The sequence below is a fragment of the Xiphophorus couchianus genome, chromosome 13 (assembly GCF_001444195.1).
Source record: "Xiphophorus couchianus chromosome 13, X_couchianus-1.0, whole genome shotgun sequence".
Lineage (NCBI taxonomy): Eukaryota > Metazoa > Chordata > Actinopteri > Cyprinodontiformes > Poeciliidae > Xiphophorus > Xiphophorus couchianus.
In genome coordinates, this window is record NC_040240.1 from 25,155,800 (window position 1) to 25,296,009 (window position 140,210).

General features: G+C 42.4%; 9 protein-coding genes and 2 long non-coding RNA genes across 19 annotated transcripts in view; 5 read left to right on the forward strand and 6 right to left on the reverse strand.

Annotated features, from left to right (window-relative positions):
* Nucleotides 1-414: 414 nt before the first annotated feature.
* LOC114156013 (uncharacterized) lies at nt 415-8,016 on the forward strand. Its single transcript, XR_003597881.1, has 5 exons — nt 415-1,164; nt 2,065-2,760; nt 3,621-3,940; nt 5,243-5,331; nt 6,289-8,016. It is a non-coding gene; the product is annotated as an uncharacterized LOC114156013 (long non-coding RNA).
* A 4,667-nt stretch (nt 8,017-12,683) lies between these two features.
* nedd9 (neural precursor cell expressed, developmentally down-regulated 9) lies at nt 12,684-43,872 on the forward strand. Of its 2 annotated transcripts, none has more exons than XM_028036173.1 (8): nt 12,684-12,791; nt 12,890-12,915; nt 28,139-28,507; nt 37,474-37,572; nt 38,880-39,017; nt 40,162-41,313; nt 42,208-42,297; nt 43,010-43,872. In XM_028036173.1, the coding sequence occupies exons 2-8, from the start codon at nt 12,904-12,906 to the stop codon at nt 43,517-43,519; spliced, it is 2,370 nt and encodes a 789-aa protein (XP_027891974.1). In that variant the 5' UTR covers nt 12,684-12,791; nt 12,890-12,903; the 3' UTR covers nt 43,520-43,872. The 2 variants fall into 2 exon arrangements, with proteins under 2 accessions (XP_027891974.1, XP_027891975.1); XM_028036174.1 differs by adding an exon at nt 20,908-21,019 and having other exon boundaries at nt 12,688-12,915.
* On the reverse strand, nt 38,927-49,299 carry LOC114156012 (uncharacterized). Its single transcript, XR_003597880.1, has 4 exons — nt 49,144-49,299; nt 47,860-47,942; nt 42,192-42,327; nt 38,927-39,075 (listed from the first exon to the last, which is right to left on the reverse strand). It is a non-coding gene; the product is annotated as an uncharacterized LOC114156012 (long non-coding RNA).
* An 859-nt stretch (nt 49,300-50,158) lies between these two features.
* LOC114155339 (uncharacterized) lies at nt 50,159-59,861 on the forward strand. Its single transcript, XM_028035180.1, has 3 exons — nt 50,159-50,629; nt 51,725-51,859; nt 52,875-59,861. The coding sequence occupies exons 1-3, from the start codon at nt 50,606-50,608 to the stop codon at nt 59,445-59,447; spliced, it is 6,732 nt and encodes a 2,243-aa protein (XP_027890981.1). The 5' UTR covers nt 50,159-50,605; the 3' UTR covers nt 59,448-59,861.
* Nucleotides 59,862-60,638: 777 nt separating this feature from the next.
* apoea (apolipoprotein Ea) lies at nt 60,639-64,749 on the reverse strand. Its single transcript, XM_028035242.1, has 5 exons — nt 64,652-64,749; nt 64,461-64,515; nt 63,185-63,335; nt 61,704-61,991; nt 60,639-61,051 (listed from the first exon to the last, which is right to left on the reverse strand). Exons 2-5 carry the CDS (start codon nt 64,501-64,503, stop codon nt 60,778-60,780), a joined length of 756 nt encoding a protein of 251 aa, XP_027891043.1. The 5' UTR covers nt 64,504-64,515; nt 64,652-64,749; the 3' UTR covers nt 60,639-60,777.
* Nucleotides 64,750-88,870: 24,121 nt separating this feature from the next.
* LOC114155468 (uncharacterized) lies at nt 88,871-93,736 on the reverse strand. The gene is made up of 4 exons (XM_028035373.1): nt 93,281-93,736; nt 90,941-91,183; nt 90,716-90,863; nt 88,871-90,259 (listed from the first exon to the last, which is right to left on the reverse strand). Exons 2-4 carry the CDS (start codon nt 90,978-90,980, stop codon nt 89,284-89,286), a joined length of 1,164 nt encoding a protein of 387 aa, XP_027891174.1. The 5' UTR covers nt 90,981-91,183; nt 93,281-93,736; the 3' UTR covers nt 88,871-89,283.
* Nucleotides 93,737-94,672: 936 nt separating this feature from the next.
* On the forward strand, nt 94,673-96,512 carry apoa4a (apolipoprotein A-IV a). Its single transcript, XM_028035591.1, has 3 exons — nt 94,673-94,821; nt 94,902-95,052; nt 95,806-96,512. Exons 1-3 carry the CDS (start codon nt 94,788-94,790, stop codon nt 96,383-96,385), a joined length of 765 nt encoding a protein of 254 aa, XP_027891392.1. The 5' UTR covers nt 94,673-94,787; the 3' UTR covers nt 96,386-96,512.
* A 474-nt stretch (nt 96,513-96,986) lies between these two features.
* tomm40l (translocase of outer mitochondrial membrane 40 homolog, like) lies at nt 96,987-103,243 on the reverse strand. Of its 5 annotated transcripts, none has more exons than XM_028035588.1 (9): nt 102,646-103,243; nt 101,231-101,544; nt 100,613-100,705; nt 100,432-100,533; nt 100,252-100,357; nt 99,313-99,435; nt 98,450-98,526; nt 98,281-98,383; nt 96,987-98,154 (listed from the first exon to the last, which is right to left on the reverse strand). In XM_028035588.1, exons 2-9 carry the CDS (start codon nt 101,531-101,533, stop codon nt 98,015-98,017), a joined length of 1,047 nt encoding a protein of 348 aa, XP_027891389.1. In that variant the 5' UTR covers nt 101,534-101,544; nt 102,646-103,243; the 3' UTR covers nt 96,987-98,014. The 5 variants fall into 5 exon arrangements, with proteins under 5 accessions (XP_027891389.1, XP_027891391.1, XP_027891390.1 ...); XM_028035590.1 differs by lacking the exon at nt 102,646-103,243 and having other exon boundaries at nt 101,231-101,298; nt 101,368-101,572; XM_028035589.1 differs by lacking the exon at nt 102,646-103,243 and having other exon boundaries at nt 100,309-100,357; nt 101,231-101,572.
* Nucleotides 103,244-103,353: 110 nt separating this feature from the next.
* ddx61 (DEAD (Asp-Glu-Ala-Asp) box helicase 61) lies at nt 103,354-113,628 on the reverse strand. Its single transcript, XM_028035584.1, has 13 exons — nt 113,471-113,628; nt 111,643-112,592; nt 111,458-111,562; nt 110,339-110,468; nt 110,118-110,264; nt 108,987-109,081; nt 108,781-108,903; nt 107,976-108,104; nt 107,770-107,886; nt 107,628-107,691; nt 107,038-107,139; nt 106,029-106,251; nt 103,354-105,936 (listed from the first exon to the last, which is right to left on the reverse strand). The coding sequence occupies exons 2-12, from the start codon at nt 111,862-111,864 to the stop codon at nt 106,034-106,036; spliced, it is 1,452 nt and encodes a 483-aa protein (XP_027891385.1). The 5' UTR covers nt 111,865-112,592; nt 113,471-113,628; the 3' UTR covers nt 103,354-105,936; nt 106,029-106,033.
* A 1,021-nt stretch (nt 113,629-114,649) lies between these two features.
* lipea (lipase, hormone-sensitive a) lies at nt 114,650-128,222 on the reverse strand. 3 transcript variants are annotated; one of them, XM_028036882.1, is made up of 11 exons: nt 128,127-128,222; nt 124,722-124,969; nt 123,818-124,102; nt 123,284-123,374; nt 122,733-122,878; nt 122,453-122,638; nt 120,970-121,122; nt 120,028-120,172; nt 118,036-118,263; nt 116,407-116,765; nt 114,650-115,258 (listed from the first exon to the last, which is right to left on the reverse strand). In XM_028036882.1, exons 1-11 carry the CDS (start codon nt 128,134-128,136, stop codon nt 115,037-115,039), a joined length of 2,073 nt encoding a protein of 690 aa, XP_027892683.1. In that variant the 5' UTR covers nt 128,137-128,222; the 3' UTR covers nt 114,650-115,036. The 3 variants fall into 3 exon arrangements, with proteins under 3 accessions (XP_027892683.1, XP_027892684.1, XP_027892685.1); XM_028036883.1 differs by lacking the exon at nt 128,127-128,222 and adding an exon at nt 127,658-128,104; XM_028036884.1 differs by lacking the exon at nt 128,127-128,222 and adding an exon at nt 127,358-127,379.
* A 6,902-nt stretch (nt 128,223-135,124) lies between these two features.
* The window catches only part of LOC114155349 (sodium/hydrogen exchanger 3-like), a 13,725-nt gene continuing 8,639 nt past the window's right edge, over nt 135,125-140,210 (forward strand). Inside the window, exon 1 of one of the 2 annotated variants that reach the window (XM_028035190.1) lies at nt 135,125-135,646. In XM_028035190.1, the coding sequence (XP_027890991.1) occupies nt 135,427-135,646 (220 nt within the window). In that variant the 5' untranslated portion in view covers nt 135,125-135,426. Of the gene's footprint in view, nt 135,647-140,119 lie in introns of those variants that run through there. The other variant, XM_028035191.1, reaches the window with a different exon arrangement.

Consider the following 140,210-nt stretch of genomic DNA (forward strand, 5'->3'; position numbering starts at 1 on the left):
ATTTTAACGGGAATGAAAGCGGCTCAGATGGAACCGATTGGTCCGAACAGATCAGAACATTCACCAGAACCAGTTCTGCTGTATCAAAGGGAACAGAAACAGTTTCAGACACAGATGTTCACAAGTCATTTGTCCCAAGAAAGACTAAAGCCTCAAGTCCAAGTCATGTTTCAACACTTCAAAAAAAACAAACACAATCTTTCCTGTTGTTTAGTTTCTGGAAATATCTGGAAACAAGTAACTAATAATGACTAACATATAAATAACTATCCAACAAAATGTAGACGTTTGCATTAAGTCAAAAATTCCTAAATATTAATAAAAAGTTTCATTTCCACTGGAAGATGTCCCCATATTGTAATGATGGACGGATCAATGTCTGATGTCGGATGGATGGTTGGATGAAGGAACAAAACCTCCATCAGGACTTCTGAATCTCCTTCAGTTTCTCCTCTTTGCTGTCAGAAATGTTTCCCTTCAGAATAAAAGCCCGTGAAGTGGGGTTTGTGTCTGAAACGTTTAGCCGAGCTCCAGTCCTCCAGAGGCTTCGTTAGCGTGACCTGAACATGTAAACAAACATCTCAACCAGAAGTAAACGAGGTTTAGATGAAGAGGATTCTGGCCCGTTTTGGCTCCAGGGAGGTTCTGTGCAGACGGGTCAGATCGGGTCAGATCGGAGCTGCACGCCCTGCAGCGCTGGCGGCCCGGCAGAATTGCTGCCCTGTTTTCATTCCAGCGCTCCGGAGGAACTGCTTTCGCTCCGAGGAGAAATCCATATTTCCTGAATCCCAATCAGGAAGCTGGGAGTTCCTGCTGCTGTTTTCACTCCAGAAGAAAACAAGTTGAGGTACAAACTGTTTCTGGACCAGAACATGTGCAGCTCCAGTTCTTCTGTGCAGGAACATGGAGTGATTTACACTCCGATTTCAGCCACATTAAAAGCTCCTCAAACGCAAACATCAGGAGCTTCAGCAGCAAAAACAAACAGCCGGCCGGATGGGAACCGAGCCCGCTCCGCATTCTTCCACCGATGGATTTTTCATTTGTTCTGAGGGTTCTGCTTCTGCATTTAATAAATATAAATTAGCCTGAGGAGGGAACAAATCCTGAGATACTGAGAGTCATGAGGAGAGAGGCGATGGATGAGGAGCAGGACAGATTCAGGTTGGAAATCTTCTTTTGTTGTGGTGATGAATTAAATGTTCCTGCACACAGAAGATTCAGAACTCTGCCAGAACCAGACGTTCTGCTAAATCCGTTTAACAGAAGCGTCATATTTTTGTTTCTAGTTATTTTTCATTAAATAATGGTAAATTATTTAAAAACACGTAAATAATCAAAACAAACGCAAATAAAAAACAAAACAACCAAAGAGCGACGAGGAGAAAATACTGGATCTCCTCATCGCTGATACTGCTCTCTCCCTGGTTCTCCTCTCTCCCTGGTTCTCCTCTCTCCCTGGTTCTCCTTTTTCTCCCTGGTTCTCCTCTCTCTTTGGTTCTCCTCTCTCTCCCTGGTTCTCCTCTCTCCATGGTTCTCCTCTCTCTCCTTGGTTCTCCTCTCTCTTTGGTTCTCCTCTCTCTCCCTGGTTCTCATCTCTCTCCCTGGTTCTCCTCTCTCCATGGTTCTCCTCTCTCTCCCTGGTTCTCCTCTCTCCCTGGTTCTCCTTTTTCTCCCTGGTTCTCCTCTCTCCATGGTTCTCCTCTCTCCTTGGTTCTCCTCTCTCCTTGGTTCTCCTCTCTCTTTGGTTCTCCTCTCTCTCCCTGGTTCTCATCTCTCTCCCTGGTTCTCCTCTCTCCATGGTTCTCCTCTCTCTCCATGGTTCTCCTCTCTCTTTGGTTCTCCTCTCTCTCCCTGGTTCTCCTCTCTCTCCTTGGTTCTCCTCTCTCTTTGGTTCTCCTCTCTCTCCCTGGTTCTCCTCTCTCCTTGGTTGATCAGTTTTCTTTCGTCTCAGTGAAGAACCTTTTGAGCGGGTTCTGCCCTCCAGTCTTGCTCCATATTTGGTTCTGCAGCAGAAAGTCGGATGTTTTTCTCACCTTCTGTGAAATCTGTTCATATTAACAGTGAGTTCTGGCCGCATGCGGTTGACTGACTGCATCAGGAGGAGGAGGAAGACGAGGAGGAAGGAGGCATGGCATTAAGACCAAACCGCTCCGGATGGCTGAGAGCAGAAACTGGATCGGTCTCCTGACCACACGTCTGGTTGTGCATTAATGTGTTTGAGAAAGCAGGAGTCAGGAGCAGTTTAAACCGACAACGTTGGGTTATGTAGACACAGTGGAGGTCTGCAGCCCCGAGCCGTCCAGCAGGCAGGACGTCATTTATCCTGAGGTTTACTTTGTAAACCATCAGATCCATCTCTGCAAAACTTTCCAACACACAGTGAGGTCCCGGCACCGAAGCCTGAACCAGGCCGGGCCGTTTCCTACCTGAGACTTCCAAACACGCTCTGTCATCAGTTTGGATGCAGATACACAGCAGGTTTGAGTCCCAGAGGCGTCACCAGGTCTCCTCCACCCAAACCTGGACCAGAGCCAGCGCTCATTTGGCCGCCCGGCCGCAGACCCCGGGCGCAGTTCCCCGACCCAATCAGAACCGTCACAGCCTGTCGTCCAGACCCACAATTAGATTTGAGCTCCAGACCCGAGTAACACGCCAGCGCAGACTGAATCTGTTAACAAGATGCCTACACTGCAGCTTCCAGCCTTACCAGGGGCACAGAGAGCCCAACACGACCCCTGACTGGGGATCCATTACTGTGTGAGCAAAACTCTGTTAATGTTCTGCTAATGTTGAAAACACAACATTTCACTTGCAGTGTTTCCATTAAATTACATTTTCAGTATTATTCTTTGTTTTTTCACTGCTGATCCAGTGACTTGTGTGATGCAGAAAAAGTGTTTATATATTGACATATTAATCTTCATACGGTTTCATTTATCGAAAGACGTGAGTTTTATTGAACTTGGTGTTTCCATGTTTCCAATTATATGTTCAGTGAAAGTGCAGCTACTGACTGCGGTTCATAAGATCTCCTTTCCAAAAGACATTTACTGTGTTTCCATTACAAATGTGAGCAAAACTTTGTCAATATTCTGCTAATGTTGAAAAAACTAAATGTTGTAAATTGCAGTATTTCAATTAAATAAGAAATTAAGTTAAAAATCAAATGTGAATAAGTCTGTTTACGCTATAAGTCATTTAAAATCAACTTCCTGTCGTATTTGTCTTTTTCGGCAGTTGATCACATGACTTGTGTGATGCGAAAAAAGTTTTTCAAAAACTTTTTTTGTTTTTAGTTTTGCAAAATATACTTATTGTGATGTGGCTGAAAAATCACCTCATCGGGTTTTTGTCACAGCTGCCGTGTTTTGATTTGGCTAATTTATTTTTGTAATTTCAGTTTATGCAATTTTATGGTCAGTGGAATCGCAGCTAGTGACTGTGGTTCTGCTCATGGTTTGGTTTGATGAAACCGTGAAGGTTTGTAGGCGTCTGTAAGGTCTGGTCAGAAGGAGCTGAAGTAAATGTAAAAGAAACGACAGCAGGAGGAGTCAGAGGTCAAGTCTCCCTCTTTAAAACTCTCCTTGTTGTGTTTGTTTTGCTGCATATCTGAGCAGAACTCTGCAGCAGCGTTTCCCCAAAGCCAGAGGCTCTCCACAGTCGGGTCGCTGCCTCGCTGTGATCCCTCAATTCCCAGAATTCCCACCCGCATCGCCCCCGCCTGCAGAGCAAGAATGGATGGATGGATCCTCTCCATAAATAACCAGCAGAGCGGAGCCAAACCCCCACCGTGTTTTTCCCCTCCACGCTTTGTTTCAGAGCCCGGACAGAGAGCGGCCGCGTCCAAACCTGCTGGATCCACCGAGCGGGACCGCAAATCCTTGGCACACACTGGGATAAAGAAAAAACAGGAGCGTGGAGTTTGGGTAAATAGAGGGTAAGAGGAGACGCGAGATTCCACAAATGTTTCTGCACACGAGAATAAAAACAGGGGAGCAAGACTCAACTTGATGCTTTAAAACTCAAAACATGAACGAATCTGTGAAAACCTTTAAAGCAACCTGAAGCTAATCACTTCACTAAGTCAACAGGCTGCCATCCATCCATCCAACCATTCATCCATCCATCCATCCATCCCGTTAACATACTTCAATCTGTCATCTGGTTTGTTGAAAAACAGATTGTTAGAGCTGCTTTCGATGCAGCTAGCTACGAAACCATCTAGCTTTATAGAAAAGACACTCAGATGTTGTTTTACAGAACTTATATTTTATATTTCAGCCACTTTTAATGACACTCTTAACAACTTACTATGTTAACACACATCTGAGTGGAGTAGAATTACACGTGGGGTTCCACAGGGTTCTATTCTGGAGCTTCTTCTCTTCCCCATCCACATGTTACCATTTGCTCCTGAACTGGGAGGGGTTAGGGCCACCCATCCACCCACCCATCCATCCATCCACCCACCCATCCATCCATCCATTCATCCATCCACCCATCCATCCATCCACCCATCCACCCACCACCCACCCATCCATCCACCATCCATCCATCCACCCACCCATCCATCCATCCATCCATCCATCCATCCATCCATCCATCATAATTCCATTGAATGCCATAATTCTAATCTTTTCACCCCTAGAAATGTCTGATCTGTTCTGCTTCCATATGTGGAACTAAATCATGTTCGATAGTTTCAAAGCGCCTGCAGTCAGATCGGTCATGTTGCATTTTATACGTACGTCATTGATGTCTGGTGCATAACTCTGCACCAGAAGAAGCCAGACCGAGTAAATCTGGACGTAAACAATTTTGTCTTCCTCTGTCTTTGTGACGTTACTATTGGCTCCTGCTGCTGAACAAACTTTAAAGTTGATCCACAGACAGCGGCGGCCATTATTACTGCCGTAAACCATTCAAAGAGAAATCTGGTTGAGGTCACATTTAATTAGTAACATGAACAACAAATAAAAAAAACTTACATGTCAGCATGAAGTGTGAATAGGCCATGTTATCAAAGCTATGATACTGGAGAAATCATTCATTCATTTTTCTAGTATTATAAGAAGAATTGTTTTGTTTACAACTCTACTTCAGGCTTCAAGTGATTTTAAAACTTGGGTAGAAATTTGCTCTCATGTCTTTGTCCTCAGTGAAAATCTTCAATCTTCAAAGCTCATGCAAACATTGAGTTGTAAAGTTAAAACGTGATGATGTGTTTTGTGTCTGATAGCTAACAACACGCAGAGCGACGGGGAGCGACAGGGAGCAACGGGGAGCGACAGAGCCGCCATCTGGGGCAACCCGAAAGATTTATAAACAGTGAGAAACACCTCCATCACCGCTGACGCGTCGTTAGGAGAGAGCTGCTTGTTTAACCTTGAAGATGATCATATCTCATGTTGGCATTTTGTTTAAATTAATTTATGTTGAGCCACATTCAAATCTGCAGCGCATGTTTAGCTGCTGCGGCTCATTAATCAGAGCTAAAGAGACAAACAACAGCTTCATCACCGTCTCCATCGCCGCTCACTCTGATTTATTTCAGCCTCTGGAGCTGCTGGGGTTTACTGAGCTCTTCCTCACACCTCTTCCTCGCAGCGCAGCGCTGCGCTGCCGGGGAGAGTCTGTCAGGAACGGGCTGCAGCGATCAACAAGCTGCTGTCTGCCACCTCCACAGCCTGCAGGGCGTCAGGTGTGACAGTGGGCAGTTTATCGTCACCTTCGCCTGACTGCAAATATCCCACATCCACTCAAAACTTAAATATGTCTTCACATAAAAATCCACCTGCAGCGCAACATCATAGTATTATTAGTATTATCATTCAGTATCAACACCCTGTGAACTTTTAAATCTACAGTATCGAAGTTTTTCACTGGGATTTTAGGGGAAAGTCCAACATAAAGCAGTTCATGATCGTACAGAGGAAGGAAAATTAACATTTCTATTCAACTCCACGAGAGTGGCAGCATCATGCTGCGACTTTAAACTCATAATTCTAACTTGTATTTAAAGAAATTAGGATTATAAAACTTTCAAATATGTCTTTAAACTTGTAATGACTTATTTCTGTAATTTACTTTAAAACTATTAAGTATAACTTTAAAACTTGTAATAATGACTTTAAAACTTGTGATTATATCATTAAACTGACAATTATGACTAAGTCAAGATTATCACCATAAACGTCGTAAGCCTGACTTTTATTCTTGTAAATATGACTAAACTAGTAATTGTGATTTAACTTCTGTTGGGTTTTATTTCTTCTTTCATGGCAGAAACTAAAGCTAAACTTCATAATGCAGAAAAAACTCTGCTGGACGATCTGGAAATAAAACCGAACCAAGACTCGATGTGAAGCCGCCACGCAGCTCGATGTTACTCAGCTGGAATATTCACCTTTCCCAACCACTGGATAGGAAAATCTGGACGATCTGGATCCAGAGGGGCTCCAGACGGATTGACCCCTCCACCATCAGGGCTCATTAAGTTCTGACGGTGGCAGTCATATTTCAGCCACCTGAAAGCCTCCTTGTGCAGCTCAAGGCTCGGCTTTATTCGGCCCCAGTGATACCAGTGACCCGGAGGCTGTGGAGAACAAGGCCGTAAAAGTCTAGATTGTGCTGCACAGGCTCACAGTGAATGAACTGGGTGCCAAGGCCGTTTTTAAAAGCTCCCAGTTCAATGTGGGCTGTGTCTCAGGGCCCGGCCGCTCGTTGCCGGGACCACCTTCCCCCTGTGAGCCACCGGCCTCCAGACGGCTCCGGCGTCGGGCCGCGGAGCCAACCGTTCATCATTCTGTCACCGGCTGCTGCAGGATAATGCCTCAGTGTCGGCAGCGCTTTTAAAATTCCAGCCACACGCCGATCCCTGCGAACAGATCCGCTCTGAGACACTGAAAGATTCCTGGCAGAAACCGATCCACCACTTATCGTAGAGGATTTCTGCTGCTTTCAGGAGCGTTAGCAACAAAAAACTGGAGCGATTTCATCGAGCGTTAGCAACGAAAAACTGGAGCGTTTTCATCGAGCGTTAGCAACTAAAAACTGGAGCGTTTTTATTGAGCGTTAGCAACTAAAAACTGGAGCGTTTTTATTGAGCGTTAGCAATGAAAAACTGGAGCGATTTCATTGAGCGTTAGCAACTAAAAACTGGAGCGTTTTTATTGAGCGTTAGCAACAAAAAACTGGAGCGTTTTCATCGAGCGTTAGCAACAAAAAACTGGAGCGTTTTTATTGAGCGTTAGCAACAAAAAACTGGAGCGATTTCATCGAGCGTTAGCAACTAAAAACTGGAGCGTTTTCATCGAGCGTTAGCAACAAAAAACTGGAGCGTTTTCATCGAGCGTTAGCAACAAAAAACTGGAGCGTTTTTATTGAGCGTTAGCAACAAAAAACTGGAGCGATTTCATCGAGCGTTAGCAACTAAAAACTGGAGCGTTTTTATTGAGCGTTAGCAACAAAAAACTGGAGCGATTTCATCGAGCGTTAGCAACTAAAAACTGGAGCGTTTTTATTGAGCGTTAGCAACAAAAAACTGGAGCGATTTCATCGAGCGTTAGCAACTAAAAACTGGAGCGTTCAGACCCGAATGCTTTACACAAACCGTTAAAAACACTCATGAAAAACGGCTTTTAAACATTTTAGTGTTGAAATCTAGACAGATTTTATTATGTTAAAATAGACAACTAGCAACATAAAACATATTATTCTTTAGCTTCTGTTGTTTTGCTCAATACCAGTGAATAATTTATTCATAAGGCGCTCGGATGAATAATTCATCAAATCTAATCTCAGGTGAAAAAAAACACTCAACAGATTAAACTCTGATTCATTATAACAAAAGGTTCTGGAATAATGGAAACGCTGAGTGGAAAACTAAGTACACCCTTTCTGCTCTGGAGCCACAGGTGTACTAACTTAACGCCTAGAGAGGAACAGCATTTCCAAGATGATAATAACACTAATAATAAATTAAAATAAATGAAAGTAACATTTTTAAAATAAAATAAACAAATAAAAGAAATGAATTGTACAAATTAAAAAATGAATTGAAAAGAAAACAATATATAATATAATACAAAAATAAAATACCAATAATGCAAATAATAAAAAATTTAATTTAAAAACTAAACACAAAAAAAGGATTATTCTCATTCTCAGAGAAACTCAAAACCCAACAGCTCCATCTCAGACTGTACGGGCTCAGTTAGAAGGTTAAAGGTCATGACACTCATCCAGTCTGATTGCTAGAGAAAGAAACAAGATGGCCGCCGGGCTGAACCTGGAGTGCTGGGACAAAATCCTCTGACCAAAGTAGAGACACTGGACCATGACGGACAGAACCAGATCAGCACAAACATCATGAATACCAACTATCGAGCACGGTGGGGGGATTACTGGGGTTACTGGGTTTCTGCTGCATTGTGTTGGTAGATTCTCTGTGCTGCTGGGATGACATTCAGTCCCACCTTAGATTTATTCTGGTAAATTTACAGCATTACAAAAAAGAATCAACATGAAACTCTATTCTACAAACCAATAATTTGGTTCAAAAGTGAAATGAAGCTTCAGTCCCTGAATCTAGAGACTCTGCAGAAACAAAGAAACTGTCCCTATTCATACACTGCATACACATAAACACATGTTTACATTAATATGTAAACACATAACACTATAAACCTTTATAATTTTAAGGCTCGTTTAAAGCACATTAAAGAACCACATAATATAAAATCATCATTTATTCCATAGTTTCACACCGACTACTGAACCGAGATGGATTTTATTTTACTTTTCTTTTTAGCGTGTTCAAAAATGAACAAACCCAGTACATTATATATACTGTTAACTTAAGTAGTTTCTGAATTCTAACAGGAAACATTTTGTTCATTTCCAGTATTTTTTAGTATACAATATCTTTAAATTTTAAATTACTACTCTGAATGAAAAGTTTATTAGTTTAATCACAATATCTGACTTCAATAAGCTTAACAGCTTTTTTTGTAACTTAATATGAAGGTAGTTGTTTTAATTGCATTTCCCCAAATTTTTCAACAATATGACAATCAGGGAACAACCAATATATAAGATAATATATAAGACTTTTAAATTTATTAAATCTTTCCTTTTAATATTCCACATAACTTTTATGTTCAAAACTACATTGGCATCAGAGAAGATTGTCATGGGAGGGGGTCAGACCGGGCCAGTAGAGGCTTTAGGGTGGCTGAGAAAATGTTTTTCTTCTATTTATTTTGACTTGGAGTTCAGGTCAACTCACAGAAACAAGAGGAACAATTCAGGTTTTTGTGATATATATGCATATATATAAAACAAATGTTTGTGTATTTCTTCCTCTGTGTTTTACATTCATACTTTGATTGAGAACATGACTTTGTGTGCCGTTGAATGAACTGAAAATGTTTCTTCTGGGGCCATGGCCCTCTCTGGCCCCCCTTTTGGGGCACCACTGCAAAATTATACTTTAAAACTGGGTCTCATAAACTCTTTCAATTTCAACTAAATTTATGTGTAACTTTACATTACAGTAGCTTATTATAATCAAAGCGTTCGCCAGGAGAGGTCTGAAACATTTGGCTCCATAAATCAGCCTGAGCTGAGCTGCAGCGTCCAGGGGCCACCCCGGCTCTGTGATCTCTACTTATGGAAGGGCAACGGCCCCCGGTTCGTCTTTCACACGACACCGGACGACGCTTCTGCTCATCCAACACGCCAGGCGTGAGGCTGTTGTCATGGCGACACGCGGCGGCGCAGATGCCAGCAGAAATCCCTTCCTGGCTGCCGACCGTACGCCGCCTCCCGTGAGATCCAGAAGCAGGATCCAGAAGGACGATGAGGAGCGGATTAGCGACGGCCAGACGCTCGCCGGTGTAAACAGACGGGAAAATGAGTCTGGTCGGTCCAAGGAAACAGGTGTTCACATGAGTATAATCACACACAGAGAGGAATAGCCCACTTGTGGTCCAGAGAATGGGCCCCAGCTGGGCACAGTGTACATTACACAAACGACTGTTTAGAGCACCCAGGCAGCGGGCCTTCATCAGAGGATGTGACTGCTCAGCGGGACAAACAGGCCGATTGGATCTCTGTGATTGTGATAAATGAGCAGACTGAAATTAGAGCGTTGGGAAACAGGATAATTACAGATCCGGGCCTGCAGCGCAGCAGAACCGGCCCAAACAGAAACGGCAGACCTTCAGAGCTGCTTGGTGGCGTGAGCAGAAAGACGGAGAGTTTTGCAGAAATCAGACGGGTGTTTTTTTTTCACTTCTGTTTGACACACACAGAGTTTAGAGAAGCAGCGTTTCTGGTGTCAAAGACAAAACAAGATGTGAATGATGCCAGCACATGCTGATACGTTCTGGTACAATCTGTGACCCAGTCCAATAACTAGGTCAGGACTTTCTGATAGCAGACTGACCCAGACTTCCTTCAGTCCTCAGCTCAGCCTGGTACTCTACTGTTTCTCTTTTTTCATAAGGTTAAATATTAATAATCAACCAAAACTGGATTTGATTGATTAACTGACTGTTGCCTGCAACAATCCTATGGTACCTGTTAGTGTCTAGAATTTACAGGGTTTTTCGTTACGCGCTGTGACCCTCAGTCACTCGCCGTTTTTCTTCCTGCACGGGGCTCCGTACACCTCTTTCACGGAATGAGGTGTAGCAGCGTAGCTGCTAACGCTAACGTCAGCATCCTCAGTCTACATTTCTAAAGAAGCTCCACAAATGATCAGGAGTTCCTGGAACTCTGGAAAGCTTTGCTCCAATCTGGTGGTTGAAGAGCCTGAAGGGCAAATTAAAACCATAAATGTCTTTGCTGTTCAGCTCCTCTGACTGTTCATTCAGTAATTTAGCAGCAGACGGGGGGTTGGGGGGGTTGAGCTGAAAATGTTGCTTATTTTGTTTATATGTAGGTTTTGATTAAAATTGTGCTTCAATAATTAAAAATGCTGCAATTAACTCGATTTTAAAGTAATAATAAAGTTCAACCACTAATAAAAATAAACATCATTGTCAATGAGTTCATCTTCAGGAAGCAGAAGGGTGCTGTGATAAAATCCATCTTCACAAGAGGAAGTAAAAGTTAAAAAAAACAAAACTGCTTTACAGCTTCTGGTAAATTTCTGTTCAAAACCTAAACTGAACTTCCTGCAAGGGGCGGCTGGACAAACTGGATACCTAATGGCAAGAGCTGCATAAAACCTGAAATGTCTTCAAGGCAGGTAGACCTGAAGTAGAAGAAGAGCTGCAGTAGCTGCAGCAGCAGAAGAGCTGCAGAAGCAGCAGAAGAGCTGCTGGCTGACCTGCAGCAGATATCAGAAGTGTGAGGAGCAGCTATCTGGTGTTGCAGGTTTCTGTGAAATCATTCTGCATTTCCGTGCAGATGAAATGTGCTGCATAAACTCACTTCCTTCACAGTTGGAAATAAACCTACTGAACTTCCTGATCTGTCGTCGGAGAGTTCATGCAGTAACTGTCGGCTGGCTGTTCGCAGATAATTAGAGGATGTTACATTATAAATAACATTTTAGTTTTGGAGTAAAAGTTTTTCAACAGAAGCTGAAAGCTTGGAAACTTCAGTGACTGAAGATCTAGACTTTATATAAAGTTTGTCTTTACTTTGACTGCATAACAAGAACAACTAAAACACTGAGTCACCATATTGTGGTTATTGGCCAATTATGCACAAGCTTGACATGATATCATGACAATAATAACAGATGTTCATTGCTGTTATATTTAACATGATTTGTAACATCAGAGCTTTCTGAAACTTTCAGCTCTTTATTACAAGACAAGAAGAAAAAAATTTATAAATATTTATTTTAACTGCAAACTATCTTGAGAAACAAATGTCAACCCTGTGTTAATGTGTGCAATATCTGCTTTGCTATTACATTTCAAAAGTTACGCATTTAAGCTCTTCTGGCCAATAATACATGTTTTAAATATTATAATTTATAAATATATTTTATTATAAATAAACAGCTACATTCAACAAATTAAAATGTGCTTTGTGCTGGGGTCCATTTGGGAGATTAAAAGTACATTTTGAAAACCATTAAGCAGATATTAAACATCTCATTACGCCTGCAGTTCTGTGATCAAATGTTTTTATTGATCTGATGTTACATTATAATATTTTGTGGTTTATAGTTGTAAGCAGAATATAACAATAGAAATGAACATTTTAAAACATTTGTCATTATGGAGTTAATCTATATGTGTTTTACTTAACGCGCTAAACAAACTTTCCAATAATATTCTAATTTATTAAGTGTTACTCTGTTCTGGATATGTGTAAAATACAAAGATTATTAATATCAATGAATAAAAAGTAGCAAAAAAATTTAAATTAACATTTTTATACATTTTTAAAAATTAATTTACAATATAAACCATAATTCATCTTTATTTTTCTTTAGTATAATCTTTTATGTTTCCAATATTTTTTATTCACAAAATATGCCTATTTTTTTTCCAAATAAAGCGATTTATACGGTGGATTTTACTGTGAGCTTTTATTTTGTTAATTTTACCTACTTACTTTAGGGTGACGTCATATTTGTAGCGTATCGGAGTAGTGGGCGGGATCAGAATGTCACGCTGACCAATCAGCGGCCGTGTGAGCAGCGGAGCGCCGCAGCCAGTCGGTGTGGAGTAACAGTCGGTCGGAGCGGAGCAGAAAGCGGTGCTGCGCCTCTCGGACCAATTTCTGCGTGTTTCTCCGTGGATGTGGCTCCGGATGGATCGGTAATTGAAAGACGACCTTCCTCCGGTCTGCTGTCTTTTACACGAGTCGCTGTTGATCGTCTTAAACCGGATATTTGTGATTTTTTTTTGATTTGCAGCGATAAGAAGCAGGATGAAATATAAAGTAAGTACGCGATTGGTTACTTTCTTCCGCCGCTTCTGTCAGAAACATTTCTGCTGAGTTTTTGCTTGAGTTTTGATTTTTAAAGTCCCAAACCTTTAAAATACGAACAGATTTTTTTTAAAACAAATGAGTAACTTCACAAAGGAAATGATGACAGTTTTTCAAACTGTAGCTGATGTGGCAGAGCGCAGGTTTAAATTTGCTGCTACCAGAGGCGCAAGTATGAAAAAACTCCCCCCAGGTGGAGCGTGAAGCCACCAGGGCCCCCACGTTAAGAACTAGAAACAGGAGCAGAGTCCGGGCCTGGACTCAGGTTTTACTTTGGCGTGGCCAGCTGCAGGAACGAACCTATAATCATGTGGGCTGGATGATGAGAGTTAAAGCCTGGAAATATATGTGACGCCATCCAGAACCTCAGTAAACTGCAGCAGAGGCAGAAAAATGTTTTTTTTAAAATTAGTGAACTCAAACTGATGCTTACTTCTAGATCTTTGGTGGAAGAAAAAGACAAAGATCACTGCAGACAATATAAAACTGAAAAACTACAGTAATGGCAGCTGTTTTCTACACTCTCAACAGTTTAATAATTATTAATGACTTTCATCAATAGCAGTAATAGCTTTATTATTATTTTTTGTTTCTAAAATCCAGACTAAATTTAAATTTTAAAAAATTTATTTAATTTACCTGAATTTCATGTAAATTTACATTACATTAATATAACACCTGTTATATATGAATATATATATATATATTAATGTAACAGTTCTTCATCTTAACGGATAATTATGTTTTAAACTTTTGCCTGTCATAAAAACTTGTTCTGGACACATTTTGTAAAAATACTGTCCGACTTATTAAAGTTTTTATTAACTGTAGAAACGTCTTGGCCTTCCTTTGTTCTTTAAGGGAAAAGTATTGATCTGTTTTGATATTTGTGATCACATTACACAAAAAACTTGAATTATGATGACATTTCCGTGTAAATAGATGAAAGATTGAAAATGAAAAGCAAATTTGTTTGAAGATATAAATAGGTTTGGTCTAGCTAAATATTACCAACAGTGAGGATCGCCTGCAGGTGTAGCTGATTAAAATCTATGAAATCACCATTTAAAATAGCGTAGCTTGTGGTTAGCTTGTCATGCTACTCTCACAGTTGTTAGAAATGATCCACATCCTGTTTGTAATTACTGATTTCTCTCACCCTACAAACAGTTTAAAACAGAATAGTGTAAAGGCCAGGCAGCTGATCACAGATCTGTAAAACACCTGAGGCTTCGGTCCTGATTTCAACCGGAACCCAGAAAAATCGCAACATATTAGGGGAGAAAAAATAAGAATCACAATTCTTATTTACTATGACTCAGAGTCTATTTAAAAACATAAAAAGTCTGCTGGCTGCCGGCCTCCATTTTGTTGCAAGGTGGGATGTTCAGACGTTGCCATGGAGACGGTACTGGAACGTACGGCTACGCAGAAAGCACCAAAACAAGGAGGAAACTACAAAAACGAAAGAGATAGATTTAACTGGATCAATCTTTGTTGAAGGAAAACATTTGGACTCATTTTAGGTTTTTTTACCAAATTCCCGGCTTGACATTAGAACTTCGGGAATGTCGTAAAAGGGGCGGAGCCAAGGTACGCCGTTCCCCCCAGTACAGAGCTCTGGGAGGTGTGCTGTGATTGGTCAGAGGTTTGTGACCATGTTTTATGGAGAAATGTTGATATTTCTCTTCAGCGAATCTGATTCCAGTATCTGGGTTTTGTATCAGGGTGAAAGGTGTTAATCCAGTGCAGTGAGAAATTCTGCAGTTTTTACAATTCTTTACTAAATAACTACAAAGTGCAGACGTGGCCTGGTGGGCGGGTCACAGCGACTGATTTTAAGACCTTTGTGGAGGCAGATAAGATCATTTTCACATGCAAGTATCGGCTGATCGCCAGTCTCCCAAATTAAGGAAATCTGGGCCGATTTATCGGTGCATATAATGGTAGGAAAGTGGATGAAAGGTTCTTTACGGTACATTACAGAAGAGCTCAGCTCAACCTCCTGCACCGGATCCTTATTATCTGATCAGAGTTAAACTTTGTTCTGGTTTAAACAAACCACTGCAACTGAAGCAGGCGGGCCCAGAAGATGGCCGCAGTCGATGCACGTCGGCCATTTTTCTATTATGAAACGCGGATGATGAAGATGTTGTCCTGATCATCTTCATCGTCCACTTGTCTTAGTTTATACATCTTTGGTGTTTGCATAACAGGAAGTTCTCTGTTGCTGCAGTTCATAGCCTTTAGCAAGCTGCTGGAGCTGTCAGAGCTGCCAAAATGGACTTAAAATTAGAAATTCAAATAATAATTATACTGTTAATTTCTGGTTTCCACTAGAGAAAAACAAATAATCAAAGTATATTTTTGTAAAAAAGGGATGTGAGCAGCACTTTAAATTAAGACGATTATTAAAAGAAGGCACGAAATGTATTTTCCATTACATAGATATTACTGAAACATAGATAAAACTGAATTGAGACAAACAAGAACAGGAAGTGGGTCAGTCTTTCTGTGAAAAAGCTTCCTATGATCATCGTAGCTTAATAAACGGGTCTCAGGCCTGGTTTCAGTCAGAACCGCTGGATGTTTGTGGTTGTATTTACTGCAAAACTAAAATGAAAGCCAAAACATGAAGGAGATAAAAGATGAAATCTTAATTTTCTACTCAACATTTTCCACTTCAACAATTGGTCAGTAAAAACTGATCCATCTCCATCAACTTTCTGCGCTGGAGGACCAAACTTGCACCATTTTTGGGTCTCATAAGGCCCACAGGCCACACTTTGAACAGCCCTGATATTGGTACTGCAGGTTTCCACGTTTTTATCCAGACATTTTTAACCAATCAGAGGCCGGCTGAGCTTCATATCAAACACCAGGAGCTTCAAGGTTTCCTCTCTGGGTTATTGGATCCAGAACCTTCGTCCCGGTCCTGCTGAGTCACGGCCCTGTTGCCTGCACCTTAATCACAGGCCAGCAGGAGGAGGAGGATGGTTTGGGTGTGAGCGTCTCCATGGTGACAGTGGTCATGGTAAACAGGGAGACTTATCAGTGAAAGCCGAAGAACACCCTGTGCTGACAATAAACACGTTCCCATCACACCGCATCACCAGAGGAGTCCAGTAGGGCGGCGACGTTTGGACTCAGCCACTCAGGCGATTATTCGGTTCCAGCTGGTACCAGATCAGTTAAAGAGGGTCAGAATTTCCTACGTCCATCCGGACTGATCCGCAGCGACACAAACTGAAGATCATTCACAGAAACTTCAGGAGTTGATTAGAAATAAAACCATAAACCAGCTGAAACCTTAAAGATGAACATGGGTAAAAAACCATCCAGAATAAGAAATTAAGAAATCAAATGAGATAAGATGGGAGTTCACAACTTTATCCTTTATGTTCTTTATGTTTAACTCCATCCATCCATGCATGCATGAATTGCTAAAATCTGTGAATAGTTGAAACTCCTAAAAACACTTCTGCCTATTTTAACAATTAAAACACCAAATACACCTTAATATTTATTAATACGTGCAGTGGAAGCCATCTTAGCACTACCACAGAAGCTAACATCTACAGTCTTCCTTATCTTCGGGTTCAGCAAATCAGTGTGAAGCATAACGAAAGGCACTCCAGGATTGGATGTTTCCAAACATCAGCCAATAGTGTTTCAGTTAGCATTCTGTCTTGGTATTTTAGCTTCCCAAGCTGTATTTTCTTGGGATGAAACTACAAATCATGATTAATCAATTTTTGAAATAATTGTCAATGATTATTTCATTGCCAATAATTAATGAAAACAATGCAGCAACAATGCTGATGGCCATATATGGCTGCAATAAACAGGAAGTAAAGGTTGCAAACTAGATGGGCCAGAGAGCCCTCCCCTACAAACTGGAGGTTTGGATTTTGAAGTTTTGCAAAAACGTTTTTGCAAAATTGAGAAAACTATTTTGTATTTTGCCATTTCCATCAACCTTGAAGCAATACTTCAAAATATGCTTAAAATGATGAAAACATGGCAGCTGAAAGGTCACAATACACTTATCACTGAAAACACCCAAACACCACATGAAACCCAGATTTTGAGAGTGTTTCTGCTGCTGTGATGCTCAGGTCGAGGTGATTCAGTTTGAACATGGTGATGTTGGGATCTGGTTTCCCTGGAACCTTCTCATTCTCTGCAGATGATGTAAGTGTTGCAGAAATAGCTGCACAGTCACAGCCAGGAGGAGCGATTAGGCGAACCCAAACTCAGTGTTTCCCTCTGAGTTTCTTGGGTTCAGACTTCAGGCAGTGGGCCAACATAGCTGGAGGAGCGTTGACATTGTTCTGAGAGCGAGGAGGAGGAGGAGGTGCTGAAAGGGGCTGCAGAAATGAAAGAGGGGGTTGGGGTGGGAGGTCGAGGAGCTCCCTGGGAGAATAAGAGCATTCCAGGCGATGGTTCATGGGAGGCTGGTTCAGAAGATGCACCGATTGTTTCAAGGTGCCCCCCTTTACATTGTTAACGAGCCGTTTCTTTTCTGCTCCTGTCTGCTTCAGTGTTTACGTGTCGGAGCAGTGGTTCCTGAATGAGACGCTTGTTTTCAGCTCAGAGGAAACCAGAGGTCGACCCTCCAAACCAACAGTTTCACACTAAATAATCCAACCTGCAATGTGGCCAAGATGCATCTCAGCTCCTGTATCAGTGACGAAAGCAGCAGAAAAGGGTTTAGCAGTTGTGATTGGTTTAAAGGAGCCTGGAAGGGAGGTTTGGTGTCTTTATTGACACCTGAGCAGGATTGGACTAAAATGTCATTTTTCTGACTACATATGAACAGAATAATGCAGAAAAGCGGTTTGCCTGCCGGTTAATCAGTCATGTTTCCTGCTGCTGTTTGACCCATTTTCCTTCAAGCTGCATCATTCAGCTACAGAAAAGCAAGGATGATAACACAGGTGTGTTAGGTCAACAGTCAGGTTCTGTTGAGTTGTAGGCACTGATACCAGACCAAAACGGGTCTAAAGCTTTCATAAGAAGTTTTTTTTGTTGTTTTTTTATACCAGAAATGCACCAAAAGATTGACCAGGCATCGGAATCGGATGGTTTTTGCTCAACCAGCTTTGAAGCTTCATTTTCAGTTGGAATCAAACCTACTGAAACCAATTTCACAAGGTTTTCCCTGTCCGGCAATCTTAAGAATGCTCTGATTATCCAGATGGCTCTAAAGATTTCGTAGTGGACATTCCTGCTATGTGCTCAGAGCTATCCGGTACTTTTGGAATAACGTTGGGACCGCTCCCTCCTAAAATCTGGAATATTCAACGTGTTGAATTGTAGAATGTGATGGAAACATGGAGTGGATCCCAAATACAGAAGACAGAGCAGCTGCCAGGGTGAAGCAGAAAGTCTGGAGGATGTTGGAGAAGTCTTTGTATCGTTTTGTTCTCTGTTAAAGATTGTCTACAAACTATCACCATTGCTTCTTCTGGGTGGTCATATTTATTTCTCTGAACTCACATTTGGTCTCAAAGTTCTGCGAGATTTCCCGCCTGACATCTAATGTCAGCGAGTAAAATCGGTTTGTGCTGTGCTGCAACTGTAGAACCAATATTTTATCACCGTGTGTCGGTTCTCATAGGTTTTGAAAATCGACTGATGATTTTAAAATCTTAAAAAGTTGACCGGTGTGCAGGTTTCCTCTCCAGTTATTCACGAGTAGTTTCATTTTTCTGTTTATCCAGGATTTGATCAAAGAGATAATCTTTTATCGCCTGTCAGGTTTTGAAAATCGGCCGATAATTTTAAAATCTTGTGTGAAGTGAACCAGGCTTAACTCTGTAAAGGAACCAACAACGCATTTACTTGTAGTTTTATTTTTATGCGTCTCCTAAAGGTTGTAGATATAGTTTTAAATGTTTTCTGTCCAGCTTCAGATATTGACCCAGATCCCTCTAGTTTTCCATGCGTCTCATGTCAAACACCCTGAACTCCCTCTGAGTGATTACAGAGCCGGTTGTTTGTTGTCCTGATAAAAGTGGGAATGTTGAGGGATTCATCCCAGACGGACTTGGCGGTCTCGGCGACTCGTCTTTGTGTCTCTGACATCTCTGCGTAGCGTGAAATCAGAGGGACGCTGCAGTGAATCTCCGGCTCATTGGGGATTCCTGTATGCTAAACCATCCAATGTGGCCCCGCAGAGATACCACTCAACATATTTCACATGTCAGCTAATGCCCCCCCACGGGGATTACTGTTGGTCTCCAAGGGTTACCACGATGCTGAGGCGCAACCTCGCCTGGCATCGCCGCGAAGCTGGGAAATAATCCTGCAGGGAGGCTCTCAGATCATCATCCAAGCTGTAAATCACTTCAGGACAGACGTCTGTCGCAGATTTAATGTCTTCCCGCTGGAGTCCCAGGATGAATCGTTGTTTCCTCGGGACCTAATGACAGCTTAGAGAGACGGAGAGGAGTCCGGTCTGTTTGCAGGAAAAGCTGCAGGGCGAGGAGGGAAAACTACATTGGAGTTTATGTGGCTGTAAAATCAGCAGAAAAACACAAAATGAGAGGAAGAAGAAGAAGAACCTGCTGAGCCTGGATTGTTTCCTGTGATTGAAGGAGTTGCAGCAAAGCAAACATCCTGTTTCATCAGGAGCTTAACGGCTCCAGACTGACAGCAGGAACCCATCAGAGGGACTTTTTATAAAACCATACATCTGAAAGTTGTTCCCATTTGAAAACCTGAATTCAGCAACAACAGAGAATTTCAAAACATTTTACAAAAAGAACAAACAGAAATTCTTCCTCTAGTATGACCATTTAATGATAAATTTAGTGAGATTAGGCACGTGTTCTGAATGTAGGTTATTATTTTTAATATTTTTGTCCTTTTATTGGGCAACATACCGCTCTGGGGCCCTGGTATCCACGGAGGTTAGCGATGACAGCTGGCCACTAAAATCCAAGATATTGTAATGTTTTTTTTTGCTTTAGAAATATCACATATTACCGGAATTTTGTGATAAATTTAAAAAAAGAGAAAAAAATCAGTGGCCCTGAAATGTCCACCCGCTTATGCATAATAAAAATGTCTCAATGACAAATTCCTTAAGGTGAATAGACAACATCCGACTGCATATAAAAGCTGATATATGTTTGGTGTGAAAAAGTCCAAACCAACAGAAGAATGACCAGAAAACGAAGCAAAGTGCATTTTCTTCGTCTGTCCTCTGAGCTCTTTGGTTTGTAGTTTATTTTTGACTCAGATTTTCTCCTGATTTGTTGACTTTCTGGTTTTTGGAGACGATTGTATGGAATTGCGTAAACTGCTGCTCTATCGGGCCTTTTAAAGTCTGAAGCTGTAATTTAGAACAGATTTTCATGTTTAATTGCTGTTATATTTAGTAAGATATTAGAAAACCCAGCACAGCCTAATTAGCTCATGTGTTGATACTCATGATAATCTACAGTGGGAGCAGAATCTGGATAAATGCTGAACATGGAGATATTTTCAGACTAAATTTCATATTTCAGGTTTTCCTGCTGCAGATGAAAACATCTGGAGAGACTGAAGCAGTTTTCTGGTAAAGTTTTTAAGCTGAACTGAGCTAAAAGCTGCTGCTGCCTGTTTAAAGGCAGGAGGCTGGATGTAAATAAGTGATTCAAAGTAAAGTGGGTGAAGATGTGGGACAGAGTTTACCCACGTCATGACTTGGCTCCTGAACATACAGGTTACAGCTGCGTATGTTGCCTTGTTGCCAGGGAAACTCCCTCCTCTCGTCATGATTACGCTGCAGCGATCAGTTTGTGGCTCGGCTTCACATCCTGCTGCGGACCTGCCGCTCTGACACTGCAGGGCGTGGAGGTTTCCTCTGCAGCCAGCGGGGCCCAGACATGTTTACTCTGGGGACAAAGGCGGCTTTTTATGCTCACACTGACAGGAGTTTTCTCTCTTCTCCAGTTTAAACGCCCGAAAGGCCAAAAGTGACGTAAAGATCAACATTGAAGTGATTTCCTCTGAGCAGCAAGCGCTTCCTTCTGCAGGAGCTGATATTTAATCTTTACCCCAGAAGGTTTGAAGTTATCATCTATTTATTACTTGTTGTAAATATCAAACAGAATATTTCTATTTCTGGGGTTTTACTCATGCAGATTGCTATCCGTCATCATCTATACCCACTAGTCCTTAAGGGTAATTTAGACCGACCAGTTAAACGATCAGTCGTGTTTTTGAAGTGTGGGAGGAAGCTGGAGTACCCAGAGAGAACCCCTGCATGCACAGAGAGAACATGAAACAGGGAGCAGCGCTACTGTTTGCACCATTTGGCAGAAAGGCATTGATCACACCTGATTCAGATTGATATCCATTCTTATCGTTTTTTTAACGTGCATATGAAAGTATCGCATTAGAAAAAGTCACAAAATTCAAATTAACTTTTTCAATTTAGCAAAAGACGTTTTTATGCTCGCTTGAGATGGTTTTTAGCTTTTATGAAAAAGAGTTAATGTGATAACAGGGGGTGGAAACACATTTGCTGAATAAGTTCTAACGTAGCAAACGCTCCCATTCACTGTTGGCTCAGTGCCTTACCAGAGGCACCAAACTCTGAGAATTTTCAAAGTCCAAACTTCCAGTTGGAGGGCAGGACTCTTTCTCCATGTTAGTTGGCAAACTCTACTTCCTGTTTGTTACCGCCACACATCAACATCTGATGAAAATACACTTTACATTTACAGTACCAGTAGATGGAAACAAAACTATTTTGCCTTTTTTTGTGACATTTTAAACCTTCATATTTACATATTTCTGGTATGCCCATAAATCTGGCGCACAAGCAACATCCGCATGCGAGAGACGATTAATTAATTTAATCTCTAATGTTTTAGAACTCCTGAAGAAAATCTTGTTAGATTTTTTAGAGCATCGTGAATGCTGCATAACATTTATGCTGGATTTATTGCACAAAAAGCTTTTGGATATATCTGGGGCACTCTTGATGAAAGTCAGTCTAATTTATAAAAACAAGCCAGATAATAATTGAGTCACTGCTGATGATGATCTGTTCACTCACAGTTCTTTTGCAGTCAGAGGCTTAAAACTGCTGAATGAACTAAAACTTCCACTGATGTTCAGATTTCTGTGGTTTTAACCCATTGCTGCAGAGCTCTGGGCGTGCCGGCGTTATGAACAACACGGTGAAGAGGCTGTTCGGGTGCCAACGAGCTTTCAGATGATATTCTGTAGAATAATGTCTCATTATTTGAATGTAAATAACTGAACCTGATGACAGAGGCTTGATAAAACCTCATTCTGGTGGAGCTTCCAGAGCCTGTGTGATCTGAGACCAGGTAGCCAGAAACTTTGCTCTGCCCTCAGAGATAAAGCATTGCTTGTTTACAGTCGGTTGCGACTCTTTGTGCTGTATTGATTTATGGTTGGTTGCGTAAGGCGATATTGGCTGTATTGTGTCACGTCCCCTCTAAAGCCTCTGTGGTGTAAAGATGTTAACACATGGCAGTCGGTTACGAAAATGGTCCGAGCTCGGAACAGCTTCCCAAGAGCCTGCCCGACCAGAACCTTCACACGGCCCATTTATCTGAACCGGCTCTCACCCGCAGCAGGCCTCACTCCGAGGAGCGGCTCGGAAAAGTCATCAGTTCCTCATTACCGTCATTATTATAATTATGTTCTATATTAAGGCGCAGAAACGAGGCCAGATGAGAGTGTGTGAACCACCGGCGGGACACGTGCTGCAGCAGTGCGGCCCGTTCCGTCCCGCCGACGCACCCCTCGCCCTCTTGACAGAACGGACCGCCGCTTTTAGGAGCAGGTTGTTTGTTTGGGCTCAAAACAGAAGAGTGCTGGTTGCCATGGGAACCTGGGTTGTGTGTTTGGAGAAATCTTCAGCCAAAGCCGCCTTCATCCTGATGAGAGGAAACCACCCAGAACGCTTACTGAAAGAAAAAGGTGGGGTTCATTACGTAACGGCTCTCCTTTATTTCTGGAAAAGTTCAAGCAGAGCTGGCAGCCAATCAGAACACAGCAGCACCGTGTTGACGCAGACATCGGATCAGAGCCAGGTCCATTTCTTCCTGTACTAAAGGAGGGAGGTGTCATTTCTCTTTCAGTTGGATTAATTTCCTCAAACACGTCTGAACTCTACATCCTGCCACTCTTCTGATTTTACTACAAACTCGACCAATCAGAAAGGACCATACCTCCCAGTTCCAGTTCAGCAAAGTCTGTCTGTTTGTTTTTGTGATGGTAGGAGACCAAAGAGGAGTCTAATGGTTGCTATGGAGACATGATGAATAAAGTTGAAAGTGGTTCATGAGTGCTGTGTTGCAACTGTAGGACCAAATCTGTAATTCCTACAATATTTTACTGTCGTGTGTTGGGTCTCTCAGGTTCTGAAAATTGTCCGACAAACTTAAAATCTTAAAAAGCAGACAGGTGTGCTGGTTTCCTCTCCAGTCATTTCTACATGGGTAGATTCATTTTCTGTTTATCCAGCGGCTGCTCAGCCTGGGTCTTTCTGCATGGAGTTTATATGGGTGGGTTTTCTCCACGTGGACTGACAACCTGTCCAGGTTGTACCCTATCCTCTTATTTCCTCTTCTTCTTGCCATTTGTTTCTCCATAACAGAACCACTGAGCCATTGTTTGTTAGATTTGTCAAATATTTGAAAAACCATAAGATTAATCCTGATCTGGATGCCTCTAGCCCTGTAGTTGACCCATTAGGTGCTCTAGTTTGGTTTGTCTCCAACAGTTTGGGTTTCCTTAGATGAAGATCTAAACACTGTTAGGACCATGCAAACATTGGCTTGTTTACTCGGTTCTGATTTGCACATCTGGACTCAAACCCAAACAGGTTTGTTAGCGTAGCAGCTCAAATCGATAGATCTTCAGACAGATCTGTTGTTTTTACAGCCAACAACCAGTTCAGACCAGTTAAAGGTCATGTTTACTGCTTCACACCAAGCCTCAGATATCATCTTTGAAATCCACCATTCACCATCTGCAGAGATGCTATAAAAATGACGATGATTCATCAAGTGACGTCGTCTGTTCTGTTTACCTCCCTAATAAAAAAAAGAGCCGCAGTGAGAAGCTGTGAAAATGTGTCAGACTATTTCCTTTGGGATCTCTGCGGTCTCCAGACTCATCACAACTGATGAGGTCCTACGTTTTGGTGGGCGAGTTTTTCTATAAACTCAAAACGAAACTGGCTGGTCTGAACGACGTCACAGAGGTTCAGAAATTCATCAGAAACTTCTGACACTGTGGGGCAAAGATAATGAAGGTGTTCACCAGAGACTGAGATGACTTTAGTTCTGCCAGTTTGCCAATGAATACTCTACTGTATCCATACTTACTGCATTTTCCTTTCTGTGGTCTGGATGTGTAGTTCTTGAGCTTTATGAGGGCCTTTTATGTGGACTTTGGGGAGGCAGTTACTAATTTTCAGTCCAAAACTAGAACATTTACTGGGATTACTTACCAAGCAGAATTACAAAGACCTAAAATGGTTCAATGTAATGGATATTTCAGGTGCTTACTTGAGGTTTTCCCCTAAATCTTGCAAATATGACTTTCAGATTCTGTTGATATGCTTATGGTGGACATTAAGACTGGACTCTTATCAATGCCTGGGTGTTCACCTGAACAATAAACTGGTCAGGACTCAGCTGACTACCTACTGAGGGCTTTGGGAGTGCAGGGGGCGCTGTTGAAAATCTTTCTGCATCCAAAGTCATATAAAGGAGCATTACCGCAGGTCCTTCCCTTCCTCTCCACAGCTGTTTGACTCTGTAATCATCACTGCTCCCAACAAACTCAGAAACTCAGTGTTTACATCCCTGCTGGTATCTGCACAGTTGTAAAGTTCTTGTGAAACACTATTTTTGGTTTACTGAATTAGAATCTGTTATTTGTGGCTTCAGGAATAACTTAATTGGAGTTTGAAAGGTTTTTTGGAAGATTTGCTTGTAAAGTCTCCAGAGTAAAGACTCCTCTTCAACATGTAAAAAGGCATAAAAAACTTTTGCTTATACTCTTCATTCCTGATGTCAGATTTCCTAAGGGGTGAAATTACTGATCATATCTAAAATAGCTAATGGGATTTGTCCAAAGAACTGTTTCCAGTGCAAGTTTAGAGCCGGTTCTTACTTAAAATCGGTGGAAAACTGGGGCTACCTTTGCAGTAATATTCCACTGAGTAAAGAATGTGAGAATCATGTGTGGGCTAGTTCACCTTCTGCCTGTTTAGAAAATATTAAAAGTCCTTTATCGTGTGGCATTCGTGGATATAGACTCCTGGTTTACTTTTTTTTTTAAATATCATTTTATCTTTTGTTTGTTTGTATTTTGGGGTTTTATGTTTTCAATGCACAAAGAAAAGTTTCAGAACTGACAAGAAATTGAACTTTGGCCAAGAAATTTGGTGAATTTAACCCCAGAAAGAATTAAAACGGTGTCATCTGCATAAAAACAAACAAAGTTACAAAAACTCAAAGTGGTGTAAACTGAGTGGTTAGAGATGGTCTTGGCTTTAACACCCTTTGGGTTTAACATCTACTGCATGTTTAACTAAAGAAGATGAGCAGATTGTTGCGGCTGACAAGGCGGGTGATGGGTCGAAGTTTCTTTTACACCTTCCCTCCTACTAGCTTTCATCTCAGGAGTACATCAATCACAATGGTGTTTTTTTTAGCTCTGTTTCCGCTTCGGTTTCAGTCTGTGTGCATGGTGTTAGTGAAACTGGCAGCGGGTTACAGAGCTGCAGAGGCATAATGAAGGCTCTTCTTCTGTCTGTGGATTACTTGATTTAATTTCTGCTGTGAGTGTCCTGCACAGAGAACTTGTAGGTTTGACAGACTGCATCCTGTTGACTTACAGGAGTCGACCTGCAGCTTTGCATTCAATGGGTGCAGCTTAAACAGAAAAATATTAGTGCCATCACCCGGTTACTTGACAGGAAACTCGATGATCTGCTGTGTGACGTTGCACCTCTCAGGTCTGGCGTTGGGTGTTTAATCTGTCACGTTAAAAATTTTTATGTGACAGATTTGAGAAAAACTATTAGTAAAGACTGCTTTATCTCTGGTTCATGTCGGTTTTTGTCCAGACTTCCTCCTTCAGACAACTTTAAGAACTTCCCTACCACAGGGATTTTTTGCAGCATAATCTGGGGATATTTTTCTGCCGTGCGTTCAGAATGATCCGGTGTGCTCAGAAGGTCTTTGGAACCTCTCTGATCTAAAATCAGGGACATTCAACATGTGTGATTGTCTTTGCCTGATATCGCAGCATTTGTGGTGTTCCCCAAGGACACCACACATGGACATTTCTGTATTCTAGGAATCCAGAGTACAAAAGACAAAACAACTGCTATGGCGCACCAGAAAGTCCAGCTAACGTAGATATTTACCACAAACTATTGCCATGTTTGTTTACTCTGAACTCGTGTTTGATCTTGTGAGATTTCCCAACTAACACCTGAATGTTGGTGAGTGAAATCGGTTTGTGTATGGAGTGTCGTCTGGGCACTACAAACTGTACATAACATGTTATACCTAAGATTTTTTTATCATCATGTATCAAGTCTCTTAGGTTTTGAAAATAGGCCAATAACTGTAAAACTCTGCCTTGTGTAGTCCAAGCAGGTTAAGTTTTAAAATCCAAAGAATTGGAGAAAATCTGGTCTAAAATGTTCTGCTGTTCAAGAGTCGCCAGCCTGAGCAACACAACAATGCCTGGCACTCTTAGGATGCAGTTAAATTAAATAATCTTGATGTTAAAGCAGTTTTTCTCTAAATTGCATCAGCAATCAGAGGAACCAGTACTTGCTTCCTTGTGGATGCACCCTACGCCTCTGTCCCCATTGGCCAGCAGCCTCCACCCCAGGGTCCAGCTCAGAGTGGTTGTAGGGTGGATCCTACTGGCTGGGATCAGACAATAGGCAGGGAGACCCTGGCCCGATACGGAGAGGGAGATAACGGCCGAGAGTTTCACATGGGAACTACGTGGATTAGACTGGCAGAAAAGAGGAAGGTCAATGAAGATTCAAGAAAGCCTCGAACCAGCAGCAGCCACAAAGAAAGCTTCCTGATTACCACAGTCCTGTCATTCTGACTCAGGAGCTGACTTTAATAAATAAAAATTTACATTTCTGGTCAATCAGGGAGTAAGAAGGGTGCATCAAACTGTCACGCTTTGTATTTTAAATTGGACTTTCAGGAAACAACAAAGGGTCTGCTTATAGTTGAGTTAAATATAAAAGTGTTTGCTGTATATGTACTCTCTTCGTATCTACAGCCGACTTTTCCTTGAGCAAGTCACGTATTTCCTAATTGCTCTTAATGGAGCATGCAGGGTAAAGTGCAAGACTGTTGGACAGCTGCAAAAAGCTGAAGGTTCAAAAGAAGTATTCATGCACAGTTTCCTCCTTCACTGGTTAAAAAAAGGCTCAAGAACTGATGCATTTACTGCGGTAATTAGGCTTAAATGCCTTAATCAGACCCAGCAGCACCGGCGGCGCCGTGCTCAGGGGCTTTTCCTATCTGCAGGATCTCTGGGTTTCAGTTATTATCCCTGAACCTTCGTCGGACCTTTGGAGAACCTGTTTCCTGAAGCGGTGCGTGGGATAAGAGTAGCCCTCCAAGTTCAGGTTTGGTTTAAAAGGCAAGAAGTCAGTTCAGTGTTTAAAATCTGGAGGTGAACTTTCTCTGAATAATAATGTCTTTATACCAATTTCTGGATAATTCTGAACTCTGGAGCTGGTCAACTAGAAACTGGAATAATAAATCAGCCCAACTGTTTTAAAAAATGCCATGAAGCAGATGGTACGACAGTAAAACAAAAGTTAATTGAGGTTTCATCCAGATTCACTCAGGTTAGCCCAGGAACCATTGTAGAGCTGATGATCCAAGTGATCGTCACCTTGCATATCCAACCAGAGTCCCTCCCTCCTTTGGGAAAAGCTGTGGAAAACCTTCAGTTACTGTTCTCAGACTTGGACTAGGACTCTTGAAAACATCAAGCTGGGCTCTGATTGATCTAACAGCTCCTAAAATGGACAATGAATTAAGGCAGCCATTTCCCAAACTACTGACCCTTTGTTGCAGAAACCCAAAGCTGTTCCTTCTTGGTGGTGATAACCCTAAAGAACTGCGATCTCTGTCTGCAGAACCTGATGGCCAAAGCGTTGTACGATAACGTGCCGGAGTCTCCCGAGGAGCTGGCCTTCAGGAAGGGGGACATCCTGACCGTCATCGAGCAGAACACAGGCGGACTGGAAGGATGGTGGCTCTGCTCTCTGCACGGCCGCCAGGGGATCGCCCCCGGCAACCGTCTGAAGCTGCTGATCGGCCCGATGTTTGAGGCCCAGCCATCGGCCACCGCCCAGGCACCACCTCAGAGCCTCCAACAGACGACGACTTCGGGGGCCCAGGGCCTCTACAAGCAGCCGCAGGGAATCTACCAGGTTCCTGCAGGACAGGACATCTATCAAGTCCCACCGAGAATCACCCTGGCTGCCGAGAGCCCACACAGCAAGGCGAGTCATTTTCATTTCCCTCAGCTAACCATAACCACTGCTCTCTTTATCAGGTAATCTGTCAGTCTGACTGTTGATTAATTAGATTCAGGATGAGAGACAATAATTTCCAGGTTTTCATTTTAACGAGAGGCTGGACCCGCTGATTTCTCTGATTAGTGCTTGATAAATGTCTCATTAACAAAAGCAGCTGCTGGAGTTAAAATGGTCTTCATCAACAGTTTTCCAGGTTTATTTTTGGCTGCTTTTTCATGCATTTGTTCAAGCAGAATTATAGGCTTTCCACTTTACCATAATATTTTCTGAATGTTGTCAACAAATCATCAATGACTCGTATATTTCCACGTTTCCATGTGATTCAAACATTTGTTCCGCGAGAAAAATAAACTACATGGAATAAATGTTGTCCAGCCACGACAAAACTTAAGATCTGTGATTAAGATATTTGAGGCAGATTTACATTTTGTAATGAATTTAAGACATTCTAAGGCCTCAATTTTTTTATAAAGGAATTTGATACTTTCTAAGAATGAGCAGAGTCTCTGGAATAAGGCTGACTCTTTCTGCATGTGCTCCAAAAGGTTGAAGAACTGCATCTAATTTTCCTAAGTGTGCATTTTGAGAAGTTTCTAGGTGTTTCAGGGAGAAGTTAAGAGGCTATAAACTTTAGAGATATTTAAATCCAAAGATGCAGCGTTTGTATCCATCATGACCGTAATTCAGTGGCAGGTCTGTGCTGAGACACGATGAGAAAATGTCCTCATTTATCGAAGCGTTTAACTGGTTCCAGCACCTCAGACGCGATCGGCCCTCCAGGAGACGGATGGTAATTAGATGCTCTGTCAGTTTTTGGCGTCTTGAGGGTCTGTTTTTGATTCTTTTAAGACGATCTACTGCGGCCGTCATAGAAACGAGCTGGGTGTGTTTCCGAATAAACAGGCTGCCGGCGCCAGCAGCTTAGCGCTCGATTCGCTGCACAGCGACGGCTTAAAGGACACGTCTGTCAATCACTCCCGCAGGTTTAGCCCAGAGCTGGTATTAAGGTGGAAAATGAACGGCGTCTCTAATGAGTGGCTGCTTTGTGCTGTAATCCTGTTACTGTGCGGATGAGATGAGGTTCTGGACGTGTATCAGGCCCACGGATCAGTTTAGGGTGATTGTTCCTGTGATTTAAAGAGATAGTCCTGAGAAAGACCGACTCTGCTGACCGAAAATCCACCGACTGGTCCAGTTAAAGCCCGTTGCCTACTGGACGTTGTTTTACTGGATTTAGATTAGACTGTTCAGTAGTGAGGTGAATCATCTGAGCTTTAAATTAGGATTTATTCATAGGAAAATTAACCAATTTAACGTTAAGATCATGAATGAATTGCTGTCGATTAAACGTTGTGGATTTTAATCAGATTATAATTGAAATAAACTGGAAAAAAACACAAAGCACAGAATTGAACTGGAATATAATTGATCTGATCAGAACTGTTGGTGGTATTTGTATCGTACTGGATTTAACTGGATCGTCCTGAGTTTGATTTTAGTCTTTATTGGATTAAAACTAGGTTATAATTGCATTAAATGGATCAGAAAAAGGTGTTATGATATTATTGGACTGAATTAACAAGCATTGATTTAAAATGAGCTGAACAGCATTGATTTGGGTTGGTTTGAATTAAGCTGTATTATATTTGGACAAACTGGAATGAATGGAGTAGGAGTGGTTTGAATTGATTTTAATTTAAATATTTCCTGCTGATTAAATCGAATTTTAATTTACTGAACATGAAAAATCAACTGAAATATGAACTGTACTAAAATTCATTTTGACAGAAACAAAACTTATTATTGCGAAGTGGATTGGTTTAAATGTATCTTTTGTATTTGATGAAAACTGGATTTAATTGGTTGAACTGGACAGGAATATGAGTCCAGTTGGGTTTAATAGTTTGAATTGTTTCTACCTGAATTCAAACAAACTGAATAAACTGAACAGGATCAGAAAATAAAAAGATTTCAGTCCTGAACTGAATTTTATTGGATGAAAATGAGTAGAAGTGAGGCTGATTCCCAGCTGCTGAACCAGTCTTCCCAGTAATGACTGTACATTAAGCCCAGTAGCCACAGAGGAAAGGTTCTGCTGGTCTTTGTGTCCCGGTTCCTTCCAGCTCATCCAGTTGTTCAGAGGTTCTGATGTGGAAACGGACCCAGAGGTTTGACGTACCTCCATACTGGGACTATACTGGGATCCAGAGCGCCGGGGTTCTGGGAGGCCTGCAGCTGATATCCTCTGTTTCCTCAGACTCGCCGCCTACAGACGGGCCGGGTTCAGAGTTCAGTTCAGCTCTTATCGGCTCTTCCAGACGCTTTTTTCTTTCTTCTCTTCCTGCTCCACTCCTTCCTCCTCCTCGGCGTCCCGACGCTGACCCAATCTGCTACTGCAGCAACAAAAGCTTTAACGATCAGCAGCACAAATTCAGGAAGTTTATGGGCTCCAGGGGCGTGTCATCGGGTTTGATAAAACTTCAGGTGACCGGATTGTTGAACACGATGATCTGAGTTTCAGATCCTCCAGACGTCTGAGATTCCTCTGAAGCTCATAAATCAGCAGAACAATCCGCTCTGCTCTGCGTTTCCCCCAAATGGAAACTTTGAAGCAATAAATGTAATCAAGTATTAGAGGACAGCCGGAGGAATGCAGGGCATGCTGGGCTGAAGGCATTCACAGCCTCTTTAACCATAAACTCAAACCAAAACAGATTCCTTCTCATGCCGAAGGAAACAAAGAAAACTGGATCGGTTCTGGAGACCAAAATATCTGTCTGAGAAATCAGACTGAACTAAACCAGCAACAGTGCAACGGTTCCCAAACTTTCCACATGGTTTTAAAACACGTAAAAAATCTACTTTTAGACTTTTCTCACTTTTTATTCACTATTCAATAATTATTTCATTTGTTTAGCTTAAATGTTGCCTTATAACTTCTGATTTTAGTTGAACAGGAGTTCTTAGACATAAATAATATTCAATGTGGCCTTTATTAATAAATTCAATTATTTTTTCTAAATCGATACCTCTTTTACAGGAGAATGTCACATTTTATCTCAGAAACAAACTTCCTGGTTGAATAAAAATGATTTAAAATTCAAATTAGCCAGGGGTATTTAGCATTACCCTCCTAAATATATTAAACATGGAGGAAAAATAACCCTGACCCCGCCGTCTCCTTGGCAGCATCATGCTGTGGGGGAGGAGAGGGAAACAGGCATGTTTCTGTGTCAGAATGGCTCAATTAAAATCCAGTTTAGTTCCTCCTGTCGGTCTCATTCAGAATGATAATCCCTTATGCTCTCAGTATGGTCGTCATGGCGATAAGCCCATCAGGGCCGCATCAACAGTACAGTATCCGTCCAGAGAACATCTAGGAAGATGTTTTTGCTAGCAGCTGTCATAAATTCTCAGTGTGCATGTGACTCGGATGATAAAGGCAAGAGGTCAAAGGTCTCTTAGAGAGTTGGAAGCACAGATAAGAGAGATTTGTGGGTAATACGGTATGATTGTTTCAACGTCCTGCAGCCGTAAAGCCGGCGTGCGCTCCAGGAGTCTCTGTCAGACTGAACTGATTTTAGCCTCTGGTACTCCTGAGGCTAACAGCCTGGAAACATCCATCATTTCTTAGAAACTAAACGCTGGACTTAAGACACATCCAATAGCATTACAGATTACTGCAGCGACGGATTAAACTGCTGCTTTGATCACAGCAGATGATCTTCATTAGAGCCAAAATCGGCTCTAAGCTGTTTGGCTTTTGGAGACGGCCTGGTGGGATTCCTGCTGAATTAGTTTGGAGCTTTAACAGGCTGGAGTCACGATGGAGCTGTGACTCAGCAGAAAAGGTTCCTGCAGCCTGGATGTAGCAGAGCAGACTGCTGCACGCCGCTAGCCTTCAGATCGATGCAAACAGGCGGCTGAAGGCCACAGAGGAGGACGGCTGCATGATTCGTGTATGCAGGCCATTAGCAGGAGGGAAGAGGTGGTTGAGAACAAAACCAATCAAAAGGTGTGAAACACGAATGGAGGTGATAAAATTAACCGCAGGCAGAAAAAAGGTGCCTCCCTTTGGTGAGACCGACTCGTCCTTTTCTTTCTGCTTGTGTTCACAGTTCTGCTGTTTTGGCAGAAACGAACCTCACAGTGCAGGAGGAGACTTTATCTACACCAACACATTTAAAACAAACGGCAAAAACATAATCTAAACACTTAATATTACACTACAGTTAGTGCTGCTAAAATACTTTTTAACAACTTAAGAAATAATGTTTTTAAGTTTTATCGTTGTGAATTTTAATAGACTTGAGAAAAATACTGAATAAATTGAAACTAAGGAGTTTCCTTTAACTGTGTTTTGTTTTGTAGGATATAACAAACTGATATTTGATGGTTTTTTAGTCAGGCTATCTGCTCCAGTAGCCAGAGTTCTCTACTGTAGTTTAACAACAGCCTTACTTTAATAATGTCGCTCCTTTGGTTCACATACCCCGACTCTTTTTAGAGTTTTTTGCAAGTGGAAACATTTTTGAATGTTTAAAATTAAGTATCTTTGCTAATGAGAGAAAACTGTAGCAGCCAGCTGACCAGCATTGCTTCTCATTCCAAGGATTTCAGAAACCAAAAGTATTAATAGGTTGTAAAAATTGAGATTGAAAACATGGAAAACCTCAGAGTTGTTTAAGTTATTTAGCTGCATTAAGAACAAAAAGCCTAAGAGCTTCAGTCAGGTAGAAACTAATGGGAGATAATCAGATTAAAATTAAATCTATGAGCATAAACGATTCAACCAGAAACACTCAGTTTACATAAAGGCTGAATATATCTTTTTTTTCCCCTTTATTCCATCTGAAACCAGAAGACTCAATAATTATAACAGCATAATTTAAGTTTTTGCTGGTATATAAAAGTTCTTTATGATTTTAATTTTCTGATTACAGAAGAAAAGATTTCTTCCCTTCTTGTCGACATTATGAGTAATGGAGGATGAACTCAACATCCTGTTTGCACTTCAGCCTTGAACAAAGTCTTTTATATCAGACGGAGCATTTGAATGCGGCTCAGTGGCTTAAAGCGAAAACATGATATCATCGCTGATGTCATGTAACGTTTAAATGTGTTTGAATTACGACTGAAAAGCTCAGCCTGCCTGAACGCGACCCTGACGACCCAAAACAAACAAGGCGCTGCTGAAAGAGCCTCGAGTCGCTCACCGTCACACGCAGGCGAGTTTACAAGGCGTCTGTAAATGCTGCCGGGATCCAGGTGTGTAGCCCCGCCCCTTCCTGGCCCCTCTCACCTATGTAGGAAAGGGTTTTCTCCGTTTCTGTTGCTCCTGGTGACATCATCACTCTACGATCCTCAATGTGCCGCCGATGAACCCTGCAGTGGAAACAGAGGGAGGAGACGGGGAGGTTACGGAGCAGACAGGAAACAACATGGCGTACATGTCGCTGCAGAGCAGAGGCTGAGCCGCCATCTTTTTATTGCTGGTAGTTAGACGTTATATTAAGCTCTTATTTTGAAGTCTGTTTACACAGCAGTTCTGTTTCCTATTCTCATGTTCTCTTTCTGTTTTTCAAAAAACTTTGAGTAAATGGCAAGCATACCACAAATGAGTGAAAGAGGCAAACAAAATAACAAAATAGGCAAACAAAACTGGTTGTTTTATATAAACAAACAACCAGATGTGTTAAATAAACTAATACATGCAAAAATTCACATTTATGAATTTCTTTACGAGTCGCCTCATGTTCTCTTTATGAAACATGTTGGGTGTCAACATGATTGAATTTAGCACTTTAGCATTAGCACCCTCTAAATACCTTGATGGTGTAGCACATTAGCATTAGCGTAGTACTTTAGCAATAGGTACCATACTATGGAAACTATGGAAATCTCATTTCTGTGCTCAGATTTCTGCACATGCAAGTTTGAATGGTTTGCGTAGCGCTTCAGCGTTAGAACTAATGTTTATGATTAGTGCTTTAGGGTGAAGAGTGGTGGCCACTGCTGTTTAAATGCTTTTTAATGGATACATTCAGTGGTTCTGACGGTTAGGTGAAGCAGCTTCTCACTCAGTTTTAGTCCAGTTGAGCTGAATAATTATCTCTGGTTCTGCTCGTCATCAGAACTCTGATCATGTCGGTTTATTTCAGAGATCCATCCATGGTTTAGGATTCAGTTCTGACCCCACATGCTCGCTGCATGACGCACCAACAGGAATCCCAGCTATGAACTCCTGAAATCACCAGGTTGAGATGGGAATTACGGGAAACACACAAACTACCGTTAGGCAGATGAATGAAATTCCTTTCCATAGAAGGAGTTTGGTTTTCCGCTTTACATTTTTTCCTCTTGTTCCTTTCAGAAATTTTGCCCAACTTTCCCCAGAAGTGTTAATCCTGCTCTGAGGTCATGTTCCATGTTCCCCCCTGACAGCAGAGACTTATCAGGGGATTAACCCGAGCCTCTGCCAGGAAGTCAGACGTATGGTTCCTATTTTCCAGCCCTGCTAATGAACCTGCTCCATCCAGAGTGGTGGTAGCTGATCTTGGGGGCAGAGGAGGAGGACTGCGCTCGGGAAAGACATTCCCAGCATTCCTGGCTTCCCTCTGAAGGTCTGTTGCGCTGCAGCTAACGGCTCTGAGACGACGAGGCCGGGGAGGGGGTCAGGGTGTTGGGGAGCTGATTAGCACCGACAGGAAACGGTGATAAAACATTAACAGGGTCAAAGATTTCCCCATGAAAGTGAAAGCAGTCAGTGTTGGGTTTCTCCGGATGAAAGTCTTGAAGTTTTATGAAACGCTCTGGTTGGAGGTTGAGCTTTAATCAGTGATATAATGATTATCTCAGCAGGAGTAAAGCTGATGCCAGATTCTGCTTCAGCTTTTTTTCTGCTCATAAAGTCGTTCTCCAGCCCAGAAATGTGCAGCTTTAAATAAAATAAAGCTCAAGTTAAAATTGTGCTCATTTTATTCCTCACAGCTGCTCAAAGTTTGATTCAGCTTGAATCATTTTCCAGTGCAGCCCGTGGCTGAAGTCCAAACAGCTTCTTGAATTACATTTCTCTAGCTAAAGACCCGACTTCAGCGTTCTAGCTAAAATGACAGAGCTGCAAAAATATTGAATCCCAGTAATCATCAGTCTTCAGTACGATAACGTGACAGCAGAGGACTCCTTAGATGCAATGTTTCATAACCTGGAGGATTTCATGTACCATGCCTTCAAATGGTGGTAAAACTGGCCGATCAGATGGACTTTAACATCTTTTCATGCCTACATCTGATCTACTTTTGATTATTAAGAGAAAAGAAAGAGGGAACTGTGAGGTAAGCACCACTGATCTTAATATTACAGTGCTGAAATTTCTGCACATGCAGGATTCTGTTGCAAATCTCTGATTATTGCAGGGCTGCAACTTTCGATTGGTGGGAAGATCATAAAACTGTTTCAGTTTATTATCAATCAATCAACTTTATTTGCATCGCACATTTCAGCAACAAGGCATTTCAAAGTGCTTTACATTATAAAAACACACAAATATAAAGTCATGGAACACAGTGCATTACATTCTGTCAGGTGTCGTCGTTACACATCACAATGTTGATTAATGTTTCATTTATATCAAAAGCAGCTCTAAGCATTTTGGGTTTTAGCGTTAAAGGCATTCAGTGTTTTGGCTGTTTTGCAGTTTTCTGGAAGTTTATTCCAGATTTGTGGTGAATAAAAGCTGAATGCTGCTTCTCCATGATGAATACAGTCTTTATAAACTGGTGCAAATAAGACAAAACTTGGGACCCAACTTTGAAAGAATCGTCCAACAGAAAATATTAAATGTTGTCATAACTTAAATAATACAAATATCTTAAAGGAGTTGCTGTGAATGGTGATGCTGCGGCCAGGAAGGATCTCCAGTAGCAGTCAGTCATGCGACTCTAGAGAGGCCTCTGACTGAAGACTGTTGCTGTATGAGTCTCATGACATCATAACACACTAACAGCTCAATATCCGGGCAGCAGAGACGATATTCAACAGTGACAAGATCTGGATGACAATATCAGTTGTTAGGTAGCACTGCTAATCCACCTCCTTTGCTTTTGCCACTCTTCTTTAAATCTCTGTCTGGCTGTATGGTCAGAAAGCCAGGCAGAGAGATGTTAGAGTAGGGGATAAGACCCTGCAGCCTCTTCCTTTAAATGAAGTTATACATGTAAAACTCTGGTTGGGTCAATTTTTGGGCTTATTTAATATTCTCTGGCAGACAAAATTTAAGACCAGTCATTAACATATTTAAGGCCAACTGTCTTTTTAAAACATGAATGCAAGGTATTTTAAGGCCTTAATTTTAGATCCATGTATTTAAGACTTTTTAAGGATGAGCAGACACCCTGGATCACGGTCCAGTTGGAAAAACACCTGAAACAAGCCGCTCCGCTTTAAAAGAAAGTAAACTGTGAGAAAACCTGAACCAATGTCAACTCTGCTAACACTACACCAATCAGGCAGGGAGGTGGCAGCATCATGCTGGGGGATGTTTTGGTGATGGTGGTAGTGGCGAAGTGATTGGACCTCCAACGTTCTGCTGAACGGTTGAAACATGATCTCACACACGTCCACAGCGGTTGTGGGATGCAGCGGGTTAATGTTTCCCCTTCAGTGTTAATGAACACATTATTAGTCTCAGGTTGTCTGTAATTATCAGCTGCTGGGGGTTTTACTGAGCTCAGATGTTTTCTGTGCAGCTGTAGGCGTCTGTTTATGAGTCAGCTTCCTGGGTCCTGGTACCGAGATGTTATCAGGAAATATCCGCCTCAAATAGAATTACACAGGGTTACTCAAGGACGAGGAATGACAGGCAGCCAAAACAACCACAGAGCAACATGGAGTTGTTGTTTCTGACGTTGTGTGTCTCTGCGATCCAACAGGTCGTGACCCCAGTCAGAGTGGGACAGTCCTACTCCTACAGCCCCGGACAGCACAACCAGCAGGACCTGTACGACGTCCCGCCCAGCAGATCACAGGGGGTAGGTGTCCTGTTTCCACGGAAACCCCGTCACCGCCCGCTCTGTTAGCTGTTGTTACCCATCAGAACATCTAACAAACCAGACCTGGTTCTTTCATCTGAACCGCGTTATGCTGGTCTGGCAGTCCTCAGTAGAGGAGAGGATGAGACCAGAGATGAGACTTCAGGTCGTTAATGAACTCACAGACAGATGGAGGTTCGGGTTGGTATCGGGTCCAATCAGACCAGAGCTGCAACCCCACAGGGAGTTTCCATGAGCAGAAAAGTATGCTAACCGAGCATGTGGGGCGTACTCTCTACCATGCTGGTTAAATGGAAACCCACAATGTGACCCCGTCAGTGCAGGTGATGTCTGATGCATTGCCAGGGTTATTCAATAATTGCCAACTAATTTAGTAATTGACTCAAAAAAAAAGAGTTTTCTGAAAGAACAACACAGTCAGAGCAGAAATTAAGCAAAACCTGCATAAAAAATGTTGTTTTTAAGATAAAGCATGTACATCAGTTGTACTCAGAACTCCTCTAGTGGCAGTTTTAAATCTTCTTTAAGTAATTTTTTTTATCCAGTTATTAATCTGTTAATCTAATACGTAATCTCCAGGTCAGCTCTACCCTGTACTGATGTTCAGTCCAGCAGAAAGAACTGAGATTTTCACATGTTGATGTTAAAAGGGATTTTTTAGCTGCAGATGCATCTTTTGCTACAAATTATCAAATGTTGTGTTGCATTTTAGGCAGCAAAATGTTTAATTTCTTATTTAATTATTTTTTGTTTATTTGTATTATTTATGTTTATTTGTATAATATTGTGTAAAATTATCTTAAGTGGTTGAGTGAAAAATCAGCAGAATGAAATGATTTTTTTATAACTGAAATAATTGTTAGTTGTTGGCCTAAACAGTCATCAGATACATCCCAGCCTGGTTTTCAGATCCAGCAGCTCCAGAATTTATTTTACGATTATTTATATTGTCCAAAAGTACTTTGTTCTGATATTTTAGGGGAAATATCCGGAACAGATTCCAAATTTCCAAACCTTTTATGAAAAATAAATGAAAATCTGATACATCTAGTCTTCCCAGCAGATCCATGTCATTATTTTGTGCAACGTTAAATAAAACAGTGAAAATAAATCAAATATAAAATATGCATAGGTACAGCCAGACTGGGTTTCATTTAAAATTTGCCATCAGCTTTAGGCTTTTTCGTTCCCTAGAGTAGCAAACAAGCAGCCAAAGCTCAGAGCTCCAACAACAGGTTGTGGTTGAACTTTGACCTCTGTTTTAACATTGGCTTTCTATGTTCCAGGTGTACGATATTCCTCCTGGTCAGATGTTCCCGGGTCAGCAGGCTGCAGCCAGGAACCAAGGGATCTACGACGTTCCTCCAACCCAGATGGAGCCCCGGACACAAGGCGTTTATGACATTCCTCCGTCCTCCCAGGGGGTGAGTGCGGGGAAAACCTCGACTCCGTGGCACATCAGCCCGACACCCCAACTTATTCCTGTCAAATAAAACCAAACGCAGGAGGCTGGAAACTGTTTATTGACGCAGCTCCTCGGATTTCTCCTAATTTTCTCCATTAAATGAATAATACGTCAAACGACATATTTATGGCGATCCTGCGGCTCTGGTAAATGAAGGCTTAGCTTGCCAGAAGCCACTGAGTGAGTGGCTTGGTGTTTGAACTGCAGCAGGAGAAATGGCTCTATTTCCAGAGATTCCTGCAGCGCCGCCCGGACAGCCAGCGCTCTGTTTGGACCAACCTGAAGCTCTCTGAGCTGTTATTTGCGTCGCTCCTAATTACAGTTTGCTCAGTTTGTCTAGCTGTGAGGAGCGGCGCTTTATTTACTCCCATGATGCCTTGAGGCCTATAGACACATATGCAGCTCTGCTACAGCAGCGAATCGAGGGAGGAAACGATCAGGTGTTCACATATAAGCTAATCTTTCACTTCCTTTAAATATCCTAACGGCTGCGGTGTACTCCTACAGACAATAATTATAAAAAGAAAGTGCACTGCTGATCAGGACATACTAAAACTGATCCGGTCTTTACCAGGCATTAAACCTCAAGTGAACAAAACAAACACAATCTGCCGTTATTTTAATAATAAACAAAGAAACACACCCTAAATCACTGCAAGCTTGCCAGTCTGGACCATACAAAATAAAGTAAAAATTAAAAGAGTTAAAAATAATAAAAATTAAATAACTTAATTGAAACCGGAAAAAAAACTATTCATAAGAGGAAAACTTTGTAATTATGACTTTTACTCATATTTATGACTTTAAAATTCACAATTGTAACTATTATGCTCATAATAATGACTTTAGAACTGTAACTATGACTTTTATCCACGTAATTATAACTTTATAACTTAGTTATGGCAGACTTAGAAAATGGGTCTTCGAAAACAACAAAAAAAACTTTTTCCTACCTTTTCAGGGATCCATAAATCAGTTTCTCAGAGAACAATGTCTACATAGAATGGAATAAACCCGAACACACGACCCTGTGGTGCTCCACCAGTAATGTGTGTGTATTTTTGTCAATGTCTGAGTAACTAAACCCTTCGTTTTGTCCTTAGGTCTACTCAGTGCCGCCCTGCAGGACCAACGCTGACCTCCAGGAGGGAAACTACGACTTCCCGCAGCCTCTCAAGCACAAACAGGAAGGCATCTACGACGTCCCGCCTGCTATCCTCACCAAACCTTCTCACAGCTCCCAATCTCATTACGATTTCCCACCTAACGTCAAGCCCCATCATCATCACCCAAACACCAACGGCAATGAGGGCATCTACGACGTTCCTCCGTCCGCCCTCCACTCCGGAGCGGACTCTCAGCAGGACGTTTACGACTTTCCCCGGGGCGCACAGCCGCTCCAAAATAAAGGCTCTGCCGACCGGGACGCAAGCAAAGGAATCTATGACATTCCTGCTCAGGACGCTCGCACTGTGGCGGACGTGACGGATGGCGTGAACCGCCTATCGTTCTCCAGCACTGGCAGCTCGCGCAGCAGCATGTCCACCTCCTCGTCTTCCACGGGCTGCGGCTCGGAGGGACGCCTCTTTCTGGACGTGGACGCCGGGGTGCAGAGGCTGTACCGCCTGCAGCAAGGCGTGGAGCTCTCTCTTGGGGCCTTGCACTCAATGGCGTCTTCCTCCCACTGGAGGACTTTTCCCTACATGGAGCGGCACACCAACGACGTACGCATGGTGCTGGACAAAGTCCGAGCATCTCTGGTGGACTTCATTGCGTTCTGTAGAGGAGCCGCGGCGAACGCCACGTCTCTGTCGGACTCCAGTCTGCACAGCAAGCTGAGGCGTCAGCTGGCACGGCTGGAGGACTCACAGCAGATCCTGGTGCAGACCTACCAAGCTCTGGAAAGCTGCAGCTGGGCTCTGAACGCCCTGGCTTCCTCCAGGCAGCACCACAACAAGAGCGACGACCTGGACCGCTTCGTCATGGTGTCCAGGACCGTTTCCGACGACACCAAGCAGCTGGTCTCTACGATAGGTAGCAATGCTGAGCTGCTCTTCAGGCGGACGCACGCCGACGGTCCGTTCTCTGCCGGCAGCACACCGGAGGAGAACCGGCTCACCTCGCTGCCGTCCGACTCGGACAACGGACAGACCAAGGCCTTCCCTGTGCAACCCAACCAGGACAAGGACAACAAGAACCACAGCGAGAAGTGTGTGAAGAGCTGGATGGAGGACTACGACTACGTCCATCTGCAGGTAAAACAGCAACAGGTTGGGTCCGGAGTTGGGGCAATTTTTCTTTACTCCAGGATTTTGCAATTGTTACGATTTTTGCTGCAATCATAATAATTGATTTTGCTGTGAATAAATATTTGCAAAAAATCCTGTAAATGTTCCTTTTTTTTTACTCACGATGTTGATGGTGGATTATAAACAGACATCATGTACGGTGGAGACAGGAATGTAATAAAAGTAAGAAATATTGCTACCTGGGAGTTAGCATAGCATAAACCTCAATGTTTAGACCATTTCAATAAACTCACCATTATGCACTAGCACAAACAAATGGAGGGATTTGTGGTTTTCCTGAAATTGGCAAACAAACAGATGGACTGTCCACGTTTCCAATAAACTGAGACAATTCATCTTCATTATATATCATTTATCAAGAGGCCCGATATGAAAGGAAGTAATTAGGAAACAAATTTAAAAGAAGTTTAACAATATGATGACATCCCAGTAATTAAACATTATTAAATATTTTTTGTTATAACACCACTAATCGTGACTAAATGCAACTGATATCCTCATCATCATCTCAATAATCAGGAATAGAAGCTGCAGGTTTTCCAGATAATCTGATAAAGAATATTACCCCATTACTGGTTAGTATATATAAATACAGTGCAGATAATATTAAGGTCAGTTTCTTTTTGTAAAGTTAATATCACAACACTAAACAAGGTTTAAAGTTGTCCCTCCTTTGTTCTCCTTAATGTTTGATATAAATCTCAGGCTGATGTCATCATTGTTACTGCCAATTTACTGTCAGATATTTTTTTTTCACCGTATTATTATATTTATGTAAGGATGGAGCTGATGTTTCTTTGTTCACTCTTTAATTTTTTCCTCACCGGTTTCCATTTGAAGGGTAAAGAGGACTTTGAGCGTCAGCAGAAGGAGCTGCTGGAGAAGGAAAACATCATCAAGCAGACTGCAGTCCAGCTGGGCCAGGAGCAGGTGAGGCCGAGGAGAAAACATCACACAAACCTGGAAAATAAATGGGGATTTGTTATGCAAAAATCACATTTTGCAAGTTTTTATATTTCCATTTGGATTTCTGCTGCTTCTAACAAAAAAAAAAAACACCCACTTGGATTTTGGCAATAAGTTAACGTTTTGTGGTGTTTGGAGAATGAGTCGTTTCAAAAACCGCTGCACAAATCAGCAGGCGTTGCCCCGTTACCTAGTAGAGCTCCACCCGTTACTTAGCAACCCAAGCTGAGCTCCAGCATGTTTGGTCAGCTGGTTTTCCTGCTGTATACCCGGTACAATGGCTACTGGAAAAGACAAGTGTTTTGTTGTTGACTTGCCATCCAGAAACTATTTGCTGCTTTTTTGTTAGTTGTGCAGGGAGCTCTACTTCTGCTTTTCAAAGATGTACGGTTGTATAATTGTGCATTTGTTTGCAACTCTTGTCACGTGCAAGTGAAAACATTGATTATGTGGCGTGGCCAGCAATAGCTTAATTGGATTTAAAGTGACACAGACCCTAAAACAACTTATCCTGAAAGGCAGGACTGAGCAGACTGAAATCTCATTATCTAAGAATGATTCTGTACCAAAAATGTAATAAACATGTTTTATATAGGACATAGACCTATCCTAAGCAGAATAGGTCACCTTTAAAGTTTTTGTCGTAAGTAACTTTGGACCATTTCATCCTCCTCAGATCAACCAGTTTAAGAAGCTGGAGCAGGAAGTGATCAAACCCGTGGAGAATGACATCACCCAGTGGGCGTCCCCCACTCCCTCCGACTCCTCCTCCGCCCAGGTGTGCGCCCGCGACCGCCAGCTGCTCGGCTTCTACTCCGCCCAGTGTGAGCAGCACTTCTCCACCCTGCTCAGCGCCGTCGACGCCTTCTTCGCTTGCGTCGGCGCCGGCCAGCCTCCCCGCATCTTCGTCGCGCACAGCAAGTTTGTGATCCTTAGCGCGCACAAGTTGGTGTTCATTGGGGACACGCTGTCCAGGCAGGCGTCCGCCCCAGAGGTGGCCAACCGCGTGATGAACTCCAGCAACGTGCTGTGCGACCTGCTGAAGACGGTGGTGGCGGCCACCAAGACGGCCGCCCTAAACTACCCCAACACGGCGGCCATCCAGGACATGGTGGACCGGGTGGCCGACCTGTCGCACCACGCCCAGCAGTTCAAGGAGCAGCTGCTACAGATGGCCACTCTGTGACTTCCCTCCAGCATTCTTCCACCAACCTGCACAACCTACAAATATACATACATATATATTTATATGTATATGTTGCTCCCCATCATGCTCTGTAAATAGTCCGTTGTGTAAATATCGGCTGTTTTCTGTGTAGATAGTTTTATATTATGGTCTCGATATAAACGTAGCTGAGGTCATGGTGTGTCTTTAGGATCTGGTGGACATTTTTCAGAACATTCCTGTTGCATATGAAGCACCTTATGTTTGTTTCCATTTTCTTCTGAGGATCTGGTTGTTGTGTTGCTGCATTTCTCTGTTAATCGTGTTTGTCTGTGGAACTCGCCACACAGTAAACGGCTCTTCTAACGCAGAAACCCGTGTCGTCTTTCCTGATGTTCTGTTGGAATCTGATTAAACAGATATTCCTTTCTCAGCTCTCTGAAGGTCCCAGCATAGTATTTTCATCAGCTTAAGGCAGGGGTCCCCAAAGTGGGTCATGGAGGGCCGGCATTCTCCATGTTTTAGTTCTCTCCCTGGTTTAACGTACCTGGATCAATTGATGGCTCGTTAGAGGCCTAAGAAGAACATTGACCTGCTGAAAAGGTTGTTGGTTCCAGCAGGGAGAGAACTAAACCGGATGCCGGCCCTCGAGGACCCACTTTGGGCTCCCCTGGCTTAAGGGCTCGATCGGTTCAAAGTGTGGTGCGTGGGCCATTTGTGGATCCAAACTGCGATTTGAGATGGAAATCTGACCCATCAGCAAAGAGGGTTGATGCAAGAGAAGACTTTGTTTATTGACGAGCCTCTGTTTTTCCTAGATATTAAGTTTGAATATTAAATAAATACATATTTAGCTTGGAACAAAATTAAGTATTTCATTTTTAACTTAAATGTTTTGAATATTTATTTTATAAGCTAAATATTTAACTCAGATCTAAACATTGTTTGGAACTAAATATTTAGTTAAGGAGCTAACAAAATATTTAATCACAAGTTAACTAGTATACAAATTAAATATTTAGCTTGCAAATTAAATATTTAATTATGAAGCTAAGTATATAGCTTTCTAGCTAAATATTTAGTTTCCAAAAAAATATTTAATTTGATTAATAAATGTTTAGTTTGGAAAAGAAATATTTAGCTCCAAATATTTTTTTAGTTCCCAACTAAATGTTTAGATCTGATCTATAAATTTAGTTTGCAAACTAAATATGTAATCTCAAACTAAGTATTTATCTTGCAAGTAAAATGTTTAGTTAGTTAGCTAAATATTTAATTTGGAGATGAACTGTTTAGTTGGAAAATGTATATTTAGATCCAAACTAATTTTTTAGTTCCCAACTAAATATTTAACTTGTGAATTGCATATTTAGTTTACAAACTAAATATTTAGTAGAAACTTTGACATTTATGAATATATGAACAACATGTTGAAAATATGACTTTGAAAAATTAACCCCCATTTTTTCCTCTTGACAGATTAAATTATCCAAAATATTTCTGTTCATTTTTTACTCTGCAACTTTACCAATGGCATCCCATAAACATTCCTGTTCCTGCCTGGGCTTCCTCTGGTTGCCATGGTAACTCACTCCAAACACACAAATGCTGGTTTAATGGGCGCTCTGCTTCTCCCAGAGCCGTTAACTCTGCAGCTTCTGGTTGCAGTTAGAGCCTCGCTGAAATCTCAGGAAGCTTCTGGCAGAAGTAGCAGCAGGTCTTCACCACAGCTGCAGAAGTTCTCTGCGATAAAACCTGCCTGCTGGAGCTGATCAGCAGCAAACAGGTGGAAACCTGCAGAGAGCTCATCAGAGAGGTGACAGGCGGCTCTTCCAGGACGGCTCCATGCAGAGAGCTCTGCTGTCTCTGCCGTTTCCTCGCCTCGCCACAAACATTTCCTGTCAAGTATTTGCAGGCTCTGAAATTACAGCCTGGCCTCTCCAGAAGCTGCAGATGGAAATGAAATGAGCCAAGTCTGAGGGAAATGCGGCTTCGCTGGTACCAGCAGCGCTCCACGTCGGTCCGCTTTCAGAAAGGTTTCTAATGCAGTTTTCCAGCAGTTGGACAGAGAGATGTGGGAAACTCTGAACTGTGAAATCTCTGATTTCCACTCTGCTAAATTCCACTTTACGCTGAATTACTTTTAAGAAGCTTTCAGGCGTTAAAACAAAAAATCTTCTTGTGGATCTGATGTTATAATGAGGCTGGCAGGATGAATGTCTCATAATCTGATTATTAAATTATGAGATAACTGGGAGATAACTTGGTCAGGTTAAATGCAGGAATCAGGAGCGCTCTGTCTGACCTGCTGGAGATCAACCATCATGCTGAAAAGTCAGTCTGGATTGTTGGAAGACATTTCTGTTGGAGGATATCTGATCCCAGAATGGGAGGAGGAAGTCGAGTCCTTTGGACGTGTCACTGCTGGGAACACACAGGGCTGCTGGTCGCTCTCAGCTGTTAGCCAGAAAATGAAAAGATAACTTTTGTAACTTTTTAAATCTAAAAACAAGCCGATCTGGCAGCATAAAAACTGAAGATCCAGAGTTTGAAAACATAACATTTGTGTCATTTGAAAGGTTTTTGCACATGTCAGAGTTTCCGAGGCTTTTAAAACCTATTTAACATCATTATGAGTGAAATTTAAGACCTTATTGTTATTAGCAGCTAGTTAGCGATAGCCTTAACCACCTCAAGTCACAGAACGAAAATGTCTGAATGCAACTCAATACTTTTCTGTGTTCCTTGAAAAGGAACACAGAAAAGTTCCTTGAGAAAAATAAACTACATAACATGTTTAATAGTGCTGCCATGACAAAATGTGAGACCTGTGACAAACTTAAAAAAATAATTTTTTTTAAATGTATGTTAGAGGCCAACATACATTTTTAAAAACGAGTTTAGGACGTTTTAAATTGGAGTTTGTAACTTTTATAAAGAATGTTTTTTTCATGTTTGTTAAAACTATTTCCATGTTGTGACAGTTTGTTATGAGACAGATAATCTGAGAAAAGATCGACATCCCTGAGCTGCTACTGCCGTCTGAAGAAACGCACCAAAATCAATCAGGGGGAGGGGCTTAGCGCTGTCAATCAACGTCGTACTCACTGCTAACTGTGCTAATGGCAGAGAAACAACTTAGCGTTACAGAAAAACTGTTTATCCACCGTTATCAGTGGCTATGGTAACTAGCCTACCATTCACAAGACGCTATGCTAGCTGCATCGTAGAGGACAGTGGTAAGTCCCGCCTCCTGGCTCTGATTGGTTGTTTCTAGTTAGCACTGTGAGAGATGAGATTGATTTTTTCACAGATCATCTGTCCAAACTGTCAGTCTTATAGTTTCAACAAATATATCAAAACTATTTTTATAACAGTTACACGCTGCAGCTTTAAGGGTTTAATTTTAGATGAATTTAAGATGCTCTGTCATGATCTGTAAATGTCTGTGTTAAATCTGGTTTGGCCTCAGTGATGGACTTCAGATCAGGGTTTAACTGCGGACTCCAGGAGAAACTCTGAGCCTGAGAGGAATCCCGTCCTGTTGGAAGCGGTTCTTCACAGCTGGACTGGCTCAGTGTGGACTCCTTCACCCTTTTCAGAGACAATCATTTATGGCAGCAATTTAAAATCCTCCAGCAGAGTCTGAACAGTTCAGACAGTTCACTGGGATGTCGCAGAGTCCCTGATCTGCAGGACGGAGCCAGCCTCTAAAATTAATTATAGCAAATATAAGGATTTTCACTGATTTCTCTCTATGGTTCAAAAAGTCAGACTGACTTTTTTCTACTTAATTTAACAAGATGTTAACTAAAATATGACTGAACAAAAGGACTCAACTTCTTTCATCAGCATTAAATTATTTAATGGACAGACTGAGACAACACCTCTGTGTGACAATCCACCCCTGGTTGGACCATTGTATTTTTTTAAAGATACTGAATAATTAAAAGAATTTTACTACAATTTAAACTATTATATTCACAATAGGAAATTAACAATTAAATATCAGTAGTAATATTTTTACTTTACTTAAATCAAATTCCAGATTTTTAAGGTTGTGAAGGACCCAAGAAGATACAAAACACACAGATATATTTAGTTATTACTGTTTTTGATTCAGTTGATTGACTGTGAAGATCATTAATAGAATGAAAGCCATAAGTAAATTATGAATGAAAGTCCACATTTTGGACATAATCTGTGTGTCTAATTCACAATAATCTCAGTCAGTCACTATGTTCCTCATGTTCACAGGGAAATAAACAGACGTACTCGTAGACAGTGTGGTTATTTCTCTGTAAAATGTTTGAATAATAGAAATCTGAGTAAATACAAATATATTCAAGTGCATCTCCTACCTGGTTATTTTCCACCACTTGAGCAGTTTTCTCCCATCACAGTGCTGCCACCTTGTGTTCAAACTGAAGCATTAATGCTGAACCTGCAACAAAAAGAAATAAAATTTAGGCGCTAAATGTAGGATTCAGTTAGCTAATAGGAACACTGTTTGGTTAAAAGCAGCCCTGCATGGAGCTGAACCTGCTTCCCTCACTCCAGCTATATCAAATATCATATAACAATGTCAAACATTATTAATCCGAATAACTCAATTTAAAAAGATCAACTTGTTTGATACAGATTCAGTCCACACACATCATTAACTTCTGATAAATGTAATTATTATGCCGTACAGCTGATAAAACCCATAATTCAGTTTTCACAAATAGAAAATTAATTCTGAAATATACATTTTCCAATATACCACAAAAGGGTAATTGTGAAAAGGACCTGGTTGTTTACTGAGTGCTCTATCCAAGCATATTCATTAAAAGTTGAGTGGAAGGAAAACGTTGGATAGAAAAACATGCACAACCATCAGGGAAAACCTCAGCCTTTGAGGGCAGTTAATAATACATTTCTGCTGTGTTTTCATTGGCTATAAATAGAAAATCAACATAATTAAAATAAAAAAGGTTTGAAAACATTATTCTATGTAAAGTGTTTCATTATGAAATAAACTACATTTTCAATAATACTCTAATTTATTGAATGTCGTACAGTGATAGACATAATTTTCATTTGGCTAACATCTCTGTTATAAAATAATTTTTCTAATGGTCTATGGTAATATTCAAAATTTATAAATTTCCTCAGCTGTAAGTAAAGAACACATTAAAACTAGCATTAACTTTGTAAAAATAATCCAGAAGCATTTCACTTCAATTAAGTTACTGACACAAATTAACTTAAAATAATCATAATAAAAATAAATGAATTGAATAAATTTAACATATTTTGTAGTTTATCGAGATGAAGCAGAAACGTTCTAATTTCTAAAAATTCCTCATTTTCGAGTTGACCTGGAACGTAGCAGTTGGACTCGTACGTGATTGTCGCGGTAACCGCAATGGCGGCGGACAGAAACAGGAATAAAATCATAAAACCTCTGAATTCTTTCATCAATGTTTATCTATACAGGTCAATTAAAATTTTATCAACAATATGAAACGGGTTTCTTAGCTAGAAAATGTCTTTGTTCCTTACAAACATTTTTAAGCCGGTTTTTAATCTTGCTTTTCTAAAACGACTTTCAATCGAGTTGTTGCTACTTTTCAAACGTTTATGACACCGAAAATACTCACGGTTGTCTTCATTTCTCTCACAAAACAAACAAAACCCGTATTTAGTTTGTCTTAGGTGAAACTTTACTATCTAAAGGGAATTTTTACAGGCCAATTTTCAGCCAGTTAACGTTTCCTTCTGAAAATGACGCATGAGCAGTTCGTTTTTTCGAACAGCACATGCGTGGAATCTTTAAAATCACAAGCGCGCCCCCTACTGACTGATAAGTATGTTTACATCCGTCCTGCCATCTGCGTCTTTATTCACCCAGTTATCTGCTTCTTAATATTTATCAATATAAAAGGATTTGAACCATCATTTACAACAAGAAAAACATAATGAAACTCTGTTTTTTAAAAATATTTTTACTGTGCATTTTTTTACCTTTTGTTGCTTTTCGGTGCTCTTGATATATGTTTGAATAATTTTAATTTATAAAGTCCTCTCCCTACTAGACATTGTAAACACTATGTCAATATGTAAACAATTTAAATCTGAAAAAAAAAATCCAAATTAGTAAAGAAAAATCCCCTTTTCATGATTACTTCCTCCGCAGACTAATAAACTGCAGGGGTTTCCATGGTAACGTGGAGGAAATCCAGCCCAGATTACACACAGCCAAGTGTGAAACATTCAAACTCTTGACCAAAGCTCATAGTTAAATTATTTATGTCATTCATCCCTTCATTCATGGATCGAGTCATGTTTGTTTGTTTGTTAGTTTTTGTAGTCAGCTGTTTATTTTACAGCGTAATCTGACTCGGGGGGAGGGGCCTGTCTGGTCTGCTCTGGTTGCCAGGTCTGCAGATTTTACACTTTTACAAACACAGTGAGTTTAATAGATTTGATTGTAAAATTAAAATAAAGTTTGAAGTAAAAAAAATCATATTTTACAGAATCAAAACAGTTCACCTTCATGTAAAAAAAACATTTAAGATTATTTAGATAAGGAACATTTTATTGAAATGAACATTCAAAGAACTAGCAGTAATCTGTTGCAGTCATCTATTATCTTAGTTTCTGACAAAAAGAAAACTGACAGATTGATCAACTGATCAACTTTCTCCAATTTAGCACATGCTATTTCTGTAATTAGCATGTGCTAATTACAGCATAATCTGCTGTAATTTAACCGTTTTGTAATTTAAATACTAAACTAAATTTGACTGAATTGTTCATTTCTAGAGTTAACTGGAATGGAAGTATATAAATAAAATGTATTGAATTAAGAGCAAATAATATAAAAGAAACATGAATTGTACAACAAAAATTTAATAACTTGAAAATGATTGTTTTTATTCTATTTTTTTTACCAGGATATAAAACTTTACACAGGACGCAGCAACAATCTTCCCGTTTTGCGGGTTTTCTTCTCAGGACCTGGCAACCCGTCCGGAGTTCCTCCCCGCAGGAAACCTCTCTGTGCAGACCCACGGACACGCATGGATGCCGTCGTTGCTTTATCCTTGTCTGGGGCCGTAAATGAGGAGAATCAGCCGGTCTGAGGTGAGAGAAAGCCTGCAGGCCGGTTCGGTCCGATTCAGCCCGGTTCGGTTCGCCCCAGAGCCCGCCATGTTGCAGCTCCCTGGTCAGTCCAGTGGCGATTCAATGGAGAGAGCTCTGCAGACTGAGGGGTTACTCCCCCACTATGACCACTGAGGCTAAAGGTGGTCAACTGATATTTTTAGTATTAATATCTTATATATATATATATATATATATATATATATATATATATATATATTTTCATTTATTTTTTCCCAGATTTTTTCCTAAAATTCTTTGTCTTGGAATCTTAACTTTCTCATTCATTTAATTACTTGTAGTAATTATGTACAGAAAAACCCAAATTATTCAGTTGTAGGCTGGAAAATATTTTTATTCAGTCCCAAAGTTTGTTTCTAAGATATTTATTTCTCAAAATATGTTAAATAATGATAATGAGAATCTGTTTAGAAAAGAAACCTGGTTTAATTTACATGTATTTAAAAACGGAAATTATTCCTACCCTTCTTAAGAATTAAAGTCAAAATCATTATTTAAAGTAGGGGAGCAGCTTTTTGTATGTTTCCTGTTATTTTGATGATTTATTTTTGAGCTCCAGATCTTTAACATTGGAAGGCCTCTTTACCATCACCCTAATCTTTAACTCCCTCCACAGATTCTCAACCAGATTGAAGTCTGCACTCTTTGTATTAATTTCAGTTTTTAAAATGAAAATATCACTTTAAACATAAATCTGCCAGGGTGTGAATACTTTTAGACTAAACTTTTTGTGTAAATTCAGATTTTGTTTTATTTTTTTGCAAAAATTACTTGATGTTAAATTTTTTGTGCAAAGTTGCAAACAGAAACTTGCAACAATCTGCTCAACTGAGAAATATTTTACACTAACACCATTAATAACTTCAGTTTTCAGCTTGAATCATGACCTTCAACCCCTTTATTCAGGGGCTTCAGGCGTCTTCATCATGTTTTTATGAAGATATTCATCAAAAACAATTAATTAGAAATATTTTAATTCCCCTTTAAAGGCGCATTTAATGTCAAAATGAAGGAATCAGACTTATACGCTGTTTTAACTTTCCTGGGTTTTTTTAGAAATATAATTTGGGGATCATGGAGGAAAGACGTGACAGTTCTGCGGTACTGGAGTCCAATATTGGGAGGAAACTGAAAGCGACGGGTGACCAGAACCTGCCGCCTGACTCCGGTTCTGCTCAGAAAATCCTGGAGGTGAGGAATCGACTGGGTCCATCTGCGTCCGACGGAGTTCAGATCATTAATCTGATTAAAAATAAACATAGTGTGCAAAGCGGCGGTGGGTAGAATAGCCATAGAGTATCACTGTTTCAACACATTTTTACTCAAGTTAAAGTAAAAAATATCCAAGAAATTACTTGAGTAAAAAGTATTTGGTGAAAAGGCGACTAAAGCACTGAAAAACTGATCAAAATAAAATCATGTCATCAGATGAACTGAAATGTAAAGTTATGTGTAAATATTGGTGTTTAAAAAAACAAGATTACAACAGTTCATACAAACGACAAAGAAATATTTTTTCTAAATGAGTTTCTTTCAATATAAAAGTTGTGAAACTAACAAGATCTGCAGCTGTGTCCCGTGAATGTTTGGTTAAAACATGTTTGTTTTTCATTCAGTGAAGTTACTCACAACACTAGAGAATCCAGAAATTTCACTCAAGTCAGAGTAGAAATACTTCATAAAAAAGTCAATTCAGTAAAAGTAAAAATAAAGTTTATAATAAAGTAAATTCAGTAAGAGTAAAAAGTACAGCATAGTAAAAAAATACTCCTATAAGTAATTTTGGTCCAAAAATGACTCAAGTAAAAAGTATTCATTCGGGAAATTACTCAAGTTAAGAGTAAAAACATATTAAAAGTTTGCTCAAGTACTGAGTAAATGATCAAAATAATCATTTAACATTTAGAAATTTCATCATCAGAAGGACCAAAATATAAAGTAAAGTGGAAATTTGGGTTTCTTTCGATATAAAACTGATGAAAGTTTAATAAAAGCTGCAGCTGTGTGTCTGTCTCTGGTGGATTTCTGGGTAAAATATGTTTGTTTTTCATTCAGTAGAAATACTTAATAATGAAATTACTCAAGTAAAGGTAAAAACTACAGCGTAGTAAAAATACTCCTAAAAGTAATTTCTTTCTAAAATGTTATTCAGGTAAATGTAACTAGTTACAACTGAAAAGTTTAATCATTTTGCTTCTGAATTCAGAGCGGAGGATCCGTGGATCAGAGGACGGATGCGTCGGATCTGCAGAAAGTCGAGAACAGCGTCATGAACCCAGATCGAGTTTTTCCTCTGGATGAACTTCCTGCTTCACAGGAAGCAAAAGGAGACACTTCCTGTCCCGAAACTCCAAACTCCGCCCGTGGAGATCCGGTTTTCCTGGATCATCCCGGAGGAAAAGCTCCTCCCTGCGAACCCGAGACGGATTCCCATCCTCCAGGTACGGAAAGCCGACAGGAAAACATCTATGACTCGGTTCTGCACCAGATGCTGCAGCAGCAGAAACACAAACACGGCAGGAGGTACAAGAAGAAGACGCTGATGAAGATGGCCAGGCTGCTGGTCATAGCCAAAGGCTGGGATCACCGGGAAAACCAGAGTCTGAGTCTGCAGGAAGAGTTGGACCTGAAGGAGGAGATTTCCGTGTCTATACAGGGGAAAAAAGTTCCTGGGAGTCCAGACACGTCCAGGAATCTTTCTGGAGAAATCGGGTCAGAGTCCAACAGAGAAGAAACAAAAATCCCCCTGGAGAGAAGCGGGAAAAAAGCTACTGAAGCTCCCAAAGCTGCTGGGGAGAAAACAGATGAAACTCCTGGAGGATCGGGATCACATTTTACTCTGAAGAACAAAGAGGAAAAACCAAAAACCGAAAAAGATCCTGAGCTCAAGTTCAGGAAGAAAGCCGGTCGGAAAAGGATCAGAGAACCAGAGAGTCTGTCCGTCTCACCTGGAGGACAGCAGAAGAGGAAAATGGATCCTGTGGTTCTGATCCAGATCACTCCGACTGCTTCTGAGGCGGACCGAGGTTTGTCAGGGTTTGCCGGGAATACCACTGCACAGGAAACTGAACCGCAGGAGAGCAAGAGGAAACTCAGGAAGAGCAGAAATCCGTCCGCTGAGCGGCTCCCAACAGGAGGCGATCCTCCGCCGGAGGAAAACCGAACCAAACCGGAGGAAGAAGCGTCATCTCTGGATGTGTCTCCAAAATTACAACTGGGAAAACGAGGAGCTAAAACAAACAAAATGTCCATCTGGGATCAACTTCCCTCTGCTGAAATGTCAAACATCCAGAATGAAACCGGAAAAAAACGCACCAAAACCGTTCCTGCTGAAGAGGAACTGATGGACTGGGATGAGAGGCGAGGAACGTTCAGTCAGAAGCCGGACGCAGATCCGATCCGGAGCTGGAAAAAGTCAAAAGGTCAAGGTCAGAGGAAAAAAATACGGCAGAAAACCTCAAACTTCCAGAGTAAGACCCAACCAGTTTGGGAAGCTCCAACAAGCCGGCCAGATTTTCCTCTCACTAACGCAATGCCAGCAAATCCTTCCATGGAAAATCGAGAGTTTACCAACTGGGATGAACTGGATGAAGACTGGAAAATCAAGAGATCCTGCACTTTGGGAACCAAAACAAGCTCAGCCGCTGACGAATGGTTGATCCGATATCTGAAAGGTTCCCGAAGGAAAGCTTCCTGTAAGGCCAGCAATATCCCCGAGTTAATGGGAAAAGATGAGCTGACGTCAGAAAACGGGACAAAATTCAAACAAACCAAGAGAGGTCGGAAAAAATCCACTGTTCCGTCCGCCAACGGCGAAACTGTTCCTGGCAATGTGAAACGAAAAGGGAAAAAAGCAAAACAAGAGTCGGCAGTGGAGTTAAACAAAGACAGGTTGGGTTTTCCAACTCTTCCAGCTTCCAATTCAGCTTCAGACCAACAGCAAGAAGAGAGGAAAAGGACCGTAAGAAGGAAGACGGGATCAAAAAGGAGACGAGTGCTAAAGAAAGACATGAAAACTGGATCAAAAATCCTGGAATCTGAAGGAAAACATCCAAATGAAGGAGATCCAGGAAACCCTGAGGATGGAAAACCATCAAGTGAGAGGCGTGCAAGAAAGAAAAATGTTTTTACAACCAAGAAGGAAGAGCAAGAGATGGAAAAATTCCAGCTGATGTCTTCATTTCAGGATAAAAGCAACACGACAGAAACTGGAGTGACTCCAGAAACAAAAGGAAAGATGAAAATGCTCCAGATCGAAGGAACGTCTCGTCTGAAAGACGATTCTCTGGAGGTTAAGTCCAAGATGGCGCCTAGAAAAATTAAAAGAGGCCCAAAAAAGAGGCGGATATTAAAGAAACGCTCAATAATAAAACCAAAAATCCTGAAATCTGATGAAAAACATCCAGATGAAGTAGATCTAGGAACTCCTGAGGATGAAAAAACATCAATTCAAGATGGAAGCAGTGAAACTGGAGCGACTCCGGAAACAAATGTAATGATTTTGCTCCAGACTGAAGGAACAGCTGGTTTGACAGATGATTCTCTGGAGGTGAGGACTGTAAGAAGGAAAACAGGACCAAAAAAGAGGCAAATATTAAAGAAAAACTCCATTTCAGAACCACAAATTCTGGAATCTGATGAAAAACATCCAGATGAAGGAGATCCAGGAAGTCCTGAAGATGGAAAACCATCCTCAGGTGTGAGGCGCGGAAAAACGAAAAACCTTCTTCCAATCAAAATAGAAGATGAAATTTCCAACATCAGTGAAATTCTGGAAGTTAATAAAGAGACTGAGAAGAAGAAATCTCAGTTGATGACTTCTGAACTCACAGAACCAAATCAGATCAATTTGCTGCACATTGAAGGAATGTCTGATCCAAAAGATGATTTCCTGGAGACAAAGTCCAAGACGGCGCCCAGAAAAATGAAACGGGGACCAAAAAAGAGGCAGATGTTAAGAAAACGTTCTACAACTGGACCGAAAGTCCTGGAATCAGATGAAAAACAGCCACAAGAAGGAGATCCAGAAACTCCTGAAGATGGAAAATTCTCAATTCAGGATGAAAGAGGTTTAATGGATTCTAGAAGTAAAACTGGAGTGACTCCAAATTGGATTAATCTGCTCCAGATCAAAGAAAAGTCTGATCTGAAAGATGATTTCCTGGAGACTAAGTCCAAGACGGCGCCCAGAAAAATGAAAACGAGACCAAAAAAGAGGCGGACCTTAAGAAAACGTTCTGTAACTGGAACCAAAATGTTGGAATCTGATGGAAAACATTCAGATAAAGGAAATGCTAAGGATGGAAAACCATCAAGTGTGAAGCGCAGAAGAAAGAAAAGTGCTCTTCTAATCAAAATGGAAGATGAAGCTTCCAGTCTCATGGGGATGGAAGAGTCTGGGAAGGAGAAATCCCAGATGATGTCTACATTTCAGGACAAAAGCAACACGACAGAATCAGGAAGTGAAACCAGAGTGATTCCAGAAATTCAAGGAAAGATGAATCTGCTCCAGACTGAAGGAACGTCTGATCTGAACGATGATTTCCAGGAGATGGTGCCAACAAAAATGAAAAGGGGACCAAACAAGAGGCGGATGTTAAGAAAACGTTCTGTAACTAAACCAAACATTCTGGGATCTGATGAAAAACATCCAAAGGAAGGAGCAGCAGGAACTCCTGAGGATGGAAAACCATCAAATCAGGATGGAAACAGCTTGATGGGGTCAGGAGGTCAAACCAGAGCGACCCCAGAACCAGATCGGATAATTCTGCTCCAGACTGAAGGAACGTCTGATCTGAATGATGATTCCCTGAATGTTAAATCCAAGATGGCGCCCAGGACAATGAAAAAGGGACCAAAAAAGAGGCGAATATTAAGAAAGCGTTCTACAACTAAAACCCTGGATTCTGATGAAAAACCAGAAGAAGATGATCCTGGAGCCACTGAGGATGGAAAACCATCAATTCATGATGAAAACAGTCCAGAGGATTCAGGAGGTCACACTGGAGCGACCCCAAAACCAGATCGGATCGAAGGAACATCCGATCTGAAAGAGGATTTCCTGGGAGTGAAGACCGTAAGAAGGAAATCAGGACCAAAAAGGAAACGAGTGTTAAAGAAAACCCTGAAAGCAGGACGTAAAATCCTGGAATCTGAAGAAAAACATCCAGATCCAGAAAGTCCTGAGGATGGAAAACCATCAAGGGTGAGGCGCGGAAGAAAGACAAATGACTTTACAATCAAGATGGAAGAGGAACCAATTTTCATTGAGATGGAAGCTAATAAAGAGTCAGAGATGGAGAAATCCCAGCGGATTTCATTTCAGGATAAAAGCAACACAACAGAATCAGGGAGTGAAACCAGAGTGACTCCAGAAATACAAGGAAAAGTGAACCTGCACCAGATTGAAGGCGTGCCAACCAATCCCAAAGATGATTCTGGTGAAGTTTTCTCCAAGGTACAAGGACAAATACAATCATTTCAGAAAGATTCAGCAAGACCTAAAATCCAGGAATCTGATGATCATCCATATGAAAGGTATGCAGGAGCTTCTGAAGACGGAGGAATGTCCAAAACGTCCAACATGGGACACAGAAGTAAGACAAATGTCTTTACAATCAAGTTGGAAGATGGAGCTTCCTGTTTCATGGAGATGGACATTAACAAAGAGCCAGAGACGGAGAAACTGTTTCAGGAATCTGCTTCATCAACAGCTCCAAGAAAAACCAGGCATAAGAGACGACGGAGGAGTAGAACACACTGGTCAGGACATAGAAAAGCAAAGAAACCTCAGGTCTGCTCATTCTGGGATGTTCCTGCTGTCTCCAGTTCCTGTGACCAAACCTTCAACATCCAAAAGGAAAATCAGGAGAATCAGATGACAGCAAACGCTCCGTCCGGATCTGAGATTTCTCATCATCTCCAGAAGAAGAACAAAAACCTCCAGTGCTCTTTCTGTTTGCGCTCTTTTCGCCACATCTCGGCATTGACGCTCCATAAACGGCTTCACACGGGCCGGAAACCGTACGGATGCTCCGTCTGTGCCAAGAGCTTCTCCACACTCCCTGAACTGAAGCTCCATTCAAAGCTCCACAGGGGGCCGCCAGCCACTCACTGCCCGATCTGTGAAGAAACATTCAGGGACAAAACCAAACTCATCCGTCACCTCAAGGTCCATCTGGCCGAGGTGGAGGGACTCCAGACAGGACCGGGAAGAAGCAGACGATCCCACTCGACTCCCGGCCAGGAGGAAACCTGCAGGTGTCTGGTTTGCTCCAGGGAGTTCACCAAGAAATCTGCATTTGAAAACCACCGACGGATTCATGACAGTAAAGCCTTCAGAAATCCAAGAAGGATCCATGGATTCCACGTCTCTGAAGCCGGCGATACAACAGTCGTCACTCCGGTGTTTTTTAAATGTCCGATCTGCCAGCAGATCCATCACCGCTGGTGCCACTACGTTCTGCATTTACATTCCCACGTCATGGGAAAACCTCACCGCTGTTACGTCTGTAAGCAGGAGTACAGCCGGGCGGCCGGAAGCAGACAGCACTGCTCGGTTTGCTGCAGAGTCAGCGGAGAAGAGGCGGCTTGTCGAGGTTCCCTAGAGGACATCTGGAAGGAGACGGGAGACTCAGTGAGTCCAAGAAAAATATCGGCAATTCCTGAAGAAGAACGTAACGGGAAGACCTTTATTCCTCCACCCTCGTCTGGTGGCTCAAGCCCATCTGTGATTGAAGACTTTGATGTTGATGTTGATGTTTCTTCTCTGAACTTTGGTTTCTCCATGCGAACATTCAGTCCTGAGCCTCCCAGACTCAGCCTGCAGGCCTGGTGTGGTCGCTTCGGAAGCAAACGGCGGCCGCATCGGCAAGCTTTCCGCTGCAGCCGCTGCGAGCTGGAGTTCCACTTCCTGGGGTCATACATGGATCACCTGCAGGAACACGTACCCAAAACGCAGAATGTTTGTCTCTCCTGCAATAAACCACAGTTGGAGCCTCCAGTCAGGCAGCCGAATGGTTTGAAATGCGTCACATGCGGGAAGCTCTTCTCCACTCCGAGGAATCTGCGGAAGCACAAGCTGCTCCATAAAGCGGCCCACTCCCACATCTGCCTGCCGTGCGGCCGCTCCTTTCCCGGCCACGCCGCCCTGGAGGCTCACCTAGAGGCTCATCGGCGGCGACTGCGTGTGCCGCAGCCAGCGCGCGTTGAGGAGCCCTTCCTGTTTCCCTACCCCTGCAGGAAATGCTCCTCCAGGTTCTCCAGCATGGATCTGCTGGAGGCCCATCAGGTGTGCCACTCCTTCGCAGGGAGGAAGCCGGAAAGTCCTCCGGAGAGCATCCTGTCCTTCATTCCCAACCCGCAAACGGTCGCCGTCTCTTCGCCTGGGCAGAAACGGTGGCTGCTGGTGAGCAACAGGAAGGACCTGTTCAGGTATCCTCATCCGGACCGCCTCTACGTCGTTCCCACCGCCTCCTCTGAGACGCCCGCTATCGTTTCGGATACACCCACCATCATTTCGGATACGCCCGCCATTGTTTCAGAGACGCCTGTCATTGGTTTGGACCTGGAGTCGGGAGCCAACCCAACCTCAGCGGAGCTTCAGCTCCAGCTTCTGGTGAAATCTTTAATTCCTGAGAAACGTTTGGCAGCGAGCGACAGCAGCGACTCCGAGGACGAACCGACGGTGCGTCGGCAAAACTGTGCAATCTGTTTGCAAACCTTTGCTGACGTCACGACTCTACATGAGCATTACCGCAACCACGCCAGAGGAATGTGATGGACCGGAACCAGAACCAGGAGAAAGGGAATCCTGAACTTTTTAAGCTCAGAAAGGAAAACCGTTTTGGCTGTGCAGCAACAACGTTCATTTGTTCATTTAAAATGAAAAAGATAAAAAACAAACATGTTTTTGTCTCTGTGAAAAAGTTTTTCACCACTACATTTCCTTTAGCTTCTTATTTTTAAACATTTGTTAATCTGCAATATTTGATCTTTAAATATTTTTATTTTATAGTCTTATAACTATTTTTTAAATTTTATTTCATATTATGCTTTAGATACTTGGTTTTGTGTCTCTTTATTTTGTAATTTGTAGTTAATATTTTTTTCTAAATGACCTTTTTCAGTTAATTTTTTTTAATTGAATAAGAAATTGAGGATTATTCTACTTTTATTTCACATTTATTTAGATTTTTAACGGTTTTGTTTTATATTTGCCAGTTATTTTATTTTTTACATTGTATTTTTTATGTAATTCTCACATTTAAAATTTTTGTCACACTTTTTCAATAAAAAACTGGTTCTGTTTGTCATATTTTATAAAAGACAGTTGTGTTTATCCATGCTTAGGTTATTTTTATATAGATATAAAAAAAAAAAAAAATTCCCTTCTCACCCACCGCCGGTGGTTCTTATCCTCTGAGCCCGGGTCCTCTACCAGAGGCCTGGGAGCTTGAGGGTTCTGCGCAGTATCTTGGCTGTGCCAAGGACTGCACATTTCTGGACTGAGATGTCTGATGTTGTTCCTGGGATCTGTTGTAGCCATTGGTCCGGTTTGGGGGTGACTGCCCCGAGGGCCCCGATGACCACAGGCACCACTGTGGTCTTTACCTTCCAGGCCCTCTCCAGTTCCTCCCTGAGGCCCTGGTATTTCTCTAGTTTCTCCTGCTCCTTTTTCCTGATGTTGCAGTCGCTTGGTATTGCTACATCTACCACAACGGCTTTCCTCTGTTGTTTATCCACTACGACAATGTCTGGTTGGTTCGCCATTACCATTTTGTCTGTCTGGATCTGGAAGTCTGGAAGTATATATGTATATATATATATATTTAAATTACTGCTGTTTGTGGAGACGTTTTGGTGATGGAGGAATATATTTTTTGCATAAATGAATCTTTTTGACGTGTGAGTTGCTGATTGAGTTCTGGAAAAATGTAAATCTTTCTCAGTAAAAACAGACTCATGATGGTTTGGAGTGTTTTTCTTCTGAGCTTTTATTTGTGAAGATCTCAGCATTTTAACAGTAATTGTGTTGAGGAGCCAAACATCTGGTGTGTAACTGGTTTTATTGGTGAATTCTGTCACATGAACTGGTTTCTGATCCCAGTTTACATGCTTTCTCTGATCATGGTGACAAAAGGCTCGAACCAGTTGCGCAGCTCCTCCATCTTGGCGCCCAGGGCGGCGCGCAGGTCCTCGCCGGCGGTCTGGACCTGGTCCCTCACGTTGTCCACCTGCGTCTTCAGCAGCTCGTTCAGGGTGGTGATCTTGGCCTCAGCGTTGTCCCGTACCTGAGTGAAGTACGGGTCCAGTCTGGTCTTCATGCTCTCCATGTTGTCTGAGGCGCGGCTCTGCAGCTCCTCGATGTAGTCGGAAACGTGTCTGCGGCGGAAAACATCAGAGGTTTTATTTAGCTCAACAAACATCGTTGAAAATGTTCCACTGACAGCAGGCGAGTCTGAAGGACCTTCATTTACTCTAAATCTCAAAAATCTGTCTTAATTCCTCTGTGCTTTTCAAAACAGCTACACCTGGTCAAAATCTTTTTCTTTTTTGGTCTTCAAATGCAAATGTGGCAAAAATCTGTGTTAGTTTAAACCTGCAACTGAAAATAATGTTTTATTTTTACAAAAAGCTCCAGCTTGATTAAAGATTGTTTTTAACAACATTGAGTTATAAACTATGGAGCTAAATTGGGGCCATAAAGTTTGTTCAAATGAAGAAAATATCAAAACTGAATACAAGATTTGAAACTGAAAAGTAGTTGGAATATTTTTTTCAGTTTCAAAATGTTTTTCTTTTTTAACAAACTTTATGACCCCAATTTAGCTCCATAATTAACATCCCATTTGATTCTCTATTTCTAGAGAATCCACCCAAAGTAAGGAGAATAAGCAAGTTCAGTGAATACATGAAATATTTAAGGATTTTCTGGGTGAAACCAAAAGAATTTTTCTTCTGCCTGTTAAAGTTCATTTATGACCTGATATTCGTGAGTTTTTCGCTGCTGCCGCCTGTTCAGCCCGTCACTCACCTCTGGATGTCCTGGGTGTCTTTCTGGAGGCGTTTCTTCAGCTTCCGGGTGTAGGTGGACACTCGGGCCTTGACGTCGTCGGCGTTCTGCTCCATCATGGTCTGGAACTCCTGCAGGTAGTTCTCCATCTGGCCACGGGCGTCGGTCATGTGTCCGCGCAGTCGGTCCACCAGCAGCTGCAGGTCTTTCCCGAAGCGCTCTGCAGCCTCGTGGGTGTAGGGGGCCAGCTTGGTCTGCATGTCGTCCCGGTACAAGGCCAGCTCCGACATGCTGTCCTGGATCAGGGTGCTGTTCAGGAGTCAGATCATTTACTTCTCAGCTCCAGAAAACAGTAAAAACACTTTTGGAATCAGGCAGTTTGTGTGTTTTGCACAGTTTGAGCAGAAAGTGGCAGATCTGACTCCTAACTCAGCTGATTGAACAGGCCGAACAGAAGACTGTGCTCAAAGGAGCGTTTACTTCTCAGAGTCACTGAATCTAACAGAGACACTGGTAAATTATTGCATCAAAATATGGAGGACTGCAGCTGGCAAAATTAAAACAATAATACCAAAAGGTACAACCAGTTCAGAAAAGGTCTAAATATTGCAATATTATGAAATAAATATAATTGTACAACAATAAGAGTCTGGTTTTCGGAGCTTGGATTCTTACCTACTGTTTATTTATCTGTTTATTTTTTAGGCTTCAATCGACCTCATAATCCAATATGGCTGCCAGAAGCATAAAATGTTCTGATATTATTTATTTACACTTTTTTATTCTAATTCTTTTCACTAAATTTACTCCATTTTTTGTTGTTTCACTACATAAGATACTATTAGCGGATTTTGTTGCTAACTGCTGTTAGCTTTGCCTCTGAGCGAAACAATAAGTAAATTTCAGAGGTTTTCTAACTTGCAACAGGTTTGGTTGGAATTTGTTGTTCTAAAAATCTAAATTATAAACATGTAAACAATTAGCAACCAGAAGTAGCAAAACTGTGGTGTTGCTGAAATGCAAAAAAAAAAAAAGGTTTATTCAACAAACTAACATTTTGGGTTTTGGGTTTAAAACAAATTGTTACATTACAGTTTTGAGAGTTTTAAAATATCTTTTCTGATTTTGCGTTTAGGTGCTAGTATGCTAGCAGCTAGCACCTGGTCAGAAGCAAAGCTGACCAAAGAAACAAAACGGAGAGTCGGAAAAGTAAATATAGATTAAAATGAACATAGCGTTCCCTAAGTGAGGCCGGGACCCTGAGTGGGGTGAGTGGACACCAAGTGTGTGGTTGCAAAATGATTTTCAGAATCACAGTGATGTGATCCTGAGGAGTAAATAACGATTAAATAAATCACAAAACAAATAAATGTACCACTAAGTTTCTCATTAAATACTCTAATCCACATTTTAAGAATCAAACGTGACCTGGAACCGTCTGCAGCCTTTAACCTTCCTGGACCTGAACAAAGATCTTCAGTAGGAACAGGCTGATCACTCACTCCAGCTCTCGGCTGATCTGGGAGCTCTTGATGTCCTTCACCACTCCATCAGCCCTCGAATTCAGCTCTGTGATGTAATCATTGAACCTTTCCACCGTCACCTCCCACGTGCCCTGCCAGTCGTCCTGGAGAACGCTTCGAGCACGGGATCCTGGAGTGGACAAAGAAGAAACTTAATCTGCCACGTTTTAACCCTTTATTGCCTGGATTTATATCCAGTTGAACAAAAAAAATTCATTCAGATGGTAAATTACTTAGATATTATAAATGTAAACATTTCACCTACCATTACTGTAAATTTAGATCTGATGCTAATTAGCGACAACAGGCTCTTAAGGAACAAAACACTGTTCAGTCTTATTTTATTGATGTGTCTGTTGCTCCAGGGACTTTCAAATGGAGTCAGAATTTATATTTTTGAACAACTATTGATTTTGAATTATTACAGTGTTTCAAGTAGTAAAGTTGGGCGGATCGATCCAAAATATCAATAATATTGACACCAAGTCGTTATCGGTATTGGATCAATATTAATATGGTAAAATCAATACTTTAGTTTCAGATTCCCTCTTTAAAGATTGTCTTATTTTTGTTTTGTAGTTTGTCAAATCAACCCAAAGACTTTGTTACGATTTGCTGTAAAACTAGAATTTTTTGCTGTTTGTTTTGGAGGAAAAAGGCACATAATTTCTTTTTTATTGTTCTGCTCTTTCTGCTTATTGTTAACATGATTTTAACGTTATGTTTTGGCTCCTGTTGTCTAAATTCTGTCCTAGATTTTAACAACGTCATTCATTCATTTCCAGTTATTTTAACAATTCTTGGATCTTAATTGGGTTTTTCAATAATCTTAGGTGAAAATTCAGAACTTTTAGTTTGTTTTTAAACCAACTATAAGAAATTCTTACATTTGAAAGGAGCTGGATGCAGAAACTTGATATTCATGTGATTCATTAACAGGTATACAAGCTTTAGTGTAAACAAAACACTTATCTTGAATCTATGTGACTCTATTAATGCCGACATGTTTCTCTTAAAACCCGAAAATCATAAAAACTTAAAAGAAACAGTTTTCAGAAAATGCATCAAATCTGCCAAAAAATACATGAAAACTGTGATTTTTCTGTTTGCTTGAGTTTTTTTTTTAATAGCCTTCAAACGACCATTCTACTTTTCAGGAAATACTGACGCTCTTGACCTGAACCAGATGAAAGTGTTGGTTCCCACTTTTTAACCCCAAACATTTTTAATTTCCTTGGAGAAAAACCAAACTCACCTGAGATGACTGCAAGAGCGAGGATCACTGCAAACACCCTCATGATGACAGGAAGCTGGAAAATTGAGCGACACAAAAAGAGATTTTGTGAAAAATGTATGACAGATTAAACTTCTGTGAGGCAACACCAGAATCCCTTCTATGTCCAAAACTTGAATCTTCCTGCAGGAATGAAAAGGCTTGCGTCTCACCTCAGATGCCTGATTTGATCTGTGACGTCTGTGAGGCCGAATGAATCCTTCTCTCAGTATTTATACAGATTAGGTGGCACCGATGAGATCCAATAAATGTCTGGAAGATTTCTGACCTGCGTCCGAAGTTCCCAGCACAGACTGTGCTGTTGTCACCTTTTATTGCTGTGTTTGTTGTTTTGGCTCCACGTTGCACTGAACATGCAACCAGGTCAGAACCGTGAAGGAACCTCTTCGGACCTCGCTCGGCGCCAGCTGGTTCCTAAACAAAATGAAACTCCTCCTTCTTCACTTATACCGTCTTTAATTTGTGACTGAAGCTTCACATTCTGACAGAAAACTCTATTTTACAGCTGATTGACAGCACAGCAGGGAAAAGGTCAAAGGTCATTTCTATATCACATCGAGGTCCAACTGCACTGATTTGACATAACAGCTGCAGACTTCATTTATAAAACTTTTATTAGGTGGCTAATGATTATCGCACTGATAATTTTTGCATAACCCTGTTGATGATTAAAAATAAACAGACATGATGAAATTGAATCAGAAAGGCGTAAATTGCAATTTTGTTTAAAGCAGATCAATACACACAAAGACAAAATAATTGAATTGACCTTTCTCTGAGCATTTATACATTTTCTGTTAATGAACCAAAAGCCCTATAGTCACTGAAATAAATTAAAACGGTTTAAAAAAAACAAAAAAACTGAAGATTTACAGATAATTAACCAATAAAAATCAGACAATGGCACTTTGACCTTGAAATAATAAATGATATTTGTAACTATCGTCACTTTAGCCTCAAGCTGCTTGGAGTTGGTCTGATAGTTTTTACCTGTAAGTCGGTCAAATGGCTCAACTTACCCCAAAGTTTCCATTTTAACTTTATTTGTGCCTACAGGTAATAAAATATTACACCTTTATGTTCAGTTTATGACCTCGTGTAGTAAGTCATACAGCACAACTGATATATAAAACAAACTAAAAATTATCTGCTATTGTCTAAACACAATTCATATGAAAGTTATGATAGACCAGATTCACTGTTAAAAGTGAAAATGTTATAAAACTACTACTTTTATAAAATTTGAAATAAAAGTCTAACAACGTTACCAAAGCGGTTCCTGCCTTCACAGACTCGTGGAAATGATGCTTCATTCTGATTATTTGGACACATGATCAATGCTCTTTTTTTTAACCGTTTCCTAGCAACAATGGTTGTCAAGACAACATGACTAAGAGCAAAATAAAATGGCACAAGTCAATCTGATTTTATTTATTAAGATCCATCCATCCATCCATCCATCCATCCATCCATCCATCCATCTTCTTCCGCTTATCCGAGGTCGGGTCGCGGGGGTAGCAGCTTCAGAAGGGAGGCCCAGACTTCCCTCTCTCCGGCCACTTCTTCTAGCTCTTCCGGGGGAATCCCGAGGCGTTCCCAGGCCAGCCGAGAGACATAGTCTCTCCAGCGTGTCCTGGGTCTTCCCCGGGGCCTCCTCCCGGTGGGACGTGCCCGGAACACCTCACCAGGGAGGCGTCCAGGAGGCATCCTGACCAGATGCCCAAGCCACCTCAACTGGCTCCTCTCGATGTGAAGGAGCAGCGGCTCTACTCTGAGTCCCTCCTGGATGACTGAGCTTCTCACCCTATCTCTAAGGGAGAGCCCAGCCACCCTACGGAGAAAACCCATTTCGGCCGCTTGTATCCGCGATCTCGTTCTTTCGGTCATGACCCAAAGCTCATGACCATAGATGAGGGTGGGAACGTAGATCGACCGGTAAATCGAGAGCTTCGCTTTTTGGCTCAGCTCTCTCTTCACCACGACGGACCGGTACAGCGCCCGCTTTACGGCAGACGCTGCGCCAATCCGCCTGTCGATCTCCCGCTCCCTTCTTCCCCCATTCGTGAACAAGATCCCGAGATACTTAAACTCCTCCACTTGGGGCAGGACACCCCCCCTGACCCGGAGAAGGCACTCTACCCTTTTCCGGCTCAAGACCATGGCCTCGGATTTGGAGGCACTGATCCCCATCCCGGCCGCTTCACACTCGGCTGCGAACCGATCCAGCGAGAGCTGCAGATCACAATCTGATGAAGCCAAAAGGACCACATCGTCTGCGAAAAGCAGAGATAAGATCCTAAGGCCACCAAATCGGATCCCCTCAACACCTTGGCTGCGCCTAGAAATTCTGTCCATAAAAGTGATGAACAGAATCGGTGACAAAGGGCAGCCCTGGCGGAGTCCAACTCTCACCGGAAACGAGCCCGACTTACTGCCGGCAATGCGGACCCGACTCTGACTCCGGTCATACAGGGACCTGACAGCCCGTATCAAAGGGCCCGGTACCCCATACTCCCGGAGAACCCCCCACAGGGCTCCCTGAGGGACACGGTCGAACGCCTTCTCCAAGTCCACAAAACACATGTAGACTGGTTGGGCGAACTCCCATGCACCCTCCAGGACCCTGCTGAGGGTGTAGAGCTGGTCCAGTGTTCCACGACCAGAACGAAAACCACACTGCTCTTCCTGAATCCGAGGTTCGACTATCCGACGGACCCTCCTCTCCAGGACCCCTGAATAGACCTTGCCAGGGAGGCTTAAGAGTGTGACCCCTCTATAATTGGAGCACATTATTTATTAACAGTTTATCAAATAAAATATTTCAGCTCTTCTCACTGGATGGAATCTGAACTTGTTCAGCGACTACAGATGGAAGATCCAGCTAAATCTGGAGCAAAGAATATTTTATTAATGCTTTTTTTGGAACATCCTAAATAAACTAACAAACAAAACAGCAATAAACAACAGTCACCGTCGCTTCAGTTGATCGTTTTTCCTGTGGAAATTTCCAGAACTGCAGACGTCAGAGTTAGCATTGCTCGCTCATTTTAAACACCTTTTTAAAAGCTAATCATTTCTGAGTACATTTTAAAGTATATATTTTATAATTAGCAACCTGAAGAAGATGTTCATGACTAAAAACCTTAAATCAGGGTTTATTTTCACATCTGAGGAAACTTTCTGAAAAATCTTTTTGTTGCTAATTTAACCGAGTTCTTCTACTAGCTTATTTATTCACCTTAAACTGTCTTTTAATTACTCATTTTAGTTCTTTTTGGGTACATTGAAAACTTTTTGAGAGCAAACCTTCAACAAGGTAAATATCCAACCATGACCAAGTAAGTTATGGCTAATCTGAATCTGACACTTGATATGGCTAATTTTTCCAGTTCATCAAACCGTTTTAGTGGCTAAAGCAACAAAAATCATTTTCATAGATATCCTTAAGCTGGGTCTTTTGTGATATGTATCCTAATAAATGTAATTTGATTATAAACATTATGAACATAAACACAATTTGTTTTCAGGTTACCCACCAAAGTTAGATTAGCTAAATGGTTAATCTAGCCAAAAACGTCTTATAGCCAACTTTAAGTCAATGTTAAGCTTGACTTCATTTGAACAAAATTGTTAAATACTTTAAATATTTGTCTAAACTTTATCTCAAGCTTTCATCCTCATCATTCATAAAATACATCTAAAAGTCCAGTTTTGGGCAAACACTTTTTTCGGTCTATCCTTGGTTCTTTGAATTCCTAACATCACAAACTTCAGGTTAGGCCTGAACAATATAGTCTGTTCACATTAACAATTGTGGTTTATTACAGAAAGCATAGTGAACATGCATTCGTATTGAATAAGCATTGTATTAGAGACCACTGTATTAAGAGCATTCGCCATTAAAAAGTGTTTAGAAAATTTAGAAAATGGTATAAATACCAGGCAATGAAAGTATTGGCACTGAGATTCTGTATTTTATTGAAAGAATGTTGTAGACATCATAATTCATTAAACATTTAACATTAATATACCAAGCAGATGTTGCCTCCATCTCAGGTGTGAAGGTGAACTCTTTTTCGATTCAGTCTACCTTTTTCTGACTCTGTGCCCAGTCCTCCCACAGAAACTCCAGGTCGTCCTGCAGGCTGTCTGAAGCCTTATTCAGCTTCACCCGGCTTCGACTACGTGGAACAATTTTCTTATTCAGGTCATAGGTAGTTTGAGTAAACTACCTATGGGTAAGGTAGTCACAGAGGCTGAAAACTTCCGTGACGTCAGGAGTCACAGAGGCTGAAAACTTCTGTGACTCCTGACGTCAAAGAGGCTGAAAACTTCTGTGACGTCAGGAGTCACAGAGGCTGAAAACTTCCGACATCAAGAGTCATAAAGGCTGAAAACTTCCATGACGTCAGGAGTCACAGAGGCTGAAAACTTCCGACATCAAGAGTCATAAAGGCTGAAAACTTCCATGACGTCAGGAGTCACAGAGGCTGAAAACTTCCGACATCAAGAGTCATAAAGGCTGAAAACTTCCGTGACGTCAGGAGTCACAAAGGCTGAAAAGTTCCGACGTCAGGAGTCACAAAGGCTGAAAACTTCTGTGACGTCAGGAGTCACAGAGGCTGAAAACTTCCGACATCAGGAGTCACAGAGGCTGAAAACGTCCGACATCAGGAGTCACAGAGGATGAAAACTTCTGTGACTCCTGATGTCACAGAGGCTGAAAACTTCTGTGACTCCTGACGTCACAGAGGCTGAAAACTTCTGTGACTCCTGATGTCACAGAGGCTGAAAACTTCCGACATCAGGAGTCACAAAGGCTGAAAACTTCCGCGACGTCAGGAGTCAAAGAGGCTGAAAACTTCTGTGACTCCTGACGTCACAGAGGCTGAAAACGTCCGTGACGTCAGGAGTCACAGAGGCTGAAAACTTCCGACATCAGGAGTCACAGAGGCTGAAAACTTCCGACATCAGGAGTCACAGAGGCTGAAAACTTCTGTGACTCCTGATGTCACAGAGGCTGAAAACTTCTGTGACTCCTGACGTCATAGAGGCTGAAAACTTCTGTGACTCCTGGTGTCACAGAGGCTGAAAACTTCTGTGACTCCTGACATCAAAGAGGCTGAAAACTTCTGTGACTCCTGACGTCACAGAGGCTGAAAACTTCCGACATCAGGAGTCACAAAGGCTGAAAAGCTCGAACGTCAGGAGTCACAAAGGCTGAAAACTTCTGTGACTCCTGACGTCACAGAGGCTGAAAACTTCTGTGACGTCAGGAGTCACAAAGGCTGAAAAGTTCTGTGATGTCAGGAGTCACAAAGGCTGAAAAGTTCCAACGTCAGGAGTCACAAAGGCTGAAAACTTCTGTGACTCCTGACGTCACAGAGGCTGAAAACTTCTGTGACGTCAGGAGTCACAAAGGCTGAAAAGTTCGAACGTCAGGACTCACAAAGGCTGAAAACTTCTGTGATGTCAGGAGTCACAGAGGCTGAAATCTTCCGACATCAGGAGTCAAGAAGGCTGAAAAGTTCTGTGACTCCTGACGTCACAGAGGCTGAAAACTTCTGTGACTCCTGACGTCAAAGAGGCTGAAAACTTCTGTGACTCCTGACGTCACAGAGGCTGAAAACTTCTGTGACTCCTGACGTCAATGAGGCTGAAAACTTCTGTGACTCCTGACGTCACAGAGGCTGAAAACTTCCGACATCAGGAGTCACAAAGGCTGAAAACTTCTGTGACGTCAGTAGTCACAGAGGCTGAAAACTTCTGTGACTCCTGACGTCACAGAGGCTGAAAACTTCTGTGACTCCTGACGTCACAGAGGCTGAAAACGTCTTTGACTCCTGATGTCACAGAGGCTGAAAACTTCTGTGACTCCTGACATCACAGAGGCTGAAAACTTCCGACATCAGGAGTCACAAAGGCTGAAAACTTCCGTGACGTCACGAGTCACAGAGGCTGAAAACTTCTGTGACTCCTGACGTCAAAGAGGCTGAAAACTTCTGTGACTCCTGAAGTCACAGAGGTTGAAAACTTCTGTGACTCCTGACGTCAATGAGGCTGAAAACGTCTGTGACTCCTGACGTCACAGAGGCTGAAAACTTCCGACATCAGGAGTCACAGAGGCTGAAAACTTCTGTGACGTCAGTAGTCACAGAGGCTGAAAAGTTCCAACGTCAGGAGTCACAGAGGCTGAAAAGTTCCAACGTCAGGAGTCACAGAGGCTGAAAACTTCTGTGACTCCTGACGTCACAGAGGCTGAAAACTTCTGTGACGTCAGGAGTCACAAAGGCTGAAAACTTCTGTGATGTCAGGAGTCACAGAGGCTGAAAACGTCCGACATCAGGAGTCAAGAAGGCTTAAAAGTTCTGTGACTCCTGACGTCATAGAGGCTGAAAACGTCTGTGACTCCTGACGTCACAGAGGCTGAAAACTTCTGTGACTCCTGATGTCACAGAGGCTGAAAACCTCTGTGACTCCTGACGTCACAGAAGCTGAAAACTTCCGACATCAGGAGTCAAGAAGGCTGAAAAGTTCTGTGACTCCTGACGTCACAGACGCTGATAACGTCTGTGACTCCTGATGTCACAGAGGCTGAAAACTTCCGACATCAGGAGTCACAAAGGCTGAAAACTTCCGTGATGTCAGGAGTCACAGAGGCTGAAAACTTCTGTGACTCCTGAAGTCACAGAGGCTGAAAACTTCTGTGACGTCAGGAGTCACAAAGGCTGAAAAGTTCGAACGTCAGGAGTCACAAAGGCTGAAAACGTCTGTGATGTCAGGAGTCACAGAGGCTGAAAACGTCTGTGACTCCTGACGTCACAGAGGCTGAAAACCTCTGTGACTCCTGATGTCACAGAGGCTGAAAACCTCTGTGACTCCTGACGTCACAGAGGCTGAAAACCTCCGACATCAGGAGTCAAGAAGGCTGAAATGTTCTGTGACTCCTGACGTCACAGACGCTGAAAACGTCTGTGACTCCTGGTGTCACAGAGGCTGAAAACTTCCGACATCAGGAGTCACAAAGGCTGAAAACTTCCGTGATGTCAGGAGTCACAGAGGCTGAAAACTTCTGTGACTCCAGACGTCAATGAGGCTGAAAAGTTCTGTGACTCCTGACGTCACAGAGGCTGAAAACTTCCGACATCAGGAGTCACAAAGGCTGAAAAGTTCCAACGTCAGGAGTCACAAAGGCTGAAAACTTCTGTGACTCCTGACGTCACAGAGGCTGAAAACTTCTGTGACGTCAGGAGTCACAAAGGCTGAAAAGTTCTGTGATGTCAGGAGTCACAAAGGCTGAAAAGTTCCAACGTCAGGAGTCACAAAGGCTGAAAACTTCCGTGACGTCAGTAGTCACAGAGGCTGAAAAGTTCCAACGTCAGGAGTCACAGAGGCTGAAAACTTCTGTGACTACTGACGTCACAGAGGCTGAAAACTTCTGTGACTCCTGATGTCACAGAGGCTGAAAACTTCTGTGACGTCAGGAGTCACAAAGGCTGAAAACTTCTGTGATGTCAGGAGTCACAGAGGCTGAAAACTTCCGACATCAGGAGTCAAGAAGGCTTAAAAGTTCTGTGACTCCTGACGTCACAGAGGCTGAAAACTTCTGTGACTCCTGATGTCACAGAGGCTGAAAACTTCCGACATCAGGAGTCAAGAAGGCTGAAAAGTTCTGTGACTCCTGACGTCACAGACGCTGAAAACGTCTGTGACTCCTGGTGTCACAGAGGCTGAAAACTTCCGACATCAGGAGTCACAAAGGCTGAAAACTTCCGTGATGTCAGGAGTCACAGAGGCTGAAAACTTCTGTGACTCCTGAAGTCACAGAGGCTGAAAACTTCTGTGACGTCAGGAGTCACAAAGGCTGAAAAGTTCGAACGTCAGGAGTCACAGAGGCTGAAAACTTCCGACATCAGGAGTCAAGAAGGCTTAAAAGTTCTGTGACTCCTGACGTCATAGAGGCTGAAAACGTCTGTGACTCCTGACGTCACAGAGGCTGAAAACGTCTGTGACTCCTGACGTCACAGAGGCTGAAAACGTCTGTGACTCCTGACGTCACAGAGGCTGAAAACCTCTGTGACTCCTGACGTCACAGAGGCTGAAAACCTCCGACATCAGGAGTCAAGAAGGCTGAAAAGTTCTGTGACTCCTGACGTCACAGACGCTGAAAACGTCTGTGACTCCTGGTGTCACAGAGGCTGAAAACTTCCGACATCAGGAGTCACAAAGGCTGAAAACTTCCGTGATGTCAGGAGTCACAGAGGCTGAAAACTTCTGTGACTCCTGACGTCACAGAAGCTGAACACTTCTGTGACGTCAGTAGTCACAGAGGCTGAAAACGTCCGACATCAGGAGTCATAAAGGCTGAAAACTTCCGTGACGTCAGGAGTCACAAAGGTTGAAAAGTTCCAACGTCAGGAGTCACAAAGGCTGAAAACTTCCGTGATGTCAGGAGTCACAGAGGCTGAAAAGTTCCAACGTCAGGAGTCACAAAGGCTGAAAACTTCTGTGACTCCTGACGTCACAGAGGCTGAAAACGTCTGTGACTCCTGGTGTCACAGAGGCTGAAAACTTCTGTGACTCCTGACGTCAAAGAGGCTGAAAAGTTCTGTGACTCCTGACGTCATAGAGGCTGAAAACTTCTGTGACTCCTGACGTCAATGAGGCTGAAAACTTCTGACTCCTGACGTCACAGAGGCTGAACACTTCTGTGACGTCAGTAGTCACAGAGGCTGACAACGTCCGACATCAGGAGTCATAAAGGCTGAAAACTTCCGTGATGTCAGGAGTCACAAAGGCTGAAAAGTTCCAACGTCAGGAGTCACAAAGGCTGAAAACTTCTGTGACTCCTGACGTCACAGAGGCTGAAAACGTCTGTGACGTCAGGAGTCACAAAGGCTGAAAAGTTCTGTGACTCCTGACGTCAAAGAGGCTGAAAAGTTCTGTGACTCCTGACGTCACAGAGGCTGAAAACTTCCGACATCAGGAGTCACAAAGGCTGAAAACTTCTGTGACTCCTGACGTCAAAGAGGCTGAAAACTTCTGTGACTCCTGAAGTCACAGAGGTTGAAAACTTCTGTGACTCCTGAAGTCACAGAGGCTGAAAACTTCCGACATCAGGAGTCACAGAGGCTGAAAACTTCTGTGACGTCAGTAGTCACAGAGGCTTAAAAGTTCCAACGTCAGGAGTCACAAAGGCTGAAAACTTCCGTGACGTCAGTAGTCACAGAGGCTGAAAAGTTCCAACGTCAGGAGTCACAGAGGCTGAAAACTTCTGTGACTACTGACGTCACAGAGGCTGAAAACTTCTGTGACTCCTGATGTCACAGAGGCTGAAAACTTCTGTGACGTCAGGAGTCACAAAGGCTGAAAACTTCTGTGATGTCAGGAGTCACAGAGGCTGAAAACTTCCGACAACAGGAGTCAAGAAGGCTTAAAAGTTCTGTGACTCCTGACGTCACAGAGGCTGAAAACTTCTGTGACTCCTGATGTCACAGAGGCTGAAAACTTCCGACATCAGGAGTCAAGAAGGCTGAAAAGTTCTGTGACTCCTGAGGTCACAGACGCTGAAAACGTCTGTGACTCCTGGTGTCACAGAGGCTGAAAACTTCCGACATCAGGAGTCACAAAGGCTGAAAACTTCCGTGATGTCAGGAGTCACAGAGGCTGAAAACTTCTGTGACTCCTGAAGTCACAGAGGCTGAAAACTTCTGTGACGTCAGGAGTCACAAAGGCTGAAAAGTTCGAACGTCAGGAGTCACAGAGGCTGAAAACTTCCGACATCAGGAGTCAAGAAGGCTTAAAAGTTCTGTGACTCCTGACGTCATAGAGGCTGAAAACGTCTGTGACTCCTGACGTCACAGAGGCTGAAAACCTCTGTGACTCCTGACGTCACAGAGGCTGAAAACCTCCGACATCAGGAGTCAAGAAGGCTGAAAAGTTCCAACGTCAGGAGTCACAAAGGCTGAAACTTCTGTGATATCAGGATCACAAAGGCTGAAAAGTTCCAACGTCAGGAGTCATAAAGGCTGAAAACTTCTGTGACTCCTGACGTCACAGAGGCTGAAAACGTCTGTGACTCCTGGTGTCACAGAGGCTGAAAACTTCTGTGACTCCTGACATCACAGAGGCTGAAAACTTCCGACATCAGGAGTCACAGAGGCTGAAAACTTCTGTGACTCCTGACGTCAAAGAGGCTGAAAAGTTCTGTGACTCCTGACGTCATAGAGGCTGAAAACTTCCGACATCAGGAGTCACAGACGCTGAAAACGTCTGTGACTCCTGGTGTCACAAAGGCTGAAAACTTCCGACATCAGGAGTCATAAAGGCTGAAAACTTCCGTGATGTCAGGAGTCACAAAGGCTGAAAACTTCTGTGACTCCTGACGTCACAGAGGCTGAAAACTTCCGACATCAGGAGTCACAGACGCTGAAAACGTCTGTGACTCCTGGTGTCACAAAGGCTGAAAACTTCCGACATCAGGAGTCATAAAGGCTGAAAACTTCCGTGATGTCAGGAGTCACAAAGGCTGAAAACTTCTGTGACTCCTGACGTCACAGAGGCTGAAAACGTCTGTGACTCCTGGTGTCACAGAGGCTGAAAACTTCTGTGACTCCTGACATCACAAAGGCTGAAAACTTCCGTGACTCCTGATGTCACAGAGGCTGAAAACCTCTGTGACTCCTGACGTCACATAGGCTGAAAACCTCCGACATCAGGAGTCAAGAAGGCTGAAAAGTTCTGTGACTCCTGACGTCACAGACGCTGAAAACGTCTGTGACTCCTGGTGTCACAGAGGCTGAAAACTTCCGACATCAGGAGTCACAAAGGCTGAAAACTTCCGTGATGTCAGGAGTCACAGACGCTGAAAACGTCTGTGACTCCTGGTGTCACAGAGGCTGAAGACTTCCGACATCAGGAGTCACATAGGCTGAAAACTTCTGTGACTCCAGACGTCACAGAGGCTGAAAACTTCTGTGACTCCTGACGTCAATGAGGCTGAAAACTTCTGACTCCTGACGTCACAGAGGCTGAAAACGTCCGACATCAGGAGTCATAAAGGCTGAAAACTTCCGTGATGTCAGGAGTCACAAAGGCTGAAAAGTTCCAACGTCAGGAGTCACAAAGGCTGAAAACTTCTGTGACGTCAGGAGTCACAGAGGCTGAAAACTTCCGACATCAGGAGTCAAGAAGGCTGAAAAGTTCTGTGACTCCTGACGTCAAAGAGGCTGAAAACTTCTGTGACTCCTGAAGTCACAGAGGTTGAAAACTTCTGTGACTCCTGAAGTCACAGAGGCTGAAAACTTCCGACATCAGGAGTCACAGAGGCTTAAAAGTTCCAACGTCAGGAGTCACAAAGGCTGAAAACTTCCGTGACGTCAGTAGTCACAGAGGCTGAAAAGTTCCAACGTCAGGAGTCACAGAGGCTGAAAACTTCTGTGACTACTGACGTCACAGAGGCTGAAAACTTCTGTGACTCCTGATGTCACAGAGGCTGAAAACTTCTGTGACGTCAGGAGTCACAAAGGCTGAAAACTTCTGTGATGTCAGGAGTCACAGAGGCTGAAAACTTCCGACATCAGGAGTCAAGAAGGCTTAAAAGTTCTGTGACTCCTGACGTCACAGACGCTGAAAACGTCTGTGACTCCTGGTGTCACAGAGGCTGAAAACTTCCGACATCAGGAGTCAAGAAGGCTGAAAAGTTCTGTGACTCCTGACGTCACAGAGGCTGAAAACTTCTGTGACTCCTGATGTCACAGAGGCTGAAAACTTCCGACATCAGGAGTCAAGAAGGCTGAAAAGTTCTGTGACTCCTGACGTCACAGACGCTGAAAACGTCTGTGACTCCTGGTGTCACAGAGGCTGAAAACTTCCGACATCAGGAGTCACAAAGGCTGAAAACTTCCGTGATGTCAGGAGTCACAGAGGCTGAAAACTTCTGTGACTCCTGAAGTCACAGAGGCTGAAAACTTCTGTGACGTCAGGAGTCACAAAGGCTGAAAAGTTCGAACGTCAGGAGTCACAGAGGCTGAAAACTTCCGACATCAGGAGTCAAGAAGGCTTAAAAGTTCTGTGACTCCTGACGTCAAAGAGGCTGAAAACTTCTGTGACTCCTGACGTCACAGAGGCTGAAAACGTCTGTGACTCCTGACGTCACAGAGGCTGAAAACGTCTGTGACTCCTGACGTCACAGAGGCTGAAAACCTCTGTGACTCCTGACGTCACAGAGTCTGAAAACCTCCGACATCAGGAGTCAAGAAGGCTGAAAAGTTCTGTGACTCCTGACGTCACAGACGCTGAAAACGTCTGTGACTCCTGGTGTCACAGAGGCTGAAAACTTCCGACATCAGGAGTCACAAAGGCTGAAAACTTCCGTGATGTCAGGAGTCACAGAGGCTGAAAACTTCTGTGACTCCTGACGTCACAGAGGCTGAAAACTTCTGTGACGTCAGGAGTCACAGAGGCTGAAAACGTCCGACATCAGGTGTCATAAAGGCTGAACACTTCTGTGACGTCAGTAGTCACAGAGGCTGAAAACGTCCGACATCAGGAGTCATAAAGGCTGAAAACTTCCGTGACGTCAGGAGTCACAAAGGTTGAAAAGTTCCAACGTCAGGAGTCACAAAGGCTGAAAACTTCTGTGATATCAGGAGTCACAGAGGCTGAAAACTTCCGTGATGTCAGGAGTCACAAAGGCTGAAAAGTTCCAACGTCAGGAGTCACAAAGGCTGAAAACTTCTGTGACTCCTGACGTCACAGAGGCTGAAAACGTCTGTGACTCCTGGTGTCACAGAGGCTGAAAACTTCTGTGACTCCTGACGTCAAAGAGGCTGAAAAGTTCTGTGACTCCTGACGTCATAGAGGCTGAAAACTTCTGTGACTCCTGACGTCAATGAGGCTGAAAACTTCTGACTCCTGACGTCACAGAGGCTGAACACTTCTGTGACGTCAGGAGTCACAGAGGCTGAAAACGTCCGACATCAGGAGTCATAAAGGCTGAAAACTTCCGTGATGTCAGGAGTCACAATGGCTGAAAAGTTCCAACGTCAGGAGTCACAAAGGCTGAAAACTTCTGTGACTCCTGACGTCACAGAGGCTGAAAACGTCTGTGACATCAGGAGTCACAAAGGCTGAAAAGTTCTGTGACTCCTGACGTCAAAGAGGCTGAAAAGTTCTGTGACTCCTGACGTCACAGAGGCTGAAAACTTCCGACATCAGGAGTCACAAAGGCTGAAAACTTCTGTGACTCCTGACGTCAAAGAGGCTGAAAACTTCTGTGACTCCTGAAGTCACAGAGGTTGAAAACTTCTGTGACTCCTGAAGTCACAGAGGCTGAAAACTTCCGACATCAGGAGTCACAGAGGCTGAAAACTTCTGTGACGTCAGTAGTCACAGAGGCTTAAAAGTTCCAACGTCAGGAGTCACAAAGGCTGAAAACTTCCGTGACGTCAGTAGTCACAGAGGCTGAAAAGTTCCAACGTCAGGAGTCACAGAGGCTGAAAACTTCTGTGACTACTGACGTCACAGAGGCTGAAAACTTCTGTGACTCCTGATGTCACAGAGGCTGAAAACTTCTGTGACGTCAGGAGTCACAAAGGCTGAAAACTTCTGTGATGTCAGGAGTCACAGAGGCTGAAAACTTCCGACAACAGGAGTCTAGAAGGCTTAAAAGTTCTGTGACTCCTGACGTCACAGAGGCTGAAAACTTCTGTGACTCCTGATGTCACAGAGGCTGAAAACTTCCGACATCAGGAGTCAAGAAGGCTGAAAAGTTCTGTGACTCCTGAGGTCACAGAGGCTGAAAACTTCCGACATCAGGAGTCACAAAGGCTGAAAACTTCCGTGATGTCAGGAGTCACAGAGGCTGAAAACTTCTGTGACTCCTGAAGTCACAGAGGCTGAAAACTTCTGTGACGTCAGGAGTCACAAAGGCTGAAAAGTTCGAACGTCAGGAGTCACAGAGGCTGAAAACTTCCGACATCAGGAGTCAAGAAGGCTTAAAAGTTCTGTGACTCCTGACGTCATAGAGGCTGAAAACGTCTGTGACTCCTGACGTCACAGAGGCTGAAAACCTCTGTGACTCCTGACGTCACAGAGGCTGAAAACCTCCGACATCAGGAGTCAAGAAGGCTGAAAAGTTCCAACGTCAGGAGTCACAAAGGCTGAAACTTCTGTGATATCAGGATCACAAAGGCTGAAAAGTTCCAACGTCAGGAGTCATAAAGGCTGAAAACTTCTGTGACTCCTGACGTCACAGAGGCTGAAAACGTCTGTGACTCCTGGTGTCACAGAGGCTGAAAACTTCTGTGACTCCTGACATCACAGAGGCTGAAAACTTCCGACATCAGGAGTCACAGAGGCTGAAAACTTCTGTGACTCCTGACGTCAAAGAGGCTGAAAAGTTCTGTGACTCCTGACGTCAAAGAGGCTGAAAACTTCTGTGACTCCTGATGTCACAGAGGCTGAAAACCTCTGTGACTCCTGACGTCACAGAAGCTGAAAACTTCCGACATCAGGAGTCAAGAAGGCTGAAAAGTTCTGTGACTCCAGACGTCACAGACGCTGAAAACGTCTGTGACTCCTGGTGTCACAAAGGCTGAAAACTTCTGTGATATCAGGAGTCACAAAGGCTGAAAACTTCTGTGACTCCTGACGTCACAGAGGCTGAAAACGTCTGTGACTCCTGGTGTCACAGAGGCTGAAAACTTCTGTGACTCCTGACATCACAAAGGCTGAAAACTTCCGTGACTCCTGATGTCACAGAGGCTGAAAACCTCTGTGACTCCTGACGTCACATAGGCTGAAAACCTCCGACATCAGGAGTCAAGAAGGCTGAAAAGTTCTGTGACTCCTGACGTCACAGAGGCTGAAAACGTCTGTGACTCCTGGTGTCACAGAGGCTGAAAACTTCCGACATCAGGAGTCACAAAGGCTGAAAACTTCCGTGATGTCAGGAGTCACAGACGCTGAAAACGTCTGTGACTCCTGGTGTCACAGAGGCTGAAAACTTCCGACATCAGGAGTCACATAGGCTGAAAACTTCTGTGACTCCAGACGTCACAGAGGCTGAAAACTTCTGTGACTCCTGACGTCAATGAGGCTGAAAACTTCTGACTCCTGACGTCACAGAGGCTGAAAACGTCCGACATCAGGAGTCATAAAGGCTGAAAACTTCCGTGATGTCAGGAGTCACAAAGGCTGAAAAGTTCCAACGTCAGGAGTCACAAAGGCTGAAAACTTCTGTGACGTCAGGAGTCACAGAGGCTGAAAACTTCCGACATCAGGAGTCAAGAAGGCTGAAAAGTTCTGTGACTCCTGACGTCACAGAGGCTGAAAACGTCTTTGACTCCTGATGTCACAGAGGCTGAAAACTTCTGTGACTCCTGATGTCACAGAGGCTGAAAACTTCTGTGACTCCTGACGTCACAAAGGCTGAAAACTTCTGTGACGTCAGGAGTCACAAAGGCTGAAAAGTTCGAACGTCAGGAGTCACAGAGGCTGAAAACTTCCGTGACGTCAGGAGTCACAAAGGTTGAAAAGTTCCAACGTCAGGAGTCACAAAGGCTGAAAACTTCTGTGATATCAGGAGTCACAGAGGCTGAAAACTTCCGTGATGTCAGGAGTCACAAAGGCTGAAAACTTCCGTGATGTCAGGAGTCACAAAGGCTGAAAAGTTCCAACGTCAGGAGTCACAAAGGCTGAAAACTTCTGTGACTCCTGGTGTCACAGAGGCTGAAAACTTCCGACATCAGGAGTCACAAAGGCTGAAAACTTCTGTGACTCCTGACGTCATAGAGGCTGAAAACTTCTGTGACTCCTGACGTCAATGAGGCTGAAAACTTCTGACTCCTGACGTCACAGAGGCTGAACACTTCTCTGACGTCAGTAGTCACAGAGGCTGAAAACGTCCGACATCAGGAGTCATAAAGGCTGAAAACTTCCGTGACGTCAGGAGTCACAAAGGCTGAAACTTCTGTGATATCAGGAGCCACAGAGGCTGAAAACTTCTGTGACTCCAGACGTCAATGAGGCTGAAAAGTTCTGTGACTCCTGACGTCACAGAGGCTGAAAACTTCCGACATCAGGAGTCACAAAGGCTGAAAAGTTCCAACGTCAGGAGTCACAAAGGCTGAAAACTTCTGTGACTCCTGACGTCACAGAGGCTGAAAACTTCTGTGACGTCAGGAGTCACAAAGGCTGAAAAGTTCTGTGATGTCAGGAGTCACAAAGGCTGAAAAGTTCCAACGTCAGGAGTCACAAAGGCTGAAAACTTCCGTGACGTCAGTAGTCACAGAGGCTGAAAAGTTCCAACGTCAGGAGTCACAGAGGCTGAAAACTTCTGTGACTACTGACGTCACAGAGGCTGAAAACTTCTGTGACTCCTGATGTCACAGAGGCTGAAAACTTCTGTGACGTCAGGAGTCACAAAGGCTGAAAACTTCTGTGATGTCAGGAGTCACAGAGGCTGAAAACTTCCGACATCAGGAGTCAAGAAGGCTTAAAAGTTCTGTGACTCCTGACGTCACAGAGGCTGAAAACTTCTGTGACTCCTGATGTCACAGAGGCTGAAAACTTCCGACATCAGGAGTCAAGAAGGCTGAAAAGTTCTGTGACTCCTGACGTCACAGACGCTGAAAACGTCTGTGACTCCTGGTGTCACAGAGGCTGAAAACTTCCGACATCAGGAGTCACAAAGGCTGAAAACTTCCGTGATGTCAGGAGTCACAGAGGCTGAAAACTTCTGTGACTCCTGAAGTCACAGAGGCTGAAAACTTCTGTGACGTCAGGAGTCACAAAGGCTGAAAAGTTCGAACGTCAGGAGTCACAGAGGCTGAAAACTTCCGACATCAGGAGTCAAGAAGGCTTAAAAGTTCTGTGACTCCTGACGTCATAGAGGCTGAAAACGTCTGTGACTCCTGACGTCACAGAGGCTGAAAACGTCTGTGACTCCTGACGTCACAGAGGCTGAAAACGTCTGTGACTCCTGACGTCACAGAGGCTGAAAACCTCTGTGACTCCTGACGTCACAGAGGCTGAAAACCTCCGACATCAGGAGTCAAGAAGGCTGAAAAGTTCTGTGACTCCTGACGTCACAGACGCTGAAAACGTCTGTGACTCCTGGTGTCACAGAGGCTGAAAACTTCCGACATCAGGAGTCACAAAGGCTGAAAACTTCCGTGATGTCAGGAGTCACAGAGGCTGAAAACTTCTGTGACTCCTGACGTCACAGAAGCTGAACACTTCTGTGACGTCAGTAGTCACAGAGGCTGAAAACGTCCGACATCAGGAGTCATAAAGGCTGAAAACTTCCGTGACGTCAGGAGTCACAAAGGTTGAAAAGTTCCAACGTCAGGAGTCACAAAGGCTGAAAACTTCTGTGATATCAGGAGTCACAGAGGCTGAAAACTTCCGTGATGTCAGGAGTCACAGAGGCTGAAAAGTTCCAACGTCAGGAGTCACAAAGGCTGAAAACTTCTGTGACTCCTGACGTCACAGAGGCTGAAAACGTCTGTGACTCCTGGTGTCACAGAGGCTGAAAACTTCTGTGACTCCTGACGTCAAAGAGGCTGAAAAGTTCTGTGACTCCTGACGTCATAGAGGCTGAAAACTTCTGTGACTCCTGACGTCAATGAGGCTGAAAACTTCTGACTCCTGACGTCACAGAGGCTGAACACTTCTGTGACGTCAGTAGTCACAGAGGCTGACAACGTCCGACATCAGGAGTCATAAAGGCTGAAAACTTCCGTGATGTCAGGAGTCACAAAGGCTGAAAAGTTCCAACGTCAGGAGTCACAAAGGCTGAAAACTTCTGTGACTCCTGACGTCACAGAGGCTGAAAACGTCTGTGACGTCAGGAGTCACAAAGGCTGAAAAGTTCTGTGACTCCTGACGTCAAAGAGGCTGAAAAGTTCTGTGACTCCTGACGTCACAGAGGCTGAAAACTTCCGACATCAGGAGTCACAAAGGCTGAAAACTTCTGTGACTCCTGACGTCAAAGAGGCTGAAAACTTCTGTGACTCCTGAAGTCACAGAGGTTGAAAACTTCTGTGACTCCTGAAGTCACAGAGGCTGAAAACTTCCGACATCAGGAGTCACAGAGGCTGAAAACTTCTGTGACGTCAGTAGTCACAGAGGCTTAAAAGTTCCAACGTCAGGAGTCACAGAGGCTGAAAACTTCTGTGACTACTGACGTCACAGAGGCTGAAAACTTCTGTGACTCCTGATGTCACAGAGGCTGAAAACTTCTGTGACTACTGACGTCACAGAGGCTGAAAACTTCTGTGACTACTGACGTCACAGAGGCTGAAAACTTCTGTGACTCCTGATGTCACAGAGGCTGAAAACTTCTGTGACGTCAGGAGTCACAAAGGCTGAAAACTTCTGTGATGTCAGGAGTCACAGAGGCTGAAAACTTCCGACAACAGGAGTCAAGAAGGCTTAAAAGTTCTGTGACTCCTGACGTCACAGAGGCTGAAAACTTCTGTGACTCCTGATGTCACAGAGGCTGAAAACTTCCGACATCAGGAGTCAAGAAGGCTGAAAAGTTCTGTGACTCCTGAGGTCACAGACGCTGAAAACGTCTGTGACTCCTGGTGTCACAGAGGCTGAAAACTTCCGACATCAGGAGTCACAAAGGCTGAAAACTTCCGTGATGTCAGGAGTCACAGAGGCTGAAAACTTCTGTGACTCCTGAAGTCACAGAGGCTGAAAACTTCTGTGACGTCAGGAGTCACAAAGGCTGAAAAGTTCGAACGTCAGGAGTCACAGAGGCTGAAAACTTCCGACATCAGGAGTCAAGAAGGCTTAAAAGTTCTGTGACTCCTGACGTCATAGAGGCTGAAAACGTCTGTGACTCCTGACGTCACAGAGGCTGAAAACCTCTGTGACTCCTGACGTCACAGAGGCTGAAAACCTCCGACATCAGGAGTCAAGAAGGCTGAAAAGTTCCAACGTCAGGAGTCACAAAGGCTGAAACTTCTGTGATATCAGGATCACAAAGGCTGAAAAGTTCCAACGTCAGGAGTCATAAAGGCTGAAAACTTCTGTGACTCCTGACGTCACAGAGGCTGAAAACGTCTGTGACTCCTGGTGTCACAGAGGCTGAAAACTTCTGTGACTCCTGACATCACAGAGGCTGAAAACTTCCGACATCAGGAGTCACAGAGGCTGAAAACTTCTGTGACTCCTGACGTCAAAGAGGCTGAAAAGTTCTGTGACTCCTGACGTCATAGAGGCTGAAAACTTCCGACATCAGGAGTCACAGACGCTGAAAACGTCTGTGACTCCTGGTGTCACAAAGGCTGAAAACTTCCGACATCAGGAGTCATAAAGGCTGAAAACTTCCGTGATGTCAGGAGTCACAAAGGCTGAAAACTTCTGTGACTCCTGACGTCACAGAGGCTGAAAACTTCCGACATCAGGAGTCACAGACGCTGAAAACGTCTGTGACTCCTGGTGTCACAAAGGCTGAAAACTTCCGACATCAGGAGTCATAAAGGCTGAAAACTTCCGTGATGTCAGGAGTCACAAAGGCTGAAAACTTCTGTGACTCCTGACGTCACAGAGGCTGAAAACGTCTGTGACTCCTGGTGTCACAGAGGCTGAAAACTTCTGTGACTCCTGACATCACAAAGGCTGAAAACTTCCGTGACTCCTGATGTCACAGAGGCTGAAAACCTCTGTGACTCCTGACGTCACATAGGCTGAAAACCTCCGACATCAGGAGTCAAGAAGGCTGAAAAGTTCTGTGACTCCTGACGTCACAGACGCTGAAAACGTCTGTGACTCCTGGTGTCACAGAGGCTGAAAACTTCCGACATCAGGAGTCACAAAGGCTGAAAACTTCCGTGATGTCAGGAGTCACAGACGCTGAAAACGTCTGTGACTCCTGGTGTCACAGAGGCTGAAGACTTCCGACATCAGGAGTCACATAGGCTGAAAACTTCTGTGACTCCAGACGTCACAGAGGCTGAAAACTTCTGTGACTCCTGACGTCAATGAGGCTGAAAACTTCTGACTCCTGACGTCACAGAGGCTTAAAACGTCCGACATCAGGAGTCATAAAGGCTGAAAACTTCCGTGATGTCAGGAGTCACAAAGGCTGAAAAGTTCCAACGTCAGGAGTCACAAAGGCTGAAAACTTCTGTGACGTCAGGAGTCACAGAGGCTGAAAACTTCCGACATCAGGAGTCAAGAAGGCTGAAAAGTTCTGTGACTCCTGAAGTCACAGAGGCTGAAAACTTCCGACATCAGGAGTCACAGAGGCTTAAAAGTTCCAACGTCAGGAGTCACAAAGGCTGAAAACTTCCGTGACGTCAGTAGTCACAGAGGCTGAAAAGTTCCAACGTCAGGAGTCACAGAGGCTGAAAACTTCTGTGACTACTGACGTCACAGAGGCTGAAAACTTCTGTGACTCCTGATGTCACAGAGGCTGAAAACTTCTGTGACGTCAGGAGTCACAAAGGCTGAAAACTTCTGTGATGTCAGGAGTCACAGAGGCTGAAAACTTCCGACATCAGGAGTCAAGAAGGCTTAAAAGTTCTGTGACTCCTGACGTCACAGACGCTGAAAACGTCTGTGACTCCTGGTGTCACAGAGGCTGAAAACTTCCGACATCAGGAGTCAAGAAGGCTGAAAAGTTCTGTGACTCCTGACGTCACAGAGGCTGAAAACTTCTGTGACTCCTGATGTCACAGAGGCTGAAAACTTCCGACATCAGGAGTCAAGAAGGCTGAAAAGTTCTGTGACTCCTGAGGTCACAGAGGCTGAAAACTTCCGACATCAGGAGTCAAGAAGGCTGAAAAGTTCTGTGACTCCTGACGTCACAGAGGCTGAAAACTTCTGTGACTCCTGATGTCACAGAGGCTGAAAACTTCCGACATCAGGAGTCAAGAAGGCTGAAAAGTTCTGTGACTCCTGACGTCACAGAGGCTGAAAACGTCTTTGACTCCTGATGTCACAGAGGCTGAAAACTTCTGTGACTCCTGATGTCACAGAGGCTGAAAACTTCTGTGACTCCTGACGTCACAAAGGCTGAAAACTTCTGTGACGTCAGGAGTCACAAAGGCTGAAAAGTTCGAACGTCAGGAGTCACAGAGGCTGAAAACTTCCGTGACGTCAGGAGTCACAAAGGTTGAAAAGTTCCAACGTCAGGAGTCACAAAGGCTGAAAACTTCTGTGATATCAGGAGTCACAGAGGCTGAAAACTTCCGTGATGTCAGGAGTCACAAAGGCTGAAAACTTCCGTGATGTCAGGAGTCACAAAGGCTGAAAAGTTCCAACGTCAGGAGTCACAAAGGCTGAAAACTTCTGTGACTCCTGGTGTCACAGAGGCTGAAAACTTCCGACATCAGGAGTCACAAAGGCTGAAAACTTCTGTGACTCCTGACGTCATAGAGGCTGAAAACTTCTGTGACTCCTGACGTCAATGAGGCTGAAAACTTCTGACTCCTGACGTCACAGAGGCTGAACACTTCTCTGACGTCAGTAGTCACAGAGGCTGAAAACGTCCGACATCAGGAGTCATAAAGGCTGAAAACTTCCGTGACGTCAGGAGTCACAAAGGCTGAAAAGTTCCAACGTCAGGAGTCACAAAGGCTGAAACTTCTGTGATATCAGGAGTCACAGAGGCTGAAAACTTCCGTGATGTCAGGAGTCACAAAGGCTGAAAAGTTCCAATGTCAGGAGTCACAAAGGCTGAAAACTTCTGTGACTCCTGACGTCACAGAGGCTGAAAACGTCTGTGACTCCTGGTGTCACAGAGGCTGAAAACTTCTGTGACTCCTGACATCACAGAGGCTGAAAACTTCCGACATCAGGAGTCACAGAGGCTGAAAACTTCTGTGACTCCTGACGTCAAAGAGGCTGAAAAGTTCTGTGACTCCTGACATCACAGAGGCTGAAAACCTCTGTGACTCCTGACGTCACAGAAGCTGAAAACTTCCGACATCAGGAGTCAAGAAGGCTGAAAAGTTCTGTGACTCCTGACGTCACAGACGCTGAAAACGTCTGTGACTCCTGGTGTCACAAAGGCTGAAAACTTCTGTGATATCAGGAGTCACAGAGGCTGAAAACGTCCGACATCAGGAGTCATAAAGGCTGAAAACTTCCGTGATGTCAGGAGTCACAAAGGCTGAAAACTTCTGTGACTCCTGACGTCACAAAGGCTGAAAACTTCTGTGACTCCTGACGTCACAGAGGCTGAAAACGTCTGTGACTCCTGACGTCACAGAGGCTGAAAACGTCTGTGACTCCTGGTGTCACAGAGGCTGAAAACTTCTGTGACTCCTGACATCACAAAGGCTGAAAACTTCTGTGACTCCTGACGTCACAAAGGCTGAAAACTTCCGTGACTCCTGATGTCACAGAGGCTGAAAACCTCTGTGACTCCTGACGTCACATAGGCTGAAAACCTCCGACATCAGGAGTCAAGAAGGCTGAAAAGTTCTGTGACTCCTGACGTCACAGACGCTGAAAACGTCTGTGACTCCTGGTGTCACAGAGGCTGAAAACTTCCGACATCAGGAGTCACAAAGGCTGAAAACTTCCGTGATGTCAGGAGTCACAAAGGCTGAAAAGTTCCAACGTCAGGAGTCACAAAGGCTGAAAACTTCTGTGACGTCAGGAGTCACAGAGGCTGAAAACTTCCGACATCAGGAGTCAAGAAGGCTGAAAAGTTCTGTGACTCCTGACGTCACAGAGGCTGAAAACGTCTTTGACTCCTGATGTCACAGAGGCTGAAAACTTCTGTGACGTCAGGAGTCACAAAGGCTGAAAAGTTCGAACGTCAGGAGTCACAGAGGCTGAAAACTTCTGTGACTCCTGATGTCACAGAGGCTGAAAACTTCTGTGACGTCAGGAGTCACAAAGGCTGAAAACTTCTGTGACGTCAGGAGTCACAGAGGCTGAAAACTTCCGACATCAGGAGTCAAGAAGGCTGAAAAGTTCTGTGACTCCTGACGTCATAGAGGCTGAAAACTTCTGTGACTCCTGACGTCACAGAGGCTAAAAACTTCTGTGACTCCTGATGTCACAGAGGCTAAAAACTTCTGTGACTCCTGATGTCACAGAGGCTAAAAACTTCTGTGACTCCTGACGTCACAGACGCTGAAAACTTCTGTGACTCCTGATGTCACAGAGGCTGATAACTTCTGTGACTCCTGATGTCACAGAGGCTGAAAACTTCTGTGACTCCTGACGTCACAAAGGCTGAAAACTTCCGTGACGTCAGGAGTCACAGAGGCTGAAAACTTCCGACATCAGGAGTCAAGAAGGCTGAAAAGTTCTGTGACTCCTGACGTCATAGAGGCTGAAAACTTCTGTGACTCCTGACGTCACAGAGGCTAAAAACTTCTGTGACTCCTGATGTCACAGAGGCTAAAAACTTCTGTGACTCCTGATGTCACAGAGGCTAAAAACTTCTGTGACTCCTGACGTCACAGACGCTGAAAACTTCTGTGACTCCTGATGTCACAGAGGCTGATAACTTCTGTGACTCCTGACGTCACAAAGGCTGAAAACTTCCGTGACGTCAGGAGTCACAGACGCTGAAAACTTCTGTGACTCCTGACGTCACAGAGGCTGAAAACGTCCGACATCAGGAGTCACAAAGGCTGAAAACTTCTGTGACTCCTGATGTCACAGAGGCTGAAAGGTTCCTGGCTAAGCTAGCCTTAGCTGCCTAGCTATTTGACTTAGCCAGTAAAATAACTTGGTTACTGTTAGCTATAATTGTATTGATGAAAATTATTTTGTTGCTTTAGCCACTAAAACGGCTTTGTAAGGCTAGAAGAATTCCGTAATGTTAGCTGCTGGAAAGATTAGCTATAGCAAGTCTTTGGTTAAGAAAAACTGTAGCTTTTGACATTTACTTGGTCATAATTGGATATTTACTTGTTGGTTTGTTTTTTAAAAGTTCTCAAGGATAAAAAAAAAAAACCTTAAATAAAATTGGCAATTTTATTTAGATTGGTAATTTAAATAAAATTAATAAAATTGCCTGGCTAAGCTAGCCTTAGCTGCCTAGCTATTTGACTTAGCCAGTAAAATAACTTGGTTACTGTTAGCTATAAAAAAGTTGTTTATAAATATTATTCAGACATAAAAATAAACCTTGACTAAGGTTTTTAGGCATTAACACCTCATTGAGGTTAATAATAATAAAAATAGATTACCTGTGAAATCATCAGGCCTGATGTAAAATAGCTCTTTAAAATGTGACAATTACCCAGTAATTCAAAGATGAACAAAAAATAAAAGTTTTTTTTTGTTAATATCAGCAATTACATTTTATCCACAGAGAAGACAGAGATTTCTGGCAGAGCAGTGTATTACCTGTGTGATGAACATGTTTTATCTGCTTCTTATTGCTGTAATAACCTGAATGTATCAGATGAACATCGTTACCTAGAACTACTTTAGTTATTTGAGAGAAAAGCTGATTTTTCTGAACTTTATTGTAATACAGGAGGCTCTATTGTAGCTATATTTGGGAGAATGCAAGTATTTCCAAACTTACATATCTTTCAGAACAAAAGGAAGAAGCACAATTTAGTTGCTCTTGAATAAGTTTTAAATAGTTTAAGAAATAAACAAGAGATTCTGTATTTCATTTGATCTGTATATTTGATCAATAAATACCGCAGACATTTTACAGAAACAAAAACAAATTATATTGACTTGAAAAAATATGTCTCAATCAATGTGTTTTAGTATTAAAAGTGAAAATAAGATGCTTATGTTTATGTTGATAATGACCCTTGGATGAAGCCACTGTCGAATCCATTCAGTCGACCTTTTGCTGACTCAGGAGTATCCAGTCTCGCCACAGACTCTCCAGGTCATCCTTCAGGTGATCGGAGTCTTTAATCAGCTGGCCGTGGGGTTTTTTTCCTTGAGGAACCATTTTCTTGTTGATCTTTGCGGTAGTTTGGACGAGTTCCATCTCAAACTTCCTGACCAGGGAGAACAAGGTGGTCTTAAAGGCCTTCATGCTTTCATCTATTTTCTTCTTCATCTCAGGTCCACAGCCGTGGACACGGTGACCAGGAGGATGATGGTGGCCAGGAGGTTTGTGACCATGATGGTGACAATGATGGTGGCCAGGATGGTGGCCAAGATGGTGGCCATGAGGTTTGTGACCATGATGGTGACAATGATGGTGGCCAGGATGGTGGCCAGGATGTTGACCATGATGGTGGCCAGGATGGTGGCCAGGATGTTGACCATGATGGTGGCCAGGATGGTGGCCAGGATGTTGACCATGATGGTGGCCAGGATGTTGACCATGATGGTGACCATGATGGTGGCCAGGATGTTGACCATGATGGTGGCCAGGATGTTGACCATGATGGTGACCATGATGGTGGCCAGGAGGTTTGTGATCATAATGTTGGTGATGGTCACAATGGTGTGCATGATGGTGAGTTTCCAGGAGTTCAAAGCACCTTTTCAAATGCTCATTCAGCTCCTTGAGCTTCTCCAGCAGCGCCATCTTCAGGCCTCTGGGGTCCAGGGCTTCAATGTAGTGGCCTGCCAAGATCTTGATACCCTCCAGCTGCCAGCGGATTTGAGCCACCAGCTCCTTGGCGTGGAAGTGTATGTCATATTCCAAATGGTGCAGAAAGTCATGGAGGTGTTGCTGCAGGTGATCTACCTCTTGGCAGAACCTGTGGTAGAAGTGTGTGCTCCACATAACTATATGAGTGTACACCAGGCGGAAGAACTTCTGGACCGTCTCCACGCTGTGTGAGATCAGGGAGCTGCAGAACCACAGACAGAAATCTGATGAACAACTCGTTTCTTGACACTTGAAAAGCTTTTCTCAGTAGATATATATCTATATATAATAACAATATTATTATTATTTTATTTTATTATTATAACAATATGATTATTATTATAAATAGTAATAATAATGATAATAGGTATTATTAAACATGTAAAATTACAAATAATGAAACAAATAAATAAAAGAACATAGATCTTTAAAAGAATAGAATAATTGATGAAAATTAAATTATGGATTAAAAATATTTAAAATAGATTATTAATGATACATACAAATAATAACCCAAAAATCTAAAAGTAAAACACTGTGACTATTGAAATATGTTTGTTTTCTTAAGTTTAGATTTCTATAGCTTCAGCATTAATGAATGTTCCCTTTAAATATTTAACCAGTTTTAATGTAGAAAAGTTTTGAGGTTTCCTCTTACCACAGATACTGTCCTGGATGAGAATGTCTGATGTCCCACACGTAGTCCTTTGGGGTCAATGTTGACTTCTGGACATAGTCCCAGTAAGCGTCCTGCGCCATCTTTACCTGGCATCTAGACGGATGGTCATACTGTCCACCATTACAACCTGCAGAGACAACACAGCTTAAAGCCTTGTTTCCTTCTCCTTCTCAGATTTTCACCAAAGCATCAAGATTGTCTGACCTGTGAGGAAGACGAGGACGAGAATGACGAGGATCTTCATGGCTGCCTTGAAAGAGAGCCAGAGTTAACGCTTTCAGGTCCGGGTTGATCCAGAGGAGAGACGCTGAGGATCTGGAGTCCTTCCTGTCCAGCCAGTCAGCCGGCTGATGGACGCTGAAGGTGTCTTCATCAGTATTTATAGCTGAATGGAGGAGATGCTGAGCTCAGAGCTGCCACAGCTCCATGAACGTCACGCTTACAAAGCTGATAAAGGAACGAAATGCTGATATTATTCATTAGGACACAGTGATGACACTGATAATTAATCGACACTCTGTTGATTAATTATCAGCAGAGACACCAAAGTATCAACATTATTGTCCGAATCTTATTTGTGATTCAGCCCAGTTATTTTATTTGGGTCAGAACCTTGAGGTTCTTCCACTAGAACTGAACATTTTCTGTGTTTGAATCAATCTGTCAGGTTTTACTCATCTACATAACAATTAAAACTAGTGATCTAAGTTATACATTATATAACTAACTTACAGAGTTTCTGTTAAAGGTGATCATTTGCCCAGTGACAGTTTATGGAGATATCTGTTTTATCCCAGAATAACCACAAACTTCAGTGTTTATCTGAGACTTTGTCACAAAGTGAAACACAAAGTAGATGGAAAATAAAACTATTTTTTGAGGTTTCTTCAGTCATTGTAATACAGGCCATTCAAGAGATCTGTCCTGCCAACAACCATCAGTATCTAAATAACTCTGAAGAATTTGAATTAATACGAGTTACAACAACATTTAATTTCCCTTTGGCATCAATAAAGTATTTTAATTATAATTAGAAAACTTCGCTGAGTCAGCTCTGTTGGTCCTCAGATTGGAGCATTAAAGCCTAAAGAGCCTAAAACAAAAGATTTGCAGGTTGTGTCTGTCGTATTGCAGTTCCATGTCATGAAAATGTCCAAAAGGTGTTCATGTTTAGAAGGACGCTAATGTTAGCTTACGTGCTACTGTTAGTATGTGAGCTACCAATGGTGTGTTGACTAACATTTACTTACTCCACTCAACATGCAAGCTTTACATTTACAGTATGTAATTTTTATTTTAAAAAAAAACGTTTTAAAACATATTTATATGAGCATGATTGACAGCACTAAGACCCTCCTTCTGGCTCTGATTGGTCGGTCAGGTGTGGCGCATTCCTTCAGACGGTAGTAGCAGCTGCAGGAGGAGATTGACCCTTTGACAGGTTTTCTCTCTCAAACTGTCACAACATGGTGACAGTTTTAACAGATACATTTAAAAAAAACATATTTTTATAAAAGATACTTACTCCTGCTTTTACGCATAAGCTAAAGCTAGCTAAAATGCTAATATTGGCTTAAATGCTACAAATGGCATGTGTACTATTCACAGCATATTGACTAATATTGATTTACTCCATTCAGTAGGTTAAGTTGAGCTTTCATATCAGTATCAACTAAAATGCTAACGTTAGCAAAAATGCATGGAGGCTCTTAGTAGCATGTTGACCTACAGTGTCCGTACTCTGTTCAGCTGAAATGCTAATGTTAGCTTATGTGCTACCATTAAAACATGGAGTATCAGTAGCATGTTAGTCATGTGGAGCCTGCGTCCCACTGCATGCTTTTAAATGTGTAAGGAAAGTTATAAAAACTGAGGCTTTTATTTTGATATTTTCTGTAAGCTTGCTTTTAAAAGGCCAAACTAATCTCTCATGTATGTAACAGTGGTTTGGTTAAACCAGGTATGAAAAGGCTAAAGCCAGAATCATCTGCTGTGGGAAATATGAAGGCTTTTATTTTGTTGATTTAATCTCCTTCCTTCTCTAACTTGGTGATTTTAAAATGTAGAGACAAGGTGTGACCTGCAGGTTCAAAGCAAGCTGGACTTCCAGAACCTCAACAGAACCTCAACAGAACCTTAACAGAACCTCAGAAGTTCATGCAAAAGGATCCCAGACCAAGAACTGAGGGGTAAAAATGGACATAGTTTCCAATTAAAATCTACATTTTTGTTGATCTGATGTAACATTCTGATTTTCAGAGACACATAATGTTGGGTTTCCATCCAGAATAATCAGACCTGCAGAAAATAACAGCTTATTTCAAACAGGAAAGAAAAGTAACTAAATAAATACATTTCCAGGGTTCAAAGGTGCCAAGAGCGACTGATGAACAGATTTATCAGCTTCACTCTCAAAACCTTCAGCAGATAAAAGCAGTTTGTTCCGATCCAGACCCGGATAATCAGCCGTGACTGTTCCTGTCCCCAGAGGGATTGCGGGTCATGGAGATGTAAGCTGGACTTTGATCCGTTCTGTCGTCTCACCCTGTGATAATCTGTTCTGGAGCGCTGCGTGTCCCGATACAACCCAGCCGGCTGATAAGTTTCCCTCAGAGGAAAAGAAAGCTGCTGATAAACTTGTTTCTGTCTGACGTCCACAGAAGAACCTTGAAGAAACCCAAAGGAATCTGAGACATGAGTCACAAATGAATACACCCGTAAATGTGACGCACAACAGCGATGGAAGACAGAGCGGCTTCTCTCGGCCCAGGAGTTTAATTCCTGCTTCTGAACGATCTGATTGGACACTGGGAAAGATTATTGATGAGCTCAAGTTGTTCTAAAAGGAGTTAGCCTACCTGAGAAGCTATGCTAGCCCAAAATAGCATCCCAATGCTAAACATCTTGCTAATGCTAATGTCCACAGTCCACGTTTCTAAAGAAGCTCCAATCTGATGGTTAAAGGTCAATAACACATTAAAATCTATAAATATATTTGTTTGTGACCTCATGTGTTTATTTATTCAATAATTTCGCAGCAGAAAGTGTTTTAGAGTTGAAATGTTGCTTATTTTGTTGATAAAAGATTTTCAATTAAAACGTGATAATTAATAACAGACGCTGCAATTTACTTGATTAAACATTTGACTTGAGTCCCTGACTAGTTATTGTGGGTCAACAAGTTTGTTTCTTTCAAACTGAACAAATGAACAATATTGACTTTTCTTCTCGTTTTTAACCCAAACTTATAGATTGAACTCGACACAGAGATGATAAAAACTAACGTAATGTTTTTAAAAATAGATTCAGACTTTTGATTTGTGAAAACATGCTATTTTTCTTCAAAAATATATTTTTTAGAACATTTCCACCAATATGTTTTCTTTCCCCAAACCTCCTACCATGTTGATTTAATGAACCTAAAAATAGAAATAAAATGATGGATCTTTCAAAATCACTATAGATATTCATATACATTTATGAGAAGTTGTCATTTTTTAAGGTAATGCGGATCTAAATTAAAGGATAAAGTTCACTCATTCCTGGTATATAACTTTTTACAGTGCAAACCCTACAAAAACAAATTCAGGAATTATAGAGAAATACTTTCTTCATTTTGTACTCAAACCTTCAGCGTCGTCATGTCTGGAGGCCTGGAGCTGCTGCCATTTGATTGGCTGCTTCATTATCAGGTGTGCCTAGTAAAGTGAACAGTTAGTTTACTGCTACATTTTGTCTTGAGACATTTTTAATAGTATAAAAAACCTAAACAGTTTTGTTTCTGAGTGCTTATTTGGTTAAATGTGTATTTTCTCGGCTGGAACCGGACCGGCAGTCGGGATTCCCGCCGGTAATCCGGTGGGTGATCCAGCAGTGTGATGTGGAATGACAGCAGGGACAGGAATGCGTCCAACGGGGCAGCTGAGGCGGGACTTTGCCCTCCAGCCGGGGGCTATAAAACCCCGACCGGGCCGCCGGGGTAGAACACACCGACCCGACGCTGGAGGAGAACCCTGCTGCCTCTGAAAGGTGAAACCCAAAAGGCCCAAACATGAAGATCCTCGTGGTTCTGGTTCTGATCTCAGGTGAGCAGATCTTGACGGTTTAAGTGAACCGATTTAAGCCGATCGGCATCGGGGATGCTGACGTGACGTTTCGTCCGCAGTTTGCAACGCCAACATCCTGTGGCAGGAGCCTCCCAAGAGCAACATGGAGGTGGTGAAGGCCGCTTTCTGGGACTACGTCGCCAAGGCAACGCAGACCGCCGAGGACTCCCTGCAGCAGATCCGGGACTCCGACCTGGGACAGGAAGTGAAGTAAGAGCCAGGCCTGACGCGATAACGCGATACGATAAATGATAATATTATTGTTTTGAGATCATTTTAAGGTAATATACTGATAATAATGGAAAATTATCATCTAAAAGATAAATCTAATCATCTAAAAGATAAAGCTTTAATTTTATAAAGAGCACTAAATAAGCGGATTTGGGTCATTGATAAAAAAAAATGTTGAAAAGAGGATACTCAGAAATTTTGAGATTAACCTCAGAAATTTTCTAAAAGAAATTTTGAAAATTTCTGAAATTTTCAAAATTATTTCTAGAAATTTCGAGATTAATCTCAAAATTTTTGAAAATCTTTTAAACTAATTTTCGACTTTTAGAGCTCTGAAGTGTTTCTGTTTTACTGACACTAATCTCAAAATGATGTTATTCTCATATTACGACTTCATCCTTCCAACGCTGCTACTTTTTTCTCGTACAACTTTGTTCTCACATCATGATTATTGTTGAAATATTTTGTCTTTATTCTTGAAATGCTACAACTTTTTTATCCTGTACGACTTTATTCTCACAATTTTATGACTTTATTGTAATTACATTTTTTTCTTAGCCTGGCCCTGTCGTAAAATAAAACGGATTATGAAGTCTCTGCAAAAAGAATATCCCTTCAAATATATCAAAATGAAACTTATCATGTGATTAATAGATTAATTGATAAATTTCTTACTTTTCAGTTTGATCTAGGCAGACAGATTTCTGAAGCGTTTTTTCTTCTCGTTCCCAGTGCGAAGATCTCCCAGAGCGCCGACACCGTGAACCAGTACGTGGCGTCGCTGCGGACCCAGGCCGCGCCCCTGACCCAGGACTTCCTGACCCGGTTCAGCCAGGAGGCGGAGCAGCTGAAGGCCCGGCTGGAGGGCGACGTGGCGGCCCTGGGGTCAAACGTCCGGCCGTACGGCGAGCAGCTGGTGGCCAAACTGCAGGCGCAGGTGGAGGAGCTGAAGCGGGAGGCGGTGCCATACGCCGAGGCGGTGGACGGAGAGGCGCTGAAGGCCGTGCTGCTGCAGAAGAGCCAGGAGCTGCGGGCCCAGCTGGAGGCTGGCGCCTCCCAGCTGCAGGCCCAGATGGGGCCCTACGGCGACCAGCTGAGGGGGAAGATGGAGCAGAGCCTGGAGGACTTCCAGCAGAACGTGGTTCCTCTGGCGCAGAGCTTCGAGACGCAGGTGGCCCAGAAAGCCCAGGAGCTCCAGCAGAGCCTGGTTCAGAACGGCGAGGCGCTGCGGGCCAAGCTGGACGCCGGCGCTCAGGACCTGCAGGCCCAGCTCACTGCCCTGTGGGACGCCTTCACCCAGAAGACCCAGTAAACTGACTGTCCACGCGTATTTATTCTGGCTTCAGCCACAGGCCCTTATTTAATAACCTAATGCACTTAACTTCATCTTCTGATCTTCTGTATTTAAATTGACCAAAATAAAGCTGAATCCTTAAACATTTTGTTTCTGCTTCCAATTCTTTTACACATTTTTTCTTATTCAATTATAAATTGTTCTTATCGAATCATTTCAATTGATTGAAATGAAATGTTTTTTTGTCAAGTACCTTGAGATGACACAAGCCTGACTTAAGAGACTGAATATAAATGCACACCACACTTTTCAGATTTTTATGTTAAAAAAACTATTGACTTATTTTTCTTTTGTATTATTTTTTAATTAATTTTAAATACTTTAAAATCTATATTCAATAACTTTTTCTTCAGCTCACATGATTTCATGTCGATTTGTAACATTAAACATAAAAGTGTGGCTGAAAAGAACAAAACTAAAAATATTTTGAGTTAAACTTCCTGATTAAACACGTTTGAAACAATTCTCTTAATGGAGTTAATCAAACTTGAATCAATTTGAATATTTTAAAACTTCAGCAGAATTGGATCAGAACCGACTGAAGGATACAGAGACAGAATTGTTTATAAGACATTTTATTTTACGGTTTTTCTATCTCATCTGTTCCAGTTTAAACAGAACCAGCAATAAAAAGGCAACAGAACCGATCAGGACGGAGAACAAACAGCAAAGTTTTGGTTTATTCAGCCGCTCATTTATCAACACCTGTTAGAAAGATGAGTTAGCAGAAGCATTAGCCTGCAAACTAATCTATCAACTAATAATCAACTTGCTAGCTAAATATTTAGATAAGTTAAATATTCAGTTAGGGAAGCTAAATATTAAGTTTGCAAACTCAATATTTAACATGCTAACTAAATATCTGGCTAGCAAGCTAAATATATAGCTTGCTAGAAATTAGGGTATTATAAATATATAGCTTGCTATATATTTATAGCAAGCTATATAGGTAGGTTTAGCTACCAAGCTATATGTTTAGGTTCATGTTTAAAATGTAGTTCACAAACTAAATATTTAGTGTGGTAACCAAATATTTGGCTAGCAAGCTAAATACTTAGTTAGCCTGTTAGCTTAAATAGCTGCTACTTAAGCTATTTAGTTTACTTTGTGAACTAAATATTTAGGTCCAAGCTAAATATTTCATATGGAGAATAAATCATTTGAAGCTGAATAATCTTAAACTAAATATTCAGTTTGCAAATCAGATATTTAGCTTCCTAACTACATATTTAGTTTGGAACTGTAACATTTCTAATGTATAAATAACATGGAGAAAATCTGACTCTGGAAAATGAACACACAGTTTTTCCTCTTATGATTAAATAACCCAAAATATTGCTGCTAATTTTTTACAGTGTAACTTTCCAAACGGCTGATCCTACAGCTTTGTGGATGAACCAGATGGATTAATATTTACTTAATAACAAAAGAAGGCTTCCATTAAAAACAACCAAAAACCAGGACTAAGACTCAGAACAGGAAGTCTCTGCTGAACTTTGACCTTCTGCTTAAAGCTAAATTTGATCCTGAACACTAACAGCTGGATGCAGTAATCAGGCGGACGGGTAGGGGGCGCCAGAGGAGACGCTAGCCGATCACGACGCCGAAGCCGCAGTGGAATTTGTTCTTCTGGTGGTTCAGGAAGGAGCAGAGCACCAGGGAGAGAGGAAGTGGGAGGAGCTTCTTCTCCAGCGTCGCTCCGACGACCCAGTTGCTGTTGATCACACCTGGAGGCAAAACCCAGAAGAAGAAGCATCTGCTTTGTTGTTTCATAACAGATTTGTTATTTTATGCAGATTTTTAACTGAAATAACAGAAACTTGAGCATCAACAGGTAGATGAGGCTCGCTGACCTTTGAACTGCAGGTTAGCTTCAGGAACATCCAGCTGGTAGCCGAACGTCACGCTGCTGTCCTCCAGAAAGGCGCCGGTCTCCAGCTCCACGCCGAGCTGCAGCTGCACAAACAGAGGCGTTCAGGAGGAGCTCAACGTGGACGGCAACACGAGGGGGTCAGAGGTCACCTTGTCGCTGGCTCTGTGGTAGTACGACGCTTGAACGCTGGCCCAGCCGAGGGTCAGCGCGCCGACAAAGTTACTTCCTGTAGAGAGAGACGTAAACAGGAAACGGATCTGGACTGGTTCCAGTCTGACCTAAAGAACTGGGACTTGTTTGCACTGGGACCTGCAGGGTCCTTTAAAACCCAGTAGAACAGGATTAGTGAGGGAAGACGTCCGCTAACGCGCTAACAGCAGAGCTCATGTTTCACTTTCATTTTGTTTTACCCAACTGAAAAAAGGAAGATTATATTGTTTTTAATCATTCTGTTATTTTTTTGTTGTATTTTATTTTTATCATCTTTACTTTATCGCTTTAGATATTTTTGAAATAAATGGAGAAAATCATGACAGTTTTTCTTTTTTATTTAGGAAATTTGTATTAATTTTCAACATGGTTGAAATTAGTACTTTAGCATTAGCGCCTGCTGTTGAATGCTACGTTGGCTTAGCATGTTAGCAGAACTAATGTTTATAGTTATTGTTTTAGAAATAGTGCAGCTAACTTTTTAGTTAGCATTGCCCACCACTGATCAGTAACCGGAGCTACAGCTCTACATCTCTGGCTCCCCTGGCTAACAGACTTTAATATATGGTTCTGGTTCTGCATCTCCAGAACCAGAACCAAGCGTAGAGAAGCAGCATTCAGCTTCTATGATCCCCTGATCTGGAACAAACTTCCAGAAACTTGAAAACAGCTGAAACTCTGAGTTCCTTCAATAATAACGGTCTGATTCAAACTTTTTATCCCTTTTCCTTACTCTGCTGCTGTCATGGCTCTTTGAACCGCCTAGTTGCTGAATCATGCTAAGCTAATAGCCTAGCCTCACCTGTGTACCTGCCCACTAGCGACAGAAAGGACGCCTCGTCTCCGGGGCGACGCCGATACACTAGATGTCCTCCCATAGCCAGAGCCGGAGTTACGGACTGCAGGTAGTGTGTGATGACCATCCCTGAAGGCAACACAGCAGGAAACACAACAGACTCAAAATGGGAAAGACGAGAGAACATGCCAATCAGAAAGGAGGATGTAGATCCTCATAAATCAGGAAATGGCTACAAGAAAACATCTTTTGGTGTAAACCGTTTAACCCATGCAGTGCTGGACGATGAAACGTATCGCAACTTTCATATCAGTGGAGGTCAGTAATTATTGATTAGTTTTTGTTTTAAATATCTGAAATACTGCAAAACCTTTTCTGTTTTATCCAGTTCTCACTTCACGCTGTTATTTGTACTATTTATTTCTTTATCTTTGTATATTATGAATATACACATAACCTGCATCTTAACTCGAGTCGAGCAAATCTCAATCTCGTTGTAATCTGTTGATGACAATGACAAATAAATCTTATCTTATCTTATTTTTAAATTTCTTTAGCGGTTATGAGGCAAACCTGAAACTGCTGCTGTGCAGCAGTTGCTAGGCAACCAAAGAGGGGGTTAGGAACTTGAAACTGCCTGTTATCCAGTAGGTTGTTGCTAGGCAACCAAAGAGCGAGTGAGTTAGTCGAAGCCACCCAGCTAGCTTAGCTAACTGTTAGCGGTTGAGTGGCTAAAGCTTTTGCTCTGCCTACCTTCTCCCAGTTCAGTGAAATTATTAAACATTATACAGATTTTAATCATGTAAACAACACAATATATACATTGTTATTGACTGATTGTCCAGCCCTATCTCCATGGCAACCATAAGACGCTATCTAAATGCTAATTGGTTGCTCAGGACACAGTGGACCTGCCACCTCGAGCGTAACCACGCAGCTCGGTACCAGAATCGTCGAGGACGTCTGGGTTGGTGAAGGCTACCGCCGCCGTGAAATCCTCGCCCCTGAACTCGGTGTCGGCCTTCCAGGTCACGAACGTCTGCTGGTGGGTCTGACGACAGATTTACTCCGTCAGCAGCTGGAGAGAAAATCAGAACCACGGCGAAGCGGAGCGGTTCTGCTCACCTGGAAAACCACTTTGGACCGGATCCTGTCGGTGACCCGATGGATGACCTGGGCGTTCAGGCTGCCGCTGCTGTCCACGTCGCCCACCAGGACTGGGTAGAACTGAACCGGAGAAACGACGACTCACGTTCCAGTTCAAAACCCAAACACGAGACAGGAGTCAGGTTTTACCGCCGCGTACCTCAGCAGGACCGGCCTGACCGGATCCGACGAACACCGTTCCGAACCTGTAGCCGGAGTCTTCTGTGGAGCTGAGCTGCAGAGAATGATTCACCTGGAAAGATCCGGTTTGAAAAGCGTTTAAAAGCAAAACGGCCGATTAAAACGTGGAGTCTGGATGTAACCAGGAGAAAACAAACGATTCCCAAACAGGTTCTGGCTTCAAGGCGGTTCAGACACTTTTAAAGTTCAAGACCTTTCGAGGAAAGTTTTCCTCCAGCACTGCGCTTTGGAGATAAAGACAAAAATCTGGTCAAATCTAGCAGACCTAAAGCAAGAAAAGCTCATTTAACTCACGACAGAAAAAATCTAATGTTCAGATTTAGGCTCGTCATCAAACGTTAGACTAGACTTTGCTAAAACTGTTCAGGGAACATTTGTCTGCTATTCATCCTAAATGCAAAATGTTTGTTTTTTGTACATTTTTGGCTTAATTACTGCCCTGAATATGTTGTTCTTTATTGGAGTGTCTATTCTCCAGTTAATGATTAATTGATTACTAAATTAGTTGACGCTTATTTTAACAATTCGTTAATCGTTTGAGAGCTGACATGCGTTCCCTTGCTGTTCCCTTGCTGACCTGGAAGTGTTTGCTCAGCGCCTTGTTCAGGACGAGTCGGACTCCGTTCACCTGCGTCGGGAAAACCTCTGAGGAGGAGAAGCTTCCGGTTACCTCCAGCCGCAGCGCAGCGCCTTCAGACGCGCCGCTTCCGTTACCTTTACATTTCTGATGGCACTGCTCAAACGCTCCGGGGTTGGGCAGAACGTTCTTCGCCTCCCGCTGCGGTCCGGATCCGGTCGCAGGAGGAGGGAGCGGAGGCAACCCGAAGCCCGGCGGCAACGGCGGCGCCGGGGCGGCGCTGGCGGCTAAAACGCTGCCCATCCTGGGAGACGCTGAGGAGAGAAAGACCATAAAAACCCAGAACAGGATCTGGGTTTCCTTAAAGACAGAACGGAGCAGTTAGATTTGAAAAATATCTTTACATTAGCTCAAAATGTGATGCTTCTTTCAGCCAGCTGGTCAGCAGTGTACAGCAATGAGGACTGGAAAGGTTCAGAGCTCCGATACGGAGAGTAAAGACAAACATAGAAACCAAGCAAACAAGCCTGTGGCAATAATTAATTAATCAACAATCAATTAAAATGAGCTTAATTTCCTTTTATGATTAATATTTTTTAAAGGACAATTTTATTTACAGAGACTTTAGAATAAATTTTTATCTGTGGTTTCAATAATTTCGATGTTTGGTTGTAGTGTTTTATTTTATATATTTAAAATATGATCAAGTTTATAATTTAATGTTTTACAAAATTAAAGTTCATTGATCTTTGAGATCCAAATATCACGATGCCAAATGCTGCTGGACAATAAACCGTCCCAGAAGTTATCATGATAAACGATAATATTGCTGTTTTGAGATCTAATGGTAGAACACATTCTCCAAGATCAATAAACTTCAAATTCAACACAGGAACTGGAAGACATTTTAAATATCCAAAATAAATAAACAACAAATAAAATGAATTATGGAGTCTCAGTAAACAAAATTGTCCTTCCAAAAAAGTTTAGATTAGACCAAAACACCAGACTGAAGACTTTTAGTCTAGATTTTGGTAGAAAAAGAGAAAAAACTATAAATCATGCAAATGGAAACTATTGAGCTTGTTTTAATTGATTATGGATTAATTTGTATGCTTATTGCAAAAGTTCTACGAATAATCGCCAGAATAATTGATAGAATAGTCATTAATTGCAGCTTTAGTTATTAGTAGCTGAAGCTCAGAGAGGTGGGACAGGTGAATCATACTGAATATGATCTCAGGTACATATTGGACTGACCCTCAGACAGCGGCCCATCCCAGCCCAGGACCCGGCTTCAGATTCGGCTGCAGGTAAACCTGAATGACCGGACCGGAGCTCCATCACTGACGGCAAATCTCAGCTAAACCGAGTCAAGCAGCAGCTCAAAGAAAAAACACGGATTTTTCACTCACATTGAGGTTTCCAGAGGCTGCGGCCAAAAGTCCAGTCCACAACGCCAGAAAAAGCGATGAGACGCACAATAGCAATTATGATTAGTCCAAACAGCTGTCCGTTATTTTACGTCCTTTAGTAAGAAACGCGGAGTGGTTTACAGATGGTCATAAACCCCCGGAAAGCTCGTTTCTTCCATTTAATCACCACTTACAGACAATTCTGACCCTCACAATATGGCGGCGCTACTGAGCGCTCAAACTGAGTCATGCTCGAATTCTATTGGCTTAGCGTAGCAAAGACCCCTTGACGCAGCAGAAGCTGAGCTTTCTGATTGGACGGGCTGAGATTCGGCGGCGCGAGTCAAATAGGAGAAAGAAACAGTTTCAAGGGGGGAAATGGCGGCAGCAAAACCTGCGAAGAGTCAAACTCAGATCTGCTGGTGACAGAGTTCTGCCTCATTTCATGTTACTGACAAAACTGGATATGAATGTAACACAATAAAATGTTAACTTTGCGTGGATGAAAGTTACAGTAAACTCTTCAGAAATGACAATATGACCCAGGTAGACAAAATGGTTGCAAGGATTATGAACCAAACCGTTCCAGAACAGTTCTGAAAACCTTCAACAGATGCAACAAGATAAACAGTTAAATTAATTTCATTCAGAATCTCAACGTGGAGCAGTTTATTAAAGTCTTTACAATAAAAACCAAACAGGACAAAGTAATGTTCAGGCCAATTTATTGAATTTAAGTCTCTGCATGTTCTTCCATGTTACACCAGTAGAGGGCAGATTGGTCAAGTCAAAATGAACAAAATTACATTTTTCTACTTCATCCGATCAAACTTATACATTTTCTTTTGGAGGAGGAAAACAAACCAACTTCCTGAGGAAAAAGTCCAAATTGAAGGAAAAGCTGGAGGCCGTTGGAGCCGAATGAAGGTTTTTAAAATCATGAAGCCTCCAGCAGTCTGGAAATCCAATTTAACTTTGCTTTAGAGAAATCCACATCATGGAATCAAAAGTTTTAGTTTGGTTCATTTTCCTCCTTTAGGAATTCGCATGAACCCGGATCCAGTTCCAGTTCTGGAGTTAGTTTTATTCCAGATCCCCCCGCCCTCCCCCCCAATTGGCGCTCCGACACAAAAACACAAAACGAGTCGACAGACAAAACGTTCATCACGACCTCCTCTGGTTCCCAACAATCGGATCTTTTTAAAGCTCCAGGGGTGGAAAAAGTTCGCTTTATGGTCCAGAGCAGGAATATTTAGCTTAGCTTCTGGAAATTATGTTAAATCGGAATAAAGCAGAGAGTTTGGATCCTAGACCTGGAACCCAGAGGAGATGATGATGATTGAATGATCGGCAGGGATGTGATCAGGAAAAACAAACAAAAAAGGAAGATGTCTTGTCAGAAAAAAACTATTTCTCTGGAGGAGGTGGCAGATCGGAAAACTCGACAGAGATCACATCCCCGACGACAACGCGTCTGATCCAACGCCAAATCCGACGTTTGATCAGACACCCGATAAAACACAAACAGAATCACCAACATGCAGCTTCACGTTTTTATCGTCGTTCTGATTTTGTTCCCGGCTTAGCGGAAACTACATGTGGCAATTCCCATCCGCTCCTCACACACACACCGACAGACACACATACACACCGACAGACACACACATACACACACGCCGACAGACACACACACACGCCGACAGACACACACACACACACTTTGGTTTTGCTTCAATCCTGAAAATCAGTTTCAAGAAAACAGAAAAACTAAAAACTCCTCCTCTTCCTCTGATGAAGCCGAACATTTTCTGCTTTCAATCGGAAACTGGAAACAAAATTCGCGGTTTCCCTGTTTGATTTCTAACACCTCAGTCAGAACACGGAAAACCGTCGCAGATCTTTCCAGAACCGCTCTGGTCCGACTCCGCGCTCTGTCCGGTACTTAAAACAAAAACGTTTTGGTGTAAAAATTATTCCAAATCAACGATTTGTGTCCTGGTTTAAGTACCAGAGAGGAGCCTTACGATGCGCGGCGAGCTTCTGATTAAACACTTGGTTTCTGGAAAAAATGTGGCTCCCATCAGAACCAGCGAAAGCAACAAAAAAAATTATCTTAAAAGCAAAAAAATATTTTTTTATGTTTTTTTTAAATCATTAGTGATGCTCTGTAAGGGGAGGACAGAAAGAAACCCCAGCTGCCTGTTCAGAGATGCTACAATCCTGCCGAGTCCAAACTAAACCTCATTGTTCCGAAACGAAGAAACCGGATCCGAGCAGGAAAAGGAAAAGTTATTGCTGCTGCAGGAGGGGGGAACCCGTCTAGCGTGGTCCGGTAGAGCCGGAGCTAGTTTCATCGCTCCCTGGTCCGTCAGGAAAAGAAAACCTGAACCAGTTTCACTCAGCAGCAAAAAAACAACAAAAAAACCCAACAGAAATGTTCAGAAGTTTCTGGGCTCAAAGCCGAGTCCAGTTCACGGATAACGCCGCAGTTTGGTTCTGGTGGAAAACTGGAAAAGCTCACAAGTTTGGCTTCAAATTTACACGGACATCCAATCAGAACCAAACGTTCATCAGATTCACTGCATCAAACTGCGGCGTTATCCGGTCCGGGCTGCAGAACAAACATTGGCATCTAATATATTCAACTACGCGTGACAAGTCCGGGCTTCCGACGCGCCTCAATGAAAACCAGAAGGAATAAAACGGAACGGGAAGTTTCAGCTGCTGTTCTGCACCGGCGCCAGACCCGTTCGGGTCGACTGAGAGCGGATCGGAGGTTTCTGTTGCAGCGGTTCACAGTAAAAACAGGAGCTGCTCCCGTTTTCCCCGTGCACGCCATCAGATCCACGCAGGAAGTTTCTGCGCTTTTGCTCGTTCTTCTAATTCATGAGGGGAAAAGTCGCGCTGCGTTTAAAGAAAGCTGCCATTTTTTATTGCGACGCCTCGGAGAGCGGCGTCCGGGCAGGACAAGGTGGCGGGTTGTGGGTTTGTTGCATAACGGGCGCTGCGACGGGTTTGCTGTTTGTGCTCTGCTGCTGCAGCAGGACGGGGGGGGAGCGTGCGCCAGGGAGGAAGTAAGGCACTTAAGTGAGAACGGCGGCGTCAGGGGCGGGTGAGGGGGCGGCGGGCATGCATGACTCGGTTTGGAGTCCAGGTTGGAGCCGGTGCAGAACAACAAGCAGAACTGTGAGGAACCGGCCGGAAGGTTCTGGAAGCGAGGGAAGAAGAGGAAGATGATGAAGAGTAGTGTGGAGCAAAGACGTCTGGCGAAGCCCGGAGTGTCACGATGCTCTGCGGAGGAGAAAACACTCCGGTTAGGACGGCGAGGAGAAACCCGACTGCTGCAGCGGAAGCAGGAAGTGGAAACCGTAGCTGTTAGCCACCTGCTTTAGGTGCTGTCCTGCTGGCGCGGCGGCTTCTCCTCCGCATCGTCCTCGTCGCCGTCGGTAACGGGCCCGGAGTGGTACTCGGCCACGTAGAGACTCTTGTCGATGCTGCTGGGGATGGGCTTGATGTCGGTCACCAGCTGCTCCTCGATGGCCTTCAGGTTGAAGCGGTCCTCCGAGGTGATCAGGTTGATGGCCAGACCCAGGTGGCCGAACCGCCCTGGTTACCATGGAAACAGAGAATTAACGTCACAGCGCTCCTCAGGTTAGGGTCACTAATGTTACCCCACCTTCTTTTATTTAAAAAGTAATTTTATAGTATTTTACTAATAAAAATCTTTTTAAAAAGTATAAAAAAATATATTCATTTATACATTTTATTTATTAAAAATAAAAAAGTCAAAACGTTAAAGACAACATATAAATTTATACTTTTTAAAAAATGAATCTAAAAATAAAAATCCTGAAAACTAAAGACTATTTTTTAATCTTATGCATTTATAGTTTATTTAAAATCAATCCAACAAATAAAAAAGAAATTTATCTTTAATTCATCATTTTAAATAAAACATAAAAATCTGAAAAGTTAGAATATTTATTTATATAATTTTATCTAAAAACAAATAAACCATTTGCTTATATTTTATTCTAAAAAGTTAATAAAAAAAGAACTATCTTTAATGAAGGTTTACTTTTTTATAGAAGCACAATTTTTATTTATGTTTTTAGCTACAGAATTAATTCATTCATGAAGCTGAAATTAATGTTTCCAATTTATAGTTTCCAACCTGAAGACCAGAAAAATAAATCCCAATATTTACTGGTTCTGGTCGTTTTGCTGAGAAAATTAAGTGAAATAAAATAATGCATCCGACAACATGTAAAAAAGTAAAAGGTTCTGTATCGTTTTCAGATCAGGGAAACGAGTCCGGACCCGTTCCTGACCCGTTTTCCTGACCCGTTTCCTGACCCGTTTCCGGACCCGTTTCCGGACTCGTCCACCCACCTGACCTCCCGATGCGATGGAGGTACGTTTCTGCATTTTTAGGGAAATCAAAGTTGATGACGACGTTCACAGCCTGGATGTCGATTCCTCTGGTGAAGAGATCTGCAGCAGCAGGAAGCAAAACAAAACGTTTCCACAAGACGAGCAAAACATTTATTTAAATTAAATCTGCAATCCTAACAAAATGTCTTTCACACCATTTGGAGTCAGAAGGAAAATTTCAATAACATTATAAAGGTTATCAATAAGTTTTATGGATAATAAATAAATATTCATCACATAGAAAAAACCCAAACAAATCTTAAGTTAAACGACCTTCAAGTTAAAAGCTTTAACACAAAATAGAAATTATTTTAGTGATTCTAGTCGATTTAAAACTAGAAAATTTTCGTCTGATTTAACTTCAGATGGAGAGAAAATATATTTTTATTTGCTGTATGAAAATTTCTGCTTTAAACAAATTTAGGCTTTTAATCAAACTACAGATTTAACTTTATTGCCAAACTGTGTTGTCTGGATGTCAAGCACTTTCCAAACCTTGAAAAGGAAAAACTTTTCAAGGATTTCAAGGATTCCAGGTGAAGACTCACCGGTGCAGACCAGGTTCCTGCACAGCCCGTTCCTGAAGTCGTGGAACACGCGGTTCCTGTACTCCTGAAAACAAACAAGAACCTGTAAAAACAGAGACCCAGACGAGCTGGACCGGGACCGGGAACAGAACCGGGTCAGTACCTGCATCATCTTGGCGTGGATGTAGAAGCAGGAGTATCCCAGCTGCGTGATCTTCTTGGCCAGCAGCTCCACCCGCTGGGTGGAGTTACAGAAGATGATGGACTGGTTGATCTGCAGCTGCAACCAGAACAAAGAGCAGACCCGTCAGAGCTCGACCCGGTTCTTAAAGCCACGGCGCGGGTCTGTGGCGGGTCGGCGGCGGTTACCCTGGAGAAGAGCGTGTTGAGGCAGTGGACCTTCTGGCGCTCCGTCACGTAGGCGTAGAACTGGGTGATGCCCTTCAGGGTCAGCTCCTCCATCAGGTTGATCTCATAGGGTTTCTGAAGGTGCTTCACCTGCAGAACCAGAACCAGAACACGGATCAGACCAGGGCAGAAATTTACCCCAGAAAGAGGCAATGACAGGCAGGGATGTCCAAAGTGTGGTGCGCGGGCCAATTGTGCCGACCACATCCACCTGCGTCCATCGTTTCCCTGGACTTGGCCCGCCTTTTCCCAGGATGCATTGCAGGACGAACAGGAGATTTCTGATCTTATAACAATGGCGGGAAAGGTGTTGAGTTTGAATCGTCAGCTGATTTTTTTTTATTCGTTTTGTTCTTTTGTCTTTATTTTATTTCCTGTATTTTCATATATTTTTTATTCATGTCTGAACGCTGAAAGTGCTAAAACTAAAATAATCTGAACTGGATTCTTTTTATTTTGGATCTAAAATGATTTACACATTCCTGTGCTAAAAAGTCAGATTACTTTAAATAAATTCTGCAGCAGACTTGGTAGAAAAATTCACAGAATTATCTGGGATTTGTTTTATTATTTATTTTTACGTTATTTCCGGGGAGTTTGGAAGTTTATTCCTCTGTTCTGGTCCAGATCTGGGAATCCTGGATTCGACCTCCTGACATTTGAACCTTTAGCTTTGACTCACAAACTCCTCCCAGATTTGCTGACGTTCCCGCGGCCTTCCAGGGAAAACCGTACGGCTGCGGAGAGGCCCGTCCTGCTGACTCACCATGAACTTCTGGACGCTGATGGGGAAGGTTGCGGAGTAGAGCAGGATCTGCCGGTTCTTGGCCAGGAAGCTGATGATGTCCTCGATGAGAACCACGAAGTCCTGAGAGAGCAGCTTGTCCGCCTGAGGAAGAGGAGGAGGAGGAAGGTCAACGCGGCGCTCCAGAGCGAGCGGCAGCAACACAGACGGGCTGTCGTCATGGTTACCTCGTCCATCACCATCATCTGGACCCGGTCCACCTTCGCCACGCCTTTCTTTATCAAGTCTAGGATGCGGCCGGGTGTGGCGATGACGACATGCACTGCAAGCAGAAACACCATTAAATCACCTTTTATTTAGCTAAATTTCTTTTTTCTAAAAAGCAAAGTTAGAAATGATAGAATATATTTTCAAAAAGTGGCTTTTATTTTAATTGTCTTTTCTGTGAGTTTTAGAGTCGGGCTATGGCAATTTAGCCAAAATAAAAGAAAAAAAGGACAAAAGTTTACCAGAGAAAACCTCTTAAAATTACGATAAAAGCCTTTAAATGCAGCTCAGTCCGTCTCAGTTATTCACACAAGCCCTGCTACTGATAATAAACTCTGCAAAACACAAAATATTACCAAGTGTTTCTGTTTAGTTTCTATTGAAAATATCTTGGTACATTTAAAATAAGAAAAAACTAACTGACAAATAACTCTTCAGCAGGAAACTGGAGCTATTTTAACAAAATAGTTCAAAATATTGATTAAAAAAAAAGTTCTAGATCCACTAGCAGAATTTTTTGGAATATAGAACAATTAAACAAATAATATGTTGCCAGATATAAAGATGCACCAAAAAAACCAAACTGTGAGGAAAGACACTGAACGTTTTCAATCTGAGTCGGGGGATAAATTCTCATTAAATTTCTGCTTTTTTCTCCTCATATTACTGCTTTATTCATCATAATCAACTTTATTTATCAACAGCAGCCACAGCTCAAACAAACCGCAGAGAAAAACAAAACAAAGATAAAAGAAAACATAAATAATGAGACAAAGTTGAGCCCACAATAGTGAATTAAAAATTAAATATAAAAATAGTAAAACAGCAAAGTTACACAGTTAAAAAGATCAGGATTTATTCTGGTTATTCAATGAAATAAATAAAGTCTTAGCCTGGCCCTAATATTCCATCATAGATTTCAAAATCTAAATAACTGGAAGTCGCTTGTCGAACAAAATGGCCGCCCTGCCATCACTATGGAAACCCGAGGAATGCACAGATTTTTCAAAAACTAACTCTTCAAAGAGCAGAAATTTGCTGAGTGAATGAATGATAGATTTTGCCGGTATGAATGAATGAGCGAGTGTTACCGGTCTCGTCCAGGCGCATGATGTCGTCCCTCAGGTTGGTTCCGCCGGTCGTCGCCATCACTTTGACTCCGCCCAGATGTTTGCTGAGCTGGATGCAGATCTGGCTCATCTGCAGCGCCAGCTCCCGTGTGGGCACCATGACGATGGCTGCAGCAGAGCGCAGAGAAACGTCAGCGACGGCTCCCCGCGGGCAGCAGCGGGCGGGGGAGGGGCGGACTCACCCTGTATGTGGTCCTTCTTCAGGTCTATCCGCTCCAGCAGCGGGATCAGGTAGGCGCCGCTTTTCCCCGTGCCGTTCTTCGCTCGTGCCAGGATGTCGCGCCCGGACAGCGCGATGGGAATGCTCTCCTCCTGCAGAGGAAATGACATCATCACCACCAATTGGAGGAAACCTCAGACGCCGAGCCGCTGAATGAACGCGGCTTTATGTGACGTTTCAAATCTGCTTCTGTGTGACGGAGCAAAACACTGAAAAAACTCAAACAGTCACGCAGATAAAACACAACAGTCTTCCCAATCCACCTGAGAAACTGTTAAGTTTTCACTAGTGCCACCTGCTGGTTAGGAGGAGAACTGCAGCATCCAAACCACACCAAATACACAAAATTATCAAGTGACCAGCTTAATTTAAAAGTCAGCCAGCTGATAAGATCAGGTTTTATATTATAAATTGACTTTAAGCTTCATAACGAAACCTTCAGTTAGTTAGCTGCAGCTTTATTAGCAACAGTTTCAGAACTGCATCGAGGCTTTTCCACATAGTCGGGTCTTAAAGGAAAACAACGCCGTTTAAAAATATATCGTACACAAATTATCAGTTTTAGGAAAGTTTTCCCCCAAATTCGTCCCTGGGCGTCGATTTAAGCACGTCAAACCCACAGGGGGCAGCACAGCCCAAAGCTAAAACCTGTCAGCCAATCAGATTGCTTCAAAAAATTAAAATAAAAAACACGACTTCCTGTTAGGAATTAAACATGGTGCCAGGAGGTTCATGTGTGGACAGATATACAGATTGAACTACTTTTAAACAAAGTATTAGAATATAAAGTTAATAAAACAAGACGATGTCGACTGGGAGTCGCGTTAAAGTAAATATGTGGAAACAGTGGCTCCTTATTTTTTGGAGACTGCAATGCACAGAACCATAAATCTGTTTTCCATGAACACACCAATCAGAGTTCTCTCAAATCTCCACTTTGGTCAGTTTTCATAAATGTTTTTAGTGACCTAAAACTGAGTTTTCATATGGATGAAAACCGTCAGTTTCTGTCTGCATCTTTTAGAAACCAGGAAGGAAAAATTATTTTCTGTTTTCTCAAAGCGAAGCGTTGAAGCTGAACCTGGATCGGCGACGGTTTCTCCCAGCCCATCTCAAAGATTCCCATCAGGAGTTCCCTTTTCAGGCAGTAATCTTCAAACTCGTTCCCCTTGGTTGCCGTGACGTCCTGCAGCAGAACACAAACACAACATCAGAACCGGCTGTCCCAAATCGGACTGGGCTTGCTGCGGCCGGGCCGACACTCACTGAGGTTTTGACCCTGTTGTCCTTCGGGGGGAGCTGTAGGCATTTCTTCCAGTCGTCTCCAAACTTGATTCCTCCGCCGTCCTGGTTGCTCCCGGCTGGATTCTTTCCTTGAGTTGATGCTGGGGGTCCTGCGGCAGGTTTGGTCTGTCCTTTGAGCTGCCCGTTCTGCTTATTCAGTCCCATCACAACTGGACCGAGGTTTTCCGTTCGGGCTGTTGCCATTTTTCCTGAACTTCTGTTTGTTTTTTTTAATTTTTGTCTCTTAAATTCTGTCGTCAGTAAAAAATCCTAAAGTTTAATAAAGCGTTCAACAATATTCTCTGTGTGTCCAAAGCGCTTTGCAGAGAAATGGCTCAGTAATATTTACATATAAACACGAAGCTGCAGCTCATCACAGTGACCGCTGCAGAGCCGACAAAAACAAAACTAGTTTTTACACAAAAACTCTTCCAAATGAAGAGAAATCTGCAACCATGTGCAGAAATAGACTCGTCCACGATATAGAAAAATTATACGTGAACAAGCATCGAAGTGGTTCCAGTCCTGAAACAGAACAACTAGGGCAATCTGCACCAAAATGAGTTTCTATCGTCAATAATATCTCTGCTTTTTACTGCCAGTCCCAGAGAGCTGCTGCATGTCCCTGATCCAGAGAACAGGAAGTCCAACTTTGTACACGGTCTTCTCCAGAAAGCCAGAATTTCATTTATCTCCACTGGGAGAGGTTCTGTTTCTTCATGTGTGGAAAAAAATAAAGTTCCAACAAGGAATTTAGTCCAAAGCAGAGAAGCTTTCCGCCCTTGTAGAGTCCTCAGTGCGTTTCCGTTGTGCTCTGGGTTTATTCCTCCTCCTCTCCGTCAACACCAGGGATGATCCGCTCGGCCCGAAACGTGCAGCGCCGCAAACTCCCCGCCTCCAAAAGATCCAGACCGACGACTCAAACGTCCCACCTGGAAACAAACGATCCAAACAAAACACTTCAGACTCCAACAGGCAGGATGAATCATCAATCAACTTTCAAAAAGCAAAGCCACGGCACTTCTGCTTTCTGTCTGAAAAATACTGAAGAGTAAAACGTTACAGAACTTGATCAGATTTTAACGACTGAAAACCAAAATGTTAACGTTCAGAGGCAGTGAAACCAGAAAAACAACCTCAGGATGTGTTGAGATGTTTTATTTGTCTACCAACATTAAAAACAAGAATTTTCTTCTCAGATCTTCTTTCAGATCTTCTTTCTTCTTTTTGTTGTTTTGATGCTTCGCAGGTAAAGCCAGCAGGTGTGTTCTGGACACACCTGCTGGGAAACAGAAACAACTGAAAACAGAAACAAAGTGACTCACTGAAGGTTGGAGGACTCACGTTGTTTAAGCTACGGCTAATCACAACTTAACGTTTACTTTAACTTTAACAATCACAGTCAAATTCAAACTAATCTCTGAATTGATATATTAATTTATATTAACATACATTCCAGTTTGCGGGGGGTTCTGATGGGTTTTCTGGTTCTATTTGAGTCGAGAAGCTTTAAGGTGGCGTTGAAACTGCGCGTCAGGAAAGACATTAGCAGCTAACGGCTAAAACAAACTTAAACTAAAATCCGAGCGCAAACACTTCGACTAAAAACCACACAATTTACTCCTTTAAATGCAGATAAAGTTGTAAAAACCTAATTTTTAGTAATATTTTACAAACTTGGACCTTTATTTCGTTATGAATATTTGACGCTTCATAAATCCAACACAACAACGAGCCGTTAGCACGGAGCTAACGAGCCAACAACCGGGTTTTAACCGGCAGTGAGCCTTCCAAAGTCCGATAAACATACCTGAAAAGCTGCGTTACTGTACGAGCGATGCTCTGAGTGCGGTGAATTAACAATTTTCTTCTAAATTAGCTGAAAATATCTTGAAATAATTCGTCTCTATTGTGTTTCTTCTTCCTTTAAATCAACATGGTCGCCTCCTCTTCTTCGATGAATCCCTGCGGCTTATTATCAGGCGTCTGGGGTGACGTTGCTGCCACCTGCCGCCAGACTGCAGTATGGCGGCTGTTTTTAGCCTGAATCCACAGCTCTGAATTAAAACAAGTCTACATTATGAATAAGAAGAAAACATATTATATACAAGTTATGTTAACTTATAGTAACAATACTTTTATTTCATTATGTTTTTGTTACAATGTGACTTTTCCAAACTGAATAAATGTTATGAAGTTAGAAGTCAGAATAATCTTTTTTTCATAAGATTATGTGAAAATCTTACATAAGATTAGGTGGTTCGCTAAATTTGGCTATTTATGGAGTAATATTCTTCAGTTTGTTTTATAAATTGTGACATTTATTTACTGATTACTTTCTCCAGGGTATTTAGCAGAATATGGAGGACTTAGCCTGCTAAAAATAACAAATAAATGAGAAAATAAATAACTACAACATAATTTCCTAATTTAGTATTAAGCATGGGGTAAAAGTAGTATGTAGTTTTACTGTTTTGTCTTTCTTTTGGTTTTGCTTTTTATTTCTTTATAATTCATGTAAAGCACTTTGAACAGCCTTGTTGCTGAATATGTGCCGTACATTACCTAATTTATTTATTTATTAAATACAAAAAATATTTCCTTGCATATTTAGTGATTAATTTCCTAATTTATCTTCAATTATTTCAAAAATAATTATTTATACATTTAAAATTTTATTTAGTATATTTAAATATTTTAAATTTTATTTTCTCATTTAAATTTTTTTTTCATAATTTATGTATAGATTTTATTTAATCTTTTATTTTGCATTTTATTTCATGATTTATTTATTTAGCTTCAATTTTCTTTAATCATTTGATAAATGGTGAAATAAAATTAAATGTTATTCCGACGTTTTTTATTATTTTCTCCAGGGTTTTTTGATGCAGTGCAGTAAAACTTGACAGTAAATATATTCCTGAACGGTGGACAGTTTCTGCAGCTGACTGTAAACATCAGATCTAAATATTCCAACAGACCCAAAAGGTTCTGGTAGTTCTGGTTTATTGCACTCTGGAGTTTGCTCTTTTCACAAACAGCTGTAAACATCAAATTACATGTTGGGTCCAAACAAAACAATATTAATAACAACACAGTTAATGTGGAAGGAACTTCCTGTTTCCTGCTGGATGCTGGAGGAGGAGCAGGAGGTTCTGTTAAAGGCACGGCGGGTCAGAGTCAGAACCTTCACAGGAGAATTAGTTTTTACTTTGAGAGTGTTTCAGAACCTGAGGACAGATTTTCTCCTGCGGTTCTGAATTTTCCTCTAATCAGAACCTGGAACCCGTCAGTCGGATCCAGTTTTGCTGTGCAGTTCAGGTTTAAACTGCAGTTTTACTTCCTGTGGTGGCAGAACCGACCCGACGAAGCGGCGCTAAGTCTGTGGCGAGGCGCCGGCGGAGTCCGGCTGGAAGACCATCCGGATCCGCGACACGCAGATGTCGCAGGCGAACTGCGTCTCCTTGCAGATCTGCGCCAGGCTGAGGAAGCCGTGAGGAAGGTCGTCCACCACCGTCAAGGTCACCGCCTGGCCCATCGCCCGCAGCTTCTTCGCAAACATCACCGAATCGTCCAGCAAGGCGTCCAACGCCGACGCCTGCAGGGAAACGAAGCAACCCGTCAGTCCAAACTTCACCGTGTTTTATCATCAACACAGAGTGGAGAGGAACTGTCAGAGTCTTCAGCTTGATCAAAATCTGAAAAGTGTGGAGTGCACATACGTTCAATCCGGGGGCTTGGAACTAGTCAAAATTTGACTAGAGTCAAAATCTACTTGTGGGCAAAGAAAATAATAAAATCAAGCAAATAAACTCTCACTTCATTTCTTAACAGTAGAGGTTTGTTATTCATCCAAAACCTAAAAGTTTTTTTGCTTTATTAGTAGAAAGACGTCTAGTTTTCAAATTGTTTTGTTCTCAATTTAACACATTTATTCTCAGTATAAAAACAGGATTTGGTTACTTTTATTAAATACTCTCTATATTTAGCCAAACTTAACGAATTAGATAAAAGCTGAAATCGGCTTTTCAGTTAAACATCCTGGATCGACGCAGTTTGTTATAGTAGTTTGGTTATAAAAATATTAAAATTTTGTGTTGTACTGAAGATTTTCCATTAAAAAATGGTCAGCAATAATCTCACCCAGTGAGGGGTAAAATAAATAAAAATCGAAATTTATATCAAGCATGGGTCAAATGTCTTGAATTGAAAAAGCTAAAAATAGATTTTATTTTTTAAAAATTATTTTTTCCAATTATTGTTCCAGATATTCCTTTTGTAAAATCTTGTTTTTCAAAATATCTTTTCAGGCTTTAGTTTTACAAACTTCATGTTTTTTTTCCAATTTCATTTATTTATTTTTTAAATGAAATTTTACTTTAGCAAAAAAAAAAAAAAATCACACCGACTTGTGAAATTATGAAATTATTTTCAAATAGCATTTTATAGATTACGTTCCACACTTCTGGGGGCGGGACATTAGCAGCAGCTCTTCTATTGGTCAGTGCGGGGCAAGTCGAGCGTTTCTATTGGTCAAATTTTCCCCCATAGTTTCTGGGAACCTGCTGTGAGTTCTGCCTCCCAAACAGAACTCGTCTTTCTTTCACCTGGATTTTTATGATGGTGCATAAACCTTTAGATCCTGGACCATGAACTGGTTCTGATCCGGGTTCTGGTTCTGCTGGAAGTTTCTTCCTGTGAAACAACGAGTATAGAAATAACCTGAGCTTTTCCTTCCTGTCTTACCACCAGGTGAACCGGCGGCAATCCCTTCAGCAGGCCGGTCGGCGCCAGCAGAGGAGACACAAACGGGTTCCTGATGACGGGGTAGGACGTGGGCAGGACGTAGGCATGGCATTCGGACCGGAGCGGCTCGAAGCCGTCCGGGTAGTGAAGGATGTTGGCGGCGCCGGCTGCGGCGGCGCCGGCCGACGCCCTGCGGTGGTCGGTGCCTTGGCGCGGCGCGGTCCGGGTCGGGTCCAGAAGGGACTGGATCCAGTTGGAGGCTCCCTGGGTGAGGTCGCTGAGCAGCAGGGCCGTGTCCCGGCCCAGAGCGCTCAGGCTGCCGCGCCGCTCTGAAGGTTGGATCGTCTGGAAGTCCGAACCTGGAGGGACCGGGCCGGGTCAGTACCATCAATCAAGTTTACTACTGTTAGCACATTTCAGCAACAAGGCAGTTCAAAAAGCTTCAAAACACAGAAATAAAACCAGCGTGCCGTCAACAAATGAGAAAAACAATCATCCCGTTTTGATGAGCCATCACCAAAATCACAGACACTCAATAAATAAGTTCATCAATGTTTCATTGATCATGTTTCAAAATCCCATCCAACCTGCTGGATCTTTAGATTTAAAGGAACTCAGGGTTTCAGCTGATTTTCAGTTTTCTGGAAGTTTGTTCCAGATCTGTGGTGCATAGAAGCTGAATGCTGCTTCTCCGAGTTTGGTTCATTCAGTTTTTCCTTCAAGTTATTGAAGCCACTTTAAAATACAGATAGAATCACATGAATCAGTTTTATTATTTCCCTTCCAAGGAAGCAGAAATCTGACATCCGACGCTTCCTTCAGGATCGCTCCGTGGTCCATTCAGAACATGCACACTTTTCTTTTTACATAAACTCTTTCTCAAATAATCAGAGCTCAGTTCTGCTTTAGGGCGTCCTGTCACTTTAAATCCAAAGAAGCTGCAGCTGGCTGGCGAGTATAAACTCAACGTTTACACTCGCCCGTCAAAATGGCTGCAAACGGACGTTCAATTATACAACCGTACGCCTTTGAAATGATGTACAGGACATCATACATTTATTTCAACAGCAGAAATACTAGTGAGTAACAGTAAAGGCGATTGGTGTGCAGCTGGCCAATCAGACGCTTGGGTTTCTCTGTAGCGACACGGAGCAGCAGATCAAGTTATTTCATTACAACCTTTAGCACAGGAAGCAAAAAGCTGCTCTAAAAATGACCATTTTAATTAGATTCACAAATTTAATTATTATATTCAATAATAAATGAGGACCTATGGAATATATTAAATAGAATGTCAATATTTCCAATTTCAATTAAGTCATCACATACAGTATATGACTGTAAGAAGATCATTTAGAACCGGTGTTAAGGAGGAAAATTAAACCATTATGTCTTTAAAAAGGTGAATATTAATTAACTTCCTGCTGGTCACAGAAAGCGGTGGGCAGGGGGGCCACGGATCCCGGCCCTGGGAAACGCTGTGAGTGGCCCTGGAGGCCGTTATTAACCTCCCCTCTCCTCCCTCATCGTCCCGTTTACACGTAATTCTCCTCGCTGACCTGCGTTCCGCTCCTGCGGCGCCGGAAGGTTCTGCTGGGCTAAACGAGCCGCGAAGCCCCGCCCACTTACCTGCGTAGGCGTTGATGCACCTGGAGAGGACGCCCAGAGGCAGCAGGGGGTCGATGAGCGTGAGCAGGCGGGAGGGCGAGGCGTCGGTGGTGAGCAGGGTGGCGGGGTAGGCGGCCATGATGCCGTCGGGGACGCGGATGCCGGCGGTCAGCGCCTTCATGGAGACGGTGATGCAGAGGTTCCCCCCGGCGCTGTCCCCGGCCAGGCAGACCCGCTCCGCCGTAGAACCTGGACCGAACACGGTCACATGGTTCTGTCATCAAGCAATGTTTCCACCAGAGACACTTTAATCACCGTGGTTGTAATTTCATCAATAATAATAAAATAATAATGATAATAATATATTTAGTTATTAATTTCATCATTTCTTTTCAATTTCCTTCAGGGATGAAACAAAACAGGAAATAAATAAGTTGTTTTCAATTTTAAATGAAAATTAATGAGTAGATAAGAGAAAATAAACAAGTAAAATTATAAAATTAATAGAACACATGAAAAAGTAATAAATGAAAATATAAAGTTGAGAATAAATAAATAAGAAATAAAAAGATGATTAAATAAACAAAAATTAAAAATGAAATAAATTTCAAAATAAATGAGGGAATAAACAAAAGAGATGCATTTGAAAATAAATTAAAAATATAAATCAGATTGAATACATTTTTGTGGGTTTGCTTCATGAAAAAAAAACGTCCAGTTTTTATATTTATTTAGGTCTTGACTAAAAAAAGATTTTGTTGGTTCTGAGCAACAAAAACAGGATTTCTGTCTCTTTCTTTGAAAATCTTGTGTGGTAGTAAAGTTTAATAAATTAACTAACAGCAGCAAAGTAACTAGTCCGGCTTGTTGCTCAGATTTTCTTTATCTGCACTTTACAAAACAAACAAAGCTGCAGGTCTCACTATTGTTACTGAAATCTGGAGGAAACTGTTGCAAAGCAGCGCTGGAAAAACTCCCGCTTTCTCTTTGCTGCAGGTCCAAACAATTCCCTGAAAAAAATCTTTCAGTTTATCTGAAAACATGGCGGCCGGAACGCACAGGCAGCGCCAACAAAGATCACATTTCTCCTGCTTGGCTCTGAACACAAATCTTGCAGGTGAAACCGGGCCTCACGCGTTCTGACCTCAGGTTCTGCAGAGGACGGGTTACGTTTGTTTAGCGTAAATTTATTCCTCACAGCTTCTGATTTCAGCTTCCCAGAAGTTTCTTTAGCAGCGTTTCTGGTCGGTTCCTTTGGTCACTTTATATTTTATAATGTTGATTGAAAAACAGATTCGATTATATGATAAAAAACAATTATAATTACAAATTTATGATTAAAATCTGATTATTTTTATTTGTGCATTTTTTTCTCATCATGTCTCAAACTTTCTGAGGCCCTCCCTGCATCCTCTGTGTGGCCCCGTGGGGACCACACCCCCATCACCATGGAGGAACCCAGCAGGAAGGTCAGAGGTCAGAGGAGAACAAAACAGAGCCTTTTGGGCTGCATGCTGACACTGCACTTCCTGCTGAGGCAGGGTGGTGGCAGCACCATGCTGTGGGAAGTCTGTGCCCAAACAGGCAGCTGGAGATATTATGGGATCAGAGCAGATTCATGGGTTAGAATGGCCTAGTCAAAGTCCAGAGCTTAATCTGTGGAAAAGCTTGGAAACTCCATCTATAGCTGGTGGACGAGGAAAGTAATGATGTGAAATTTATTTTATAAAACATATTTCAGTAAAATAACTTATATTTCAAACTTCAGACGAAAAGAATCGTTTTGCACTTCAAGACATAAAATGATCGAAAAAGAGGAACTGAATTGTTTTTACTCAGATTTTCTTTTTCATATTTTTTACAAGCTTGACGGTACCGAACAGAGCAACTTTTTATGAGATTAATCGTCAGAAGAACTGACAGATTACTTTGTTTATTATTGTGTATTATTGATTATCACTGGGCAGTAGTTGGTGGAAACGTCTTCGGTGTTTCCTGACATGAAGCACGTACCCAGCAGGTGGCAGTGTTTCAGCGCCCAGCAGTAGGCGTAGAAACATTCCTCCAGCGCCCGAGGAAACGGAGCTTCAGGCGACAGAGAGTAGTCGACGGACAGAACCGGGACGCTCAGCTCCTTCGACCAGTTACGGAGGTAATTCTGAAGAAGGAAACAAAAACACATGGTGATCCCATCTGAAACGATTAATCACGATTAATCAACATCCAAATTAATCGTCAAAACATTTAGTAAACGATTAATTGTTAACTGGAATAAACAGACTGACATAAATGCTATTTGCTGAAATAACTCCACAAACGGAGCTGCAATTAAGCCAAAACTCTACAAAATAAGTATAAAGTTTGAATTTAAAATTTTTTATTTTTCTGTAAATCTGGTCTATCCAGAACTGCTCCAGTGGCAGTTTCAGTTTCACATTCTGTAAAAAAAAACTAAGCATCTTTTTCTATCCAATTATTAGTCTGTTAATCCAACAATTAGTCACCAGATCAGCTGCAGATTCTTCCTTTGCTACAAATCAATAAAGGAATGTTGTTCAAATGTTTATTTTCTTATTTAAAAAGGTTTTGTTCATTTGGTGCTTTAGTGTTTTTCTAATATTGTATCAATAAGTTGAAGTGGCTACGTAAACTTTATGCAGAACTTGCCGATTTTTTCAGATTAATCAATTAATCATCAGAATAATCAATTATAATAATCAATAACTTTATTCTGTTCTGCAGCAGACTCAGTCAGCTTTTCTCAATAATGTATAAAAAGGATAAAAGAAAAATCTGCTTGTTGAGCCAATTTTTATTTTTACCGAATTAATCGTTTAATCAATAATCATCAGATTAATCGATCAATCATCAGAATAAATGCCTAAAACAATGATTGCAGCCCTAGATCCGATTCCTAATCCTCAGGGAGTTTTAGCAGCGCTGCGTTCGGTTCACCTCGTGGGAACGGGACGTCTGGGCGACGAAGCCGCCTCCGTGGAAGTGGATGAGCAGCCATGGCGACGGCGGCTTCTTCTGCAGCCAGGGCAGGCGGGGTGAGGCGATGGGCGCCACGTCACCCGGGGAAAACCCCAGCAGCTCCTCGCTGTCCTGAAATACGACAGGAGCGCCGCGTTGTTGCAACAGGGGGAGAAACAAATATTTATCATGTCTGACATTAAAACTGTTTCAAGTTTAGTATTTGGTAAAATTGCCTTTGAACTGTCTGTATTCAAGGCTGCATCAAAAAACCAATTCACATTCAAAATTGCTAAAAATAAAGTTAAACAAATCCACCATCTGTCAGCCTCCAAATGAAACTGTTTGCTAGCAACACAACAGTATTTAAGACAAATCTTTACCAAATAAATCAAATCAAAAGTGGAAAAACGCGGCGTTTGCACATGAAGATGTTGAGCTGTTACCAAGTGATTAGTAGTTCTTACTGGTCGGCACTGCTAGCTAAAAGGTTCGCTGCAATAACTCTAAAGAACTAATCATAAGCATTAGCTCCGCTACGCTAACCCACAACAACAACATGGTGCTGAGAGGAAGCTAAAGCTACAGCGCTAAATTCAACCACGCTAATGTGTTTACATCTTCTGTCCATTTTTATACGGATCTATGTGTCTCTTATTTTAAATAAAATTATTCAAAACTAACTACTTGAAGAATTTATTACAGTTGAGAAACAAAACAAAACAGTTCAATAAAATTTTATTGAACTGAAATTTTACAAAGCAGCAAAGTTAATTAGTGCTTTTGAATTTATCTGGAAAAATTAACCCAGGGGAAGCTGAGCAAGCTAAATCTGAGCTAAAACAGCAAACTAAACACTTTAGTGGAAGTATGCCTCTCATCTTTGCTTGAATTTCAGGTTCAGTTTAATTGATTTGTTGAACCGACTGGCCTGGAAGAGAAAATAACTCAAAACATTCTGGTTAAATGTGGTTTTTCACAGCACAGCAGAACTGGTCCAGCAGAAACGCTGCAGAATCTCCTGCTTTCAACTAATCTGTTTATTTTCAGCCTGATTAATGCAGAAAACAATCTGAGCTGCTGAGCATCGTTTCTCTTTAGTCGTCTGCTTCCTGTCTGAACCAAAACCCGACAGCACCGCCTGCTTGGACGTTGAGTTACGGCTCCATGTGAATCAACGTTTCCCCCGGTGTGTCATCAGCCTGGTGGGCTGCCAGGCTTTACTTTCCCCCTACCAGGCTAAGCATTGTTTGTTTATTTTAAGTAGGGTTTTTTATACACCAGTAAAGACAGATTAAGCTACGTTTATAGTTTAATGGGTCAACTGGCCTCACAAACTATTATTTCTAAATTATGATGCAGCTTTAAGTTGTTGTACCTTTTAACACTTTGTAACAGAAAACACGGTGGGATGCCAGTGGGCTGGGCCCTACCAGCAGGTTCTGGGGGAAACCCCGCTCACCTGGCCGTCCCGCAGGTCGTAGGAGATCAGCCTCATGTGGACCGGCCCCGGGCCCCAGTGGGCGACGGGAGGCGACACGCTGGTGGACAGCGTGGGGTCAGAGGCCAGAGGCAGTCGCAGGCTTTCTGGAGGCACCGTCAGCGTGAGGTTGACCTGCACCGGGTTGGAGGCGATCCGGGTGAAGCCCTGGGAGGAAAACAAACACGAGGAATGAAAGTCTGCATCGCAGCAGAGCTCCTCCGCCCATCTGATGACATCAGCAGCTTTTGACCCTGCCTACTGATAAAATGTCGGACTCTGTGACGTTCCAGAAGGACTTCCAGAAGTGCAAGTCCAGATTCTGAGTGATGCGTTCGAACTCGGCGCCTCGCAGCTCCGGGTCAATGACGTACTTCCCTGAGGTGAGGAGGGACAGAGCGGCCGTTCCTGCAGGAAGAGGAAAACGCATCACATCGAAGCGGGAGCGTTTTCACTGGCGCTGTTTTCACATCAATACAGGAACAAAGTCGGAACATTTGTAATATTTCCAGCTGCTGCGGATCAAACAAGCTAAACCCGCTGAGTATGGCGTGATTTGGTTGAGCGCAGAAACCAGACACAGTCAGACTGATCTGAGCGCATATATCTATGTGAAGGAAGAATAATTAGATTCATGTTTAGATTTCATGAACCAGAGTTCACTTCAACCAAGCCCGGACCGAGGTTTGGAGGACCAGAGGTCAGAGGTCGTTCACGCCTCACCAACCGGACCGGACTTTATAGGCAGACGGACTGGAGTTGGATTAAAGCAGACTGAACAGGGCTGGTGGGAATAAACCTGGAGAGCCTCACCTATGCCAGACTGCTGTCTGCCGTACGTCTCTCCGTAGGAAACCATGCTGATGACGATGGTCTGGAGGAAAGGTCGCAGAGCAGGAGAGAACTGCCAAACCAAACAAAAAAAACTTTATTTATCCCAGAAAATGACAATTCAGTCTGCAGCTCTCTGGTCAACATAACCAAAAAATAAAAATACAAACAATCTGATGCAACCATTTTTATGACGGCGTGTTAGGGCTGTAAGAGAGAGGACAAAGTGGGAAAGGCTGTTTTCTAGCAAAGTTCATATAAACAAAAGCAGATATTTTAAGAATAATCTCAGAAAATTTCTAACAAACATTTTTGAGTTCCAAAAGTCGAAAATTTGCTCAGGATTTTTTTTTTCTTTTTGAGGAATTTTCTGAGTATTAAAAGTTGAACATTTTCAAATGTCATTCTGAAATTCATAAAACACAAAATAGATAAATAAATAAATCAACGCAGCAGCACTTAAGGGATGAAGGTGTGTCGATCAGGACAGGTGGGAGCGTAACGCTGCCGGCTCACCTGGAAGCCCAGGCAGCGTCCGTAGAAGCAGGCCTTGTGCATGGAGCTGTACTCCTGAACGAAGCGGTCGCTCAGGTCGGCGTCCTGCGGCGAGTACAGATGCCCGTGGGCGTTGTCGTGGATGAGCCGCTGGGCGAGGTGGAGCAGCGCCCGCAGCTGGCAGAGGGCGCTGCAGTACGCCTCCATCTCCGCGGCGTTGTGCTCCGCCCTGAAGAAGGCTCCTCTGCAGTTGGAGGCGATGTAGCGACCTTTATGGATGATGTGCACCAGGCAGGACTGCAGCACCTGCAAGCAGCAGAGGAGAAATATTAGACGCAGCAATTATTTTAGTTATCAGTTACTCTATCGATCTCTCTGTATTACCCTGAGGTCTGACTGTGTGCATGTTTGTTTGTCCTGTTTATCTCTGTGTTGTTCTGTGATCGACTGGCGACCGGTACTGGGTCGCCAGTACTGGGTCACTCTCCGGGGTGACCCCACCTCTCCAGGGTGACCCCGCCTCTGGTTTGATTTGAATGCGTATGTGAACGCCAAGCGGACCGGAGACCGCTCCAAAAACAGGAAGTGGACTACAGCACAGGGCATTCTGGGTAAATGCAACCAAAAACACACGCTAGCCTAGCGCTAGCAGGAGAAATGGTTCATGGTCTTTCACCAAAGACTAAAGAGAAATCCTCCAATCACTAAAATCTGACGCCTCCATTTTTGCTTTTTGTCTTCTTCAGAGGTTTTTGTGTTGTTTCCTTCAGAGGTTCTTGGTACAGCGCCCCCACAGGTTAGGAGGGGAACAGGTGTTTCAAAGCATTTGGATCATTTGACTCAAAATGGAACAAATGTTGCAGGTTTGCTCTCCAACCGGCCGAGTCTACCAGAACTTCTAACAGATCCTGAAAGTGCGCCTCACCTTGACCAGCGTTCGGTATCCGTTTGCAGGCGTCTGGGCGTCGAAGTCGTAGTGATGGTAGACGGCGGTGAAGCTGGCCACCACTGGCTCCAGGGCGCGGCCATGTTGGCGAATCTTCCTCATACATGCCACCAGGCGTTTGGTCACGGTGCCGTACGGCGACTCGGAGGGGCCACTCAGGACACAGATGTTCTCCTCACAGACCTTATCCAGAGCTGTGAACACAGCCGAGTGGTCCATCTCTGAGTCTGGAAGGAGGAAACCAGAGAAAGGAAACTTTAGCTGCGGTTTATATCAGCCTGTGGCGCTATCAGCGGACATGTGATGCGGTCGGTATCTGCAGAGAAGAAGACAATCATCAAGGTTAAACACACAGGTCCTGCTGGGCTCATCCCCGTTACTCACCACTGCGCTGATTAATCTGAACTCGTGTTATCTGTTCGGTCAAGGGTTGAATTCTCAAGGCAGGACTTTGAACCGAAGAGAGAAGCTGGCTGAGTCTGCTCCAGGGCAGAATACAGAAAATATTCACACCCCTTCGACAATTTATCATGTTGCATCCTCCTCTGGCTGATAACGATTAATCCATTATTCTGAAGATTAATCTATTAATTAGATTAAAAAACTGGCACATTCTACAATTTTTGGTTTACATAAGAAATACACAAAAATGCACATAAACAAATATTTTAGTTTCTTTTTTAATAAGAAATCAAACATTTTATTGCAGCCTTTTGATGAATGTTTGATCATTTGTAGCAAAGATGCATCTGCAGCTAAAAAACACTTTAACATAAACATCTTAAAAGCTGTTTCTGCTTCCATCAATACGATACAGGGCTGATCTGGTGATTGATTAATTATTGATTAACTGACTATAATTGGATAGAAAAAGTAGATTAATATGAGATTTTCTTTTAGGTGAAGCTAAAACCGCCACTGAAGGAGTTTTGGGTTGAACAGTTTTTCAGATAGAAAAGATTCTTTAATCTTAAATGCAAAATGTTTATATTTTTGTACAGTTTTGGCTCAATTACTTTTTTTTCTGTTAGACTTCATTTAACGATTAATCAATTACTAAATTAGTTGACGAATATTCAATAATCATGCTTAACTGTTTCATGTTTTTAAAACATCTCCACCTGAGTGAGATTTGACGGAGAAATTCTGTGAAGACAGATTCAAACTGGGTCTGGACTTTGACTAGGCCATTTCAACCCAGAATTGTCCCGGATTTAGATCCATAATTCTTCGCCATTGACATTACCACCACCATGTTTCACTGCCATTTTTAATGAGCATTTTGAAGCATCACATTAGAAACAGTGAAATTCAAAATAAAGGTTTTTACGAACGTTGGAGGAGCTTTTTTAAAAAAAAGAGTTAATGCGCTAAAGGAGAGACGGAACTTAGTGAACTGTCCCATCCACCCACTGGTGGGTCTCTGCCTTACCAGAGGAACGGAAAACGTCTCTGGTTCATGTTAGCTTGCAGCCTTAACTTCCTGGTTATTACACCTTTATGTAAAATCAACATCTGACTGATCAGAGAAAAAAGGAAGCACAAATCATTTCCTTCCATTTGACATTAAGTCTCTACTTATTGTTGGTTTTTCACATTGAAGTTTGTGGTTGAAAAGCCAGAAGATGTGGAAAGGTTTCTGAGGAGTGAATACTTTTGCGTTGCTGAACATTTGAAGGTAAATAATCGTAAACAATCTGACGGCCGTGGCGTGAGGGCCGACTATCAGAAACTCGTGTGGTTTATCTTTCTGCAGGACTTGTGTTGATTTTCCTGAATGTTGTGTCACTCAGATCGATAAGGAGAAACATCTGAAAACAGAAAAGCTAAAATATCCTGCATTAATCTTTTAAAATGAGGAGGAAATGTCGGGTGATCAGTATTTGATTAGAGTCAGCCTGAATGTTTTTACACAGATCTTCCTAAAAAACATCGACAGCTTCCTGCAGAAACACGAGCAAATATCCATGCAGGGACCATTTTCTTACAACAAAACATGACGATTCATGTGTTTTAAATTTCAAACACTGAATAATCTGTGCAGAAATATTTTACGACAGGAAACAACAGGCTTTGACTCATCCACAAAGCTCTTAGAATGGAGGATCGCTGCTTCTATCAAAACGTTTTCAACCATTAATGTGAAGAATATCCTCAGAAATGCTGAAATTAACCAAATGAAGGAAGTGCTCCGCTTATCTTTTCATGTTATTATTATTATTATTCATTCCTTCATTTAGAAATGTCAGTTTCAAACTAAATATTGAGTTAGGAAGCTAAACAATTAGCTGGTTTATATTTCATTTGGATACTTGACTTACTAGCTAAATGTTTAGCAAATATTTGGGAGCTAAATATTTAGATCCAAACCAAATATTCAGTTAACAAGCTAAACATTTAGCTTCCAACTAAATATTTAGGTAGAAGATAATTTTTCAGCTTCCTAACTAAATATTTAGTTTGCTAAGCTACAATGTGGCTCAGCCTCTTGGTTCTGGTGAAAATGAATCCTAATTTTTCAGTACAAGAAGATATTCTGGACAATTTCATGCATAAAACATCTTGGAGACAGTTTAATATAACACAACACAAAGACGTGAATTCAGAGAACTGACCTCAACCTGATGGGAAACCTTCAGGATTATTTAGATGGGCTAATGTCAGCCAGGTCCAACATCAGTGTCTGACCTCAAGAATGCAGGAATTCAAATAAACACACTCCTAAACGTTGAGGCAAGCCAGAGTAGTTGGTGCTTGGATTCATTAACATTTGCTGTAAAACATAACTACCATGTAGTTTGTAGGTGTAATTAATTTCCGGTCCACCTGAGGCAGACAAGTTTCCTGAAGCCACACCTCTGCTTCCAGAAGTTTCAGCTATTTTAAAGTTTTTCTCTCTAACTTTGACCACAGACCTTCAGCTTTTTAAACAGGACGCTGCCCTTCCAGGACTGGGAGCTCTTTGTTTCCCAGCGGAACGTCCCAGTTTCCCCAGAATAAAAGCCGCTGTGGTCCTTTCAGTTCATCAGCTGATGGATGACGTGGAGCTGTCAACCAGCCTGAGCTGAACACACACCGACGTTTGTCCCGCTTCCTGTCCAGAATGCCCCGTTTCTGACCATTACAGCTCAATTTCTATTTCCTGAATCACTCTGAACCAAACACAAGGCTGAGCGCGACCATTTCCCCCTGGAGACAACTTCGCTCACGACACCGAGTTTGGTGACTTTAGTTGGGAATATGAGCTCCGTGAAGAACCGGAGACACGCGGAGGCATCGCTGGGGGGTCACAGTACCGATCCGCGTCGAGTTGGTGCGTTAAAAACCATTCAAACGCAACAAATATGCGATTCTGTGGTGTTTTAAACCCGCATGTAGACTCACCGATCCGCATCTTCTTCTTCCTTCATGTTCTGACGGATCCTGTCCGCGCGCTCCTCCGGACGCGGGAGCGCGCGGACCTTAGGCTGTTAGCTAACAGAAGCAACAGTTAGCATAAAATAAAATAAAATAAAATAAAATACAGTTAGCATAAAATAAAATAAATTCGATGGAACAGAATCAAATTAAAACAAAACAAATCAAAGAATGAAATTAAATATAAAGTTAAATTAAACATAAAAGTCAACAAAATAAAATAAAGTAAAACAAATTAAATTAAACAGATAAAAATGAAATGAATCTAAATGAAACTAAATTCAAATTAAAGCAAATCAAAAGTTAATTACATGAAGTTAGACCAAATAAATCAAAATAAAAAGAAACAATTAAAAAAAAACTTAATCTTGAATAAAATTAAAATTTCTCATTAGCAATGAATCAATATATTGATGTAAAAAAAAATGTATTTTCTTTTTTTATTTCAATTCCTTGTGATGTATAATTATCTTTCTGGGAGTTAATATTTAAAACTTTGTATGTTTATATAAAAACTCATCTAAAGCAACATGTTTCATCTGAAAGAGAAATAAAAAAGATCAAAATTATGCCAAGATCATGTAAAATTAAGCTAATTACAGTATTTTAACATGCAAAGTTTGTTAAAATACTGTATGGCTTAACAAATTCAATTAAGCCAGACAAAAACTTTACAGAAAGAAATTTAAACATTGTTTTCACACTAACTGCTAAAAATTACACAACATATGTGCATTGAACATCATAAATCTGTGAAAAACACCAAGGATGACAGTTTGGAGTAAAAGCAGAATTTTTTTCTCCAGCAGCCATTAGACGATGGATTGAACAGCTGATCTGGGGTCAGCGCTGCCTGGTCTGGGGTCAGCGCTGCCTGGTCTGGGGTCAGCGCTGTCTGATCTGGGGTCAGCGCTGCCTGGTCTGGGGTCAGCGCTGTCTGATCTGGGGTCAGCGCTGTCTGATCTGGGGTCAGCGCTGCCTGGTCTGGGGTCAGCGCTGCCTGGTCTGGGGTCAGCGCTGTCTGGTCTGGGGTCAGCACTGCCTGGTCTGGGGTCAGCGCTGTCTGGTCTGGGGTCAGCGCTGCCTGGTCTGGGGTCAGCGCTGTCTGATCTGGGGTCAGCGCTGCCTGGTCTGGGGTCAGCGCTGCCTGGTCTGGGGTCAGCGCTGCCTGGTCTGGGGTCAGCGCTGTCTGATCTGGGGTCAGCGCTGTCTGATCTGGGGTCAGCGCTGCCTGGTCTGGGGTCAGCGCTGCCTGGTCTGGGGTCAGCGCTGTCTGGTCTGGGGTCAGCACTGCCTGGTCTGGGGTCAGCGCTGTCTGATCTGGGGTCAGCGCTGTCTGATCTGGGGTCAGCGCTGTCTGATCTGGGGTCAGCGCTGCCTGGTCTGGGGTCAGCGCTGCCTGGTCTGGGGTCAGCGCTGTCTGGTCTGGGGTCAGCGCTGTCTGATCTGGGGTCAGCGCTGTCTGATCTGGGGTCAGCGCTGCCTGGTCTGGGGTCAGCGCTGCCTGGTCTGGGGTCAGCGCTGTCTGGTCTGGGGTCAGCACTGCCTGGTCTGGGGTCAGCGCTGTCTGATCTGGGGTCAGCGCTGTCTGATCTGGGGTCAGCGCTGCCTGGTCTGGGGTCAGCGCTGCCTGGTCTGGGGTCAGCGCTGTCTGGTCTGGGGTCAGCACTGCCTGATCTGGGGTCAGCGCTGTCGATTTATTCCAGAAGAGCCTTTGTGTCAGGCTGGGATCTGAAAAGTATTTCAAATCAATACGAGACGCAGGAGATTCCAGTGAAGAGCTGCAGGTTGTTAAAGTGTAATTGATTTATTTTAAGACAGAACGAATGGAATGTAGTTCAAACAGATCAGGTTGAACTATTAGCACAGAGGCTCAATCAGGACGGTTTCATTTATGTATTTCAGATTTGTTCAACCATGTCTGCAGTGAAGGAGGAAAAAACAGCTGCAGCAGGATTTGATTCTGGTTTTCTTACATTTCTACCTCAGAAGTTCATATTTTGCAGTCAAACTGTGTAGAAAAGTTGGTTAAAGGTGGAAATCTTATTTTTTGAAAAATGGACATTTTTTAACAGAGGATAATTTTGTTCCTTCTCCTGACTAATACCTTTATTTAATAAAATGCTTTTTACACACTGTTTTCATTTGGTTGTTTTGTAGTTTATCTGAACAGTGTTTGTGTTCAATTAAAGGTAGAAAAAAGTTCAAAATGATTAATTATGGGGAAAAAAAGACGTTTTTTTTTTTCACAAAACTTGGCATGTTTTTGACGAATCTAAATCAGAACCTAGATGTTGAATTTATTCTGATTTCATGACCTACCAACACAAAGTAGAGAGTAATCCTGAAGTGAAAATAAAAGCTTCAAAGTGTTCAAAAGTTTTTACAAATAAAATATGAAAACTTATTTTACTCACTGCCCCTTTTACTCTCCTGTCCCTAAATAAAACACAGCCAACTGCCACCAGAATCCATAAATCTGACTTTTATGTTTGCGGTTTGTCACAAACTACATAGCAACATGTGGAAGTGATCAGAGGACACCAGAACGGCCTAGTCAAAGTCCAGACCTGAATCCAGCTGAGAATCTGTGGCAAGACTTGAAAACATCTCCAGTCTGACTGATCTGGAGATGTTTTAGAAAGAAAGATGGAGGAAAATATTTAAATCTGTAGACTTTTGAAGAGTCTTTAATTTTAAGTTCTTATTTGTAAAGAAAAAGTAAAATATTTCAGTCTGTGTTGTTTGGCAAAAAAATGTAAAATTTAATCAACTTTAGAACTGTAAATACATTTACAAAAAACATTTTGTAATTATCTAAACCAAATAAAAGAAATATTTCTCCAATTTTTCATATAAAGAATTTGTTTTTTAAAAAGTAAAGCTGGTTATTTGAAGAAAGCTAAATCAGATACGATTACTTCAGATTCAAACCTAAAGCCTTGAACATTTCAAACTAATCAGCCACATCGTTTAAAAAACATTGTACACAAAGCAAAGGTTTCAGAAAAGTTTTCAACCAATCCGGCCCATCGTTGATGTAAACATGCCAAATCCACAGGGGGCAGTGTCGCGCAACATGTCAGCCAATCAGATCGCTTCAAAATAACCACCACGCCCTTCCTTTAGAAATTAAACATAGGAGTTTTAAATTGTTTTATTGTTTGCCCAGGAGGTTCATTAAACTGCTTTTAAATTGAGTATTAAATATAAACTTAATAAAACACGAGACGATTTGGAATCATGTCAAATCAAATATGTGGATATTTTGGCTCAATATTTGTCACAGATTATTTGGGATTTAATTTCTGCTTTCCCTTGAGCACACACAAACACAAATACAGTTTATTTTAAATCTTCACTTTGGTCGGAGTTTTTACTGATATAAAACAAAGTTTTCATGGGAATGAAACGCAAAAAATTTATTAATTTCCTCAGATATCGGCCCAAGTTTCTGAAATTCTGAGTAAACTATGGATCTGCGTTCAACACTTTGTGTCTGTCAATATTTGTTTGTCAAGAAGTAAAGATTTCTCCACAGAATCCAGATAGAGGTTAAAGGTCAATGCTGGAAGGCTCTCCAGATGACCTTCTGACCCTCAGGCAGGAACCAGCAGCCATCTTGGTCAGGTGTTTCCTGTCAGTGAATCAGCATGACGGAGCTCATTCTAAGTCGGTCAGCTGTCGCACCTGATGTGTCTCTTTGGAGCCGGATCAGCGGCGGCGGCGTTGAGGCCGTGTTTATCCAACACGCAGAGCGACTCGCCTGCATGGCATGGCGTTCCTCAGCAGAGCGACATGCTGGCGCTCTGATGAAACCCCCTCCGCTCCGCAGGACAGGCCACGTCTCCGCATGAACCGCACCAGGAAACTGCATGAAAATATAGGAACTACATTAAATATCTTATTTTGAAAGCAAAGCAAGTTGAACTAAAATCATGTAAGTTGATTTTAGTTTGTAAAATGAGTCCATCAGTGTGAGATGGACAGAGAAATTTGATTAAATCACTTTTCAGTCAATCAATCAATCAAGTTTGTGTAGCAATAAGTGATTTAGATCATAAAAACTCAAAAATACAAAGTCATGAAAACACCATAGAATCAACAATTGAGAAAACCAGAAACAAACTTTAAATTTTGATGATTCCCAAGTTCAAAATCATCAATACACATAAATATGTTGGTCAATATTCATTTATTGTGGTTCAAACGCAACCAGCTGAGTTTTAGTCTAGATTTAAAGGAAATCAATGTTCCAGCTGTTTTACACTTTTCTGGACGTTTGTTCCAGATGTGTGGTGCATAGAAGCTGGATGCTGCTAGTGGGGGATTTCTGTTGTAGATATTCCATGTAGAAACTGCATAGAAACAGCAGAAGAGATAAAATCTCCCTTTGTTGGCCTGGAAGAGGCAAGATGCAAACCAAGGTTGAGTGGAAGGAAAAACTCATATTTAAATAATATGCTTGTATTCCTGGATGTTTTAGTGTCATAGTTTTGTTAAGTTTTGTTAAGTTTTACTGTTTGTTACTGAGGATGAACTAAAGTCCTGCAGAACGGCGAGTCACTGAACTGAACCCATCAGCCGGCGTTCGTCTGTTTAACCAATCAATTCATGTTTTCTTTGTTTCCTGAATGTTTTACTTTAACTAGACACCTTCAGCTCCAAATATGGACTCAGAGAAACACAGGAGTTCTGTTCCTGATGATCACATTTAAATGGTTCATTTCCACTCTGGTCTCATCTGTCCACAGGACTTTGTCCCACAAGTCTTGTCCTAAACGTGCTAACCGTGCTAACCGTGCTAACCTCACTGACGACCAGCAGCTGCACGTCGCTGCAGTGCGACGCCTGAAACGGGATTTTCCTCTCCGACAGGAAATGAGTCGGGATTTAATTTGCTCACATGGGGGTTGTTGCTAGAGGATTCTTAAAAGAAACTCTGGTTGATTCAGAACTGATACTGTAAATATTTATGATTTCCACCCTGCTGGGTTTTTTTTGTTTCTTTTTAATTTTGTAAATGTTATAAATTGCTGCTGAATTAATTATTTAAAAGAAAAAAAGTCTCGTGCAAATTCAAGTAACTTAAAATCCATCTTGTTTTTTACAGAGAAAAGCCTTTTTATCAGAATAAAAATACTTTTAGATTTTTAAAACTAAATCATAAAAAATGTAGATATTCTAACCTACTCAATAAACTACATATTGACTATTTTAATTAAACAAATAATTTAATTAACTTTATCTCTATCTTGTCCTAATAAGGATGCTGCATTGGAGACATTTTGCTCTGGTTTTTTTATACGTTTTAAAATATTGAGTATTTGAAGGCTGGCTCCCCTCATCGTAATCAAACCTAATGGTATAAATAAAGTTGATTGATTTCCTGTTAAATGAAAGACAGTTGAACAAAACTAGAAAATATTTAGTTTGTCCTCAGCAATAAACTCAGGATTTAGGTCAGAGTTCACAGAAAGTTTTACTACAGAAATTAAAAGCAGATCTGGATGTAGAGTACAAGTCAACGACTAGTTACCGTGGCAACACAAGGAAACCAGAGGACCGTTTTCTGCCATAGTTACATTTTTTATAAGTAAATCATTTAAAAGCTGCAGTTTTAAATTAATAATTTACAAAATTTACTCTTAAATTTTGGTCCAGTAGGGCTCAAAAAAGAAGAAAAGGTGCAGCAAGTGGCCCCCGCGCCTCACGTTGAACACCCTTGATTGAGCCAAGCTGCCTTCGCCTCTCGGATCGGCTACGGAGGCCCGGCTCCAGTTCAACCCGGCTCCAGTTCGACCCGGCTCCAGTTCGACCCGGCTCCAGTTCGACCCGGTTCCAGTTCGACCCAGTTCCAGTTCGACTCGGCTACAGTTCGACCCGGTTCCAGTTCGACCCGGCTCCAGTTCGACCCGGCTCCAGTTCGACCCGGTTCCAGTTCGACCCAGTTCCAGTTCGACCCAGCTCCAGCTCAACCCAGCTCCAGTTCGACCCGGTTCCAGTTCGACCCGGCTCCAGTTCGACCCAGTTCCAGTTCGACCCAGCTCCAGCTCAACCCAGCTCCAGTTCGACCCGGTTCCAGTTCGACCCGGCTCCAGTTCGACCCAGTTCCAGTTCGACCCAGCTCCAGCTCAACCCAGCTCCAGTTCGACCCGGTTCCAGTTCGACCCGGTTCCAGTTCGACCCGGTTCCAGTTCGACCCGGTTCCAGTTCGACCCGACTTCATGCAGCAGGTTCTCTAATGAACAGTCAACAGAACTGTACCGTAAACACACGACTTCCTGGGAAAAGACGAAACCAAAGCTGAAAGACTTCAGTTTCTGCTGCAGGTGTTTTTAAATACTGACGATGGATCATGAGTCACCATGAATCACGTTTAAAACTTATTTATCTTCCACAAACTGAAGCTCATCTGATCTGTAACTCAGGTCCAACAGCAGCTTCTTACTCTGCAAAGTTATTATAGTTAAATAAAACTAACAGATTTACAAAAACTGAAACTGAGAAAACATTTTGGTTACCTGAAATGAAAAATTAATCAATGGGGAAAAACTACGACTGACTGGAACCATATTGTGTATTAATCGAACTAAGACAGACATTACAGATAATATCCTTCGTTTTCGTGTTACTGAATCAGTTTATCAGCCTTTGAAGCTTCTTTGACGTTTGTTTACGTCGTCTGACGGCTTCACACATTTAGTCCACAAAACAGCGGCAGCAAAAGTTGGGAGAAAAGACCAGAGTCAGTTGGTTGTTCAGTTAAATAAATGTTTTGAAAATTCTAAACATTATCAAGAATTCAACCTTTTAAAATCTGCAAAATTCAAAAAAGCCAAAGAAATAAAGACTGCTACAGCTGATAAAAATATCAGGTCCTTCATTTTTAGCAAACACTGTAAAAATGAACTAAAACTAAATGAATTAGACAAAAAGTCACAATGAAACAAAACTAAACCATAATAAACAGCTCTAAGCAATTTAACCCGATTCTCAGTTTATACAGAAACAAAAGCATCAGTGGAGTTTCTGAGCGGCCAAACTAGCCGGTCCGGGTCAGACTTGGGCGGAGAAGGTGGAGCATCAGGATGGGCTGAGCTTCACCTGCGGTAGAAAACCCGATCCCGGCCGGCAGGACGCCAGAAAACGGGCCGCCATGCTCTCTGAGGAACAGCGTCTGGAGGTTCGGAGAGAAGTCAAAGGTCAGGAGGAATGAGAGTGCGGATCTGAGCGGCTGAAAGGAATCAGACGTTTTCCAGCAAACATGGCGGAGCAATGGAGGTCGGCGCTGCTCCTCTGCCTGCTGATGGCGGCCTCCAGCCTGGCCAGCACCGGAACCACGGCGCCCGCCAGCACCGGGAACGACACCGAGCACGGGACGGGCACCATCAACACGCTGCCCATCGTAACGTGGAAATGGCACCATGTGGAAGTGCCGTACCTGGTGGCGCTTTGGGTCATGGTGTGCTGGCTCTGCAAACTGGGTGAGTCCAGAAAAACTAAAAAAACATCACAAATACATCAAACTTTCTCCATCAGGTACAAAAAAAAAGTAAAACCTTCTACACGTCAAAAATCATCTAAAATAAACAAAACAAAACAGAAGAGCTTCAAAAACCTGGACTGGTCAGAATTAAAGGGAATTAAATTATTCTCACTAACAGCAAATGTATTTTTGATGCAGAAATTTAATTTAAATTCCAATTATCTACATTTTCCAGACAGAAACCAAAGCAACTTCTGATTTAGTTCATTTGTTTTTTAAATTATATTTATGACAACATTTAAACTTTCAAAGTGTTCAGGGCATCTTTTAAAGTTTGACATGCATTTATTAATTTTCCTTCATTTCTGCAACAAGCTAAAACAAATAAACAGCTTAAGTGTCAAAATGATTCTCTGAGTTTTTTTGTTGAAAGTAAGAAGTTTTTATTTAGTGTTAAATGTGAAAATGCAGAACTTTAAACATTAAATATCACATTGTAAACATTCAGATTTGAAATAAACGTAGAAGCAGTAAATGTTCTGGTTCTGGTCGTTTCTGGGTTTACTGACGGATCTTTGAACCTTCATCATTCACTGAGGATGATGATGTTTGCTTTAATTAGCCGATCATTTCTCTAATAAGTAAAACATTTCACTGTGTTGGACTGGGAGGAATCAATAAAATCAATTCAATCAATAAAGCTTTGAATAAATATTAATCTGATTTATTAATTAATTTGATAATATTTCTTTGTTGAATTATGGAAACGGAGGTGTTAGATTAAAATAAAATGTTGCATCGTTACAGTTGTGGGCACACCTGCGCTAACACACTGATAGCATTAGCTAATTGCTCATCTGACACTTTAGCATTTTTGCTAACTTTATAAATGTTTAGCGCACTTAGCTTCCCCTAATTAAATTTGTTCGGATAAATCAAATAACCTGCTTTCTGATTGAATAAATATTGGAACAGCCAATATTTATAATTTGTGCTTTAGGATTAGCACAACTGTCATAATTATTGCTTAGGCGTTAGCAGAACTAATATTTAAAATTAGTCCTTGAGGCTGGGCATACCTAATATTTATGATTAGCACTTCACTGTAACTGATCTTTTCCACCCGAGTCGTTTTTCCAGGGTTTATTAATCAGAAAAGCTTGGAGCTGCTTCAGTTTGAAACATTTGAGGATTCAGGAAAGAGTTTCTCTCTTCGGCTGCAGTTCTGTGGAGTTTCCAGAAATCCTTTAGTGCCAACTTGTCCTTCCCTGTTCCTGCAAAGGTCTGAGAGGCCAGAGCAGCTGATCAGGACGGCTTAAAGACTTCTAACTGTTTCCAGGAACATTTTAAAGTTGTTTTCAGGACTCTGGGCTTTTTAAAATTGATTTTTATTGATGATTTTCAGTCTGGTTGGCATTTCTGTTTGGTGTCTTGTTCAGCTAGAGAAACACAAGGTGTTTCTTTCTGACAGTCTGCCGGTAACAAAACCCCCAAATTGCTTCTTTGCTAATTTCTCTGCTGTGTGTTGACACAACTGTGGCTCATCCCTCCAGTTTTGGATCGTTTTCATGGCTGAATGCCTGTTAGATCAACGATAAGAGGTTAAAACAAAACCAGGCACGTTCTATAAAAACTGCCAGAACGTGTCTGCAGAACAGGAACAAGAGGTCAAACATCCTGCGTGACCTCTGCAGGTGTTCTCCATGTCTGACCTCAAACTGCCATTAGTGGCTCCTTGTGAACACAACAGGCGCAAAAAGGTCACATTTCTGTGGACAATGTAAATGAACGAGCGTGCGTCGCGGTGAGGGAGATGTTGGCCCGGCCGACGTAAATATGGGCTGAGGTCGGAGCGACGCCCAGCGGTACCGAGTGCCGACACGTCGGCCACGTCCCAGTGGGAAAGTCGGTTCCATCTAACCGGACCTGGAGGTTCTAAAGACGGGTCTGTAAAAAACTCCCACTAAAGTTACATTTGTGCCATTTGTATCTGATTGTTCTGGGATTCACATTTACATCAGAACAAAACCGCAGGAAGCATTTTCCTCCCAAAGGTCCGGTAGACCCGGTTCTATTGGAACCAGAACTCCAACATCTGCTCCACCTCCAGCTGTTGTGGTTCTGAGTCAAACCAACCTGTTCCCCTCCTGGCCTGTGGGGGCGCTGCACCAAGAACCACTGAAGGAAACGACACAAAAACCTCTGAAGACACTGAGAGCAACTTCCTTCTTCACCAGATGGAAACAAGATGGAGGCGTCAGATTTTAGTGTTGGAGGATTTCTCTTTAGTCTTTGGCTGAAGACCAGGAGCCATTTCTGCTGCTAGCGCTAGGCTAGCATGTTAGCTTTGGTTGCATTTACCCAGAATTCCCTGGGCTATAGTCCACTTCCTGCTTCTGGAGCAGTCTCCGGTTCACTTGGTGTTCACATTCAAACTGAACCAGAGTTCAGTTCAACCGAATCTGGACCGAGGAAAATATGAATTATTGTCACTTTCATCCTCATGACGACAAAAACGCTGATGAAATTAAACTAGAAAATATTTAATTTTAATTTTTTTTTGTTAATTAGTGGAGTAGTTGCCTTGCATAGTGTGTGTGTGTGTGTGTGTGTGTGTGTGTGTGTGTGTGTGTGTGTCTCCCTGCGGACCTCCAGGTTCCTCAGTCATCTAGAAACCTGACTGTTAGAATGTGATCTCATGTTTACTCCCCTCTGAGTGGAAACTGGCTCTCTAGCTCCTGTTTTTCTGAACTGGAGGGGTCAGGTAGCATACTGACTGCTCGTTAGGTGCCAGAGGTGCCAGCCTGTCGGCGGCTGGTGAAGCCGCTGCATGATGCCTCCTGTTGGGTTTCTGTGATTTAAATCAACCGAGTGCGATCCACGCCGCTGAGCAAGAACGCCTTTAACATTTTATTAACTAATAAGCTGCAGAACAGCGGCCGGCCTTTAACTAGGCTTTCAATCATTGCATAACCGCCACAGAGGTGAAACAGAGGAGCTCTGAGTGCTACTGTACTCTGAGCAGCCGCAGGGACGTCTGTCTTATTTACACAGAAAAGGATAAATATCAGTTTATTTACCAGTTTTTACTGTATGAACAAAGTTTAACGCCAGTCTGGGGCGAAAGGTAAAGTCAGAGCTCTGCACTGCAAAAACACTAAATCTTAGCAAGTCATTTTTGGTTTAGTTTCTAGTGAAATATAACTCCTAAAATAAGACAAAAACTAACAAGCAACTTTCCAACAAGAAACAGGAGCTTAAAGTAAATTATTCCTTAATATTGCTGAAAAAGTTCAGGTTCTAATAATAAGAAGGCATTTTTCCATGTTAATCTGCTGGTGCAGAACTTTTTTTATTGGTATTAAGGAATTATTGACTCAGAACAAACTCACATATCCTGCTGAAAAGTGACTTTCGTCTTATTTTAAGAGATGTGCACACAAACCAGACCAAACCTGGTAAGATTTTGTGTTTTTGCAGTTTTTATGTTTTGATCTATAAACCGAATTACTATGTGTTCAAACATTTACAAGTCCGACTTGTTAACTTTACGGGTCCCCTTCCTCCGTCTTCCGGTGACTTTATTCTGGGATTCAGGCCTTCCAGTCTGGAGTTACTGGTTAACCCGTCGGGTTTGCTGTTTGTTTTTGCTCCTGCTGTTCCAACTTTACGTGATGTTTCATGTTTTCCTTTAAAACCACCAAGAACAACGAGTTAAATGTGGCTTTAAACCTTAAAACCAGAAGAAGAACCGCCTGGACGCAGCATCTGGTCGGATAAATCGCTCAGCATTTTAACGGGGTTCTGTCAACTAGTTATGAGTAGTTAACATGTTACCTGCATTACGAAATGTTCAGATTTTCAACTATTATTTCACTCTTTAGTCTCTTTTTAACTAGAGAGATTATTTCTCTTTAGTTAAAAGAGAAATAATCTGCCAATGCAACTAGTACTTTTTTTAAATATTAAAGAATTATTTGCTTTTAAATATCTCCTATTTCTTCCTGAAAATGTATTTATAAGTCAGTTTTGTCTTATTCTAAATGTAAAGACATTTGTACTAGAAACTAGACCAAAAATACTGAAGTTAAAGCTTAAATAGTTCTGGTTTATTTAAAGAAAATCTGAATAAAGAATGAATTAAAATGGAAATATCTCTGCAGTTTGTTCTGGAAGTCTGTGAAATTATTTCACTCACATCCAAAGAGTCTTTAGCCAAGATTGAGAAACATGAAGGTCAATCATTTCTGAGGTGAAAACGACGTAAAAACCTCCAGAACGGACGTCCGTCCAGCTCCAAACCAGTGACCTCTGACCTCTGCTCCATCATACAAAACTCTGTCTCCGTAAAACTGAAAAATCTGTTTGGGACCGGAAAGAACAAACAGAGCGAAGGAGCGAGGAGTGACTGAGTAACCAGAGCGGTCCGTCACTCCCACCGCTGGTTCCGCTACAAAAAGCTGCGGTCCGGGTCGGGAACGCCCCTGAGCCCGCGCCGCCTCAGGAATGAGGATGCAGGTGATGAACGGCAGATAGAAGGACAGGAGAACGGTTCCTGCGGT

Bases quoted from the DNA above. Each gene is read 5' to 3' on its own strand.
- nedd9 (XM_028036173.1), top strand. The intron at 37,573-38,879 runs GTAGGTGTCCTG...TCTATGTTCCAG, and splicing joins CGCCCAGCAGATCACAGGGG to GTGTACGATATTCCTCCTGG. The intron at 41,314-42,207 runs GTAAAACAGCAA...TTCCATTTGAAG, and splicing joins ACGACTACGTCCATCTGCAG to GGTAAAGAGGACTTTGAGCG.
- LOC114155339 (XM_028035180.1), top strand. From the start codon at position 50,606: ATGAGGAGAATCAGCCGGTCTGAG. The intron at 50,630-51,724 runs GTGAGAGAAAGC...GGGTTTTTTTAG, and splicing joins GGAGAATCAGCCGGTCTGAG to AAATATAATTTGGGGATCAT. The intron at 51,860-52,874 runs GTGAGGAATCGA...TTCTGAATTCAG, and splicing joins CTGCTCAGAAAATCCTGGAG to AGCGGAGGATCCGTGGATCA.
- apoea (XM_028035242.1), bottom strand. From the start codon at position 64,503: ATGAGGGTGTTTGCAGTGATCCTCGCTCTTGCAGTCATCTCAG. The intron at 63,336-64,460 runs GTGAGTTTGGTT...TGTCCACTCCAG, and splicing joins CGCTCTTGCAGTCATCTCAG to GATCCCGTGCTCGAAGCGTT. The intron at 61,052-61,703 runs GTGAGTGACGGG...TTTCCGCCGCAG, and splicing joins GACACCCAGGACATCCAGAG to ACACGTTTCCGACTACATCG.
- LOC114155468 (XM_028035373.1), bottom strand. From the start codon at position 90,980: ATGAAGATCCTCGTCATTCTCGTCCTCGTCTTCCTCACAG. The intron at 90,864-90,940 runs GTCAGACAATCT...TTGTCTCTGCAG, and splicing joins CGTCCTCGTCTTCCTCACAG to GTTGTAATGGTGGACAGTAT. The intron at 90,260-90,715 runs GTAAGAGGAAAC...GTGGTTCTGCAG, and splicing joins CATCCAGGACAGTATCTGTG to CTCCCTGATCTCACACAGCG.
- apoa4a (XM_028035591.1), top strand. From the start codon at position 94,788: ATGAAGATCCTCGTGGTTCTGGTTCTGATCTCAG. The intron at 94,822-94,901 runs GTGAGCAGATCT...TTTCGTCCGCAG, and splicing joins GGTTCTGGTTCTGATCTCAG to TTTGCAACGCCAACATCCTG. The intron at 95,053-95,805 runs GTAAGAGCCAGG...TCTCGTTCCCAG, and splicing joins GACCTGGGACAGGAAGTGAA to TGCGAAGATCTCCCAGAGCG.
- tomm40l (XM_028035585.1), bottom strand. From the start codon at position 101,563: ATGGTCTTTCTCTCCTCAGCGTCTCCCAGGATGGGCAGCGTTTTAGCC. The intron at 100,534-100,612 runs GTACGCGGCGGT...TCTCCGGTTCAG, and splicing joins GTCAGGCCGGTCCTGCTGAG to TTCTACCCAGTCCTGGTGGG. The intron at 100,358-100,431 runs GTGAGCAGAACC...ATCTGTCGTCAG, and splicing joins GGTCCAAAGTGGTTTTCCAG to ACCCACCAGCAGACGTTCGT.
- ddx61 (XM_028035584.1), bottom strand. From the start codon at position 111,864: ATGGCAACAGCCCGAACGGAAAACCTCGGTCCAGTTGTGATGGGACTG. The intron at 107,692-107,769 runs GTACTGACCCGG...GTTTGTTTTCAG, and splicing joins TCCACGCCAAGATGATGCAG to GAGTACAGGAACCGCGTGTT. The intron at 107,140-107,627 runs GTGAGTCTTCAC...CTGCTGCTGCAG, and splicing joins CAGGAACCTGGTCTGCACCG to ATCTCTTCACCAGAGGAATC.
- lipea (XM_028036882.1), bottom strand. The intron at 122,879-123,283 runs GTGAGGCTCTCC...CTCTTCCTGCAG, and splicing joins CAGACAGCAGTCTGGCATAG to GAACGGCCGCTCTGTCCCTC. The intron at 120,173-120,969 runs GTGAACCGAACG...TTCCTTCTTCAG, and splicing joins AGACGTCCCGTTCCCACGAG to AATTACCTCCGTAACTGGTC.